Source organism: Schistocerca gregaria, chromosome 2, assembly GCF_023897955.1.
Source record: "Schistocerca gregaria isolate iqSchGreg1 chromosome 2, iqSchGreg1.2, whole genome shotgun sequence".
Taxonomy (NCBI): domain Eukaryota; kingdom Metazoa; phylum Arthropoda; class Insecta; order Orthoptera; family Acrididae; genus Schistocerca; species Schistocerca gregaria.
This window is the reverse complement of record NC_064921.1, coordinates 796,666,487-796,810,665: the sequence shown is the minus strand read 5'-3', so window position 1 is coordinate 796,810,665 and position 144,179 is coordinate 796,666,487. Positions and strand designations below refer to the sequence as shown.

General features: G+C 37.6%; 1 protein-coding gene across 1 annotated transcript; it reads right to left on the bottom strand.

The window, feature by feature from the left end:
- Positions 1-34,921: 34,921 nt before the first annotated feature.
- On the bottom strand, positions 34,922-98,051 carry LOC126335069 (uncharacterized). The gene is made up of 9 exons (XM_049997954.1): positions 97,951-98,051; positions 97,052-97,179; positions 77,914-78,048; positions 67,811-67,893; positions 62,666-62,864; positions 55,222-55,293; positions 47,023-47,315; positions 36,880-36,978; positions 34,922-35,746 (listed from the first exon to the last, which is right to left on the bottom strand). The coding sequence occupies exons 2-9, from the start codon at positions 97,168-97,170 to the stop codon at positions 35,685-35,687; spliced, it is 1,062 nt and encodes a 353-aa protein (XP_049853911.1). The 5' UTR covers positions 97,171-97,179; positions 97,951-98,051; the 3' UTR covers positions 34,922-35,684.
- Between the last annotated feature and the right edge of the window lie 46,128 nt (positions 98,052-144,179).

Here is a 144,179-nt window from a genome sequence, read left to right as displayed (position 1 = left end):
TTAAAAGTATATTTCCTCCTGGGTGAAAATACACTTTTTCCGTGTTAAGTGAGAGAATACTTTTCCTCGGAACTGTAAAACTTATCAGTCTTTGGAATGGTTATGGTTTTATGCATGGGCATAGAATTTCCCAGCACTTTAGAAACCAAAACTCAGGGAACCGAACATGTTTTGGGAAGGTGTCTGACGTGCAGCAACATGTACACTGCCCATTTACATGTTACGAAGGTATAAATTCGTATTCCACCAAACACCGCATGTTACTTTCCAAAGCATTGAAATCGTGAGTGCGATGCTCTTTCGTAAGCCAGTCATAGCTCATGTCAGGTGATCTCGCCAACCGATGACAGTGGATATTCAGAACATAGGACACGTGATGTAGTCGGCCAAAAGCAAAATCACTGTTAGCTAACGCGAACACTCAATAGGGAAAGTTAATGGTTTAAATTAATATATTTAGTGTTGCTACTAGAAAGAAAACCTTCCACGTATAATGTTGCCCCTTTTTTGAGCATGTTACACTTTAAGATACATCACACAACTGTGCCAGTAAAATGTCTAAGAACAACATAAATGTTAGATCTTCTGGGCTTGAAATTATTATTAAAAAAAAAAAAAAAAAAAAAAAAAAAAAAAAAAAAAAAAGAGGCATTAGAGGACACTAAGAGCATGGGTATTTCGTGAACGATACTAAACTGCATAATTTGGCTTAAAGTGCACATTCGTATGTCCAGATTCGGATGTAAATATTCTTGGAGTACCAGTACTGTATTATCTCATGTTCAGTTCTTTATTAATGGCATTGTGCCATACGTTCTAGAAGGTGAAAACATTCACCTGAAATGCAGCGAACAGTTGAAACTAAGCAATAGTGTGGAATTAAACAACCTGTTTCAAATAAATTGCCTGGTTCGGCGGAAAAGATTAATAAAAACCAAATTTCTTTTGCATATTGACAGAAATAACTTCATTGTTCTGCAATGCGATTGACTGTCAGAAAGGGGAAATAAAATAAAATCTGAAACTAAGAACATATTTTAGCCTTCGGTAATTATGTCATTCATTTGATATCTCCTGGTCACAGAAATCTGTTTTGTTTTCATTTTGCTACGGTCGCAGGTTCGAATCCTGCCTCGGGCATGGATGTGTGTGATGTCCTTAGGTTAGTTAGGTTTAAGTAGTTCTAAGTTCTAGGGGACTGATGACCACAGCAGTTGAGTCCCATAGCGCTCAGAGCCATTTGAACCATTTTGTTTTCATTTGATGTAAGAGCAATAAACAAAAAGGAAACAGCAAAATCACCAAACGTAAACACGGGTCACGCGAGACTACCCACTTCCCCATTACAACTTAAGACTGCTCTGTAGATCTGCACCGGATCTACGAGGGCAATACTAGATACTTACTAGATACTTTGAGGTAAGACACCAAAAATTTAAAAAATCGACTTTTCAAAAAATGACCATTTTGTAGCGCACATTTTTCTGAAGCCCCCGAAGTAGACAACATTCCATTAGAACTACTGATGGCCTTGGGAGAGCCAATCCTGACAAAACTCTACCATCTGGTGAGCAAGATGTATGAGACAGGCGAAATACCCTCAGACCTCAAGAAGAATATAATAATTCTAATCCCAAAGATAGCAGGTGTTGTCAGATGTGAAAATTACCGAACTATCAGTTTAATAAGTCACAGCTACAAAATACTAACACGAATTCTTTACAGGCGAATGGAAAAACTGGTAGAAACCGACCTCTGGGAAGATCAGTTTGGATTCCGTAGAAATATTGGAACACCTGAGGCAATACTGACCTTACAAATTATCTTACAAGGAAGGTTAAGGAAAGGCAAACCCACGTTTCTAGCATTTGTAGACTTAGAGAAAGCTTTTGACAATGTTGACTGGAATACTCTCTTTCAAATTCTAAAGGTGGGAGGGGTAAAAACCAGGGAGCGAAAGGCTATTTACAATTTGTACAGAAACCAGATGGCAGTTATAAGAGTAGAGGGGTATGAAAGGGAAGCAGTGGTTGGGAAGGGAGTGAGACAGGGTTCTAGCCTCTCCCCGATGTTATTCAATCTATATATTGAGCAAGCAATAAAGGAAACAAAAGAAAAATTCGGAGTAGGCATTAAAATCCATGGAGAACAAATAAAAACTTCAGAGGTTCGCTGATGACATTGTAATTCTGTCAGAGACAGCAAATGACATGGAAGAGCAGTTGCACGGAATGGACAGTATCTTGAAAGGAGGGTATAAGATGAACGTCAACAAAAGCAAAACGAGGATAATGGAATGTAGTCGAATTAAGTCGGGTGATGCTGAGAGAATTAGATTAGGAAATGAGACACTTAAAGTAGTAAAGGAGTTTTGCTATTTGGGGAGCAAAATAACTGATGATGGTCAAAGTAGAGAGGATATAAAATGTAGACTGGCAATGGCAAGGAAAGCGTTTCTGAAGAAGAGAAATTTGTAAACATCGAGTATTGATTTAAGTGTCAGGAAGTCGTTTCGGAAAGTATTTGTATGGAGTGTAGCCATGTATGGAAACAAAACATGGAAGATAAATAATTTAGACATGAAGAGAATAGAAGCTTTCGAAATGTGGTGCTACAGAAGAATGCTGAAGATTAGATGGGTATATCACATAACTAATGAGGAGGTATTGAATAGAATTGGGGAGAAGAGAAGTTTGTGGCACATCTTAACCAGAAGAAGCGACCGGTTGGTAGGACACGTTCTGAGGCATCAAGGGATCACAAATTTAGCATTGGAAGGCAGCGTGGAGGGTAAAAATCATAGAGGGAGACTGAAGACCACATCATCATCTTTCTGAAGAGCATGATACATTAAAACACGTATGTTTGAGGAAATATAAGCCATTGTTTGGTCTTAAATGTGGCGAAGTGCAGTCCCACACCTCTTCACACAGCATTTTATCGCATGTCACTTTATTTCGTTCTGTGGAACTCAAAACGTGTAACATTATGTAATGGGTGCCATCAAACTATATTCAGAGCAGTGGAAATTAAAATTTCTTGAGGTGCCTCTCCTGCTCCCAATCGGCCGGTTTGACAACCTGCCCGTTTTTGAAACACTTACAATAAATACTGGATGGGATTATTTGTAACCGAGAGAACAGTAACTCTTCAAAAAATTTGCACTCTTCATTGTCTGTTAGCTAATAACTTTAGTTTTGTGTGACATAAAATTAAATATAGGATACATAAAACCAGTATAGACCATACACAAGCTAGACTGTACGCATTTCTTCAATCCTTAAGTCCTTGCATTGTTTTTCTCACTAACCTTAGTACAGCTTTACATGGCATGCTTTCCTTTTGGGTAAGAATCTATTAGCTCAAACTTGATCAAATGTTTTGCTGCATGAAAAAATCAAATGTTGTCTAATATTGAAAATGCTGTTAATACGAATAAAACTGAAGACTGGCATGGTTTCTTGATCTGATTACATGTATTTTGTCACGAAATAGGCCTGCCTAATATTGCAGCAATTGTAACACACCGAATAAACTACACTGTTTTGGCACAAATGGTCATTTTTATAACACGACAGAATATAATTAATGGCTATTAGGCCTACTACAAGCAAGAAGTTTCGTGTCAAGAAATAGTTTCACATTTCATGCATATGCTCTAACTTCTGAAGCAGTAGTACGAAATTTTTATATATTTGGAATCCTCATATTCTTCCATATTTTGTGTGATGTCCCCATTTCTTCTCATTTCTCGTTCTTACAATTTTGTCATCACTAATTCTGGGAATATTCCTGCCAGGTTTAAAACTTATTCTCCGGTTAACTTTACTAAACCTGCAACAATCACTGTTTTATGTATCCCGCGTTTTTTCTCTGGTTAGGTGTTATAATGTGTTCGTGTTTTCCGCACTGCTCCCACAATAGAACTTTAGCTGCTGCTAGCCGGGGACTGTACAACTGGCCCTTACCAGTGTAGCATTCTGGTAAAAAAGCAGAAGGTACTACTCATATGTGACTCAACTGCGCATGTGCATGAGCTCGTTAGCAACTGCTAAAATGAATCTACTGTAAGCAGTTTTGACGTCACACTAATCGGATGCAAGGACATCACACACATCCATGCCGGAGGCAGGATTCGAACCTGCGACCGTAGCAGTCACGCAGTCACGCAGACGATAGAGTATAGAACCGCACGGCCACTCCAGCCGGCTTTATTGCTGCAGTATTATTCTGCAGTAGTGAAACACAGTAATATCCTTTGTTAGAGTATTGGTTCTCACCAGTCAAGGTCAATGTCACAAATATTTAACTGAAAACTAAAACAATGAAATATTCCCGGGTTTTTCCTGTATCTCCTGGTTGTATACAGTCTGCAAATATTGAAAAATGATTGAAAAATGTGCTAATAAATCATTTAGCGATTTTCTTCCATTAAAAGCACCCAAGTATTAATTGGACTAGATTTGTGTTTTGTGCTTAAAGTAAATAGTTCAAAACATGAAAGGTGGGGCCTACACAATGCAGAAAAAGTTGAAACGTGGTGTACGAGACAAGATTAGGGAACGTCTAGTATACACCACACTGGACTCCCATGAAAAACGTATTTTAAGGAATTTACAGACAGCGTTCAGACATAGCCTTCATCAGAGGAAGAGAACATACATCATTCATACACAGAAGCAAGCACACCACCTGCAAAAAACCGCCTCATATTTCCAGTCAGTTATTATGGAATAATTTTCTAGAGTAACTCATCACTTTCAGAGAATAGTATTAATTGCACCAACTTCAGCAGTATGAATAATACAGTGTTCATCTGTGATCGTTATATACGTACTTCAAGGAACTGACCCATCACTACACACACGTATTTGGTACTGAAATTTGTCATACATAATCTGTCAAAATTTGATACTAGTAATATCCATATCCACAACCCTAGAGGGGAAAATGACCTTTATTACTCGTTATCAAAGCAATCAGTGGATAATAAAGGAGGTCAATGGGCAACAACAAAAATTTCTGATCACTTGCTCAATAACAAACTGTCTGACAGGCAGCAAAACAAAATTTAAACCTACCCTAAAATCATTTCCCGCTGACAACTAACAGTCCATGGACCACTTCACTTTTTTAACTGGTAGCCTGAAAGTCCACTCATTACAAAGTGTGGTAGTATGAGTAGTGCTAAAATAATGTGTTCATTAATTCTAACACTAATAATGTATATGTATGCTGTAAGCAGACTATTCACATTTCAATAAAACAATGCAAAGAGGATAAACCTAAGTATACCCCTTACATAGGTATGGCTTTTTTTTTTTTTTTTTTTTTTTAAACTCCACACGTAATATCATAGTCATTTGTCCAATTGCCAATTTATTATCTACATGCATACCCTTTCCTTCCAGCAAACCCACTTAACAGTAATTCCTTTAACTCCGACAGCCTTTATTCTTACTTCTTGCACTTTCACCTTTTTTTGTGGCTACGGGGGGAAAGAGGTTGTGCTGTCCCTCTGTTCCTGTTAATCTGTTTCCACTGCTTCTTCCTACTTTTTCACACTTACTCTATCAGAATTTGGCAAGTAGTAAAACAGCCCCGTGCCTCAATATGGACCCTAACCTTAATCTCAGAATCCTTTCAAGTGGACACAGATCTCAAACACACTGAGGTGACTTTAGTCATGGTAACTCCACATGGCATGGACTCTAAGTTGTTGGAAGTGCCCTGCAGAAATACTGATGAGGCACACTGCCTCTACAGCTGTCCATAATTGCCAACGTCTTGCTGGTGCAGGATTTTGTGCACAAACTGACCTCTCAATAGGATTCATGTTGGGCGATATGGGTGGCCAAATCATTCGCTAGAATTGTTCATAATGTTCTTTCAACCAATCACGAACCACTGTGAACCGCTGACATGTTTGCAAATGTGAATGACTATAAATGGTCTCCAAGTAGCCGAACATAAACATTTCCAGTCAATGATCAGTTCAATTTGACCAGAGAACCCAGCCAATTCCATGAAAACACAGCGCACACTATTATGGAGTTACCATCAGCTTACACAGTGCCTTGTTGACAATTTGGGTCTGGCTTAGTGTGATGTGGGTCACACACCGATCTTACCAACTGAAATCTGAACTCATCTGAGCAGGCCATGGTGTTCCAGTCATCTAGGGTCTAACCGATATATCACAAGCCCAGGAGAAGTGCTGCATGCAATGCCGTGCTCTTAGCAAAGGCACCTGTGTTGGTCATCTGCTGTGGTAGCCCATTACCGTCAAATTTCGCCGCACTGTCCTAACAAATGCATTTGTTGTATGTCCTACATTGATTTCTGCTGTTATTTCATACAGTGCTGCTTGCCTATTAGCACTGACAACTCTACGCAAACGCCACTGCTCTGTCGTTAAGCGAAGGCCGGTGAACACTGCATAATACATGGTGAGAAGTGACATCTGAAATTTGGAATTCTCGGCACTTTTTTGACACAGGGCTCTTGGAATATTGAATTCCCTAATGATTTCCAGAATTAAATGTCACCTGCATCTAGCTTCAACAACAATTCTGCATTCACAGTTCTGTTAATTCCAGTCATGCACCAGGAATCTCAATTTGGATACCTTATCACATGAATCACCTGAGTACGAATGACAGCTCCGCCAATACACTGCCCTTATGGTCTCGTGTACACAATACTACTGCAACCTTTTTATATTGCTATCCGATGACTTGACACCTCCCAATGTACAGTCCCTGTAAATTTATACAAATGACTTCCAAAAGAACGACATCCCATTTCTTCCACATATGCCCTTTTAAGTTAAGTTCTCTCCTTTTCGTGAAAACTATACTGACCTGTTGTGATCCTAGTAATGCATCTCTGAATTCATTCTACACCTACTTCATGGAACCTAACCTCTGGAATTGCACCAGAACTAGTCACATTATCTTTAACAGTGTTTCTCTTAAAGATGCTTGTAACTTTCGAAGACCTTTGTTGTAGGTGTTATCTTCTGTTTATTCATATTTAAAGAACTGCCACTCAATACATCTGGCATAGTATCCAAATTATTGTCACACTGCCATTCAATTAACTATCAACACTGTTTTTATGCTGGTTACTGACAATGGTGCTACTGAACATTCTGATGAATTTCTCTCTCTCTCTCTCTCTCTCTCTCTCTCTCTCTCTCTCGTGCGCTCCCACACTGACACAGAGTCCTTGTGAGTCTGTCCTGGAATTTACTTTCATTTTGGATAAATATTGAACACAACGGATGAAAAAAGCCTTGACTGATAAAATTATTATGAAATCTCTCAGATGAGTATCAACTATTTTTTAGGTATTTTGGAGACCTAAGGTGAATTCCACCTGCATTTACTAGTTGCAAAATATCAGAAAAGTACAATTCAGTTCGTTTCACTTCTCCATCCAAACTGACTAAGGCTAAGTCCTACATGGGCGAACGACAGCTTCAGGTAATGACCATATATATATATATATATATATATATATATATATATATATATATATATATATATATATATATATCAGGACTACCTTTTAGTTTGATATTCTGAATTTTAAATATGGTGGACGTGTCACATATTGGGAAAAGTGTAGTTGAAAAAATCATGTTTCATAAATGGTTCAAGTTATCGAAACGAGTTTTTTGCACATGGCAGCAAGCAAAGAGCATGTATTTCGTCTGTGATTGAAACTCTGAGTGGAAACAAAACCACATATAAATTATACAATTGGTTTTCTTCTGAATTTTTGTAACCAAACAAGAGTGAAAAATGAACAATATGGATACCTAGTTGACTACTGTCAAAAATTTTAATTACTTGGAATTAAATAGGCTAATTAAGGAAACTTTCTGAATTGTGGTAACAGTGAAATATTTCATGAGCAGCTGTTGCTAGGTAAGTAAATGAAATGCCAATGAGTCTGTATCTTCAAGGACTAGCTATTTTGCACATAAAAAGGTACAATGGTGTGATTTTTACCTGAAACAAAGGCTTCCTTTGAATCATATGTGAAATGTAGGACATTTTGAGAACAGAACGTGCTAGGAGGGCAAACAAGGTATCAACAAGATCATGCCTGCCAGGGGGGTAGGGGTCTCCACCAAATGTATTGTCTACAGTAACATTTTTAAACCATGTACAGGAAATTAGGTGCATCAAATGTTTCATTATCTCTTACTTTTAGACAAATTACTTCACAGAAGATTTGACCTTTTCTCAAAATCATTTTTTAATCTTATGGAAACTATTTAGATAAACTGAAACATCTGGTTGATCACTGATGAATTATGTTCCCAACGATCAAATTTCAGTATAATTCCGTGGTTGTTCATTGTGTCTTAATAAGACACTGAGAAACCATCCTGGTTGTTGGAAGGCAAAACTGTATTTGTTATGAGCTGTACAACAATAGAAGAAAGAAGCAAATCTTAAGGAAATGATAAGTGTCAATTTTGTTTGTACATCTTATTAGGATTTTTTTTGTGTTACTGATTAAGACTATTATTGCCTTTATTTTGTTGAGCATAGGATAAAATTAGTACACTAAGCATACATCCATATGTTAACTATTGGTTTTTTTTAAATTGGCATAATCTTTAAATATAACAAGGATGTCAACTTTAGGTTTCATAATACAACACGAGTTTTGTACCTTATCTAAAAGCAATTTTATTGCTGTTCATAATATCAGTTTTATTAAGCTATGTCACTTAGAACGCATAAATGACACAGGGTGTCAGCTTTGAGCACTCGTTTCAAAGTGGTGAATTTAGGGGAGCTATCTTATTGTAAATCTTACTTCCTAGTATAAGTGTCCTAAGTAAGTGTTTTCACCCCCTCCCCAGAAACATGTATCCTAAGAAATATCAACAATACTCACAAAGTCTATGAAAGATGCCATTGATTCAGTGAACCATGAAGTGAGCTATTGTTCTGCTTCAAAATAATTTGGGATTCTAAAGGTAACTTCAATGAGCAAACACATTAGAAATGAAAATTGGTTTTGCTACAGCATTTTCAACAGATCAAAAAAATTTGTTTGCAGAATGGGTTATAATGAGGAAAACTGGGTTCCCAATTTCGAAAGAGACATCATTGTATTCTGCTAAAAAGTTGGCTGATGAATTAAAGTGTCTTGTCCCAGTAAAAAATGGAACAAGGAATTTATGCGAAGACACCACACCTTATGCCCAAGGATTTGCCAAAATTTAAGTACAAACCAAAGAAAAGTCACTTGAGATAATATTAAACACTAGTTGGAGGTTCATGGTTATTTTGAGGAGAGGGGGCTAATTTCAGTGCTTGAGCCCTTAGTAGAATTTTTAATGGTTCATGGTGTGGGTTCCTTATGTCAGGTCCTAGTTCATGAACCATGGCAACGTATGAGTGGCCCTGTAAGTGGTCCCGACAGTCGGGATACCAGTTGCTTTGGAATAAGGCTGGGCATATTTGACATATTCTGAGTCGTGGTCACCTTTGTGCTCATACAGCAAAGACTACCTAATACATCAGTTAGTCCCTCAACCGTTAGGGGTAAAACTAAATGGGACTCGGGGCAAGTAAGGCTAGCAACCTGCTTCCCTGGTACTTTAAATATGATGTTGGCAACAATCAGGGCAAAATGCCTTGGACCTTTGGAGGTGACAGAGTCCAACCTCTAACTGACAAATCAGGGACTCCTAAGATACGACTTGGCAAACAAATGATAATGAGATGGGGAGCTATTAATAACAAGGGGGGCTACTCTGGGAAGAAAGTAGAGCTGGCAGAGGCTGCAAGTAAGATGGGGCTGGACGTTTTAGCCGTTAGTGACATTTGGGTAAGGGGTGAGAAAGAAGAGGAAGTGGGAGAATACAAGGGCTACCTGGCAGGAGTCAAAGCAGGAATAGCACAATGGGGTGAAGGGCTTTACATAAGGAAAGAAATGGAACCCAGCGTAGTTGCAATAAGGTATGTAAATGAACGACTAATGTGGATAGATTTGACAGTATCTAGCAAGAAAATTAGGATTGTGTCAGTATACTTGCATTCTGAAGGGACAGATCAAGATAAGATGGATAGTTTTTATGAGGCACTCAGTGATGTAGTTGTTAGAGTAAAGGACAAGGACAGTGTTCTGCTCATGGGTGATTTTAAAGCCAGGATCAGAAATCTAACAGAAAGGTATGAAAAGGTTATGGGTAAATTTGGAGAGGATATGTAGGCCAACAGGAACAGGAAACAACTCTTGGATTTCTGTGCCAGTATGGGCTTAGTAATCACAAACTCCTTTTTTTAAACATGAGAACATTCACCGATATACTTGGGAAGGCGGGGCAACCAGATCTGTCACTGAATATATAATAACAGATCAAGAATTCAGGAAGGCTGTGAGGGACACATGTGTATTCAGGGGATTCTGTGATGACACTGATCATTATTTAATCTGCAGTGAAATTGGGATTGTGAGGCCGAAAAATGCAGGAGGTCAGGTCCATATGTACGAGCATAAGACTGGAGAAACTTCAGGATAAGGAAATCAGGCACAACTACATAACAGTGATCTCAGAAAGGTACCAGCTAGTTGAATGTAGTCAATTACAGTCATTGGAAAAGGAATGGACAAGGTACAGGGACACAGTACTAGAAGTCTTGGAACAGTAGTGTGTAAAGGTGGGATGAAGCAAACAGCTTGGTGGAATGACACAGTCAAAGCAGCCTGTAAAAGGAAAAAGAAGGCGTATCAAAAATGGCTACATACTAGAACTCAGGTAGGCAGAGAAAGTTATGTTGAAGAAAGAAACAAAGCCAAACAGATAACTGCAGCATCCAAGAAGAAATCTTGGGAAGACTTTGGAAACAAGTTGGGAGACTATGGGTCAAGCTGCTGGAAAACCATCCTGGGGTGTAATTAGCAGTCTTCGAAATGGAGGTAAGAAGGAAATGACAAGTATTTTGGACAGGGCAGAAAAACTGCTGGTGAATCCTGTGGATGCCTTGGGCAGATGGAGGGAATATTTTGAAGAGTTGCTCAATGTAGGTGAAAATACGATCAGTAATGTTTCAGATTTCGACGTACAATAGGATAGGAATGACGATGGAAATAGGATCACATTTGAGGAAGTGGAGAAAATGGTCAATAGATTGCAGTGCAATAAAGCAGCTGGGGTGGATGAAATTAAGTCGGAACTTATCAAATACAGTGGAATGTCAGGTCTTAAATGGCTACACAAAGTAATTGAAATGGCCTGCGAGTTGGGACAGGTTCCATCAGACTGGACAAAAGCAGTAATCACACCAATCTTTAAACATGGAAACAGAAAACATTGAAACAACTACAGAGGTATCTCTAATCAGTGTTGTGGGTAAAATCTTCTCAGGTATTGTTGAAAGGAAAGTGCGAGTATTAGTTGAGAACCAATTGGATGAAAATCAGTGTGGGTTTAGGCCTCTTAGAGGTTGTCAGGACCAGATCTTTAGCTTACGGCAAATAATGGAAAAGTGTTACAAGTGGAACAGGGAATTTTATCTATGCTTTATACAGGGTGATTCAAAAAGAATACCACGACTTAAGGAATTTAAAGCTCTGCAACGACAAAAGGCAGAGCTAAGCACTATCTGTCGGCGAATTAAGGGAGCTATGAAGTTTCATTTAGTTGTACATTTGTTCGCTTGAGGCACTGCTGACTAGGCATCAGCGTCAGTTTATGCTAAGATGGAGACCGCTCAACAGAAAGCTTTTTGTGGTATTGAGTACGGCAGAAGTGAATCGACGACAGTTGTTTAGCGTGCATTTCGAATGAAGTATGGTGTTTAACCTCCTGAAAGGTGGTGTATTAAACGTTGGTGTAAACAGTTTACAGAGAATGGGTGTTTGTGCAAAGGGAAAAGTTCTGGACGGCCAAGAACAAGTGATGAAAATGTAGTATGCATCCAGCAAGCATTTGTTCGCAGCCCAGGAAAATCGACTCGCAGAGCTAGCAGAGAGCTGCAAATTCCACAATCAACTGTACAAACGTGTGGTTCCTGAAGAGGGGCAGCAGCCTTTTCAGTAGTTGCAGGGGCAACAGTCTGGATGATTGACTGATCTGGCCTTGCAACATTAACCAAAACGGCCTTGCTGTGCTGGTACTGCGAACGGCTGAAAGCAAGGGGAAACTACAGCCATAATTTTTCCCGAGGACATGCAGCTTTACTGTATGATTAAATGATGATGGCATCCTCTTGGGTAAAATATTCCGGAGGTAAAATAGTCCCCCATTCGGATCTCCGGGCGGGGACTACTCAGGAGGATGTCGTTATCAGGAGAAAGAAAACTGGCGTTCTACGGATCGGAGCGTGGAATGTCAGATCCCTTAATCGGGCAGGTAGGTTAGAAAATTTAAAAAGGGAAATGGATAGGTTAAAGTTAGATATAGTGGGAATTAGTGAAGTTCGGTGGCAGGAGGAACAAGACTTCTTCTGGTCAGGTGACTACAGGGCTATAAACACAAAATCAAATAGGGGTAATGCAGGAGTAGGTTTAATAATGAGTAGGAAAATAGGAATGCGGGTAAGCTACTACAAACAGCATAGTGAACGCATTATTGTGGCCAAGATAGATACGAAGCCCACACCTACTACAGTAGTACAAGTTTATATGCCAACTAGCTCTGCAGATGACGAAGAAATTGAAGAAATGTATGATCAAATAAAAGAAATTATTCAGTTAGTGAAGGGAGACGAAAATTTAATAGTAATGGGTGACTGGAATTCGAGTGTAGGAAAAGGGAGAGAAGGAAACATAGTAGGTGAATATGGATTGGGGCTAAGAAATGAAAGAGGAAGCCGCCTAGTACAATTTTGCACAGAGCACAACTTCATCATAGCTAACACTTGGTTTAAGAATCATGAAAGAAGGTTGTATACGTGGAAGAACCCTGGAGATACTAAAAGGTATCAGATAGATTATATAATGGTAAGACAAAGATTTAGGAACCAGGTTTTAAGTTGTAAGACATTTCCAGGGGCAGATGTGGACTCTGACCACAATCTATTGGTTATGACCTGTAGATTAAAACTGAAGAAACTGCAAAAATGTGGGAAATTAAGGAGATGGGACCTGGATAAACTGAAAGAACCAGAGGTTGTACAGAGTTTCAGAGAGAGCATAAGGGAACAATTGACAGGAATAGGGGAAAGAAATACAGTAGAAGAAGAATGGATAGCTCTGAGGGATGTAGTAGTGAAGGCAGCAGAGGATAAAGTAGGTACAAAGACGAGGGCTGCTAGAAATCCTTGGGTAACACAAGAAATATTGAATTTAATTGATGAAAGGAGAAAATATAAAAATGCAGTAAAAGAAGCAGGCAAAAAGGAATACAAACGTCTCAAAAATGAGATCGAAAGGAAGTGCAAAATGGCTAAACAGGGATGGCTAGAGGACAAATGTAAGGATGTAGAAGCTTACCTCACTAGGGGTAAGATAGATACTGCCTACAGGAAAATTAAAGAGACCTTTGGAGAGAAGAGAACCACGTGTATGAATATCAAGAGCTCAGATGGCAGCCCAGTTCTAAGCAAAGAAGGGAAAGCAGAAAGGTGGAAGGAGTATATAGAAGGTTTATACAAGGGCGATGTACTTGAGGACAATATTATGGAGATAGAAGAGGATGTAGATGAAGACGAAATGGGAGATACGATACTGCGTGAAGAGTTTGACAGAGCACTGAAAGACCTGAGTCGAAACAAGGCCCCCGGAGTAGACAACATTCCATTAGAACTACTGACGGCCTTGGGAGAGCCAGTCATGACAAAACTCTACCAGCTGGTGAGCAAGATGTATGAGACAGGTGAAATACACTCAGACTTCAAGAAGAATATAATAATTCCAATCCCAAATAAAGCAGGTGCTGACAGATGTGAAAATTACCGAACTATCAGTTTAATAAGCCACGGCTGCAAAATACTAACGCGAATTCTTTACAGACGAATGGAAAAACTGGTAGATGCAGACCTCGGGGAGGATCAGTTTGGATTCCGTCGAAATGTTGGAACACGTGAGGCAATACTGACCTTACGACTTATCTTAGAAGAAAGATTAAGAAAAGGCAAACCTACGTTTCTAGCATTTGTAGACTTAGAGAAAGCTTTTGACAATGTTGACTGGAATACTCTTTTTCAAATTCTAAAGGTGGCAGGGGTAAAATACAGGGAGCGAAAGGCTATTTACAATTTGTACAGAAACCAGATGGCAGTAATAAGAGTCGAGGGGCATGAAAGGGAAGCAGTGGTTGGGAAAGGAGTGAGACAGGGTTGTAGCCTCTCCCCGATGTTATTCAATCTGTATATTGAGCAAGCAGTAAAGGAAACAAAAGAAAAATTTGGAGTAGGTATTAAAATTCATGGAGACGAGTAGACAACAACTTTGAGGTTCGCCGATGACATTGTAATTCTGTCAGAGACGGCAAAGGACTTGGAAGAGCAGTTGAACGGAATGGACAGTGTCTTGAAAGGAGGATATAAGATGAACATTAACAAAAGCAAAACGAGGATAATGGAATGTAGTCAAATTAAATCGGGTGATGCTGAGGGAATTAGATTAGGAAATGAGACACTTAAAGTAGTAAAGGAGTTTTGCTATTTAGGAAGTAAAATAACTGATGATGGTCGAAGTAGAGAGGATATAAAATGTAGACTGGCAATGGCAAGGAAAGCATTTCTGAAGAAGAGAAATTTGTTAACATCGAATATAGATTTATGTATCAGGAAGTCGTTTCTGAAAGTATTTGTTTGGAGTGTAGCCATGTATGGAAGTGAAACGTGGACGATAACTAGTTTGGACAAGAAGAGAATAGAAGCTTTCGAAATGTGGTGCTACAGAAGAATACTGAAGATAAGGTGGATAGATCACGTAACTAATGAGGAGGTATTGAATAGGATTGGGGAGAAGAGAAGTTTGTGGCACAGCTTGACTAGAAGAAGGGATCGGTTGGTAGGACATGTTTTGAGGCATCAAGGGATCACAAATTTAGCATTGGAGGGCAGCGTGGAGGGTAAAAATCGTAGAGGGAGACCAAGAAATGAATACACTAAGCAGATTCAGAAGGATGTAGGTTGCAGAAGGTACTGGGAGATGAAGCAGCTTGCACAGGATAGAGTAGCATGGAGAGCTGCATCAAACCAGTCTCAGGACTGAAGACAACAACAACAACAACAACAACAACAACCAACAACAACAACAACAACAACAAACAACAACAACAACAAACAACAACTGTACGGAGAGTCCTACGAAAAAGGTTAGTTATGAAACCTTATCGTCTGAAATTGGTTCAAACACTGTCTGCAGCTGATAAGATTAAAAGAATCGATTTCTGTGATTTTGTCCTTGCTCAAATGGAAACAGATGAATCTTTCGTTTCAAAGATTGTGTTTAGTGACGAAGCAACTTTCCACACTAACGGGAAAGTCAACCGTAACAATGTCAGTATATGGGGCACTGAGAAACCGCGGGAAACAAGTCAGTATGAATGTGACTCGCCTAAGGTGAACGTTTTCTGTGCCATTTCAGCCAATAAAGTTTTTGGTCCCTTTTTTTCGAAGGTGCTACTGTAACTGGACTACAGTATCTGGAGATGTTAGAGAATTGGCTGTTCCCTCAGCTCGAGCAAGAAGCACAACCATTCATATTTCAGCAGGATGGAGCGCCACCACATTGGCGCTTATCTGTCCGTAACTACCTGAACGTCAACTACCCGAGGCGATGGATCGCCAGGCAGCCCGTGACAGGGCACTTCATCGCTGGCCTCCTAGAAGCCCTGATCTTACCCCCCGCGATTTTTCCTTATGGGGGTATGTTAAGGATATGGGGTTTCGGCCACCTCTCCCAGCCACCATTGATGATATGAAATGAGAAATAACAGCAGCTATCCAAACTGTTACGCCCGATATGCTGCAGAGAGTGTGGAACGAGTTGGAGTATCGGGTTGATATTGCTCGAGTGTCTAGAGGGGGCCATATTGAACATCTCTGAACTTGTTTTTGAGTGAAAAAAACCTTTTTAAATACTATTTGAAATGATGTATAACAGAAGGTTATATTATGTTTCTTTCATTAAATACATTTTTAAAGTTGTGGTATTCTTTTTGAATCACCCTGTAGATCTAGAAAAAGCGTATGACCGGGTTCCTAGGAGGAACTTATTGTCTGTTCTACGAGATTATGGAATAGGAGGCAAACTTTTGCAAGCAATTAAAGGTCTTTACATGGATAGGCAGGCAGCAGTTAAGAGCCGACGGTAAATTGAGTTCTTGGTTCAGAGTAGTTTCAGGGGTAAGACAAGGCTGCAACCTGTCTCCACTGTTGTTCATACTATTTATGGATCATGTGTTGAAAACAATAGACTGGCTGGGTGAGATTAAGAAGTGTGAACACAAAATAAGCAGTCTTGCATATGCGGAAGACTTAGTTGTGATGGCAGATTCGATTGAAAGTTTGCCAAGTAATATTTCAGAGCTAGATCAGAAATGTAAGGACTACGGTATGTAGATTAGCATCTCCAAAACTTAAGTAATGTCAGTGTGAAAGAAATATAAACAGATTGAGTGCCAAATAGGAGGAACAAAGTAAGAACAGGTGGACGGTTTCAAGTACTTAGGATGCATATTCTCACAGGATGGCAACATAGTGAAGGAACTGGAACCGAGGTGTAGCAAAGCTAATGTAGTGAGCGCTCAGCTACGATCTACTCTCTTCTGCAAGAAGGAAGTCAGTACCAACACTAAGGTATCTGTGCACCGTTCAATCTTTCGAGCAACTTTGTTGTATGTGAGTGATAGCTGGATGGATTCAGGTTACCTTATCAACAAGGTTGAGGTTACGGATATGAAAGTAGCTACGATGATTGCAGGTACTAGTAGATGGGAACAATAGCAGGAGGTGTCCACAATGATGAAATCAAAGAAAAACTGAGAATGAACTCTATAGATGTAGCAGTTAGGGCGAACAGGCTTAGATGGTGGGGTCATGTTACACGCATGGGAGAGGCAAGGTTACTCAAGAGACTCATGGGTTCAGCAGTAGAGGGTAGGAGGAGTCGGGGCAGACCAAGGAGAAGGTACCTGGATTCAGTTAAGAATGATTTTGAAGTAATAGGCTTATCATGAGAAGAGGCACCAATGTTAGCACTGAATAGGGGATCATGGCGGAATTTTACAAGGAGGACTATGCTCCAGACTGAATTAGATTAGATTAATACTTGTTCCATAGATCATGAATACGACACTTCGTAATGATGTGGAACGTGTCAGGTTAATAAAAGATGTCTGTACAAGAAATTACATTACACAAAATATTGCATGACACTAATGATTAAGGTTTTTTTTGCTGAAAGTCATAATCAGTTGTAATTGGTGATGATGAAACTACTACTTTCCTCAATCCAAAAGGCAGAATGGTTCCGGCTAACGAGGAAGCAAGGCAGTATATCAAGAGGCTGCAAATGATGAAACGGAGAACATTGTAACACTCATTATGGAAAAAGCTGTTGTGAAACCTGTTCTGTCAATGACTGTACATAGGTAAATACAGTAGTTTTACTTGTTTGTTAATTTTTGTATCTACATTCTCTAGCAAGCCTAGTTTACACTCTAACATTTTCTTTCTGGTACCTCAGAATATCAGCTACAATGGTAACAGCAATGCTAAAGGAATAGGCCGTTGGGCATTCAGAAAGTGTGTGAATGAACAATGGAAACTTCTATGAATACACTGTCAACATTCTTCAGTTCCCAGCTGTTCTGTTTCTAGATGGTCACACATCACAAGTCATTGCCCCTGAGTCAAAGAGAATGAAATGGTGGCTATATATCCAAATACACACACATTTTGCAGCCTATGGATGTTGTGTTGTACAGAGTTTCAGGGAGAGCATAAGGGAACAATTGACGGGAATGGGGGAAAGAAATACAACAGAACAAGAATGGGTAGCTTTGAGGGATGAAGTAGTGACGGCAGCAGAGTATCAAGTAGGTAAAAAGACGAGGGCTAGTAGAAATCCTTGGGTAACAGAAGAAATATTGAATTTAATTGATGAAAGGAGAAAATATAAAAATGCAGATTTTTACCCTCTATGCTGCCCTATAATACTAAATTGGTGATCCCTTGATGCCTCAGAACATGTCCTACCAACCGATCCCTTCTTCTGCCCAAGTTGTGCTACAAACTTCTCTTCTCCCCAGTCCTATTCAATACTGCCTCATTAGTTATGTGATCTACCCATCTAATCTTCAGCATTCTTCTGTAGCACCACATTTCGAAAGCTTCTATTCTCTTCTTTTCCAAACTATTTATCATCCATGTTTCACTTCCATACATGGCTACACTCCACACAAATACTTTCCGAAACGACTTCCTGACACTTCAATCTATACTCGATGTTTACAATTTGCCAGTCTACATTTTATATCCTGTACTTTGATCGTCATCAGTTATTTTGCTCCCCAAATAGCAAAACTCCTTTACTACTTTAAGTGTCTCATTTCCTAATCTAATTCCCTCAGCATCACCCGATTTAATTTGACTACATTCCATTATCCTCGTTTTGCTTTTGTTGATGATCATCTTATATCCTCCTTTTAAGACACTATCCATTCCGTTCAAATGCTCTTCCAAGTCCTTTGCTGTCTCTGACAGAATTACGATGTCATCGGCGATCCTCAACATTTTTATTTCTTCTCCATGGATTTTAATACCTACTCCGAATTTTTCTTTTGTTTCCTTCACTGCTTGCTCAATATACAGATTGAATAACATAGGGGAGAGGCTACAACCCTGTCTCACTCCCTTCCCAACCACTGCTTCCCTTTCATGTCCCTCAACTCTTGTAACTGCCATCTGGTTTCTGTACAAATTGTAAATAGCCTCTCGCTCCCTATATTTTACCCGACACCTTCAGAATTTGAAATAGAGTATTCCAGTCAACATTGTCAAAAGCTTTCTCTAAGTCTACAAATGCTAGAAACGTAGGTTTGCCCTTCCTTAATCTAGCTTCTAAGATAAGTCGTAGGGTCAGTATTGCCTCACGTGTTCCAACATTTCGACGGAATCCAAACTGATCTTCCTCGAGGTCGGCTTCTACTAGTTTTTCCATTCGTCTGTAAAGAATTCGTGTTAGTATTTTGCAGCTGAGACTTATTAAACTGATAGTTCGGTAATTTTCACATCTGTCAACACCTGCTTTCTTTGGGATTGGAATTATTATATTCTTCTTGAAGTCTGAGGGTATTTCGCCTGTCTCATACATCTTGCTCACCAGATGGTAGAATTTTGTCAGGACTGGCTCTCCCAAGGCCGTCAGTAGTTCCAATGGAATGTTGTCTACTCCGGGGGCCTTGTTTCGACTCAGGTCTTTCAGTGCTCTGTCAAACTCTTCACGTAGTATCGTATCTCCCATTTCATCATCATCTACGTCCTCTTCCATTTCCATAATATTGTCCTGAAGTACATCGCTCTTGTATGGACCCTCTATATACTCCTTCCACCTTTCTGCTTTCCCTTCTTTGCTTAGAACTGGGTTTCCATCTGAGCTCTTAATATTCATACAAGTGGTCCTCTTATCTCCAAAAGTGTCTCTAATTTTCCTGTAGGCAGTATCTATCGGAATGGTATCGGGGTAGGTTTAAAAATCCACGGAGAAGAAATAAGAACTTTGTAGTTCACCAATGGCATTGTAATTCTGTCAGAAACAGCAAAGGACCTGAAAGAGCAGCTGAACAGAATGGACATGGTCTTGAAAGGAGGATGTGAGATCAACATCAATAAAAGCAAAACGAGAATAATGGAATGTAGTCGAATTAAGTCGGGTGATGCTGAGGGAATTGGATTAGGAAATGAGACACTTAAAGTAGTAAAGGAGTTTTGCTATTTGGGGAGCAAAATAACTGATGATGTTCGAAGTAGAGAAGATATAAAATGTAGACTGGCAATGGCAATGAAAGCATTTTTGAAGAAGAGAAATTTTGATGTAGACTGGCAATGGCAATGAAAGCATTTTTGAAGAAGAGAAATTTTGTTAACATTGTGTATAGATTTAAGTGTCAGGAAGTCTTTTCTGAAAGTATTTGTATGGAGAGTAGTCATGTATGGAAACAAAACATGGAAGATAAATAATTTAGACAAGAAGAGAATAGAAGCTTTCGAAATGTGGTGCTACAGAAGAATGCTGAAGATTATGTGGGTAGATCATATAACTAATGAGGAGGTATTGAATAGAATTGGAGAGAAGAGGAGTTTGTGGCACAACTTGACCAGAAGAAGGGACCGGTTGGTAGGACATATCATAGAGGGAGACGAAGAGATGAATACACTAAGCAGATTCAGAAGGATGCAGGCTGCAGTAGGTACTGGGAGATGAAGCAGCTTGCACAAGATAGAGTAGCATGGAGAGCTGCATCAAACCAGTCTCTGGACTGAAGACAACAACAACAACAACAACGGATGTTGCTGTGTGTCGTACTCAGAGTATCGTGGAAGCAAAATACGTAAGAATGACACAGGGTGAACAGACACTTAAACAGAACCTTGCCCACGTGCTAAGTTTGTTTCTCAATGGTATAACACAATGATTTCCATAAATGTGGATTATTTCCCTGGAATGCAGAAGCTGTTTTAATTGCAGAAATAGATATTCCTGTGTTACAAGTGGCAACAGCAATCCCAGAGATGCAGTTGAGGAACTATGTAACTTGGCTTGAAGATCACATTGGACCTGAGAGATTAAAAATTTGTGAGAAATAAAGTAAGACTGGGCATGTCGAGCAAAACATTTGTCCCTTTAGAACCTCTGGAAGGAAGTAAATTGAGAAGTTAGATATGTTATGCCTCAGCAAGCAATCTCACCAGCAACATCACCTGCACCACAGGATGCTTTGCTGTACTTGCCACAGTTTCTATCACTAGAATACCTCTCTCAACTTTAAAAAGTGGCAAAAATATCACAATCAGCTAGAACATAACACCACAAAAAGCTGTAATGAAACAGAACAGTCCATTAGGGCAGGTTTTGTACCATCACCCTTTATAAGAACTTTGCTTTGGCCTAGTAACACTGCTTCAACTAAAAATCCCAGCTGTTATGTCTCCTTAACTGACAGACTACTTCCAGAAAAAGAAAACTACAAATGGAGGAAGAAGGACAAAAAAGGCAAGACAGAACAAGAAAATTATTCAAAAAAACAAAGAGGGAAGTAAAACTAGCCAAGAAATGGCAAAGGGAATTGGTGGTGTGCAATTCGGAAACATCAGATGAAAGTGAAGTTCCATTAATGGGTAGTTACTCAGGGTTGTATGAAGAAGACTCTCATGAAATGGCATTAGAAACTATCAGTGAAAAGAATAAGAAAAATCATTTAATCATTTCAAAATTTGTTGGAGGGAAACAAAATTCACCAGTCTTCAATTACCTTTGTGGTGTTCATGAGGTTTCAGAAGATCTCATAAAAGTAATGGGCTTAGGAAGCTTTTAGCTAATGAAACATTTTATTTCACACGATCAAATAATATGTCATAGATAGGCCTGAACTGTCAGTGATGGGGAAAAAGGATCAAATGTGTTTTCAAAAAAGCTTTAAATGTGAAAGGACAGTAGGTCTAACACATTTTTCTGACATTCTTATGTAACCATCAATTTTCAATAGTAAGCTCCTTGCTTATTTTCAGATGCTTTTACTGACCTGTTTAAAAACAATTTTGTAAGGAACATTAATTGCTAAGCACTTCATTTAAATGCAATGAAAATATTGCAGCTTATCTTAAATATTAATTTTAAAAAATGTGACTAGTATTGCAGTTTTTATCACCCTTGTCTAATTTTGTAGATATAGTCATCTAGATGTGAAAAAAATTAGGGACACATCCATTTTTCTAGGGATTTCAGGTGAAATTTGAGATAAGTTTCTGAAAATAATTTAAGAACCCACAGTTACTTAACAGAGGGCTGTAATATTATAAGGTAGAAAAAAATTCTCTGACCACCAGAGGTAACAGATTTTTCCATATCCCTATAAGTACCATGTGGGTCATTTCTAGTTCACAGTAGAAAACCACCATTTTATTGATATTTTGGGTGTGATCATGTTAACAGAACATCCAGGAAGATTCTAATGTGTAACCTAAGTACAATTTGGTCTCTAAAATGAACAGTAATGTCAAAAACATTTTCAGAAATAATTTTTTTTAATTTAAATTTTATGGAAGAAATTCCTCAGTATTTCATCAAACATTATTAAAACAATGAAATCGAACAATGTCACACAGCTTTTCCTTTATAAAAAGATTGAAACAAGAGTCATAACATTAAGGAGTACTAATAGTATTTTTACTTCTACTGACAAATAAGGTAAGTACCGAGCATTTGTAACAGATTCTAAAATGGAGCATGTGACTAAAATGCTCTGCATCTTTTCTTCCTTATTGCTTTCAAGGAACAAAAACATAAAAACAATTTCTATCTAGGCTTATAGATAATTGGAATTATTTAGGTACAAAGGAGTGGAAAACATTATCTAAGGTGGGATGGGCTCACAGTTTAAACATTCGACAAATTTTGGTTTGGCAGCATTTGCACATGGACTTGTTGCACTTTAAACATAACATTTTATTGTAGTTTTTATCTTTGCAGGAAACCTGAATCTGTTCTAATGGTTCTGAGCTCTATGGGACTTAACATCTGAGGTCATCAGTCTCCTCCTGAATCTGTCAACAAGCTGATCTGCTACTATGAGAGTGAAGTCTTGCCATGAAATCTTCTCAGAGGTAAGTAACTTAACAACTGGGTGAATGTTGATAATGGCAAGAAATGCACAGGCCACAGGTGGCTGACAGTTCCAACACTGTACAGTCTCGTCAACTATACCAACTCCAAACACACTTTCATTATGAAACTTTACACTTTCTTGAAGTTTCCTCTTTGTATTCTCATTGGCCTGTCATCCAGCATTCATGTAACTCATAATAAGGACTTCTATTTGGTTTGAATATCTGACTATTTTTATTCAAGCTCTAGATTAAGTGTTAGGAAGAGAATAGGCACTATTTACATATGTTGTTGATAGTCTGTTAGTGTCTAAACATTGAGAGAACATTGTACGCTGTTAACTAGAACCACACAAAAGTTTTGTGAAGAAGGTATTATAATTGATCTAGCAGAACTTCATTTTGGTAGGGAAGAGATTAAGTTTTTGTGCCATTTAGTGGGGTGGGGTGGGGTGGGGGTAGTGGTATAAAGGCAGACCCCAACAGTGTAAGAGCTATAAGATTCTCCAGAACCACAGAATGTTAAGCAATTACATTCATTCCCAGGAGGAACTGCATTTGCAAATATTAGTTTAAGCAAACACTACAGGAATTATACAGCCACACACAAATAATTGTGTGCCACTGTCTGGAGCACAGACAAATATCTTAATTTGGGTTTGGAACTAGTTATATATGTATACACACTGACCAAGCATTGTCCTTTCTCGTGGAGAGCAGACTGCTGTATTATCACTTGAAGTGGGTGCTATTTCAACAGCAATTTCCACTAGGGATTAACTACGTAAAAGGATCGGAGAACCATGTACCCAATGCAACGCATATCCAGATTACCATTCGGTATGAACAATGTGAAATATATTAAGGACCCTTGGGTGATGTTCACAATTTCTTAGGTATTAATGAGGTATATAGTCAAGCAAGGTATAAGAGATGATGACTATTTCAGTGAGAAGCATCAACAGTGTAAAGAGGGCTCTCTGGTACCACCGGAACAACTTTCATTGATTACAATAATATTTAATTTTAGAAAGTGCACTTACATACCGCACCTTGGACATTACGCATACATCATTGTGCCGAGGATGAATTAATAATGTTCATATACAACGGTTAAACTAACGTATGAATAAATTTTATTCATCTAAGACTCTTAGTCCAAAAGTAATTAAACTATCACAAAATTAAAACATATCTCAAAAGGTTACAGAAGATAATAGTGCTATATAAACTATAAGCAGTATATCCTATTGTACCAAAGGGTTACATGATCTTACAATAGCTGACTTTCTTTTTTTTTTTTTTGACCAACTACCTAATGGTAGAAGGGGTGTGACATTTTAATGCTTGTAGAATGTTGGTCGAAATATTTAACACTTTCCCAAGTCAAGCAAGCTAATACAACCACAGTAGTTAATTGTTGGGTACGTCATATTCTATCACTATTATCCAAAGGGAAGCTTCCACTCACCATACAGCAGAGATGCCGAGTAGCAGACAGGCACAAAGGAAAGACAGTCACAAATTAGCTTTTGGACAATATGGCCTTCGTCCAAAAATAGGTAGCGCGTGCGTGCGTGCGGACACGCACATGGGGTTTCACTGTAGTATCTTTTTTTGAAGGCAAGAATATAATACTCGAAGTTGCTATGCAGATAACCGGAATGATCAGGTATGTAATCTGTTTCCTACAGAAAAGATACACACATGTATCCTGTGTGTGATTTTCAATTTTTTATGAGGAACAACACAGTAGGGGAGGGTTTCTATTTGTTTTGTATGTTCTGTTCTTTGTAGGTAGTTGAGACAGTAAACACATCGACTTCTGATTTTTTTCCCCTTTTTTCTTCTGCACACTTACAATCAGATTTGTTAAGGTCTGAGACTGAAGTCCGTTCAATACAGAATACCAGACACTTTCTTCCTCCACCACAAGAAGAACGTTAGGAAAAGCATGAATTCTTAGGGGTGGGGTAGTGGTAGTTGTGATGGTGGTGGTAGTAGGCGCTCTGTCTTTTGGGGCTACCTTCTTTCTGATGAAGGTAACAGGTGAAATACTAAGCGTGCAGGGCAACTGTCTGAAACATGACACGCTAACATGAAGTGTAATGAGCAGAAGACAGCAGTGCCATCTAGTGAGAAATTGATAAATTGATAACGCAGATGCGCATCAATAAAACAATATTGTTCTTTCAGCTTTCAATAGGGAGAAAGTGCTACGCAAGGAATAGAAATAGCAGACACGAAAATTATGTAATAAGGAGTGTTTGAAAAATAACTCCCAGGTTTTAAGTATAAATTTAATAGGGAAAGCAATGAAAATTACATCAGTGAGTATGTGCATCAAGTTTTGTTAGATGTTAAGAGACGTCAACATGGGGTCCATTTGTTGCCCTGCACACATCGAGACAATATTCCACTTCTTGCCACATGTACACCAACATTTCAGGTGCAACTGTCCCAACCTCTGCAACAATTCTTTCCCGAAAATGATTGACATCTCTAGTCTTTTCACTGTACACATTTATTATGTGGCCCGAAAACAAAAGTGTGAAGAGCCACAAGCACATTGTTACTTTAATGAGATGGGGCACAATCTTGTTGGAAAAACAGAATTCCCTTTTCCACCTCAATATCATCCACTTGGGGAAAAATGAAACGACCAATCACACGATCTTCCATCAAACCACACTAGAAATTAACTTTGGGAGAGTCATGTTGATGCTGAGTAACTCAAGTTTTCACAAGCCAAATTACACACTGTTTTCTGCTGCAGAGTACACATAGTTGCTCTCCACAGCACTGGGCTCAACTGAACTCAACAGGGGGGTGGGGGGGGGGGGGTGGAGGCACTGGTTCCGTCTCAAGGTCAAGCAGACCTGCCAACTGCAGGGGAGCCAAACTTGGAGAGTTGATGAATCAAACATCACAAACTAGAATAATAGTGCACTACAGATGCTAAGACACATTTAAACTAGATAGTTCTTTTTCAAACACACTGCATGTAAGTAACACAATACTGTATCAGTCTCAGAAGACATGATCACCCAGGTATACATTAGGATATCAGCAATTTATAAAATAAGTGAAAATGGAGGGGAGAAAGAGGAAAGAGTTACCGCGACTACCCTAGCTGATTTTACCATGAAGATAAAATCCATAGACTCTTCAAGGGATTAAAACGGCAATTTCAGCCCTTGCTTTGTATACCTTGTGCAATGTTAATGATGAAGTGAGCTGTTGGTGTTGGCTAAGAATAATTTTAAATACAAACATAGTAGTGGATCTAAACACCCTGAGAAAAGTAAAATTAAAGTGGAAATATTGTTAACCAAAGCTATATGTTAATGCAGATGTCTTTTGATGCACAAACAAGCATGTAGTTAAAAGCAACTCTGAACAGGCAGTACGATGCAGTATGCTTTGAAACTGGGTAAAGACAATTCATAAATGAAGCAAATACTTCCTGTCGGTATGCAAGAAATGAAACTGAGGTACCGTGCACACAAATTTTATATGGTGAATTGTCAACTGCTCTAGGTAATTGAGCGAGTTGAAATAGACAGGTAGACTTATGAGGGCCTGTCTTACACCTAAGATCAGGTGCAGTCAAAAAAGAAATAGCCATACCATATTTTCTGTACAGGAATATGAGGATAGTTGTACATTATAGATGGCAAGTTCTTTGATTAGGTGAATCCACAGAGAGATACCTGAACTTTTTAGGGTATGGAGTGAACAGGGGACGTTTTCATCTGAAAGAACAAATGGTTAGAAAGTGTCTTCTCACAGAAATAGTTGTGCTCAGTTGGAAAGGTCAAGTTGTGTGACAAATGGTAACTCTGTCGAAACAGATATCCAAACTAGTTAGGAGCAAACCAATGTGTGGTAATCTGCTTATATTTTCAACTCAGATTTGGATGGTATAAAATTAAGGATACTGGTAATCACGGTTAATTACTACACAATTCTTCCATGCTAACTATTGAGACCAAGTAAATGATCATGCATGAACATTTGAAGAAAACATTCCATATATTGAAAATAAATGAAATGGATAACAAATTGTTACATGGTATCACATAGATTACATATAATTGTTAAGTATGCATTAAAGGAGTTTAGATAGTAATGTGTGTTATAAACATTTTATGCAGTGTTGAAAATCCACTGCGTGCCTAGATCTGTCATCTATGCACATGGTGTGTATACAGTAACGTAACATACTAGGGGGCGAGGCTTGGCAAGGTGAGTGCATTAGCACTTGCTTGATGTCGACACTTATGCCTTGGTGATGCCCCTTGAAGGTGCCTAACATCTAGAAAAAGTGTGTGTAAAATACTACAATGTAAACACTCAAGACAAATGAAGATTGTAAATCGTATAAGACTTCTACCTATGAATGCTTATGATCTACACCTAAATATTCCTCTTGGGTAGTATACATATTAAGTCCAGTCACCCTGAGACCTGTAGCATACACAAGGACTGGCAGTGAAATTTTTGTTCTCACACCACCAACTAGGGTTAGATGCAAGTACAAGAGAACTGGCAGATACACTAAGAACACCCAGAGAATGTGGATAATGCCAAAAATTAAGTTTCAGAGGGAATGATTGCTTCTCTGATCTATATGGAACCATGTTATGGGGGACTTGGCCGCATGCTTTCACTATCACATCCTATGATTTGTTTTGGACTGATACACTATTTTGGAATCTGGCAGTTTTTAATCCATAACATACTACCTTTTAACAGTGTTTTGTTTTGGCAGGCAACGAATGGTGGGAAAAAAGATATGGAGTTTTTCCACTTTAATGTTTTGATCACATTTCACCTGAAGATGTGGCTTTTAGCACCCCAAACCAGTAGGGTACAGTAATGAAGGACCAAATACAGGTAAATACCCAAGATGAATTCTATTAGTTGAACTTTTCGGACTATTCTTATATCTGAGAAAATTCTGTACACTGAGTTTCATTAACAGTTTGCAGGGGGATACAGTCAGATGCAAACTGCCTGTTGCCCTTCATCCATAATTCGCATGATATCTTGTGAGAAAAGAGCAAGCTGAGTCGTGCACGAGTGATGCTTTGTATATCTGTATTTATTTCTTGATAAACACTTCACCCCCTCAAGGAAATTCATTAGACAGGGTGTACATAAAGTTTGGTAACACTTTCAATTTTTTATTGCACAAGAACTAAACACTGTACAGACATCATACATATTGCATACACAAAAAAAAATTATATGTGAACCGTGAGTGACCCAGCAGACATCAATATGGTAATCCAATTCTTGCCGTACTCATCCCAGCATGGCATCGCCGACCGTGGCAGTTGCTTCCCATATTCTTTCCCAGAGCTCTGCTACATTACGTGGTAGAGGCAGTACACATACCGCATCTTTAATGTGTTCCCACAGAAAAAGAGTCACACGGAGTGAGGTCTGGTGATCACGAAGGCCATGTTATGGAACATCTGTCCCCTTCTGTAGCACAGTCAATCCACTGATGCGGCAGCTCCATGTTCAGGTACAGACGAACATCACGACGAAAATGGGGTGGAGCCCCATTCTGCTGAAGGATGAGAGAAGAGTCCAACTGAATTTGAGGCATCAGCCATCACTGCAACATGTTCAAGTAGGAATATTCAGTGAATGCTCTCTGCGAAGAAAAATGGTCCATACAGATTTCGACACGACAAGGTACAAGAAGTATTTACCTTTGGGGAATCACACTCAAATCTGATGCATTTGTGTGGATGCTTTGTACCCCAGATTCAACAACTAAGCCTGTTCACTTTCCCATTAGTGTGAAAGTCGCTTTGTCATTAAAAATTTAAATGATCAACAATGCCATCCCCATCCTCTCAATTGCTGCAGCTGCGAACAAAACTCAAAACACTTATCTTTTTTGTTGTCATCAAGTTTGTCGCAGGACTTTCCACACTGTCATTGGAGCCATTTTGAGTTCACGGGATGCATGACGTACCAATTTCTTTGGACTCCTTATGAATATCTCTCATATGCGAACCCCATTCACTTCACTCGCACTGGGACGTCCACTTCTGGGCCTAAACAAAAAATCATAAGGAATTTGTTGTGCCAGTGGTAAATGGCCTTCCTTGTTGGTGGCTTCTTACCAGACTTGGTTCTAAATGTAGGTTGAACAACTGTAGCACACTTTTTGTCTAACTCCAACACACAGAAAGCTCGCTCCACACCTGAACTCACCAGGTTTGCGACTAGTGCTGACTATGGCAAATTACCGGCTTGCTTCACACCTGAACTCGCCATGTTTGTGACAAGCACTGACTATGGCAAATTACCAATCCACGCTGTGGTAGTACACGTGAAAAAACTTCCAGGGTTTCTCTTCAAAATTACGTGTGTGTGATATCTGTACAATGTTTGGTTCTTGTGCAATAAATAATTGAAAAGTGTTCCCACACTTTATGTATACCCTGTACTTGAGTGTAAGAGTTATACTCAAGAATTCTACAGGAAATTCATGTTAAGGCTGTTGGCCTGTAATTTTTAGAGTCCAGTTCTTTTTTACCCTTCTTAGCTACTGGAGTCATCTGTACTTTTTTCCAGTTGTTTGGGACCTTCTGCTGAGCGAGAGATTCACAATAAAAGCAAGCCAAATCTGGCACGAATGCCAAGCAATACTCCGTGTAAAATCAAACTGGGCTTCCTCAACGTATTTCCAACTCTTTCAGCTGATTTTCAATGCCAGGTATGGGTACTTCCATGTCCTCCATCAGGGAGTTTCCCCAGTTGTTAATGTAGAGTGCGCAGTCTTGCATGGACGAGTCTTTAAATGTGAACTTTAAAACGACAGCTTTTCTTTTGCTGTGCGATATTGCCACCCACATTAGTCTACAAATAACTGAATATATCCCTTTGAGCTGCTCAGTGATTTTACATAGGATCAAAAATTTCTAGGCTTCTCGGCGCTACCTTTCACTAAAGTATGGCTGTGGAAGCACTTGCTTCATGCATTCATCTTGGTGTAGCTGCAAAATTTTTTTATACTGTTGGCTGTCAACATTTAAGCATTCTGTTTTGGCCAATGAATGCAACAATCAATTTTCTCAGTATTTGCTGAATTCTGTTATTAAATCATGGTATATATTTTCTGTCTTTAATCCAGTGAATCACCACATATTTCTCCAGAGCACAATGTTCAAATAATTTAAACTTGGCCACAATTTCTTTACATCCATCACATTTGAACTATGTGACATCCATTTACTGTGGAAGTAGGACACAAACTACTGCTTATCTTCTCCAGCATAAAAACTAAATCACCTTGATGGATTTATTAACATTAGCAACTATCATGTGTATGATGACATCATGAGTGCTAATCATTCCTTTATACCTACAGTAACAGTAGGGTTAAGTGTACTTGTAGCTAAAAGGTCTCCAAATTTCTGCTAAATGTGGCTTGTCACACTAGTTGCATAAGACAGTTCTGGAAAATTTATTCAAAGCTACTACCATATCAAATGGTTCAAATGGCTCTGAGCACTATGGGACTTAACATCTATGGTCATCAGTCCACTAGAACTTTGAACTACTTAAACCTAATTAACCTAAGGACATCACACAACACCCAGCCTTCACGAGGCAGAGAAAATCCCTGACCCCGCCGGGAATCGAACCCGGGCGTGGGAAGCGAGAGTGCTACCGCAGCACGACCACGAGATGCGGGCTGAATGACCATTTCATCTGCAACAAATCCTTAGATACTGCCCTCTATACTTTGTACATTAAAACTGCCTCCAATACTGCATAAACACAATACTTCTGTGTTACTGAGCAAAGAAATTTTTTGAATGAATCTAGAACTATTACATTGGAATTGGGTGGACAGTAAAAATTATGATTTATCCTTTTTTCACTGAAGGTGGTTACTCACATCTACAAACCTTCGTAGTGAGAATCTGTTGACTTCACTTGGCGTAATATTCTGTGGATTACAATGAAAACTGTTGAAAACTCTTCTTGACATCTAACCTGTCTTTTCAATATACATTCCATATCTCAAATATTTTAAAGCTTTCTACTTTGGGATCCATACAGAGAAGTAGTACCAGGGACTTTGTAACAATAAATGGCTGAAGCATTTGTTACTATCTTGACATTAGAAGTCTTTTCACTGTGGTAACATTTCATTCTCTGCATATTGACTGGTAAGCATTCAAAGAACCTCTAACTGTTGTCAAACCTAAGAATATTAACGAGCACTCAAAATTTATTCTGCCGCCAGAGTAGCTGCTGCTTGTGTTCATGTACCCCTGACTTACCTAGTTGATTCCTAGATCTCTCCACTCCATACCAAAGGCCTAGAAATCTGCAGCAGAGAGAGTCAAGAAAACAATGAGGGGAACAATCCACGGAAAACATCTCTCATATAAATACTGTTCATCAATAGATATGTAGAAAGCTAACTTTACTGGCCACAGCAGGCAGAGATAGTGTTCATGTGTGTTTCTTCTGTTTCAGAAGGCTTTGTGGCCAGAAGCTGAAATGTGTAGCAATTTTTTTCATTACAGTGGTCATTGACTCAGCATCTTCTCCATATGGTAAGTAGCAACCTATCCTACAATAATATGAAATCTAAGCTTTAAGTCAGGTAAATTTATTTTAAAAACCACGACGATGTTACCTAAACTGAAGTTACAGCAAGTGGTGCTGATCATATGACAAAAGATAGAGTGTGTGTGTGAGTGTGTGTGTGTGTGTGTGTGTGTGTGTGTGTGTGTTTTGTAATTCCTTGTAGTAGAGGTTCTAGATATTTTCAGGTACTATGATCACTTGCACTAACCTAGAACACCTGGTTATACACACTCAATACCGATTGTAACCAGATATAATACAGCACTTTTGTTTCTGGCACATATTATACAGTTACACAAAATATTACACTTATACTGTCAAACACCACTTCATCCTCTTTTGGATAAACTTACAACAGTAAGGCATTGTGATCTGAAGTTTCTCCACTTTAGCATATAAAATTCTTCCAAGTTCAAAATAAGAACGAGTTCTTACCAACACAGGAGAGGGAGAAACACACACACACACACACACACACACACACACACACACACACACACACACACACACACACACACACACGACAATGTTCTTCAGTCAGTTTTAAAGCTATTGTGGAGCTTACATGTTTCTTCCCATGTAGAGGAGCAGAGGCAGCAGTGAGAAATGCTTTATCCCAGAGGTCTCCAAACACCTGTCATAGAAAGTAACAAAAATTAGTAAGAAGGCGCAAACAGCTATGGTATGAGTAACCATTAATGCCTTTACGTAAAATAACATGGGTAATAGCTTCAACGTCACTAAATATTTTATAGTATTAATTGGGTTCCTGAAATTTCTAATTCAGATGAAGAGTGCAATGTCTTTATCATGCATGGAGTTTCGTTCAAGCTATTTCTTGCCAGCCATCCAGCTGTCTTGATGGACATAGCAAAAGACCAATGAATTCTGTAACATAATTACAGGCTCATTTATAATAACCATTTTATGAAAGAATAGGACTTAAAACATGAAACCAACAGAATATTCGGAACTAAGGAAACCTGACTGCATCACTCAACTATTCATTACTTTGCAATAACAGTGACGAACAGAATCAAGACTGTCATTTGACTGCTTTCAATGAATTCTGGATACAGCATCAATCAAATCGTTATTCATCAAGCTTCACTACTTGAGAACCAAATCAATATCATAGATGCATCGTAGTAACTCACTAGTAATCCATTCCATCTTACCAATGGTAACAGCAAGATGGGTTAAATGGTTCCACGAATGCTGCAATACCCATTTAACAAAAGCTGGCTTCAGTCCTTGACAGAAACTTAACATATTATGGTGTTCATTACATACAATATCAAACATGTAATCATGCCCTTCCATAAGAAACAGGCTCAGAGGCGAAATTTAAACCCAAAATTGTTGAACTTTACTACCTCTTCCCCTTAACGAGAATAATAGTTGAATGTTGCTATAAATTGATAACATGGAAACTTTTTATAGTTTCCTTTGTCTAATTACACTTATTGCTTCATGAGGCCAAGACTGTCATTCTTACTAGTAAAACGGATTGCACCACAAACAATTTCTTTCCATTCTACTTTACAGTGATCAGGTATATCCCTGCAGTAAACCCTTTAAATGTTTAATAAACATTAAGTGCATACAGTGCAAAATAAATGCCTTATATATATTTCTAAAAGAGTGGCAATGAAAAACAAGTTCTGATAATATACTTTAAAACCATTATATATATTATGCACCTGCCACTCACCTGAATTTATGTATCTTGTGTGCACTCTCCCCTGGTGTTACTTTTTTTGTTAATTTGTTTTCATCCCTGTGTAACACACTAAAGATGAAATATATACTGTAAAATGTACATGTGCCCTTGAAGATGCTACAATGTCTTTTACATATTACTTACATAAATCCAGTTTATGTTACCCATTATAGTTTGCAATAATCTGACATCTCTCGTTTACACATTATGTATAAGTTTGTTCAAAACTTCAGAATAATTGCCATTAAGAAAGCAAAGCCTGACATGTAAAATGTTCAATGAGATTTATAGATTCTTTTTACTGGTCAGTGTATATCAAGTGCACCTGGATTCTAAACATCAGACATTTTTTTAAACCTTCCTATAACAGAACCAAGTTTTCAACTAAAACTCTAGCAGAACATCAATGCCATCTTTTTACAGACATAGGCATTCAGCATTTAAAAAATTCAATTTGCAGTCTAAATTTTACTTTCACTTCCCTGAAGAAATCCCCACCGGATGATGGTCAAAATGTGTACAAATTGTGACTAATTTGGTTGTATTATTTCAGCCTTTTACACATTTCACCAGCACCTATAATTACAGAATGAATTTTGTTTGTCTAAACTACCACATAACAGCATTACAATTATTAAGGGCAGCCCTATAAGAACTGAAGAGTGTGTGGTGCGGTGTGTGTGTGTGTGTGTGTGTGTGTGTGTGTGTGTGTGTGTGTGTGTGTGTGTGTGTGTGTGTGTGTGTGTGTGTGTGTGTGTGTGCGCGCGCGCGCACGCACTAGATAAATTATTGCATTATTTTGATGCTGTTAAGGGTACGTACCACTAATTGAGCCCACTTTGCTAAACTTGAAGTGATGTATTAGGAAGAATTGCATGTGTCTAGCAAAATAACTCCATCTCCTAATCATCCTGTTTCAACGGACTATGCAATTTGATGGGTGGGTAGCTAGTATGCACTGCTGAATTATTGTAACCTGAATAATACCCATTTAATCTTACTGCAATAAATAGTCTTGTCTATATATTATTGTCACTGATTAGGATAAATTTTAATTTCATTATTTAATAAGCTGTCAAAATTTATTAAAAAATGTTTAATGTATTAAAGGACTTAATACTCACAGGCTCAATTCAGTGTACCCATTTTAACGCATATTTCTCAGTCAAACATGGAGACAGTGATCACTCACCTGACCAATTAGACCACGATAGCATCAGTGAAAACATTCCCATGGGAAGAAATATTTCAACTATGACAAGTTTTTCTTCTAATGTAGTAATAGGAGACATTGCATTAAGTTACAATCTCAATTTTCATCTTTCTCAATTCACTGTGAGTAACCTTCCCTCCAACAATACACCCAGTCTGTACATACACGAATTAATCTCTCAGTTGCTGCCTCTTCTTTCAATATATATTTACTGCTCACCAAGAAGACAATTTTAAAACTAACTATTTTGCATTATTCAATTATCATAATTTGATTTCAGATCACAACCGTATAATCTCTTTTCAACTACTCTTGCGAAACACCAACTTTAATACTGATCTCACTGAAAGTAATGCACACAAAAATACTCTTTATTGATAGGCTTGGGTACATAAATTTTAAAAGATGATTTAGGCATGTCTCTTGCAACACCAGTAAGACATGTCATCCCAATTTGAGTTCTCATGCACTGCACCGTGAAGTGTTGAGATAATGTAATAATATGGGGTTATGATCAGTATATCAAATAAAACAACTTCTAAATCATTTTGTTATTAGTATGTCATTTTTGTTTTATTGATTTAATTACTGAACATGAACATTTTTGGATACAAACAAATCAACAGATCTATTAACTGTCAAGTAATAAAACCACTGTCTCAAATAATCCTTTTCGTTGTCCTTTTATCTGTAACTGCTGACAAGCTGTTCTTCAAAAATAAATACAAAAACTGCTGGAATGTTGTCATGTTCATTACAATGTTTAAAGGCAGCTATGAAACATGGAATTCAACAAATTCCAAATAGCATCTGACATTACTCCACTATATAACAGAACTGTTAACTGTCATTCTGATAATTTACTTATTATACAAATGCAGGCCAACAGTCAAGTGAAAGAAAAAAGTGTGTATAAATTTTGTGTGCCAAGAACTAAGTAAAAATCTTCGAAATAAATTACTACTGGCATCTGTCATGCCACAGTTACTCTTATACATGTATAATCTAAAAGACACCTTGCAGTGAGAAGAAATACCCACAATCTACACATTTCTTGAAGTATGCTGTACTAGAAACCACAACTCTACATTAATTAAAGAAACTGTAGAACCTATGGGGTAATCAGTTCAGATCTTCCTTTCATTAAAATAGCAAGAAAGTCTTAAAACTGTAAGGTGCTACTTTAAACATCACTTTCGTTAGGGACACCACAAAGTTGCAAGAAATCAGATACTCAATGGCCTCACTAATCACACCATTATCTGGTTAAGGGCCATTACAGTACACTGAGTCATTTTGTTTGTTCTTAGTAGCGGCGTGACTGACCGCCATAATCACGTGATTGGCCATAGCCAGCAGAACTGCCACCTGCAATAAATTCAATACCAACATAGAATCTTTTAAAATTGTTTCCTTTCTAATTTGTCTCTTAATACTAAAAACAGCAAAAAGAAGAAATTTTTGAAATCAAGTAAAGGTTGGAAATATATCACCAGAGGCAGTGAGTGCATTTATGTTTGTTAAGAATGACATGGATGATTAAATATAACAAGCATTTTTGAAGTTTTCCATTATTCTGACATTTTCCTACTGTACCATCTTCACCTTGTCTTCAAAACACTTATCATCACTACAGGTAATTCGAGACTACATTGTTCAGCAAAGTATGTTTATGACTTTTCCACGTTTTGTACTTTTTACACCTTTATCACATGGTTAAAATAGCCTTGTCAGCTTAGGGTTTGTTACATCTACTTAAATGCTTCTTTTTTGTACTTTTCCTAGCAAGATTGAGCACAAAGTTCTCAGCTCACTACAACTGACCAGCAATTACGTTATACATCAACTGTTTTCATATTCTTGCCTCATGAAGCTTACACAATTTCTTGGTATTTTTGTTGTACGTGGATTTTATTGTATCCCCACTGATACAAAATGCCTACAGTACAGATCTCCTACAAAGTAACTTCGTTTGAGTGCTGAATGATATGTCAACTTGCATTTTGCATCATCACAGCTAAAAAATTTCAAGTGTAATTTAATCACAATGGTAAAAATACACCCTTCACCTTCAACAACAGCTTTGCAAAATGTTTTTATAATGAGGTAACATCAGCACCATTTGTCATATTTGTCTTATTTCACGAACTTCCCCGACAATAGTTCTCCACATTGATGCATCAAACAAACAAACTAAAGAACATTATGGCTTCAGTAATGGCTGTATTTTTGCTGAAGGCAAATTGTCTAAGAAAAGTGTTATATGACAACCGAAGCCCAATGTTAAGCTATTCAATCAACATTCATAAAGCTCAAAGGAAGTCTTGTTGTTTGAATTTTGTGCAAATCTTTTGCAGGATTAAGTTTCCATCAAACTAAAATCTCAGAAACTTGCCAATTTACTTTAACAATGTATCATCAACAATTTCAGTGACCTTCCTTTGAACCATATCCTTGCAATTATTAACGGTTTCATGATGTTATAATTAATGTATACATACCATAAGCACCTGTTGAATATCCTCTATCATCATAACCAGATGCAGTGTTGTATCCAGCACCACTGCTGTAACCACCACCATATGCATCATGAGCTGGTGCTGGAACAATTTTACAGAAACACCATATGACTTACGCATAAACCTGCAACTTGTCTATCTGTTAAGCAGTCTCTCACTCTGGTTCTAGCACACAAACAAAGACATTGTAGCAACACTGCTGTTCCACTTTATACAGTACAAAAAACTCACCCCATTTTTAGCAGTAAATGGTTGTGTCAATGACATCTGGTCCAAGTCACATTGCATCTACACAATTACACAAGTGAATGACAAAGGGGACATTAATTGTATCATTAACATTTTCCCCTTTCATACAATAATTGTATCACTATTAACACATTCCCATTTCAATCAACAATGGACTATGATAACACCATTTAAGAATATGCAAGATCTATTTAATTTTATCTTCATGGACTATACGAAATGTACCTGCAAATTTTCTAGCCAAACTAAGAAATATCAACTACTACTTGTAAGAGTTAAGGTTATCGACATTTACATTGCACACTCTTCTTAGGAAAATAAAGCTATAATCTTAAAACACACTGTCTTCTGAATATACAGCTCTTGGCTTAGAGCACACAGTGCCGTCATCAGCATGAAGTTAAATCACAATTATCACGCAAATTTGTGGACATCTATAGAGTCACGCTAAAAAAGTAGGATAGCTGCCATCGTTGTTTAATTATCATTGAAGAAAAATAGTGACAAAAATCAGAGTTTTAAGAAAAATGTTTAGGTGAAAATAGTTGAAACACTGAATTGGCAGCCTTCATAAACCCAGGAAAACAGGCTCGAAATCTACAGCTTGTTGCCCCGAAGGTCAGGGATGTAGTGGGTGAGAAAGAGGGTGGAAATTGTCAGTTATGGAGCATCTTGAGGAGGAATTTTTATTTTTGAAGTCAGGTCGTATCAACCTACAACCAAATTTAGTACAGATTATCGCATTTCATGCTGAAGTAATGATTTGTGAAAGCCCATTATACAGATGGGCGCCTTCAAAAGAAGCATTTCTTTGTATAAATGACAAATTATATTATAGCTGTTGTAATAGAACACAATGAGCAGAAGGAAGGTTGCTGCTAGAGCCACTATCTTCAGATCGTGATCGTCATTAAAGCAGTGACTTCGGATACTTTCTCACCCTTCCAAATACTGCAAACCTATAATCAATTTGGCTGTGACACAACACATCAACAATGTAAATCTATTTTATTGCTCTACCAATATGTTATGCAATCAACAAATTTGCATATTGTGTTTTCTCCTTTGTTCCAAGTCTGGCTGAGCAGGAACTTTATGCACTTTTTGCAGAAATCTATATGAAAATCAATGTCAAACAGAGTGATAATGTGACAGAAAACTTAAAATGCAAGAAATGTTGTAAAACAGAATCATTAATGACGGGAAAGCATTGTACTGAGAGAATAAGACTTTTGTTTGGAACAAAAAAAATTAACATAAACATGTGGAAAACTTAAAATGCGGAAACATAAAAATGAGGTTTTACTGTATGTTTGCACTAGATTAGACATCAGTTAAAATTTGAATGTGTGTGTGCACTGCCATTCTACGTTCTTTTCTGGTGAAATAAATAATTTTTTCACACTTCCTTGGCTGACAAAGGTGAAGTATACTTATTTGTGTGTTCCGTTGGCAGTTCATTTGCCTGTGCCATTCTTCTTTCCCACACACTTTATTGTACAAGTACCGAACAGTACTTGCAGCAAGGTGCAAGAAACAAACTTTATTATAATGATTTGGGTGGAGGGAGAGCGCTCAACATCACGGTCATCAGTGCCCTGACGAAAAGTCAACAAGCATATCTCTTGGGTGGGGATGAGGCCTGTTCCCACACCCACAAACTTGAAGCTACTTCTGCAAGTACACCAAACTTGCAGTAGTTACTTGCTGAGGGTGTTCCCATATAAAACTTGCAGAAGTAGCTTTCTGCAACAACTTGCTGATGTTTATTTGGTAGGAGAAAGCAAGCTCTCCCCAATGCACCAAATGCCTAATGAGACGAATGGTGAAGGCTAGCAAGCTCTGCCAATCTCTGTTCTAGTACTAAATTTAAGGTTTGTGCTTGGAACTGTGCTTCGAAAAGTTTTAGTGACATCTCACGACATGTCGTAAACCTTTCTCTGATGAGTCCTAGATACACTGTCCACAAATCATCCAAAATCCATCAGTGTTTTGAATCATTAATACGCATACTTAATGCAGGGTTGCCACAGATATCCCGAAGTAAAATTCCCTGATATTTCATAGATTTCCTGACGAATTGTAGCATCTTTCTCTGACAAATTTTGAGATCTCAATGGTAAGTTAAGATGTAAATTGACAGCCTGTATTCGCAGCTACAGTACAAGAAACAGTGGATATGAAGAAATGCCTAAAAACTTGTGAACAGATGGCCTTTCCTAAAGGGAGCAAAAATCTTAAGTTCTAATATCAACATAATATGTAATGAACTGTTTTTAGAATGGAGAAAGCAGGCCAAACAGTATGTGTTCTTCATTAAGACCACTGATATTTTATTTCAATAAAACAAAGCACATTTGGTGATAAAATTACACATTTCCTTGGAGTTGCAAGTTAGATTTAAAATACCTACACTGATTTCATAAACAACCTCAGAAAAAGGTAGGCCAATTGAAGAACGTGTATAAGGCAGGGAAGAATTGCATAAAACAAAACTGTAGGTGACTGCAAACAAAATGTAGGCTCAACTATGTTATGGTTGGTTACTACCCTTGTGTTATATCTTTTATTTTACAGGTATTTTGTTATTTTTCTTCCGAGGAATATACATGTGTAGCATACAAACTATCAGTGACTGCCACAATTTTCACCAAAATGTACTAAAACAAACAAAGTGTCTATAAAATGCCACACTGTACACCATGCTAGCAGTGAGGCAGTAAATTCCTGAAATCCATAGCCAATGGCCTCTGGCCTGCTGAGGAGCACCACAGTCCTGTGTCCATGGATAAAGCATGAAAATCCGCTGCATTAACACACACACACACACACACACACACACACACACACACACACACACACACACACACACACACACACACACCTGGCCTGCTAGCATATCGCTGAGACTACATCTGAGGGGCAGGGCCTGCACATTAGTGGGAACAGAATGGCTTTGGATTGGTAGGCCCAAGCCATTACAGATACCTGCACATACAGCCAGTGGTTCTGGGAGGTCGCAGAAATCCACTCGTGGCTAGCTACTCACGAGCTATTGACTGCATGTTGTTGAAACGAGACCACAGTAATCATCAATCCATGCAACAGGTAACCTGTTCAAATACTCTCGATAATCAATAATAGTGAGGACAGGTAGCAACTTAAAGTATAGATGATTGCTGAGCTGCAGGCTGGAAAGTAGAAAAGACAATTACACTCGCACAACTAAATTTGCAGCGATTGCTTCTGTCAAAGACGAGAGCGCACACATATTCACATAATCATTCTGACAACTCACGCACACATGACCGCTGTCTCTGTCCATTGTGTCTACAGTCTGACAAATTCAAACAAACCACTCCTGAGCACTCCATGCCTCTTGTTGGCAGCTGCTAAGCTAGTGGCAAAAAAGTGGTGGCAGCACGGACTGCAAGCTGAGGGGAGTGGTAGGAAGGGGAGAAACAGTAAGAATGAGGGAGTAGGGAAGTGGCACACACACTCAGCTGCGTCCGGCCAGTGGTGATGCACGACACCTTAGTAAAAAACATTTCATCTACTGAAACAAAAAAGAGAAAGAAACTTCCTGGCAGATTAAAACTGTGTGCCCAACCGAGACTTGAACTCTGGGCCTTTGCCTTTCGCGTGCAAGTGCTCTACCATCTGAGCTACCAAAGCACGATTCACACCTGGTCCTCACAGCTTACTTCTACCAGTATCGCGTCAACTACCTTCCAGTTCTGCAAGGTTTGCAGGAGAGCTTCTGTAAAGTTTGGAAGGTAGGAGACGCGATACTGGCGGAAGTAAAGCTGTGAGGACCGGGCGTGAGTCGTGCTTCGGTAGCTCATATGGTAGAGCACTTGCCCACGAAAGGCAAAGGTCGCGAGTTCGAGCCTCGGTCGAGTACACAGTTTTAATCTGCCAGGAAGTTTCATATCAGCGCACACTCCGCTGCAGAGTGAAAATTTCATTCTAAAAATAAAAACATTTTTAAAAATGTTCTTTTAGTTCTCTTTTTTCCTCGTATCTCTTAAGTTTCCCTGATGTGACATGATACTCCCCGATTTCCCAAACTTGTGGCAATCCTGTTAATGGCTAATGCAATGCTATGTTCACTACTCTTATTGTTGATTATGTTAAGATTCACACTGGACAAACAAAAAACACAAATGGGGTACAAATTATTACAAATGTGGATTGAAGGCACCTAGTAACAAATAACAGTAATATCAACAGCCACTTCAAGGCCACTTTAAAGAGTTTGTATTCCAGAATGAATTGTGTAATAGCTGGGTGTCAAAATGGTAAGGGTGGTGGTGGTGGGAAGTTAAGGAAATATTTGTGTTGCAAAATACTTTATGCTTGTGAAGATACGAGTTCAGTCACACATGATTTTAACCAGCTAACCAAGTCAGTTATCAGCAAAGAAAGAAGAGGTAAGACATGTAGAACTTTTTTGCAGTGACCATGGCACTGAAGGAAACAAAGCTCACAACTAATTCATCAAGTCACGGATGGCAAATAGCACTGATTTTTGCAAACTAGTGGTTGATGAACCGTGTTTCAGTGGAGAAGTTAACAGTGCAATTTAAACTGCTGTTCAGAAAAACCTCTCCCCAGTTACCGAAAACCTAAAAACCTCTCCCCAGTTACCGAAAACCTAAAAACCTCTCCCCAGTTACCGAAAACCTAAAAACCTCTCCCCAGTTACCGAAAACCTAAAAACCTCTCCCCAGTTACCGAAAACCTAAAAACCTCTCCCCAGTTACCGAAAACCTAAAAACCTCTCCCCAGTTACCGAAAACCTAAAAACCTCTCCCCAGTTACCGAAAACCTAAAAACCTCTCCCCAGTTACCGAAAACCTAAAAACCTCTCCCCAGTTACCGAAAACCTAAAAACCTCTCCCCAGTTACCGAAAACCTAAAAACCTCTCCCCAGTTACCGAAAACCTAAAAACCTCTCCCCAGTTACCGAAAACCTAAAAACCTCTCCCCAGTTACCGAAAACCTAAAAACCTCTCCCCAGTTACCGAAAACCTAAAAACCTCTCCCCAGTTACCGAAAACCTAAAAACCTCTCCCCAGTTACCGAAAACCTAAAAACCTCTCCCCAGTTACCGAAAACCTAAAAACCTCTCCCCAGTTACCGAAAACCTAAAAACCTCTCCCCAGTTACCGAAAACCTAAAAACCTCTCCCCAGTTACCGAAAACCTAAAAACCTCTCCCCAGTTACCGAAAACCTAAAAACCTCTCCCCAGTTACCGAAAACCTAAAAACCTCTCCCCAGTTACCGAAAACCTAAAAACCTCTCCCCAGTTACCGAAAACCTAAAAACCTCTCCCCAGTTACCGAAAACCTAAAAACCTCTCCCCAGTTACCGAAAACCTAAAAACCTCTCCCCAGTTACCGAAAACCTAAAAACCTCTCCCCAGTTACCGAAAACCTAAAAACCTCTCCCCAGTTACCGAAAACCTAAAAACCTCTGCCCAGTTACCGAAAACCTAAAAACCTCTCCCCAGTTACCGAAAACCTAAAAACCTCTCCCCAGTTACCGAACCTAAAAACCTCTCTCCAGTTACCGAACCTAAAAACCTCTCTCCAGTTACCGAACCTAAAAATCTCTCTCCAGTTACCGAACCTAAAAATCTCTCTCCAGTTACCGAACCTAAAAATCTCTCTCCAGTTACCGAACCTAAAAATCTCTCTCCAGTTACCGAACCTAAAAATCTCTCTCCAGTTACCGAACCTAAAAATCTCTCTCCAGTTACCGAACCTAAAAATCTCTCTCCAGTTACCGAACCTAAAAATCTCTCTCCAGTTACCGAACCTAAAAATCTCTCTCCAGTTACCGAACCTAAAAATCTCTCTCCAGTTACCGAACCTAAAAGTTTTATAAGCAGTGAAATTCTTTGTTGTTGAAACTAAAAAAGAAAATGCTGTTTTTAATTCTGTTACCAAAACCCTTGTAAAAGTATCCAATTAAATCTGAATAACAACATGCTCAGCAAATTGTAGCAACAGCAAACACATGCGAAAATTAAGGAAATATGCAAACTTTTGCAGCCCATGGCTGCTGCTTTTGACAGAAGGGTTGAAGGGGAAGGAACAGAAAAGAAGGAAAAATGAGTGGCGAAGTTTAGATAGTGGGACAATAATAGAAAAGCCACCCACAACCCTGGGTTAGGGGATACATACTAGGAGTTCTGTGCAACTTTTCTGTAATTCCCCATTCCCAATAATTCACCACTCCTTTTCCTTTGTCCCCCCTCAATCCTTCTGCCAGAAGAAGCCATTAGCTCCAAAAGCTTTCATTTCTCCTGAAGCGGTGTGTTTTGCACTCCTGCTGTCACTTTGAGAGTAGACTTATTTCTAGTCACTTATATTTTGAAAAAAATGGATTATTTTAGTGAATAACTCAAATTCCTGACTGGAACAATAAATAAAAATAAGGGAATGCAACAGTTCGCGCACTTTCGTGCGTGCGCGCCCACCCACCCAAACACCCACCCACACTTTCTGAAGTAGAGCCAGAGACCTTGGAAACTATTTAAAACTTTTCTGTTTGGTGTGTGTAAGTGCCATATATCTGCTGTAGCTGAGGGGTTGCCTCTAATTTTAAAGATCTTTTAAACCTGAATAACCACTGTTCACAATGATTGTAGTAATCAAATTATATTTTCCCTTGCCCTGTATTGACTACAAACAATGTACTAAAAATCGTCCTTTGACTGAATAAATAAAAATCAAAAAAATGAGAAAAAATGCTAAACCAGACAGTGAATGAAGTATCATGAACACTTCATGTAAAAGGTTGACGATACTACAGTTTCTCAATGCCACCCAATCTGAGCCTGCCACTGGTCTCATTTTTAATGGAGTTCACGTGTGGTTTATTTTCTTCATTCTGACCGACTGATTGATACTTTTTCACGTTTGTTGAATTCGACAGTTTCTCTACAAAAAGAGAAAACTGCCACACGTGGACCAAGGTTGCCGTTTATGCAGAAATCTTATTATATACTACTACAATTTTTACTGAACACTTTCTTCAATACCCATGTAATCTGCAAATTGTGACTTTATTATCCAAAGCGCGCGTGCGTGCGTGTGCGTGGGGGGGGGGGGGAGTGTTGGCGTGGCACATGCACATTCACACTAATTCAGAACAAGGATTTTTGGCCAAAAGTTTAACAGTCTTTTTGTTGTGCCTGTCTGCAACTGAACATCTAAACTTTATGGAGAGAAGCAATCTATTCTTTTCATAATATTGTCATTATTTCATTCTGAATATTAAATGTTACAAGTTGTCAATCCAGTCACATATCTTCAGACATGTACGAAAACTATTCTGGTACCTTATGATCTGTTTTGTTGAAGCAATCACAAAATGTACACGCACCCATAAGCAAGATTTATAACACACTCGCTGGTGCATCAAATGGTACTTTGTCACTACTGAGTATCTTATCTCCCTATCACTTGCCTCCTTATGAGCACAATACTGCAATAGCCTGGAGATATATTAGGTCTCTTCCACGCTCCCATGTAGTCTGTCTCACAACACAAGAGTGCACAGCAGCATATTAATTGCTCAGCAATCCTGCTATATTTGCATAAAGAAAGTACGATCAATTTTCTACAACTTTTTTAGGGAGAAAACACCGGTTAACGAAAATTACCATTTGATAATTTATTGAAACCCTCAGCTGTCTACAGGTGGTGGTGATACACCTTGACAGGGACAGCTGGAAACACATTCAGCTGTCCCTATCAATGTATGTCAGTTGGCAGCTGAGGGTTTCAATTAATTATCAATTATTCTACAGAAGCTGCACAGTCTGCAATGGTATCTGTTCTTTCGAGAACAGTTACTATTTTCATATAGAGAAAATTATCATTTTTTGTTTATAAAACTACTGTCAGTGAAATGCAAACTATTTGTCTGGAACCGTATCAGCACAAAACCTTTCATTATTTAAAGGACTTAGGTAAGGTAGATTCAGCCTATCTTAATAAAACTGTGCAGAATGCAACCAGCAACTGAACAGGAGGCAGAAGTTCGACAATGTTAACAGTGAGGTCATAGAGATGGAACAAGCTAAGACTGGTGAATAGATCAGTAATGTCCTTTTCAAAGGAACCATACAGGTATTCACCTGAAGTAATTTTGGGAAATGACATAACTTGCCTGGATGGCTGCAATGGATTTAGACCAATGTCATCCCGAACACATCATATGAAGTTTCATAACTGCCTTATTTGGTAGCTTAACAGAAGATACCTCATAGGTTTTACACAACAGTAAGTCAAACTTTTCAGTTCACTAAATTCAAAATTAACGTTACTTTTATAAAGTTAAATGCCTGTGCACACACTAAATCAGTTATAAAGTCCTTTGAATTTTTGCTAACCCTGACATTTTAAATACTGTATTAACCAGCTGAAATGAAGCCTTTACAACCTAATTAAAACACAAGTGCCATCTTCATATCCATGAGTACTAATGATTCTTCGCAACACAAAAGGAGACCTTTCTTTAGTTCAACAGAGATTTTCCCGATAATGCAAAACAGATGCCTCAAAATGTGAGATTACTTAATAGACACTGTTTCATAGTGAATTGTAACCAGATGAAGTATGTATTGGAGATAGTTCAAAAAATCTTTACTCTTTGCATAGAATATCTTAAATGTAAGCAGTTACTGGCATTAAACATCTGGCGAAGCTCAATTTGGAAAGATAATGTGCACAAGAACAACCTGTGTGCGAAATGAAATGGATGAATGCAATGATGTATCAATATGCCAATGATCTGGTGCCATTTCACTTGCAGACAGTTTAATGTTCTCTCTACGATATACAACACAACTTAGTACTCTACTACAGCACCTAGCATTTTATAAGGGAGGAACGTGTAAATTTTTGTTATCTAAAGCTCAAAAAACGGTATAATGCAGACAGGTTTAACGTGGCAAATGTTTTTAATTGTAATTGCACAGAATACAACTAGAGCTTGGACCTGAGCTGTCAACAATATTCTGTTAACTTCGAAAGGTAACTGCGCAGTAGCCCATCCCCAATGCTTTGTGTTGTGCTTTGCTTGTTTTCTTATAAATGAGAGCAGTGACTAACCCTGGTCCATCAAGGACACTATTGTGACACTTACAACACCAGGAAAGATTGGCAATCCATGTAACACCGAGTCAGTTCTACTGTAAACTGCTGCACAGCGAAATGGAGGTGGGATGTTTCCCTGCACCGCTCCTTCCCCTTTGGTAGTCAAAATTATAGTCTGCTTACACTTGCCACCATCTGAGACTATATCCTATAGCACCCACACTAAGTGACTGGAGAAAAAGAAACTAATTTTTTGAACAGCGACAAAAATGTTTCCCCTAATGTTAAAATCAAGCTGACGTACATGCCTTGCCAGTTCTATGTGCAGCGATGTCAAGCATGTGTATAGGGCTATGAATGCCCACGATAAGTTGAAATTAACGGTACACGGCCTTTTTCTCTTCAAATTGGGCGAGAAAAGAATGTCCAAAAATATCTTATATCGAAGACACATTCACTTAAATGGTAGGAAAATGCTCCTGCTTTTCAAGAGAACGATCATTTTTGAAAGCTTAAATATGGCCAAACAATGGAAGCAAAATGCCATTTTGGAAGGAAAAGGAAGTTTTTATGAAAACAAAAATTCCAGTCAAAGTTCCCAACTAGCACTAACAGTGTGGCAACCTATTAAACTTTCACATCTAATTTACAAACAAAGAAAATAGACGCAAATTTCAACAAAAATAGATGCCACATTTTCTGGTCCATTCTTATAGCATGTAATCCACTGAAAATCTGATTACAACATACAGCAACACTTACCTGGTTTGTTGTAGGATGGATATGGCTCTGGTGGTGCAGCTGAATAGCCACCAGAAGGTGCTGGGGGAGGAGCACCATAACCTGTTCGTGTATCTGGCGGTGGAGCATTATATGCATAATCTCCGCCGTCATAGCCTGAGCTTGTATAGCCACCCCCGTATGACTGATTTGAACCCGACCCTGGCCCATATGGTGGTGCACCATATGCAGGTGGTTCATTTACTGGAGCATCATAATGAGCAGAACCGTGCTCAGGCGGGAATGACTGGGGCTGATAAGCATTTGGATCTCCCCTAAAAAGCAGTCAAATAATTATTACAACAATTTTATAAGAAATTTACTGTAGTGAATCATAACATTCAAAACAGAACCTCTTAATAACCTTATAATCTTTTACTTCTTCAGAATACGAAAGGTGCAAATATTTACATTGTGCATCAAAGCTTTTATTGTGATTGACCACTGCTGTGAAATCAAATACACACGAGGATTAACCGAACTCCTGAGAAATGTATTCGATGAGACTAACTACAGCAACCACAATAAAATCGTGTGCCTCCCATAAGGACTCATCCACAGTGCAATTTTTATTTAAATCTTGTTTATTGTTCAAATCCAACAATTACTGAACACGCGTGTACCGACTAATCTCAAAGTAGAATTACACCAAAAATCCATTACAATACACCAAATACTACATCACTAGTATGACTCCATTAAATTGTTCTCTGAAAGTCTGTTGATACCACTAGGTATCCATTTCACTACAAAAATACTTTTAAGAGTATTTTGCAAGGAAAACACAGATACAGAAGTAACATTGCCCTAGCGTACAAGAATGTTACTAGTGTAATAAGGAGAAACTAACTAGTGTATGGGCACATTGTGAGAATGGATCAAAAAAGACCAGCCAGAAAATGAGAAATTACCAAGAGTAAAGACCAAATGTGAGACCCAGAAAAAGCTTGACACAGTTAATCATATGTGACGAGGGTAGGATCCCAATAGAAATATGTCCACGAACAGATGGTAAGCACTTTAACAACTGTTATACCACACCAGGAAAACCAGAGCTGGGAAATAATTACTTGCCACTCACACGTCTCTATCACATATCTAGCACATCTTAATATCTTGAATGAAAATGCGTCCAATCCTCTCACGGACTGAAGTGTCTTTTCCTCCAGTAATTTTGCATTTACAAGCCTTTTTATGAAGGAAATTACACAATCTAATGACTTAATTGTGAATTCTAAATAAAATTAAAAATCTTCAGAGACCAAATCTTTGCTGAATGCAAGCAACACTGTTAAACCACTTACAAACCAGTCTTTTCTTTACAGTAGATATTGAGCAAGCAACACAAGAAGGTTCTACCATACAGAAATTTATCATTACTGACTTTTTTCACCAACTGGTAATTGACTTCCAAGGATCAAATACATAAATTTTATTGATTTGCCCCATCCTTCTATGGAGAACAGGAATAAAAGAACAAATTGTCAATTACAGACTGTCAATAGTGTGTGAATATGAAAGCACTTTTAATTTTGTACAAGATGCCCCTAATTTCTGATATACGGCATCCACATCTGATACATGTAAGTGGGGCTAACAAGGCTTCAAACCACAGTGGCCAAAATTGCTAGTCTGGTGCAGCTATCATTACTGCGAACACTTAATCCCAATACAGAAACATCAAATAGCTGACCACTCGATAACTGCCAACGTGCTGAAAGTGGTCATCAAAATCAACATGTTTTTATACAGCTGGAATGACCATTTAATAACATATTATATAGAATAACCATTTTAGCTGTACAAGAACAATTCTGCCTTGACAGTTGTGGGTAGATTGCTACCTAAGAACACAGTCATACATGCAGGTATCTTGACAGAGTTTTGGTTTTTTCTTAAACGAGAACTGCACAGTCCATTTGAATTACCATGCTATTATTTTCCAATGCCTTGATGTGGTATTAATAAAAATATGGAAGACTTACATCTACACAGCCTGCTACTGAATTAGCAAATGCAGATGTTAGTTTGAGCAGGATATTTATGAATAACGAATTTCAAGTGGTAAAGTTCACAAAACAATGTAACTTTTTTGCACATTACAAAGTAATTAGCATATCTGAACCTCAATAATCACAAGTCTAACACTAAATCAAGTTACAAAATATTTAGTTATTTATATATACCTGTAACGTTTACTCTGCCCTTCACAACTGAAAATTCATCCTTCCAAATATAAGACATCAAACTGAAAAACTCCCACAGCTATTTATTGAGAAATTCCCGAAAGACACCGCAACCAAATTTTAGCAAACAATTCTTACAGTTTGCTCTTACAATGCAACTTGCATAAACATAACCTAATGATAAGCAGTATTTTGCAAAATCATTTCGATACATAGTTCAACATAAAATGAACACACAAGTTTTGGAACTGGGCTGGTATTTTTATGAATTAAGCACTTCTTACTGGCACCACATGACATATCACTTCATTCCCATGCCAGAAGACTCATTGCCTTCATAATTTTACATGTTTTTATGTAACAAGGCTCTGGTGGTCACCTAAAAGCAAATTATCATTACTTTGTCACTCACTACAGTTGACTATAAAGGATACCAACTGTTCATGTGTCAGTTTAGACAGGTTGAAGGAACGCAGTGCACAGTATTTCATGCAATTCAAATACTGACAACAGCCATTCCAGAAACAGCAAAAAGTTAGCAAGCAGTGCAACATACATTTATTTATCAGTTACTCATCTTTAGCTTTTTATAGATAGGGTCTCCAAAATACAGCCCACAGTTGTGCGAACGTTCTCTGGAGGAGAGTAAAATTCTTCCTGCTCATTTAACTCTAAGGGAGACGGCTACGAGTGTGGCAGCACTAAGCATGTCAAAATCACCTTCACTTGTTCTTAAACAGATGCCACCAGAAGCACTCTCATTGCAGGTGATCAACTTCCTGTTCCTGGCTGGGTTTGCTATGTCAAGTGTTATTGCAAGTTTTCTTTGTTTGGAAAGTGTGCAATATGGCTGCTGAAGCTAAAAGGAGGTAAGTGGATAGTAAGTGGTGTATCTTCAGTAAAATGTGGGCTATGAAATATTTCATTATAGAAAAAGATAACAAACCAATGTATTTTATTTATAATGACGTCATTACAGTTCTTAAGGAATGTTGTATTCGTCAACACTACGAAAATGCATGGTGCACCGTTTGGTAAATTCAAGGACATGATGTGTGAACATATTCGAAACCTTGAAATGAGGACCGTTTTCAACAAAACATATTTAGGAAACATGTTCAGAAAAGTGAAGCCTGCAGAAGTTAACGAATTGGCCATGAAATCTAACAAGAAAAACCATTTACTAACTGATCACACAAAGAGGCACATTGTAATACAGCTGAAGACATTTTTCCTGACAAAACTGACAGCAAATGCAATGGCGCATTGAGTTAAAAAATATTGCTTCTAATTTATCAAATCAGTTAGAGGAAAAGGGATTTAAGATAGTTTGGTACTCAATAACCCTCAATGAATAATAACTTAATTATTTTTGAACCAGGAAAAAATCATTGTCAGGTCCTGTCAGACAAAGAATGGCTTTGGAAATTAGTTTCCTGCGCTGATGTTGCCATACATTTTAACGAATTTATTAAAAACTTCAGGGAGAAGACAATGTTATTTTTGACCTTTACAACTGTGTTGAGGTTTCAGACAAAGTGATACTTTTTGGAGACACTGCATATAAAATTCTGAATTTGCCAATTGCCAACCACTGAAGGATGAATAATGTCTTCCACTCATTTGCAATGGAATTTCTTGGTGATCTAAAGATAGTTCTATTTCAGGTTATCTGATTTAAACCCTCATCTCAACGTATCAATTTTCCAGAACCCTTTTCTTGTGCAACGGAAGATGTTCAGGCAGCACTGATCTGCAACCTCATAATACGATTAACTTTGTTTAAAGAATGAAGCCTTATTCAGGCTTACAAGTTTCTCCCAAAACAAAACTAGCCCAACATCAAAGACATTGCACAAACTTCGTCTTCTGTATTTTGCACAACCTACAAATGTTAAAACATTTTCTTTGCTGAAATTGACAAAATCTAAATACAGGAGTAACCTGAGTGACACATTTACGACATATTTTACTGTAACAATAGCCTAAGTTGGAGTGTGTGATGTCATGGTGGCGTGGCAATTTTGAGTCAGGTAGTGCTTGTAGATCGTGTTTTGCAGTATTTGATGGTTTGAACATTTTGCATGTTAAGTTTGTTCCTAGGTGTAATGAGTGATGCCAAAATTGCCACATTGTAAACACTTTAATAATGGTTCTATGTTGATGTGGCACACCAAAGCCGGCAGGTGGAATTGCAGCTTTTGGTAAGTGAGTGTGTGTGTGTGTGTGTGTGTGTGTGTGTGTGTGTGTGTGTGTGTGTGTGTGTGAAAGGGGGGGAGTGTCATCAGCCTAGAACAGGGGCGGTCAGAAATCCTGCACGTGTGCGGTGCACTTGCACGCATGCAGTTAACTGGGGTTCTGCGTGCACATAGGGGCAAGCTGGCCACCCGCTTACCTCCCCTCCCCACCATACCTTCTGTCCACTCCTTCCTCTACAATGCATTTTGTTTCCTAGCTTGCTTTATTGAATGAAGGAATAAGATTAGGAGTGCTTGAATAATATCGTGTTTTGAAAGAGTACCTATTACCTACGATACGTTTTATTTAATTATCACAGGTGGAGTGGAACAAAATTTCTACATACAATCGCACACAGTTACTTAAATTTTCATCACTGATGTTTGTTCTTAACCGACACTTACTAATTCAACAAATGAATTTGCTGCTCTCGCTACATTAAGCGCAATCTTATAACTTGCACATACCGCTGGGCTATTATTGTTGTCATCCTGAAAAACTGAAAACAGTGCTCCATCTGTTAAATGAGACATGACGAAAGGAAGTCTCAGATCTCTCGTGACCACAGCAACTACGACAGATTCGTCTAGTATCGTCAGATCGCTCTTCTTAAGCTCAGTCAATTTCCCCATCCGCTCAGAATCCGACAATAAATTGTACTCATCCTTGTGAAATTTGTTATAATGGCCTTCAATACTAAACGTCCGCTGACCAGCGAGAATACTGCCACATATTAAACATTTTGAATTTTCACATTTTTGCATAAAGAAAAAATGATTCTCCCATTACTTTTTGAAAGCCTACAAATATCCACTTCTCCGTTTCCTTGCTTCACTCTGCATTTTCCAGTTCTTGAAATACAACGTTCATTACGTAGTGGTCGCTACACATCAACGCCCGCAGTTTAGCCTGGCACTACACTGCTGCAACCTGCCAGCTGTTGCCAACTGCCCCCAGTCGACAACTGCACGCGAGCAGCACACATACAGCACTGTGCGCTAATGAGCCGCGTGCAACGTTTGCCCGCCCCTGGCCTAGAATAATGTGAAGGTGGCTTTGATTTGTAATTATTTTTCGTTGTTTTACTGTAGCATGTGTGTATTATTATAATTGTTTGTGTATATAAAAACTGGCAAGGATTTTAGTTTTCATAGCTCTCTCAGTTGTTCTTGTTGGTGTTTACTGGTTGGTGGCTATAGTCAATATTTGTTTACCATAACTGGTTAGGTTACGTTATGTTTTTGATGGTTATGAGAGTTTTGGCTTGCTGTACTCTGAACTTCATTTCAGATAGAAAGGGTTATGTCAAGGTTTCAAATACTGAGTAGACAATTTGAGTGTGATGGGTTTTTGTACTACTGGTTTCATTTCAGCTGTCACATAGGTCAAGTGAAAGTTGTGGTTTTGGGTTTTGAAGTTATGTCTGGGTTTATGAAATTGAGGTCTTGGTCTGTGCTACAATGGTCAAGTGTAACTAGCAATACTGGGCTTTCAAGTTGTGAGGGGGTTTTTGGTATTGAGAGCTTAGTTTGAAATACATCGGTCAAGTAAATTTACTATACCTATCGTTTTTATTTTTGCATTTTTTTGGTTGCGTTAAAAATGAAGAACATCTCTTTCTTGATCTTTGGATTAATATTTGTTTTGGAATGGTGTCTTCGTTGTTGTATATTTAATTTGTTCCTGTCCAAGATGCCTTACTTCGCACAGTTGTGCTATTAATTTCCATCCACTGCTGGAGTTAAAAAATAGTTTGTGTATGCAATGGGTCATCATAGTTACCATACTGTAATACATAGGGTGGCCCTCTCAATTTTGCAGGTCAGAGCAATGGGTGGAACTGCAACCTTCAGTGATCCCAAAATGTGTTATCTCACCTCTATTGAGAATTTAAACTTTATGTGCTGCCCTCATGCTCTACTAATTTGGAGACCACTGCTTTAAAAGATTCTGTACTTAGATTTGTAATGAGGCCAAGAACATTGCTTTCCCAATACCTCAACTTTTCCTACATTGTGTTGAAAGTTTGAAGTACCTCCCCCCCCCCCCCCCCCCCCCTCCCTCCGATGGTTGAAGGCAAAGAAAGTTAAAATTTTTAGTAATTTAACGTAGATTTTGAAATACTGACCAGTTTTTGCAATTAACTTATTTCATCACAGTACCTTGAAATTCAAATAAAGTGCTCTGTATTGGGCACAACATAACAAGGCTCCACTGTTAAAGAGCAGCACAATAGAGCACAAACTTCAATGACAATCATGCAGTATGGAACAAAATGAAGAATTTATAATGTTTAACAACACAGCTATATAAGAAATTTTTAAACAAAAGTTCCAATACATTTTAAAGTTTCTAAAATTTGTCAATGTATGCCATTTGCAAAAATTAGTGATGTATACAATGGGGAGGCTGTGACTTAATATGCAAACTGACCAATCACAAAATACTGAATAAGGTTTTGGATTTTATTTGACTTATTCTTTAGAATGCAATTTCTGGAAAAGTTAAATGTACAGAAATCCTCTAAAAATCCCAACTCTTGCAATTTATGAATAAAATGATCCTGAAACAAAGTACAAAATTTAGTAATAAATCAATGAATCCAATTATTCTTACAGTTGGTAATTTGCATATTGAGACTAGCCATTTTTTGAAGGCTGAAACATAAAACAAGCACACAAAGCTTTTTCCCAATAATCAGCCAACTAAATTTACACTCAACATACAAAAAGCTTGTGTGAGCATGCTTTCCCATAATTTGCATAAGCATGATAATGAAATACTGCTACTTAGTTTTTTAATTCCTTAGAGGAGTAACATAGTATTTGTTTAACTTATTCCTTTTATTATTTCTTGTGCTAGCACAGCAAAAGTTGTGCAAATCTCAATATTTCACATCCAACTAACCAAATCCAGTAAGGTGACAAATCAAATGAAAATACAGAGCAGCAATGGATAGTTACAGTAAGTCCTTGTATTCTAAACATATAGTAACTTTACACCAATAATCTTTGCTTGTATTAACAAGCCACAGTGAAATCCTTCCTCAAATTTTATGACAAAACATTACTTCACAAATTGGGTCTGAAGCAAGTAAAAAGACATATTGTGCATTTTGAGACATTTCACAGACAAGCTCCAAGTATTAAATTATACGAAGTTTTTCTTACTCAAAGCCATTCCTTAAGCATGTATTTTCTGAGATTTTCTTCCCCCGAGTCATTTTATGTATAACTACATCTACATTATTAACAAAGCTCTCAGCACAATTTGGTCTGATACCCACTTTGAAGTAAGTAAACTTCAAGGGATATTGTGCATTAAACAGTCCAGCTACAAGAATGCCACACATCAACAGTGCCTCCTTGACTCCACATTTACCTTAAAATTCTCTCTTTTAGTCCACAATGAAGGACACTGATACAGAATCATTTGTTTCACCTAATTTGGCTATCTTGCTCACAATACAGCAATGTTTTGCACACAAATATACCTCAGCTACTAATAGAGTGTGTGTGTGTGTGTGTGTGTGTGTGTGTGTGTGTGTGTGTGTGTGTGTGTGTGTGTGTGTGTGTGTGTGCGCTATGATGAGCAACTCTCTGAAAATTAACAAACAAGCAGATTTAGAGAGCCATGAAAGACCAAAGAAAGTGCAAGACACCACAATGTTTCCCCCAATATATTTTCCAAATTTTTGTGAAGTCAACCAGCACCAAATAATGCATTTCAGAATTTTAAATTCAGAACAAGAACTCACCCATAATATGAAGCACTGGGTGATGAATAGTTATTGGACGTTGGTAACACTTGAGATTCATAACCGCCATAGCTTGACAGGAGAAACAAAACAAAATATAATTTATTGACTTAATAGTAAGATGTACATGCAAACTCACGACACTCAAAATACACTTCTGTACAGTAACTACAAAACCAATGTCACATGGGCATTTACTTAAAAATACATTAATGTTGCCCAGATCCTGCCCAAGTAACTTCCATAAATTTATACTTCCATGCTAGCTTCTGCCTCTTGTATAACAATCAGAACCAATGGAACTACTTAACTGAAATTGTGTAATCAAAACCAACAAATATTTAGCTGGTAAGGTAACTTCTTTAATTCTATTTACTTCAAGATCCTTATCGTTACAAAACTAGTTTCAGTAAAAATACAGGCCTTGTCCAGTTTATACAACAACAAATAGCAATAATTGCCTTACAGCATAAAATATTTGCATTAAAATGAGTACTTAACATTTTCCAGTAGAGCCTGCATGCATGCATGTTCCTGAGTCAGCAGATGATTAAAGATCTGCAGTAACCTGCCCCTGCCTATGTGCCTGCTCTTGCAACAAACTACTTATGCACGACTGACAAGAAACTGCCTGGTATGTTACTACCTCTAAACTAGGATGAATGAACTTCACATTGACAAAGGTATCTGGTGGAAGATTGCCTTGAAACAGCTTTGATTTCACCGGAAGTACAGTATAATCTCACTTTCACATTCCTGAAATTAACCTTTTCCCACCATTTACAATGTTTTTCATCGTTCCCATCAAATTTCCTATGTTTAAAATTTTAATAGGCACCAATTTTTACACCAACATATAATTTTCCCATGATTTAAAGCTTTATAAAACAATGGTCACAGAGCAAAACCTCACAATTGACATAAAATGATGTTGACATGGTTGTTGCTTATGAGCATTAAACGGTTCAGTTTCTTGACAACAGGGCACTCTACTCATTAGATTTGAACTTTTAAAATTTGAATAATTTTTGCTTAGTCTCCTTCCACTGTCAAGCTCTACTCAGTGCGGTGGCTGAGGGGAGTAACTAGATTTGTTTGAATAAATGTATCATGACCGATCACGAACATCATCTAATTATTTCTACTGCGCATGCACAGTTTCGTGATAGTTGTGATTCTCATAACACTTCTGCATTACTAGAACACACATTGAGGGTGTTTTGTAGTTTGGCCACTTTTAGCACTAGATGACACCTTTGCTCTCTTTGCACTACTCAAACGTTTCTGGTTTAAACAATGAAACACTGCAACATTTTGTGCAGTTTTTCCGCACAATAAAGGAGGTCCATTACCTTATAATTTCAGAAACACAAATAGAAAAATTGCACAAAATGCTTATTTAAATATTTGTGTCTGACAATAGGACTAAATTCTTTAAATGTGCTTTGTTGAGCGTGAAAAAAGAATCAAATAAAATACACAACTGGTGCAATCCACTATTTAAATAACTCTATAGCAGGCTTTCCAAAAAGAACTATAGTGTATAAAATTAAACATTTCTATTTTCTGCACAGTTACAAGTTCAAGTTACATCTGCAGGCAAACATCTTTATTAGATAATGAAGAATTTTCTGACAACTATTTTGATGTGTATTACATACATGAAAACGTGAGGGGATACTACACATAACTTTTACCACTTATAAAGTAATTTCCCACTGTTTACATGCTTTACATCTTTTTTGTAATCCATCGATAAGTATAAAGCAGTGTTTTACGGTTCTTTAAAAAGTTGCCTCCCTATTCAATAAACTTTCATACATACATTTTTTTCCTTTTTCTAGAATGTTGGGTAAGTCTCATTTAACTATTTGTCACACTCTTTTTCCAACCAACTGAGATTCAATCCAATACTTTTTCTCTAAATTTACAAATTTTCCTTCTCTTTATCAAGTCCTAACAGCCTTGTTGAAACAATTCTGGAAAGTGCACAGATCTCTCACAAATTTAAGCAAATTCCAAGCTTTTTAAGTTAGCAATACTTTACTTGTTACAATGAAAATCTTAAAGAATTTTAAAACTTATAACAAGTATGAATGACGTGAAAAACCATGAGTCACATTTTACTACCTTATTTCTATGACAACCAGCAATATGTTGTATTTGACACAGTTAAAACATACAAGAACTTATAAATCTATGACATTACTTGAAATGTGTGTGTGTTCCAAACATACTTTCAAATTTTCCTGATACCATTCATTTTTTAAGTTCAGAAGTATTTATTTTTTCCTTTCAGCCAGTAATCTACTCACTTTTATACATTTGCTGACCATTTTCAGACTTCTAACAGATTGAAGAGGTATGATAAATGCAATTTTCTCCACTGATTTTTTAAATCTCACTGTGTTCATGTCAAAACAGTGGTAAAGTACTAAAAAATAAAAATTTGTTCGCCTTACGTTCTCATAAAAGTCTGGAATGCAATAGTCATACCTCATGTCACTGGGCACCAATGATACAGTCATCAATGGTTATGACAGAATAAGGAATGTGGTCGAGGAAAGAGGGCAGCAGGTCAGGCACAAGATGGGGGTGGGAGGTGAAAGGAGGGGACGGAGGTGGGGGGAGGAGGGTGAGGGGGGAGAGAGGGAGAGGGGGGCGGAAGGAAGGAAGGATTGCCCACAACAAGAGCTGCTTCTGCTGTCTGCGAACTTAACTTTTTCAACCACATCCCTTAACTTGTTTCAATATTAGTTCATGTACATAACTAAATATTCAGAAGCATATGTGAGCTGCAAGTACTGTCACTTGTCAAGCATAACTGTGCGCAAATCTTATGTATTCTAAATTGACTTGCTTCTCTGACTTTGCATCCATATGACTAAACAGTCCTTGATCTTAAGGCACATAGTTCTTAGGTTCAATGAAGGAAAAATTTACTTCTGTTGCTACTATTAGATACATCTATTTTTACAGCTGTATAATGAAGTAATACTTTGAACATCTTGCCTATTATTACTCAGTTTATAAGACCAGTTGAACATTTTTACAGCAGATTAACAAGTAATTGGGGATGTAAAATGTGAATACCACGACTCACAATACTATTATAGCCCCACATCTGGATGTGAAACCCATTTAAATCTTTTCAGCTCTACCTTTATTAAAGTCTTGAACTGGTGTTTGTACTGCTTCATTCTGAATATTTACATATATTTTCACAACTTACATAAAGATGAGTCATCTTAGCAATTGCTAAATACGAACTATTACTCTGAATGCAAATTTTACTTCACAGAAACAGTATTTCATTCAACAATGTGTTGGAGCCAAATTGTTAGTTAAAACTAAATATTCTGAAAGACATTCAATGCCTGTTCACAGTGTGCTGCCACCCCCACATTCTCAAGTTTTGCAAACTGATGAAAACTCTGCAATTTATTTTTTTCCTCTCTCTCCTCGCTCCGTAGTTTTGCTCCCATTGTGAAGTGTTAACCCTCCAGCAGTGGATGATTATCAATTTCTCAGTACAACATCACGGATTAACTTTATTCAATAATAATACTTTTAACAATTGTATTAAGGAAATATAAGAACAAAACCAGGAAACTGAATTTAGAAGTAATTTATAATTTTCATTTAACATAAATGATGCAAGAAAAGCTTCCACACGCAAGCTCACAAAATTGCTGTTGCAGAAAGATATCTGTGTAAGTCAAACCTGACAAGATACACAACACAACAATTTAAAGAGAAAATATTGCCTTCCATGGCAATGTATAAACAGCCCACCTATTTTATTTAACGCAACAGCATGCCCTGAGGAATCATATGAAAAAAAGCTGAACACACACATTCACATTATCCGCAACTGGACGGTTAAGTACACAGTTTCAAGCTAGATGACTTGCAGCAAGAACAATTCCCCAAGATGACGCAATACAAATCCGTAACAAATGGAAACCTATCCACAGAAGAGCTTTCAGAAAATAATTCTTAACCACTGCATTCAAAAAAAAATTTCACACAGTGCAATTTCAATAGTGATTTTACTGTTTCCATAAACTGAGAAATAGTGACAGATGTGACGTCTGGCTTCTGGAAACTGTTCATTACATCAGTCTGCAAATCTAGCAAAGTTCGTCTACGGAACACCTTAATTTGAAATATAGAAACAGTGTAGTTATTTTGCTACTTCACAAAGTTGTAATGTGTTTTCCAGTAATTACATTTTGTACACCTATTTCTAAATTACACAAAGTGTAAAATGGAAATAAATATACAAACCAGCTACATTCAGCAACAGAAATGGAACTCAACATGTAAATCTTTAATGCACTAAAGTCTGAAGAGCTCTTTAGGGGGAAACCCATTATTGATTTTTAACTTTGGATATTTTTCCTACTAGTTCTGCACCTTTTGTTACACACCACACTAAGTTTTATCCTTTCCTCTTTTCCACAATGCCTGCAATGCATTACTGTAAAGCTACTTCTTGAGTGCTAATGCAAGGGTGTTAGGAACAGAGGGTTCATGATTTGACCAGCACAGTGAAGTTAGCAGTTGGGGGAGGGGGGCAGGAGATACATCTTTTAATGGTGTCTTATTCCAATCCACCCCAGGAACACAGCCACTACATGCTTTCTGCTCAGATGAAGCACCTGCAAAGTTTCTGATCTAACTGCACAACCAACTATTTTTCAGCATTCGGTACTTGGAATGGACCATCAAGTGGTACTGATGTAACTAATACATAGAGCCAATAAAAAGCATTAATAGCTACACATTGCTGCTGCATTTATAAATTAGACTGTGACCAATAACAAACTACTTGTTATCAAGTCTTCAATGTCTCCTTACTCAGGTTCAGGGAAATGAGCACTCAAGAAAAAGTTTACAGACAGCAGTCTGCCACTTGAAGTCTGAATAACTTACTCTGTAAGGTCAAGATCTGACAAATTTTCATTAGCAACTATGCCTCACTGCTGTTACTGAGATGGCAGTATTTTCCTTAAAAAAATGGTATTAACATTTACACACAATACATTCACACATACTTTTAACTGGGGCCACAGAAACACAATGCAAATCATATTTTTCTATATCAACATTACATTGCATTTGTTCAAACGCAATTATTTCTGGTAACTTTTTACATATTTATTCCTTCTTCTGTGGATCTGATAAATATATGACCACAGTCAATTTTTTGGGACATTCTCGGTGTTAGCTTTACCTCAGCACAGCAAAGCCATGAAAATCTGTTGCATGTTTCACACCTTAGAACATGTAATCTTTAAGTAAAATGAACTGAATATTGCCACCACGCTATTTGAAGTCTATCCATATAATTTCACCAACTATGTTGTTCTGTAGATTAGTTTGTTAGTTACCATGGTTATTTTAAATTCACCTGTTATCTGATCTCTTACTTGAATGCACCATCTTGGCTTTGTATGGTATCAATAGGGACAAGAAGAAATAAGTTTTACTGCTTAATTCTGTGCAGCCTTTGACCAAATCCAGAGGTTTTTCAATCAAATTTGGTGTCACATCTTTTACAATTTCAGTGCTATTTTTGACCTTGTTTCATACTTGGTTACATGAGAAATGAATTGTTACTTAAAGATAATACAAGTAAGTACATGAACCTCAGTCTGAAGCAAAAATTAAAGAAAAAAGCAATTTCAACATTGAACAACTATCAATTACAAATATATATAAAAAAATTGCTACCAGGTTTATTACATTTTTATTCGGGAAAATAACTAGTTTCAGTATTTTGTAACAAAAAAATTTCATGTTACTTTGCTAAAAAATTCCATTATATTTTTAGTGAAATTTTCATGTCCCTACATATCAAAAATTTCTAAATTCAATTTGTCAAGTAACACACTTAACTTGAAACCTGGAATGTAACTACTCTGAATTTCTCCACAATTTTAACCTTTCTATGAGTTTACAAAATACTGGTGAACTGAAATGGAACACTAGTTCAGCATGCTGTCCACAGTTTAAAATAGATCATGAACAATCACACAGCGACAAACAATTTGTTCCACATATTTTATGGAAATTTACAAAATGTAACAATAGTGAAAGCTTTTATTGGACAAGTAATTCACAATATATATTAAATTAGAACTTTATACACATTAAGGATTTTCCCAGTATCAAGCCCGGATCAAAGTATAAGGGAAATGTTTTGAGCAGCTGAAATATTAAAGACACACTATCAACTCTTGAGAGGTCGCTAGCATTACATTACAATGAGTAATAAAATAATTCGTATTATCTTTTTTACTACTATAACCACACAGTGCTAAAATAATACCAACATTATAGCTGAAACACACCAGGAAGGTATCTACCAGAAATCTGTAAAGACAAAGATGTAACATGAAACCTCAAATCTGAGATTTCTACTGGTGATTTGTTAAAATTACCAATATGGAAGCATAATTTCAATTATCAACATTATACTACTAGCATTATCTCCAAAACTTCTCAAAGCCAATGTTAAGTTACACTGTGCACTGTTGGTTTATTTTAGTGTTAACAAAAAGTTAACTACAAGATATAACTCAGAATACCAGCCGCTGCAAATTAGTTCTCAATATTATTGGACTGTCTAATAATTTGTATTCCACCTAAACTAACAAGTTAATTTCATACCCAAGTGCTCGAGTGACTGTATGTACCTATTTTTAATTTTAGTTATGTTTTCTTGGCAATACAGTAATCTCTTTTTAACTACATAGGTAAGCAAAAAAGAAACCAGTATCACAAAAATCTGTTCAATAAGTTGCTTAGAAAGTAATTTTGTGTGAATAGCAAACTTAAAACTATAAGGACATGTTTTCTCTGTTGTATGTATTCCACTGCTGCTCTGTTATGAACATCAAACAATTATTTTTATGAACATCTGCATCCATGCTGGGAAGGATAGAACTTAAAAGCACCAATTAACCAAACTAGTTACTGGAATGGTACTGTTTACCTGCAGTAAAATCAACCAATACTATAGTGCCACTATTACTTAAAACCACAGACTAGCAGCAATATTTCCATACTGGTTACAAGGGATGGAACTAAAACAGTTTGCTGAACACATCAACAAAAACATTTGCACAACATCTAAAATGATTAATAGTTGCATCAGTCTTCATCCTCCACTAGCAGTGCTTGTAAGTGACCCCACTTCAAATTCAAAGGTTTCAGTTCTATATTTCTGGCATAACCACTATTAATGATCCAAATACTGAAACTATAGCCCAAGACATATAAACGATTTCACTCATTCTTAAAATTTGTGGTACAGTGCATACAAAATTGCATAGTAGTAGTCTTGATAGCACGACATTCTTCAATATGGCCAAGAATGTTTCAGGACTTTTCAGTGGACAAACGCCATCTGACAAGTTAACTAAAATTTTCTTACCTTGGAGGATGTGTCATGTATCCATTAGCCCCTGGACCTCCATCAAATCTGCCACGCTTTGGTGTTGGGCCTCCTTGGCTCATACCTCCTCTCTTACCTGGAGGTCCACCATACCTGTCACCACCTCCTCTCCCACCTCTATCGCCCCTATCAAAGCCACCACGTCCTCTTCCACCGCGGTCCATTCCTCTTCCTCTTCCTAGAAAGAGGATCATTATTTCAGGTCAATCAATTTAATACATGTAGCAAAGCATGTACAACTTTTCATCTAACAAAGTAAAAGCTGGCATGGAATAACAACACGAGTTACAATAGCTTGGTATACATAACACAGGAGGCACTGAACAGCAGATTGGCACAATGTTGTCACATTTCTGTTGATGACAAGCTTCAAACACACTGACTTTTGCGCACTTTAACTTTGCCAGCAAATCTTGTCTTTTCATATCGTTCCACAAACTCTTAATTTTCTTTTCAAGTAACTTCTCTGCAAGTTCTACACTTGTTATAGTAATTATCCATGTATAGGTGACGCCACTTTCCATAAGAAGGTGTCATTAGTTCCATCACTGTTTTTGCTAAAGGTTGTCTAGCACCTAGAATCAGGAAATGTATCCCGTACTCTAATCACACAGCATCCGAATGAGTATGCCATATTTCATAATTTCGACAGATTGTAAAATTTAAAATTTAACTGTCCACGCCACAGATCATTTCTTCATCAATTGATATGTTTTGACTCGGATTAAACATTTTTTTAAATTTTTTGGAAAAATAATGATTTGCGAATTGCACTTTGAAAAGCCAGTCGGCATTATCTGGTTTACTGTTGTTGGAAAAACGTAAAAATGGTAATATTTGTCTGAATCGGTTGTGGGAAATAGTTTTGTGAAATATTGGTGTGTCTATCAACGGATTCGTTTACCAGTAATTATTGATTCTTGCTTTTTATTATTATTTCAACAATTCCCATAAACGTAGCAAGCCCAAATCTTTTCTAAGTTCGAGTCCCGTAACGTCAACAAACTGGGCATTTTTTTATCCAGTTTCCTTCTACTGTAATTTTGACTGTAGAACTTGTTGGTTTCATTGCTAATATGTTCAAATAGATTGTTCCTAATATATAATTCTACGATACCAACATCACTCTATATCTTTGGGAAATGTGTGTGGACCCAGAGATCCTTTAATTTTATTATTGGTCCTCAGTAAATCATAGTCTGTCCATCTGATTCATCCGAATCAGTTGGCAACCATAGCGTTTGCAGAATTCTTCTTGGATGTCTTTCACTATCTTCCGACAATTCTGCTTCTCTTTCATTTTTTTATATCCAGTGTCTTCTTCCCAAGTCGTCCGGAACGTCAGACAAGACGTCTGCGCATTCATCGTAAATAATCGTATCGTCTCTTGTCTGCCATGATGAAAGTGCACAAGTACTTATAAAACAAAAACTTGTTGACATTTGTAACTTATTGTTACTTAAACAAAACACAAACAGAATGAAAAGATACTGAAGTGCTGTCACCGGCCACAGCGCGATACTATGCTCACGACACAACTGTGGTGTCGCTGGTTGGCAAAGTGTTAACAGCCAACAGTCTACTTATTGTGCTGCTCAAATTTTCACTTTCTGTGCCATAAAATAAGTTACTCCAATTCTTTGATCCATTTCACAATCTTTCTGAATTTAAGTTTTCCTAAATAATACAAAATTGTCGTTTCTTAATTAGGTATGGGAAATTTTTGGAAGTAGTCAGTAATTTTGAAAACTGAATAGATTTATTAGAAAACATTTTATACGAAGTTGATGAGACATGAGAAGTGACACACTGTATTACTAATGAAATTTGTAACAAAAATAAAAGACTGAAATTCTTGATTAGTTGGGAGACTTAGGAGGAGCTCTACACGGACTGATCAGATTGCCATTGACATCAGAGACACAATGTTCAGTAATAGCAAATACTGGTGCCAAAAGAACTTCGACACCAGCAATACACATACCAAACAAGTGAACTCAGTCTCGTCATCAGAATCATCATGTCAGTTTGCCGAAAGCAAATTAAGTATCATATCAATGCACGATAACCACTGCCTTACTTTAGAAGTCATGTATTAATGTCATCCCATAATATTTACGGCACCTTCAATTTTGCTGTACACAGGTGTGCAAGAACGTATTTTGGCAGAAACATAGGATTTAAGTGAACAATACATTGCAGGAGCATAATGAGGGGAGTTCAGCTCACACTGCCATACTTAAATGACAGAACACCTACAGAAAACCAACAATGACTGAGGAACTGTAACTGCTTACACTATAAAAGTCTCTAACCACTTATTTGCTGACAACCCCAACATATTTTTTCAATTATATTGATACAATTTACTGCCTAACTTCCATTAAGTTAGAGCTTTAACCGTCGATCTGACAAACTTATTAGTTCTGAATGTTTCCATATCTGGTCTTTATCATTAAGTGAATTAAGTAACAGCATTATGATCATTGCAATACACATCAACAATTCATCACAAACTTTCAAAAAAATCTATTTGGCTTCCAAAGTAATATTTGACAAAGACAGTAAAGGGTAGTCATAACATCAGAGGAAAATACTACTCGAAATGGAAAACTATCTCAAGGAGGTACCACAAGGACCAATTCAAAGACCCTTTTTTTTACATAAATACCAGTATTATTCCCTGATGATATCAGTACCGACAAAAAATAGAAATGCACAAGAAATTCCCAAAACTCTAGAAAATCTAGATGTGTGGTTCCATTTAAATGGCCTGAAACTAATTAAAAAAAAACACAGCTTATGCATTTCAGGTCAAAATAGTCCAAAATAAATTATATTCAAATTATGTGCAAGAGTCCGGAACTAAACAAAGCAGAATGTGTTACATTCTCGGGACTGCAATTGGACAGAAATCTGTAATCGTCTTCACATGTAGACTATTTAAAAAATAAATTGAACAGCCTGACATTTGCTATGTCAATCTTAACCAGTGTCACTGCCATCGACACAAGAAAGGTAATATACCATAGCTACTTTGAGGTAATACTGAGATATAGCATTGTCTTCATGGGAAATGCCAGCAATTTATAAAGAATATTACCTTTACAGAAAAAAGAACATGTGTATCACAAAGCCACGAGAACCTTGTCGGCGACAATTACAAGACCTAAACATAGTAACTGTTCCATCACTGTATTTATACAAAATAATTCTTTTCACAAATAGTAATCCATAATTGTCAACTTCAAATAAAATCCGGCACATATATGAAACTACAAACAAAGAAAGTATTGTGCATCCTACACGCAGAATCTTTTTGCGGAGACCCCACAATATACAGGGGTGAAAATATACAATCAGTTAGAAAAGACAAATTTTCTGAAAAGACAGACTGATTCAGTAAAAAGAAAATTACATAGCACTCTTGTACAAAAATGATATTATACTATTTATGAACTTTTTAATCAGGATCTGACCATTTCAAGAGGATAAAAATTAATAGTGTGTGTCTATATATATTCAGATATTTCACAGGTCTAGTAAATGTTGTATTCTACATACAATCTATTATATTTATTAGCTTGACGAGCCTTCTGTACACTAAATGATTTTACATGTATGTTACAAGACAATAAAATTCTGTTTCAGATACGTCCACAGCCTGTGTTATCCAATGTCTCTTATGTTCCTTTGAAGAACTATTTCACTTAAGTATTCATTTATCTGTCTTGATGGTGAAATATATCCTGAAATAGTAAATAAAGAGCTTTAGTTTTGTAATATGAATAGAGCTCTTTGGTTTGATTACTTTCACTTCAAATTTAATATCTTGCCTGTTAGGCATTCTGAGACAAATTTACAGATAGCTCATTCTGAGAAAAATGTATAGATATCTCAGAAAACTTTGCTATTAATTTCTTTTTACTGATTCTTTAATAATTGTCACTAACTGATATGGCTTTTGGACATGGATCAATTTGGTATTATACTGGTACTGTTGTCAGCTGAAATCAAGAGAAAAATGCACCTCTACTGTCAAGATTCAGATCGAATCTTCTTGAATGAAATAATCAGCAATTCATATCTCTGGGTGGGGCCTAATGAGGCAAATGTTTACAGCAAAAACAAATCTGATTATCTACAGAATATGAGGGTGGCTGTGTTGGAGTTATATATAGTGGTATTTAGTTGAATTAGGTGACAAAGAACAGGATTTCTGATGAAACAAAAAGTAGAGATGTGGATGGATTATGAACAGCACAGTGAACACATAACCAAGATAGGTTACAAAGCCAGCACCAATTACAGTGGTACACTTTGGTTCCATACATGAACACAAAAATACTTTACACTGTACAATAACTTAAAAGATACAGGTGAGGGTGAAATTTACTTACAATGGGGACTAATTTTACACATAGAAGAAACCTCATCAGGATGTTTCAAATGAAAAACACAGTGCTAAAACTTGGATTTGGAAACCAGATTTCTGTCTACAGAACATTTATAGTGGCAGATGTGGCCCGACACATTCCCTGTTCATGAACTGCAGAAACTTATAAAAGTAGTAAATTATGAATATAAACTGAAAGATGATGAGGATGTTTAGAGATTCAAAATAGTATTGGGCACAGGTTACGAACATATCCACGCTTCCAAACTACTGGCCAAAAGCCCACCAAATAAATCATGAAATGATAAACAACTCAATACAATTAGCTGCCTGAAATCATTCGTATGAGCCCCTTACCTCCAATCGTACTTTTAAATCCATATTTGACATTTTTTTGCTTAAATTGTTCATTTCAATGGCTGAAAACTCCAATTGCTTACATATCAAAACTTCTACCCTTCCCCACGTAACTAATGTTCCTGGGGACAATGTTTATTTGTAAGATGACATTCTATATTCTTAATAAGACACTGAGTGGCGTCTGCTCATCTATGCAATCATTTAACAGTTAATGTTTGTTGGGCAACTTTGACTGTAGGTTCTTAAAATACCAAATTCAATCATTAATACTAATAAACTAGTGTCAGATCTTCGCTAATAAACGTAATGTGTATTTAGGGGAAAAAAAACTGAACAGTTACAAGGAATTGTTGAAGCACCATACATACCTCTTGTAAAAGTTCCTCTTCCATCACCACCACCTCTAGAACCGAATTCACCACGGCCTCTTGTTCCCATACCACCTCTGCCCCTGAAACAACCATTTATAACATACAATCAATGTAACATTATAAAATTTGTGACTAAGCTGTTACAACAATGTCTTAAACATGATTTTTTTGGTAAACCTGTCATTTCTCATCTACAAATAAAAAAGTATATTTAACAACAAACTTTTGAATATGCTGCTGTCCTAAAGATTGATCAGATTGGCAACAAAAATCAGGGCTCACATTCAATACCAGGGAATATCAGTGGCATTAAGAACTTGGGAACATCAACCCATGTACTGAAACTATCTACTCAAAGTCTCATCTGAATCATCTTTTCAGTTTTACTACAATCTTCGAAGTAATATGTCAAAATATGCATCATAATTAAGATCGAACAGATGCAACATTTTACAGCATTTGAAAATAAATTTAATGCTACATTATGAGGTCAACAGCTCAAAGTATGGCGGACTGAGGTGTGCATGCATACACCAAACCAGGACATTGTCAACTATTTCATAAAAAAGAACATCACACAGCTGTATACCATATTGGGAAGAACTTTAAAAGTTTTGTAAAGGCTGAGATTAGTAGCAATGATGTGATGTGGCCCACAGATTCTAAGAAAGGTTATGTGGCTATTTCCTATGGTTCTCTTTTTAAAGAGCTATTCTGTGGCTGGCTAATACAAAATCATGTGCCTTAAATTTTCTATTATACTCCCCTATAATAAAACTATTTGGTAGGGGAAAAAACAATTTCGACATTAAGGGCCGACTGTATACACACTAACCTCCAGACAGCAATTTTGACATTAGTTCAGAAATTTAACTCCGTCCAAGGCCCTGCTATGTTGCAGAACATTAAATTTGGACCAACAGACTGATCTAAGTTAGACTGAATAATGCTTGGCATTACCACTAGAATCAGCTGTTGACAAGATTATTATGCTTTGAACACAACCGTTACTCTTACATTGTAGGTGTCATGTTACAAAGATGGAGGAAAGGGAAGCAGAAAAAAAAAAAAAAAAGAGTGCTCGTCAAAGTTCTCCCCATATGAAAAAGGAGTTTGTTGCTGGAAACCACATTGTGCCAATAACGAAAACAGAATGCAAGAGAACCAATAAAGTTTCAATGGCCAACAAGAAAGACCAAATTTTTATGTAAACACACTTAATGAATTCTGCAATGCAAGTCCTGTTAGCTTCATTTTCTGTTGCTATTGGGATTTCTTGATAAGCAGATTCTCATTCTGATGTCACACGTGGCACTTCATATACATTTTAATAGACACTGATTTAGCTGGGCACCACATTCCTTGTACAGTTAATGAAACCATCCATGAATATTTCAAAATGTCTTTCCACTTTTGGCACCAGGAGATTTGATGGAGATATGGATGCATCAAATAGCACTAAAACACCAAGAAACTCAATATTTGATAAAAATCACACTGTTTTCCCAGCAATTTTTTTTTGTAAGCATGTTGGTAAGTTGCTTATTCAGTGAGGCAATGCAGCCTGTTATCTTGTGTACAGCTCTCCAAGCTGTTTCTGCATCTGTTATAGGCAGATCACAAACCGCCATCTGAAGCTTACTTTAGCAGAAAATCGAATTGTTAGAAATAGCATGCACATCAGTCATTGGGTAAGAAATAGCATGCACACTAGTCATTGGGTAGTTTCCTTTGGTTGGTTACACAGATACTGGGGAACCTTACTTTTAACTGCTGCAAAGTATTTTGTGTAAGTAAAACCTCAGATTAAATTATCTCATTTAATTTCGAGAATGAGTTTGCCCTTTGTCTTCCTGATTAGGGACACATCAGAATATTCATAACTGTAAAGTAAATGAAAGGGAACAACAAATTTCATTAAAGAATAAATATACTGAGAAGCAAGATTTCTACATGATGTTCTTGAACTTCATCACAAATGATTATTACTGGACACTTATGCATGCTAAAAACTTTTGCTTGGTTAGATGAGTTACCCCGGAATATGATCACAATGACAACAGAATGAACGCAAGCAAAGTATGCAAGTTTTTTGGTTTTTATCTTTTACATCTGACAATTCTCCCCACAAATACAGATTTGTCTAGGCTCTTCAGCAATTCTATGGTATGCCCTTTCCAACTGAATTTATTATCGAGTTGTAATCCCAAAAATTTAACAGTGTCAGCCTCTTCAAACTGCTTGTCTTCACATGTAATACACAAGCTGGAAGTAAATGTCTTACAGGTTCTGGACTGCATGTAATGGGTCTTTTCGAAGTTTAATGACAGTGAATTAGCTTTAAACCATTCATTAATGTTAGTGAGCATTTGATTAGCAGCTATTTTTAAATCTGTACTTGATTTGCTACTTATTGCAATGTTTGCACCATCCACAAACAAAGCAAATTTAGCATCTGACAATGTAAAAGACAAGAGACCATTAATGTACACATGAGAAAAAAAAACAGACCCAAGATGGAATGTGGAGGACCACCACATTTAATTAATTCCCAAGCAGATTAAGACAGACTGCTTACTGCACCGGTATTTCACAATGACACCCTTTGTTTCTTGTTAGATACAACACAAACCATTTTGCACCCTTGCCCCTTTCAGGCAAAAGGGTTGAAGGAAGAGGGGTGAAGGAAAAGGACTCTAGAGCCCTAAGAAAAGGGGTAGATTTTGGGAAAGTCACCCAGAACAACAGGTCAGGGGAGGCTTCCCATACGGGATGAGAAGGAAAGACATTGTTGTGGACTGCATCTGACAAGATTTGAAAACTGGAAAGCTTAAATGTGGAAGACAATGTAATATGCCGACAGAGGTTACTGCTTGAACATCATGCATGTGTTAGTAACAGTGAAAAGCCAAGTGCATTGTATGTAACAGTGAAAAGCCAAGTGCATTGTATGTAACAGTGAAAAGCCAAGTGCATTGTATGTAACAGTGAAAAGCCAAGTGCATTGTATGTAACAGTGAAAAGCCAAGTGCATTGTATGTAACAGTGAAAAGCCAAGTGCATTGTATGTAACAGTGAAAAGCCAAGTGCATTGTATGTAACAGTGAAAAGCCAAGTGCATTGTATGTAACAGTGAAAAGCCAAGTGCATTGTATGTAACAGTGAAAAGCCAAGTGCATTGTATGTAACAGTGAAAAGCCAAGTGCATTGTATGTAACAGTGAAAAGCCAAGTGCATTGTATGTAACAGTGAAAAGCCAAGTGCATTGTAACAGTGAAAAGCCAAGTGCATTGTAACAGTGAAAAGCCAAGTGCATTGTATGTAACAGTGGTGGGAGTGGAATGGTGGAAAAATACACGAGAAAGACAATGAAAGATGTAGAAAACTAAAATGGAGAAGCAAAGAGTAGTTACAGTGAAGAAATGTTGAGAAGGATGAAATTAACATAAATTAAGGTGAGAGGCAAGGACATGTTGTAGTGCTAGTTCCCACCTGCGGAGTTCTGAGAAACTGGTGTCTGGGGCAAAAATCCAGATGGCATGCGTGGAGAAATACATGCTAAGGTCAGGAATGTCATGTTGTAAAGCATGCTCTGCAACAGGATATTGAGAGTTGCCAGCATACACCCTCTGCCTATGCCTATTCGTCCTAACTGATAATTTTGTAGTAGTCATGCCAATGTAGAAGGGCAAACAGTGTTTACATAAGAGCTTGTATATGACAGATGTCATTTCGGCAGGTGGCTCTCCACTTGATAATATGTCTTGCCAGTCACAGGGCTGTTACGAGATTATGGTAGGAGGATGGATAAGGCAAGTCTTGCAGCATGGATAGTCACATGGGCAGGAGCTATAGGGTAGGGAGATGGCTGCAGAAGCAGCATAGGGTCTGACAAGAATTTTGTGGAGATTGGGAGGACAGCAGGAAGCTATTTTAGGTGTGATGAGCAAACATTTAGGACAGAATAGATCTCATTTCAGGGCATGATTTTAGGAATTCATGGCCCTGTCGAAGTAGCTAACACATTCCAGACCAGGATAACAGTCACCAATGGTGTGCTCCAAAGTTGTTTCTTGGAGGAATCAGCAGTACCAGGTTTGGATGTGATGACCCAGGAAATTTATTCTTTAACTAGGCTGGTTGGGTAATTACATGCAGTGATGGCTGTGGTGAGAATGGTGGTATATTACTGTAAAAGTGTCTACATCTGAACAAATACGTTTTGGATGCCAAGGCGGTATGGGAGGGAATGGTTGACATGTAAAGGATGGCAACTGTCAAAATGTAAGTATTGTTATTTGTTGATATGTTTGGGTTGGATGGAAGTGTGAAGCTGGCCTCAGTTGAGGACAAGATCAACATCAAGGAAAGTGATATGGGATTCAGAATAGGATCCTGTACAATTTAACTGGAAGAAGGTATTCATAGATTCAAGGAATATTAGGTCGGCCTCACCGCAAATCAATATGGTACAGATATCAGTGTACCTAAACCAAATTCCACACATCTAGCAGTGCTTAACCACCCTTCCTCAGAAGGAAAAGAGTACTGTGCAGAATTCCAAGCTCTACATTCCCTAGAAGCTGATGACTCCATCATACCCTCCAAGCAGACAAGGATCTACCATTATAGTACTTAACCGAATTTTGAAAACAAGTGAAGCTGCAAGGTTTGCCTGCTTTACCACTGCCTCCAAGAAGAAAGTGAATCTCATCCAATGATACAATGATTTTGCTACCAAGCATGTACTAGATCTAAACCTCATGAATAATGGTAGCATACGTTCTTTTTATTTCTTAGAACACCATACAGACAACAAAGTCCACTGGCACATTTTCACTTAAATAATAGGGTGACATATGAATTATAACTTACGAATTTATTCCACTAAGTTGAAAATGTACAGGGTTTTGCCAATTTATATATAACTGATCAGATTGCCATTAACAGCAGAGACACAGTGTTCAGTAATAGGAAATACTGGTGCCAAAAGAACTTCGACACCAGCAATACACATACCAAACACGTGACCTCAGTCTCGTCATCAGAATCATCATATCAGTTTGGCACATCAAACGTCTATCAGTTTACAATAACCACTGATTTAAAAAGTAACCTATTGCTGTAAACACACAATATGAGGCATTGTGAACAAATGGTCCTTCAGAATTTCACTACACACAGGACAAGTAATATTACTTTACAAATTACCTTCCAGTGTAAGACAAAGACAAAATTATCTGGAATCTGCAGTTAGGAACAAAGTCTACATAATTGTGGTTTATTATTTTAAGAGACGTATTACTTTAAATGTTCAACAAGGCACAAATTTATATAAGTTCAGTATTTAGTTGTCAGAGAGAGATAGCACTAATTTTGCGATCTAGGTGAAGCTTAGGTCATGTGGTGTAAGAGCTACTAAGATTATAAACCTGGGACCTTCTCTGCTGGTATCAATACCATCATCCTCACTCTTCAACTGAAGCAATTATTTTAGTACAATCTAATGCCAAAGTATCAAAAAACTGTACACAGTGTTTACCCCATTGTAAGGCAAGCTTTTTCCTCGAAATCCAATTGTAAGGCGAGCTCTTTGCAAATTCCATAATTTGGAAAATACAGGGTCATCTCGCATTCACGGACAAGACTATTGCTGTTGATGTTAACATTTTTATCTTTCACAATATCTTAATATAGACATCTCACAGTTACAGATGCAGCTTTGGTAACAGGTTACAGGCGAGTTTTGTTTTAAGATTATTGTCTGTGTCAGCTAATGTCAGTATATATGTGAAACATATGAAGTAAAATCATCATCCTATTATGTACCCACAAACTAATATCTTGCTAACCTGTGAACATTAGACACATACTAGTGTAAGTGGTTGTTTCTCTGATTTAGATTTCAGCCCAAGGTACAGACCGACACTAATAAAGGATTATCTCTCAGAAAACTTCCACCATGACAACAAATGAAACACTAGCTTTAATAACAGTGCCAAAGCTGCCACTGGTCTACATCAATGCTGATTTTTTAAGTTAGCTATTTTTAATTCGAAGTTACAAGACTTATGCCGATTCAGTTATAAGGAGCACTTTGCTATTATTGTCAGTGTTGTAGGAATCGTAAATAGCAGGTACTGATAACTGATGCGAATTTTGAATGAAGACAGTGGAGAAATTTCTACACCTTCATAAACCACAGAATTCAAATCATGTACTGTCTGGTGTGATGGGAGTGGGGCTCACATGACTTAACGCACTCAGCAACTTCACACAGCATACGATTTTAAACTATTTAGCATCACAACCAATCTAAAGCAACATGATGACTATCAGCTATGCCGTAAGGCCATCATCAGTGACCAGAAGCCTGTTTATTTTGGTCAATGTGAAGGGCATTTGCATTGAAAGTATTCCCATACAAAGTTCTGGCAATGAGAAGGCCAGAGTAACAGTAAGTTTGGGTGCACTAACAGGTGGATAAATTTCTACTATATCTGATTCTTCACAGGAAAACAACACTAAAAGAAAAACTGCCTGCATGACTTCTTCAGATGCCAAGAAAATGGCTGGACAAAAAATGACCTGGCACCAGATTGGTTTGAGGTGATTTGGAACAGAATACCAGGCCCTATACTTAACAGAAGGAAAATGTTGGTTTGTTTTCATGGAACACCCCAACCAAGAAATTGAGGATTGATAGCAAAGAACATGCATAGTGGCTAACAATCCCCGGCGGCATAGCCTCACAACTTCATGTAATGGAAGTTATGATGAAATCTCTCCAGGCTCAGCTGCAAGACCTTCACAGTGAGTGGCTTCAAGTAGGGGAGGGTTGTCCCTCAATATACATTACTGCCTGGGACATAATCTTCAGTAAATTTTACACTTGGCACACAATATTACACAATCAAAGTGTCAAATGACAGTCTAACTATACTGTTCTCAGTAAATACACCCAAAGTGTATAAAAAAACAAGATACACCATGCTAAATGGATGCAGACAAGAAAGAAATTACCAGATTTCCCAGATGAAAACACTGTTTCCGTGTTAAGTGACAGTACTTTCCCAACTGTAAGACTTGTCATTTGAATGATTAAGGTTTTATACACTGGCATAGGACTTCTGATAACTTAAGAAACAAAACCCGAGAGGGAGGGACCATGGGTTTTTGAAAGATCTTTGATCAGCAGCAACACTTATGCTGCATATTTTAATATTACAAAAGTATAAATTTTAGTTACACCAAACACAGCAGGTTAGTTTCTGAAGCATAGGAAAAAATGGTTTACAATGATATAGCATAATTACAAGAGAAGGAAAGCTTTCACACATACTGGTCTTTTTTGCACGTGTTACCCTTAGACTCATCGCACAAATGTGCCAGTAAACTTTTAAGTAGTGACAAATGTGTGGTCATCTGGCTCCAAAATTTTTAAGTGGCTGGTCCTCAAAAGATTCAGTTTTAAATGAGAGCCAAAGGTTCTGCGATTTAAGAGATTCATCATACATACTCACACCTAACAATCTTGAGTGAAAAGAAACCATCATTTGCAATATTTCAGAGAATGCCAGAAAAAAGGAGTTACTTCACATGCACTGCTACAATGGTGTAAGAAGTCCTTGCTTAGTGTTTGCTCTGCCCATATGCCATTTATCACATGTCTGTTTGGAATGTCATGTGTAGTTGTGCATCACTGGATTATGTGCAGCATTGCTGCATGTTGTTCAGAAGAGACATGCAGAGTTATTAAACTTGGGGCAATTGCTTTATCGTATTCTAACCAGATAAGGTATGCAAAATAAAAAAACAGGCCTCAGCATAGGATTCATTTCAAAACTAATTGAAAGTACTCTTAATTACTTTGCTATGTAATGATTTTAATTAACACAGGAATTTTTAATTTGTGTTTCGTAATACTGTTATATAGCATCCACATACCACTGCAAAAACCTATTAAGAAGGAATACAAATTTCTTGCAAAAACTGAAGAGTTGTTTCTATACACCAGACCTAAGAATAGAAAGTTTTTTATGACTTTTCCAAACTGTGTAAAAATTAATGTTATTTGTGAAGCCACGAAACTGTATAACTGGCAGTTTATATTCTCTTCCAGGAGTAAATATAAAGCCTTGTGGGGAGTTACCCAATAAAACACTGGGTGCTGTAAGTCTACAATTATCGAAGAATGGCATTCTGTAAATTTAAGATTTAAACATAAACTAACAAAGCCTGGAAGAGGTAACACACAAATGTTGAAACATATCTTGTGACTGAAAAACTACGTTTCACGGAAGGCAGATCTGTAAAATTCTGCTAAACCTGTCAATATATTTGAATATATAAAATATAAAGCTGTCAATATATTTGGAACAAAACATTTTACTGAATACTACTGACCAAATTTGCTTGCTTATCAACCTTGAAATGAACACTTCTGTATATCTGTATGTATATGCTTTAAGGGATCTTACATTATGAACAGGACAGAGGATACTCCAAGAGCAATAGAATTTCGTGAACCATACTAAATACACAATTCAGATCAAAGTGCACATTTGTATGTACTGATTCAAAATGAAATAGCACCCAACTTATTTGAGCTTTTCAGTGTGGTTTTTGGGATGCAAATTTTCTTGGGGTACCAGCACTGTATTTTTTGTAGGTTCTTTATTAGAGCCTAATGCCTTACATCCCAGAAGATGCAACTGTGCACTTGAAATTCCGCAAACAGTTGAAACCAGCAAATAGTGTGGAATGAAACACTTTACTTCAAAAACCGACTTCCTCTGCATAAAAAATTAATAAAATTTCTTTAACAAACTAACAAAAGTAACTTCACTGTTCCACAAGATGAATAATGCTCGACTGCCAATGATATAGAAATAAAATAAAATCAGAAAACAAGCTAATAACATTTTAGTTTTCTGTAATTATGTGAACTATTTTAATTAATTTGATGGTTCCCAGGCAGATAATTTTTTTCCCCATTTGACATGAGGGCTGTAAATGAAGAGAAAACAGCAAAATCATGGAATGTAAACATGGGTCATGTGGAGACTACCCTCCCCCAAATAGAACTCAAGACTTTGTGCCAGAAAATTTCTTCTGGGTACAGGTAGTATCTGGCTGCTTGCTGCTACTGGTTATATTGCTAATAGCGACACATCATCAAGTACCCAGAAGAGAGAGAGAGGCACTGCCCATAACTGCACATGCGTGTGAGCACATTGCGCAACTGCTCAAACATAATGTGAACAGTTGCTACATCATGCTCATTGAAAGCAGTTTTTGTTACGAAGTATTGTATTCTTTATCTTAAAGTCTTTGACACATTTTGCTGTTGGTAGATGCGTGTGTGTGCACTGTTTTGTTGTTAATGGCACTTTTTCTTTGCAACTGAAGTTTTAATTCAGAGTTTATATATAGTTTGTTTTACTGCTGCAGTATTATTCTGCAGCAGAGGGCTAACGTAAAATTCTTGATCAGGTTATTGGTTCTCATCAGTCAAAATTACAAAAATTTAATTGAAAACCAAAACAATGGGAAATTCTCAGAATTCTAAAAAATTGTGGGTTTTTCGCAGGAAGTATAAATGGTGAAACAGAAACCCTTTAGAGAGGCAACACTAGTCAAGTACAGCAGGGTGAGAACTAGTCTAAAAGGAAACAAAATCAATGGAGAGAGTGTGAAAGGTGGTGAAAGAATTATTCACTACAGGCGGAAGAGGTAAAAGAGGCAGCAAAATTAAGGGGAAGAAACTGAAATACTGAAACTTTATGAAAATTTATCAATATTTGCTGACATACTCAATATCAATTTTCCAATCAATTCACTCCTTTACTGCAGTAAACAACCTGATGAATAAATTAAAATGTTTGTAATATGTTATCATACTAGTAATTACTTGGTGCTACATTTGCCACAAACTACACAGCACACAATAAATGCATATGTACCACTACTTTGCCTTGGTTCCTTACAACAAATCTACCAGATTTTGCACCAATGTTCAAGAATGGCAAGGAGGAGGTGAGACACTAAAACCCCTACTAGCATCCTAGATGTTCCTTGCAAAATGTAACAGAACTTACCTCCCTGGTGTGAATCCACCACTACCTCCTCCATGATCTGCTCCACCACGGCCCATACTACTACCCCCCCTTGAGGGAGGTCCTCCCCTGCCACCTCGACTCGGGGGTCCGCCGCGCATCATTCCTCTTCCACGACTATATTAGGAAACCACATTTCAACACTTTCTTATTGAATACCACTGAATGCAAATAATTTTACTGCTTTACACATGATACCCAAATGTTCTTACAACACAACTGTATAGGCTCTTAAAGTTATCTCCATGTGAAAAGTACAGAAACCATCAGCAAAACTAATGATTTTAATATTTACACAAAAAATTCTATTAAGAAGCAACACACATCCTTTAATTAGGGTAATTTTGCATATTAAACATTACTTAAGACTACATGGTTTCCTGTAAGATCAAAATTTAGCCACCAAGTTAACTGCAGAAGTTACTCAATCTTAGCTCTTTGTAACTGAAGGTTTTAAGGCCGCCGCCCCCTCCCTCCACATATGAAATTAACCTAGAGCTTTAACTACTCTGAGTTGTGTGCACCATGATAGGAAATGGGCCTAATGCACGCTGTGCATAGCATAAGTAAGATGCTTTACTAAAGAACTTTGCTGCCAGAAGTACTAACAAATTTTACGTCTATAACCAGTGCCTAATAACGCCAGATAGTCCTACTTTAGCTCTTGATCCATCTGGTAACAGCACTTTCATTGTTCTTCTGCAGCCAAACTCTCAGCTATTGAGGAGTAGCAAACAATGTCCCCATGCAGGCCAAAGAGCTACAATGGGGCAGGTGATTTCACTACGCGGTAATTTCATGCCCAGAAGTTCCCACATGACCATCACAGATTTTGATATTTTGTATGAACGATCACACATGTTCCAAGTGTCACTATCATTAATCCAGTACTTCTGCAGATAAAGTAATTTGCTTAACCCTATAGCACAGCTATCAACAGTGCACATGTGAGTTTTTTGTTACACATATGCCTAGCAATGTTTTCTTGAAAGAAACATAACTTGTGCAACTTTTTGCACTTTCTTAAGCAAAATAATAAAACATTTGCACATGGATAATCTGAAGCAAAATTCGCAAAAAAATAAAAATAAAAAAATAAAACACTCGTAATAATGGTCTTACTTATATCATAAAATTTCGTTTGACAGCTTTAAACAGTTTACAAATCGAATATGAAGTCGATTTTTCTAAAAACACCAAAAATGGCTATTATTGGCCCAGTTTTACAGAGGGGTCTTCTGCAAACAAACCGTTTTCAGTCGAAAGACCCATGTTCTAAACAACCTAAACTGTATTTGGTTTTCCAATGCATGCTTTTAAGGCCCTAACAAGAACAACAAGGTGGAGTTTGATTGAAAATGAGTCATGTTCTGCTGGCACTCAAATCTGACATTTTTTATTAAGTTCTACAATTGTTTGATACTGTCTGGGGAAGACAATTTTAAAAGTCCTAATGACTAGGAAGTGAAAGTGTCTGAATAGCTCTAAAAACTTAGAAATGTGGTGTGTTGGCCAGATATGTATGAAGAAATATTGGTAAGACAGGAGACAAGAAACTGCAGTTTTCAAGTATGATTACCTCAAATTGTTAGACTCACAGGCAATAGAAATTTATTTTAATTAGGCAGCTTAGTATAGTTCACTTTTTATAAAAAGAATTTAAAGTTCACTACCTAATCACCAGGATTTTAATCAGTCATCCCCAGGTAGCAATAAACAATTTTAATATACAGTAAGAGACATCAGATTTATTCTGAGTACCAGCAGAACATGGGAGCCATTTTCAATGTAGCTCCACCTGGTTCCTTTTTGGGGCCTTATATGCTCAAATTGCAAAGTAGGGTTTTTTAGTTGGATTGGAACATGGACTTTCTAATGAGAACTGTTTTAAACAGTTTGCAGAAGATATTTGTAAAAGTGGCAGCCCAAAAAAGCCGTTTTCAGTGTTTTTAGAAAAATTGTCAACTTTGCCCTCAATTTGTAACCTATTGGAGAGCAGTAGAAGAATGAAATTCCATAATCTAATACCTTTTATTGGTAAGTTATGTGCGAAGTTTCATGAGGATCCGCCAATTATTTCCAGAGATATAAAAAGGTAAATTTCATATTTTTGAGCATTTTTTTCAGACTGCTTCAAATTATCCATGTGCAAATCATTTAGGAAATTTTTTTTTATTTCTTAAGATAGTACAGAAAATTATACAAGGTGGCCTAGTTTTGTTTCTTTCAAGAAAATATTGTCAGATATATGTCTAGCAGTTGCTGAAAACTCATGGGTGTGCTGTTGATAGCTGTGCTATGAGGTCAAACAAATAATCTCTGCAAGTAAAACAATCAAATCAAAGCAATCTGGAAACACTGTACCACTCCCAATACCTCACAAAACCACTTAATTCTCATTTGCAGCACCTACAACAAGAAAAAGCAACTGCTATGAGACATCAGTTAATACATTTAATACATACACCCTGAATTCAGTCATCTGGTAAGAGTCAACAATACAACAGCACTTAATCCACTACACACAGCCTATTAATATATAGAAGTGATTACCATATTTACTCGAATCTAAGTTGCACTTTTTTCCAGTTTTTGTAATCCAAAGAGCCATCTGCAGCATAGAATCAAGTGCAAAGCAAGCAGAAGTTCTGAAAAATGTTGGTGAGAGCCGCCACAACTAACTTCTGTCGTCGAATATATGTTGCACTACACAGGCATGCCACATCCTTTGATCTTTCCTTTTCCTTCCCTCTTTCCTGACTAAGCAGCCGCCGGTAGAGAAAGCTCGAAATTCTGTGTGTGTGTGTGTGTGTGTGTGTGTGTGTGTGTGTGTGTTTTATTCATTGTGCCTATCTATCGGCACTTTCCCACTTGGTAAGTCTTGGAATCTTTGTGTGTGTCATACATATGGAATCTTTGTTTTTAAAGATATATATAAAGTGTGGAAGATGGAAGATGAGCTTTTTTCCTCCGCCCCAAGTTACGACCACTGCATTTTGGTACATTATCCAACGAAGTAAATACAAAATCCGAATTGTTCATCTTCGAATGTAGCAGCATTTCAATGTACTACGAAAATCCCACCGGCAAGACTGTTCATGATGTTTGTCAATATGGCGAAATCTACGTTCTGAATTTTTTCCTACCTGTGAGAAGAGATGGTTGTTAATAGGAATCTTTATGAATTGTATATCACATGCAGTATTCTCTTCACCATAAGAATAATACGAATATAAACATTTTGCCATGTACTGTTTCGTGTTTGCTACTATCTCATTTAAATCCTGTCTGCCTAATAAACTACGCAACTAGAGTGAGACAACAGCAAACACGGAAGAATATACATATCATGTCATATTTATATTCATATTATTCTTATGAATAATAGTGATACAGTCAGAAATGAAGTACGGCAATTGACTAGATTTTTAAATCTAAGACGACTAATTTCTGTGCAGAATGTAATGTACTGAAGAGGCACCTGCAAAGATTTTCAAACAGAGAAATTTTTTCGCAAAACTCTCCTTCAGATCATCATCTATCATACGCAGTCTATTATTTGGTTCTTGTTGATAATTATCGAAGAAAACAGCAGTGTAAGTAACAACAAATAGCAGTCTCTTGCCATTGTTTCACCAATGAGACAATTCCTCTCTTTTTCTTTAATTGTAAGCGGCAGTAGCACGCACAAAACCAAGCAAGCCATGCCACTAGTGGAGACAGGTTGTGAACACGCACTATCAGAATGTGACAAACAATGCATGACAGTACAGTAATGCATTTTCAGCTTAAGAGTGACGTAAACACCTGTAACAAAGAAAACGGCGCTTTTTAGATCAAAGAAAAATAAGCAATTCAAACCAGACGAAGCACGTGATAAAGGAAGAGTACCTGTATAAATACGGACGGAGCGCATGACGCATAGAAATGGCCTCCTGGTAAACGTTAACTGCTAATCTTACAACTCTAACAAACCTATTGTAGCTGTATCGTCATTCATTCGACCTAAATTGTCTCATATTACAATGGACCAACTTTGTTTCGATTTGGAGGTGCAGCCTAAACTTTTCTCCCCCCTTCAATTTCGAGTCTCAGATTTCAGGTGCGGCTTAGATTCGAGTAAATACGGTACATGAATTGCAGGAGAGCAACAAACTCAATCAGGATGACTACATCAGCACAATACAGACCACCAGGAAACATTCAGCTTATACTGTAATTAAAATAAATGACAAATTGCAGTGTTGCAGGTTTGCTTGATCAACCAGCAACCATCTCTTATCACTTGAATCATTGAAACATTAATCACGAAGTTGTTTTAATGTAAGTACAGAAACAATCACTATACTTCCATTAGCTTTCCCCTCAGCCTTGTTTAATTAGTGAGCTTTGATGTGACTAATGTTAACACAACATTACACCCCATCCAAAGCAAGACTTTCTATTAAGTACCAAAACCAGTGTTCGTGCCTCATGCCAACTACATTTAAATCTTTATTAGTTAGTAAACCTAAAAGAAAATTAGAAAGCATACAACCAGCTGACAAAGGTACTACATCAATGGTAGACAATGAAAACTCCATTAACAAAGATGAAGTGAATGGATTCCTCTAATCAATAAAGTACTAGGCTTCTACTATATAGTTACATATGTACCATTTATTTCTTAAGAAGCCATTTTTGCTTCTCCTCTAAATTTTACATAATGGAGTTATGAAGTTTTCACTGCCTACCATTGATATGATACTGTATATTAATTGTCTTGCGAACACAATCTAACATTACATCCCTAATGACTTATCTGCCAGAGCAGACCTGTGTTTAATGAAGATGGCAATTCATGTAAAATGGCTGCAGTGTGATACTGGACTACATCCCTGAAATCATCGTTACGCCGACAGTCTTCTATTTGGAGTTTGCCAACTCGCATCCTAACAAATACCTTCAAAGCTGAAGAATGAATACCAAGTAAATGGTATGTTTAAGTTTGCACCATACTGATTGCATTTTCTTTTAATTAAAAAAAGAAAAACTGCAATGTAAATTAAGAAACCTATTTCAGCTAATGAATAAACCTCTGATTTGTGTTTTGGTGCATGTCATTGAATTGTTAGCTGCAACACGCTGAAGACACTTGGTTGTTGCTGCACATTGTAGTAATTCTTGGGGAAAAAAAACCACAGTGTTCTTCAGCACACCAGTGTATAAGTTCACAGAATGTGATGCATTACTTAATTTCGAACATTTTCAACTTCCACAATAAACTCTTACTGTTATCAATTATAAGCTGTAATGTAATTGTGCTCTATTAAAATTTATAACAGTACGTCTATGCTTATTCAAAGAACCTTTCTCTAATTTCATCATCATACAATTATATGAGAAATATTACTTTTGAGAGTTTTCAGACACTTGCGAAACTATGATTTCCATAAGCTACCAGCACGAGTGTTTTGGATACGTAATTTATTTCACAGCAAATCAGCATTTGTGGTTCACAGGTCTGCCAAGGAATACACTAGCACTGAGTATCACTGTATCAGAGCAAAACATGCGTTTTTGAGAATTTTCTTAAGTTACCATTATTTCTGCGTGTTCTATGAAAAATTTGTAGTAAATCAATGTTTGTGATTTAGTTACTGCAGCAGACAGTCTAACAAACTGTATTACATCTAGCTTTCCCTCAAAGAGTAGCAGCCTATATACATTACCTGCATTTATCTAAAAATTAACTTCGTATTTGAGTGCTCAAAGAACTATAACTAATGTCCAAACATTCTAAGAAACTAGTGATTTTTATTATGTTTTGGTGTTGTCTTCATTTTTTTTTAGAAATATTGTTTTTGTATTTACACAAATTCTTATGGGACATGTTGTTGTTATTGTGGTCTTCACTCCTGAGACTGATATGATGCAGCTCTCCATGCTACTCTATCCTGTGCAAGCTTCTGTATCTCCCCATACCTAGTGCAACCTACATCCTTCTGAATCTGCTTAGTGTATTCATCTCTTGGTCTCCCTCTACGATTTTTACCCTCCACACTGCCCTCCAATACTAAATTGGTGATCCTTTGATGCCTCAGAACAGGTCCTACCAACCGATCCCTTCTTCTGCCCAAGTTGTGCTACAAACTTCTCTTCTCCCCAGTCCTATTCAATACCTCCTCATTAGTTATATGATCTATCCACATAATCTTCAGCATTCTTCTGTAGCACCACATTTCGAAAGCTTCTATTCTCTTCTTGTCTAAATTATTTATCTTCCATGTTTTGTTTCCATACATGGCTACACTCCATACAAATACTTTCAGAAAAGACTTCCTGACACTTAAATCTATACACAATGTTAACAAAATTTCTCTTCTTCAAAAATGCTTTCATTGCCATTGCCAGTCTACATCAAAATTTCTCTTCTTCAAAAATGCTTTCATTGCCATTGCCAGTCTACATTTTATATCCTCTCTACTTCGACCATCATCAGTTATTTTGCTCCCCAAATAGCAAAACTCCTTCACTACTTTAAGTGTCTCATTTCCCAATCTAATTCCCTCAGCATCACCCGACTTAATTCGACTAGATTCCATTATCCTCATTTTGCTTTTGTTGATGTTCATCTTATATCCTCCTTTCAAGACACTGTCCATTCCATTCAACTGCTCTTCCAAGTCCTTCGCTGACTGACAGAATTACAATGTCATCAGGGAACCTCGAAGTTTTTATTTCTTCTCCATGGATTTTAATACCTACCCCGAATTTTTCTTTTGTTTCCTTTACTGCTTGCTCAATATACAGATTGAATAACATCAGGGAGAGACTACAACCCTGTCTCACTCCCTTCCCAACCACTGCTTCCCTTTCATGTCCCTCGACTCTTGTAACTGCCATCTGGTTTCTGTACAAATTGTAAATAGCCTTTCGCTCCCTATATTTTACCCGACACCTACAGAATTTCAAAGAGTATTCCAGTCAACATTGTCAAAAGCTTTCTCAGTCTACAAATGCTAGAAACGTAGGTTTGCCTTTCCTTAATCTTTCTTCTAAGGTAAGCCGTAATGTCAGTATTGCCTCACGTGTTCCAACATTTCTACGGAATCCAAACTGATCTTCCCGAGGTCGGCTTCTACCAGATTTTCCATTCGTCCCTAAAGAATTCGTGTTAGTATTTTGCAGCTGTGGCTTATTAAACTGATTGTTCGGTAATTTTCACCTCTGTCAACACCTGCTTTCTTTGGGATTGGAATTATTATATTCTTCTTGAAGTCTGCGGCTATTTCACCTGTTTCATACATCTTGTTTACCAGATGGTAGAGTTTTGTCAGGACTGGCTATCCTGAGGCCGCCAGTAGTTCCAATGGAATGTTGTCTACTCCGGGGGCCTTGTTTCGGCTCAGGTCTTTCAGTGCTCTGTCAAGCTCTTCACGCAGTATCGTATCTCCCATTTCATCTTCATCCACATCCTCTTCCATTTCCATAATATTGTCCTCAAGTACATCGCCCTTGTATAGCCCATCTATATACTGCTTCCACCTTTCTGCTTTCCCTTCTTTGCTTAGAACTGGGATCCCATCTGAGCTCTTTATGTTCATACAAGTGGTTCTCTTTTCTCCAAAGGTCTCTTTAATTTTCCTGTAGGCAGTATCTATCTTACCCCTAGTGAGATAAGCCTCTACATCCTTACATTTGTCCTCTAGCCATCCCTGCTTAGCCATTTTGCACTTCCTGTCGATCTCATTTTTGAGACGTTTGTATTCCTTTTTGACTGCTTCATTTACTGCATTTTTATATTTTCTACTTTCATCAAATTCAATATTTCTTCCGTTACCCAAAGATTTCTACTAGCCCTCGTCTTTTTACCTACTTCATTATCTGCTGCCTTCACTACTTCATCCCTCAGAGCTACCCATCCTTCTTCTACTGTGTTTCTTTCCCCCATTCCTGTCAATTGTTCCCTTATGCTCTCCCTGAAACCCTGTACAACCTCTGGTTCTTTCAGTTTATCCAGGTCATATATCCTTAAGTTCCCTCCTTTTTGCAGTTTCATCAGTTTTAATCTACAGTTCATAACCAATAGATTGTGGTCAGAGTCCACATCTGCCCCTGGAAATGTCTTACAACTTAAAACCTGGTTCCTAAATCTCTGTCTTACCATTATATGATCTATCTGATACCTTTTAGTATCTCCAGGGTTCTTCCATGTATACAACCTTCTTTCATGATTCTTAAACCAAGTATTAACTATGACTAAGTTGTGCTCTGTGCAAAATTCTACCAGGCGGGTTCCTCTTTCATTTCTTAGCCCCAATCCATATTCACCTACTATGTTTCCTTCTCTCCCTTTTCCTACTGACGAATTCCAGTCACCCATGACTATTAAATTTTCATCACCCTTTACTATCTGAATAATTTCTTTTATTTCATCATACATTTCTTCAATTTCTTCGTCATCTAGTTGGCATATAAACTTTTACTACTGTAGTAGGTGTGGGCTTCGTATCTATCTTGGCCACAATAATGTGTTCACTATGCTGTTTGTAGTAGCTTACCCGCATTCCTATTTTCCTATTCATTATTAAACCTACTCCTGCATACCCCTATTTGATTTTGTGTTTATAACCCTGTAGTCACCTGACCAAAAGTCTTGTTCCTCCTGCCACCGAACTTCACTAATTCCCACTATATCTAACTTTAACCTATCCATTTCCCTTTTTAAATTTTCTAACCTACCTGGCCGATTAAGGGATCTGACATTCCACGCTCCGATCCGTAGAACGCCAGTTTTCTTCCTGCTGATAACGACATCCTCTTGAGTAGTCCCCGCCCGGAGATCCGAATGGGGGTACTATTTTACCTCCGGAATATTTTACCCAAGAGGACGCCATCATCATTTAATCATACAGTAAAGCTGCATGCCTTCGGGAAATGTTACGGCCATAGTTTCCCCTTGCTTTCAGCCGTTCGCAGTACCAGCAGGTCAAGGCAGTTTTGGTTATTGTTACAAGGCCAGATCAGTCAATCATCCAGACTGTTGCCCTTGCAACTACTGAAAAGGCTGCTGCCCCTCTTCAGGAACCATATGTTTGTCTGGCCTCTCAACAGATACCCCTCCGTTGTGGTTGCACCTACGGTATGGCTATCTGTATCGCTGAGGCAAGCAAGCCTCCCCACCAACGGCAAGGTCCATGGTTCATGGGGGGGTTATGGGACATAAGTACCATTTTACCTCAACAGATAACAGGATCTGTCATACTCGTTCACTTGACTGTGTAGGGTGTCAATTGCAGATCTAGGCAGCCTATTACAGGATGTACAGAGACCAGGAAGGACTCAGGATCTTGTACCAACCCCCAATCTGAAGTGCTGTCTTTTATTACAACTTAGCCAGCACAAATGAAGGTGAACAGTCTATTAATTGTCAGCAGTTCTAACGAAAGGTGTATGATGGTATCCCTTAGGGAAATGGCAGCAAGAGACAGGAAAACACTACAGCCACACTCAGTATGTGTGCCTGGGGACCTCATTTAACATGCTTAAGAGGCTGTTCCAGCAGCCACTGACAGAACAGGGTGCAACCAACTGCATATTGTGGCACACATTAGAATAAATGATGCCTGTAATCTGGGCTCTTGAGGCTATTCTAGTGACTGGCACAGAAGGTTAAAAAGATAAGCCTTGTGCATGCTCACAACTTGCAGCACTGTCCCCAGCACTGATCGTTGCCCTTTGGAGTCAAGTTGAAGGACTGAACCAGAGCCTACGAAGTTTCAGAGACAACCTAGACTGTGACTTCGTGGACTTGCACCGTAAGATTGAGAACTGTAGGACTCCCCTAAATGGGTCAGACATGCACTACACATCAGAGGCTGTTATCAGGTAGCTGACTATGTGCAGGGGTGCACACTAGGCATTTTAGATTAGGTGCCTCTTCATCCGATCCCAATAATGACAACAGTAGGAACCCCAGAAGTGGCAGTGTAGGATCAAAAGAAATGCCTCTCACAGATAAGAGTATTAAAATCCTAATGGTAAACTGACAAAGCAATCTAAGTTTTTTAACAATATGGGACTTAACTTCTGAGGTCATCAGTCCCCTAGAACTCAGAACTACTTAAACATAACTAACTTAAAGACATCACACGCATCCATGCTCGAGGCAGGATTCGAACCTGCGACCGTAGCGGTCTAGCGGTTCCGGACTGTAGCGCCCAGAACCGCTCAGACACTCCGGCCAGCAGCAATCTAAGTACCAGAGTTTGTAGCCCTCATGAATAGCAGTGAAGCTCGCCTAACACCAAGCACTGAAAGCTGGATGAAACCTGCAATTGATAACAGATTTTTGGGGAGAATTAAAGTGTACATCAAAAGGATAGACAAATAGGAAATGGAGGTGGTATAATCATCGCAGTAGACAAGCAACTCAAAAACACTTAAACATATATAGAAGCAACATGTGACACTGTTTAGGCAAGATTCACTAAAAGGGATGGGCACAAAATAGTTTGATCCTCCTATTGCCCACCAGACTCAGCTCCTGCTGTAATCTAAAATTTTAGAGACAACCTCAGTTCACTTTTGTGTACATTCCGAAGAATACTGTAATTGACAGTAGAGACTTTAATTGTCCAACAATTAATTGGGAAAATTGCAGTTTTATTAGAGATAGCCTTACAACACATGCTGTGAAACATTATTAAATGCCTTCTCTGAAAATTGCCTAGAATGTAGTTCAAAATCCCACACATGGTGGAAATATATTGGATCTAATGGCAACAAATAGACCTGACCTCTTTGAGGATGCCCACATTAAAAATGTTATCTGTGAGCAAGACATTGTTGCCACAACAATTATTACCACAGTACAAAGGATAACTAAGTCAAGCAGAAAGGTAAGTGCGTTCAGAAAACTAGACAAAAAATCAGTACTGTCACATCTCAATGAGAAACTTAACTTTCAGCACACAGCAGGAGCATGTAGAGGAACAATTGCTCAAGTTTAAAAGAAAAGTTGACTATGCACTGGATAGATATGTATCCAGTAGGGAAGTCCATAATGGGAGAGAACCTCCATGGTTTACTGTCACTGTAAAGGAACTTCATGAAATTAGTATTAGTGTCAGTGGTATTGAGAAACAGCTGAAATCATGAAAACGGAAAAAGCACCGAGCCCCGATCAAATCCCTTTCAAATTCTGTACCGAATCTGTGGCTTAGTTGATCCTTTTCTAGCTATAATCTATCTTAGATAACTAACAAAAATACTTGCCCAGTTCTTCGAAAAAGCACGTCACACCTGCCAACAAGAAGGGTAGTAGAAGTGATTCATGAAACTACCGCCCAATATCCTCGAGATTCAGATTTGTTGTAGAATCTTAGAACATATCCCGAGCTGAAACATAAGGGATCTTTAACAGAATGACCACGCCAACACCCACGAGCATGGATTTCGAAAACATAAATCATGTGAAACAACTTTCACTTTCCTCACATGACTTACTGAAAGCTTTCGATCAGGGCAATCAGGTAGATGCAGCAATTCTCTATTTCCGGAAAGCATTGGACTGAATACTACACCTTCACTTATTGTCAGAAGTACCATCATATGGGGTATCGAGTGAAATTTATGACTGGATTGAGAACTTTTTGGTACAAGGCATGTTATCTTGGATGAAGAGTCATCGTTAGATGTATAAATAACTTCAGGTGTGCCCCAGTGGAGCGTGCTGGGACCATTGCTGTTCATTTTGTATATTAATGACCTTGCAAACAATATTAACATCAGACTTTTTGCAGATGATGTAGTTATCCATAACAAAGTACTATCTGAAAGAAGCTACATAAATATTCAGCCATATCTTCGCAAGATTTCAAAGTGGTGCGAAGATTGGCAACTTTCTTCAAATGTTCAAAATGTAAAATGGTGTACTTCACAAAACAAAATACATAGTATCCAATGACAGTAATATGAATGAGTCACTGTTGGAATCTGTCAACTCATATAAATACCTGGGTTTAATATAAATACCTGGGTTTAACACTTTGTAGGAATATGAAATGATCTCTCAGCTTTCAATTGCGAGTTAAGCATGTGGTAGACTTCTTTTAAATGGCAGAGTAATGGGGAAGTACAGTCAGTCTACAAAGGAGATTGCTTACAACTCACCTGTACAACCCATGCTAGAATATTGCTGCAATGTGTGGGACTAACGGGCTCCCCAAACTAAATAAGTTACCTGTAAAAGTTATTTGCAGACTTCTGCAAAATTGTTCACCCTTTCTTCTTGCGCAATATATACCTGTTCCTGATTTAAAGAATTTGACAATTTTAGGTTTGCCTCCGTAATCCTATCACTTCTATCCTAGGGCAAGTTATCATGCCACACAGGAATCTAGCTAGTTTAACACACACTACAGTTTTACTTCCTAACATTATGAAAAAAGGTAGTGTTACTAACCACGTAGTGAATACGGTAAGTTAACGCCTTGCACAACAAAGGTAGCAAACAACTAAACTTTTGGCCACCAGAAGACCTGGCCTCTGCAGCTGTTAGTTGTTCACGACAATGAACATTTTACAAATACCCTGTCCATTCTGTAGTTAAGGAAGTTGGAGGCAGCCAGTGGGAGCATTATTGTGTTAGCGAATTACATTTTTATTCCAATAACATACAAATTAACTGCACTTTTAAAACATATTTTAATTTCCGTTTTGCCAAACATCTGCATCTTTCTGCTGAAGTTTTAATGTTTTCCTTTGAAACCACATTTTCTGTGGTGGGTGGCAAATCACAAATTATTCTGTATGGATGCGCATTTCATATTTTCTGCTTCTGCTATTTACAGGCTTGCTTTTATTGGCTTATATGACTTGATTATATTATACCCACTAACCCTAGAGGCAAAAAACGATTCCCTTTCAAAGATCAGGAGGTACATATGATAAGAACCACTAATTTTCATAATAATCTGGAGACAACTGATGTCTCCTACTACTATGTAACAAAGATATATAACAGCTCTAAAAATGAAAATGAAAGCACATAGAACTGAACAGCACACTGATTCCATATGCCTTACCTGTAATGTAGCCCAGATAACTGGCACAATGTTGGGATGTATTTTGCTACCAAATAAAGTATGGTTGCCATTAAACTACCTCTACAGTATTCTTTTGTGACAAAAATGAAAATTGTGAACACCGGCTCACCGACTAGCTCTTGGGTGTATTATAAAATTCTATTTAAACCCAATACCATGTCGTAAGATGTAGGGGACATTATCTACTTCCTGCTCATAAACAAGGGCACTCATCTGCTTTACAGATTTAGACTAAATGTAAAACATCTAATAATAAGCAACCTCCGCAAAGACAACGCAAACAGGCCCAAATACAGCACAGCACTTACTTTAGCATATGCGGACATGTGATGACTTAGAAGCTGATAGTTACGTTATCCAACCAGTTTCAGTCATCTGATGATCATTATGGTCATAGAAGTATTCACAGTATAATGTTACCATGGGATGGGGTGAGACTGACCTTGGAGGGTGAGATTGAACACTGTTCAACTTTCTATTCGAAATTAAATTTTGAGCTAACAAGTACAGCTATTTTCCTTTTTCAGTGTGGGCATTATTTGTGAACTATCTTTGAGAGTGGTGGCCATCTTAGATATCAAGTGATGCTTACAGTTTGGAGAGAAGCACATGTTGACGTTCAGTGAAATTTTTGCATTTTTCCACTGACCTATTTACAAATGCATGGTTAAATTTGATTTAGGTATACCGTTATTTAAATACTACCTCTAGAATTGTTATTCCTTGGTCATTTAGCACTGTTTATTAATATATTTGTGATAAGTCAGTTTTCTGACAATAACCTCTAAATCTCCGTGGAGTGAGATTGATCATAGCATTACAAAAATTCTCTGCTGGATAAATAGACATGATATAATATTTGGAACCCTTAAATATCAGGCAATTTTACTGTTAGTGCAAATACAGAATGTTTACACTTCCTTGCTTGTTTTGTTTAAAATGGGAAGAACATATAAACGTGCCCTGGGTTGTAGAAGCTTTGAAAGATGTGATTGGCAACAATATGTCACTGAGGAAAGCAGCTACAAAGCACAAATTAGCATATGGTACTTTATATAACAAACACCATGGACTTAGAATTTAAAAAATCTGGTGCTCAGACAGTTTTTACCCCCAAGATCAAAAAATAGCATTCCTGACACCTCTTGCCTTCTGGCAATTCCCATTGACTGTTAGACTTAAGAATGTTTGTTATATCTTTCCTGGATGGAAAAGGCAGAGTGTGCACTAAATTAACCGAATCTCCCAGTAAAGACTAGGTTCCTGGTGTCTTACAGCAATAAACATTTTGCCGGGACGTGTCTAGCATCTAACATTACAGTGTCCCATGCTAATGTCTCTCATGAAGTTATCATTGCATATTCTGACAATATGTGAGAAAGAGACTCTTGTGAATGTGCCTCCAGCTAACACATTCAATTATGACCAAATCAATGTCAGTGATGACTCTGGGAAGTCTATAGTGATCTACATAGATGGAACAAAGTACCCTGAGAAAGTCTGCAGTCACTCCTAAACAACCATTATGATGTGTGGCTCAGCAGCTGGTGACTTGCTCCCTCCTTATATCATCTATTGAAGCCAGCATCTCCAGAAGTTGTGGTTAGATAATGGCCCTAGAGGTCATCCTTCCTACACCAGTTCCTGCTGTGCTTTTGGGGTTCTCTACAATCGATCATCACTTGGGTGGACAGTCATGGCGACATTTACCGACTGGTTCGAGTAATCATTTTTGCCAAATGCCTGATGTTTGGACGTTGTTCAAGTTCTTCTCGGGGACAACCTGGTATCCCACTTCGGTCCAGAAGTCCTCACATTGTGAAACAAATATGTCATCAAATGCCACAAATCTGTCAGTCTCTGGATGTGGCCGTCTTCCGGCCCTTGAAGATAGCATGGCGGAAGATTCTTGACAGATATAAGGCTAGTCATGGAAACACTGGCCTACCAATGAAAGACTTCCCCTCATTATTGGCCAAAGTCTTAAAAACCAGAGATGAAGTTCCTCCTAAAATGGAGCAGCAGGAGAAAAGTGGAGTTATATGCAATTTTATTGCAGGATTTTTAGCATGTGAGTTGGTACCATTTAACTATCAGCATGTACTCCAGAAATTACCCAAGGAAAGTGAAGAGAGAAGATTTACAGGTAAAAATAAATAACTCTCTAACAAAGTTTCTGAAGAAAAGGAGCTATGGTGATGAAACGCCTGGTTCCGAGTCCCGGCATCGCAGAAAAAGATTGATGGTTGAGTCTGGTAACAGTACCACTGGAGAGAGCAGTGATGAAGAACAAGAAGTATCTGCTACTGAGGAATCAGATGATGATCAGACAGCAGCTGAAAGTGAAGAAGTAGTACTACAGATGGAAATTCCACTACTGGTAATATGAAGGTGGGTTCATTTTGTTAGTGAAATTCTTAGAGGGCAATAGGAAAAAAACAGTTTGGATTTGTTTGCATTGTTCAGGAAGTGTTGGGTGAAGGGGAAGTAGAAGTGATGGGAATGAGAAAAAATGGTGATTCCCGGAAAGTGTTCCAAGCTGAAGATGACGTATCTGTAGTGGCGATGAAGGACATTTTACTGGTTCTACCAGTTCCTTCTATTGCAGGTGGCAATCATCTCAAGCATACCTTTACAACCAACAATAATGTTAAAGAATGTCGAAAGGAATTTAATTTGTGTACGCTGAATGTGTTTCAGTTTTATTTACTGTACCGTTTGTTATTTTGTTTCGTGTAAATGCATACACTGAGCTTAATGAAAATTTAGGCCCTGCCGAAAAATGCTGCCACATCTCAGACTAGTTTTTAAAGTAGCCTGTCAGTAAAACACCATACTACCTATATTAAATATATCTTGGAACATATTGCTCCTTTGCTCAATCTCACCCCATTTAGATTTTTTGCTAATTACAAATGGCTGGACGTAAGTGCATGAGGTTAACACTGATCACTAGTACTGTAGTTTCATGCAGTAATAACGAGGTGGTTAATCTCACCCCAAATCAGGTTTAAGATCAATCACCCATATTTAATTTTTTTATGCTGTATGGGTAACTAGAAAAACACAGCTTTTTTTGAATCCGTTCAACTTATTTTTATGAACAGTAATTTTTATCCTAATGAATTGAACTACTTTAAGCATTAGTGATCAAAACTCCAGTAGAAGTGGTCAATCTTACCCGATTCAACGGTACGCGAAATATAAAATAATTATTGTCAGGTGATGGAATGATGAATTATACACTGATCATATCATAAAATAAATTACAATATAACAGTTTATTATGGTTTTATCACCGACGTTCCTGATTCTATATTTCCAACTTATATGATACTGTTAACACTTTTATAACATGATGGTCAGGCAATTGAACCTTGTTGTACAAATACAGTATTGTACCACCAACTCAAAGCATTTTGTCAGCAGCTCATGGTGTTGAGTTGCGTTCTCACTTCCCTAGTGGGTTCCGGGTTCGATTCCAGGCGTAGTCGCGGATTTTCCCTGTCTCGAGATGACTGGGTGTTTGTGCTTTCACCATCTCGTCTGCAGGAAGTGGTGAGATTAGACTGAGCAAAGGTTGAGAGTTTGTACGAGCGCTGATAACCGCGCAGCTGAGTGCCCCACAAACCAAAACATCATCATCGTGATACGACATTTTTCAAATGTGTAAGAGCTATAAGCACCACTTACAAAAAATACATTGAAAACATCATTAGATTATATAAATCCAGTCTTATGCCATCAACATGCCGTCACCATTTGTGAAAGGCATTATCTACACTAGGGTTAGAGCATGGACAGCCAATCTTAACAAACCTGTGCCCATTAGTGCTACCCTCCTCTGTACATATTCAATATCCCACTAGTCCTATTTGGTACCCATCCCACACCCTTGAGCAATATTCTAAGTAGTTTGAACACATGGTTGGTTTGACTGACTGCACTTCCCAGTAACCTACCAATAAACCAAAGCCTACATGATCACTCCACCTCATATCTCGAAGTGTTACACGCAGATATTTGTATGAGTTAGTCAATTTCAATAGTGACATTGATATTATAGTCACATGATACAAAATTTTTCTATTTTGTAAAGTGCACATGATATTACCTTTCTGAACATCTAAAGCAATATCATTGCACCATTTGAAAATCTTATCAAAGATCTGCTGAGCGTATTTATGCAGCTTCTTTCAGACCTAGTTCATTAAACATAACATTATTTGCAAATAGTCTGAGGTTCCTAGTAATACAGCCTGCAAAGTTATTAATATAGAACATGAACAAAGACCCCATCACACTTCCCTGGAGCACACTCTAAGTTACTTCTATATCTGACAATGACTCCATCCAAGGTAACATACTGTGAGTTCCCTACCAAAAAGTCCTCAATATGAACACAAACACTGAATCAAATCAAATATGATTGTACTTTTAACATGAACAGTAGGTGTGGAACAGAGTCATATGCTTTTTGGAAATCAGGAAATACTGCAGCTCTCTGATTACCTTGATCCAAAACTCGCAGTGGGAAAAAAGTAAATCCAGTTTCACACGATTGATGTTTTTGGAATCTATGTTTGTTACCATGGAGGAAATTCTGTTCAAGATATTTTCTTATGTTTCAGTTCAGAATAATTCCTAAGGTTCTACAACAAACTGATATCAAGGATATTTGAGAAGTTTTGTGGATCACTTACTACCGTTGTTGTATATAGGCCCTACAGCCAGAATTTCTTTCGATTATGTGAAAGATCATTTAACAATATTCTGTTGCTGTAGTCTTTAAAGGCATCACGCATTATCCTCTTGAAAGCCAAAAATCTCATTCAGCACTGCTCTATCTACAGCCCCACACTTTATACCTATCATGCAGTAGTCTGTTTCTTTTCAGTGCCTGTAAACCACAGAGGTTCCCTCCCATTATGGAATGTTCTACTGGGTACATATCTATCCCATGCACCGTCTACTATTCTTTTTACTTGAACCATTGTTCCTCTACATGCTCCTACCCTGTGCTGAAAGTTAAACATTTCTCATCGAGATGTGACGGTACTGATTTTTTGTCTAGTGTACTGAACATATTTACCTTTCTGCTTAGCCACAATCATGTCATGCTCACTGATACCATTTTTAATGTGGACATCAAGGAGGTCGGGTGTACTTTATGCTGTTAGATCAAATATATTTCCATCATGAATGGGGTTCTGAACTATCTGCTCTAGGCAGTTTTCAGAGAAAGCATTCACTAATGTTTCACAGCAACTCTTATCATGGCACCTCCCCACTGATGATTACAGTATGGCTAGGGCACATACGGAAAAGTGAACAGAGTTTTTCTCTAAAGTTTCTGTTATGGAAGGCGCCAAGTCTGGTAGGTGATGTGATACATCTGAAAGTGTCCGTAATGAACATACCTGCCACCCAAAAACATCATATTCCCGAGGGAACATCAGTACTGTGATAGTTACAAAACATATAATTGCGCACAATCAGAATGATTGAGTAATAGTGATGCACAGTTGCCTTCTTGATATTGCCACTAGCTGAAGACTGGTTGTGTATTATTCCTCACAGTGCCCAACACTTTTTACATATCTTCAATAAGCAACAGAAGAAACCAATCACAAATAGAAAGAATAAATCCTAACAATGGATCAGCAAGTCCATACAAACAGGCAAACTGTTGAGCCAAATAAGAATTCCAGCAACCTCAAAAATAAGTGGTAAATTAAGTTGAAAACCTAATGTAGGCTACCTGATGTTTCACATTTGTTTCCTAAGTGCTGTGTCAACATAAGCTTTACCGAACACACACATTCGTACTACACGTGTACCAGTTCCTTTCTGGTGATGCAACGAAACTATTAGTAACTATTGTTATTTTGCTGATAAATTAGGCTTTCATTTCATGTGAAAACTACACGAAGTTGCAATACAACAAAAATGTTAAAACCTTGACAAAATCCGACAGTGTCCACAAACAACAAAATTTGGTGGATGCACTCACTTCCAGTGATACATACCTTGAACCTCTCATGCCGTCACCGTATCCACCCCTTCCTCGTGGTGGTCCACCTCTACCAGGGCCACCCCGACCACGACCTCTTCCACCTCCAAAGCCACCCCTTGGAACATCTTCCATTCTGCTCTTCTAAATGCATGCAGGAAACACGGAAGAAACGAAATTAATGAACTCGACAAAAATATATCCAATTTCTACGTCTGTAACGAAAAAAATGTACGTAATTATCAGAAATCGTAGCCAACAAACCTTTTTATTTACACTCTTAATATCACAGCTTGATTAGCAAATATGCAATCCGATATGCAAATGCATATTCACTGAAATGTTTATGCGGATTAAAAAATAAAATCACAAAAGCATTGACTGTATTAAATGATCCATACAAATCCACACATGGCCAACATCCCGGTGGATTCTATGCCAATGAAACAGCGAAGGTTAAAAGTCTACGACTGTCAAACTTAACACTGCAAAAATAATTACATGCAAAAACAAAATGTGAAAAATGATACTTTGGCGCTGATTCTTAACGCACGTAGATGACAATATATTTGTATTGCACTATTGTTTTGGACACAATAATACCCAAATATAAGGACATTAGAACTATTTTAATTTCGAAACATTAAAATCATAGGTTACTATCACTATGGTAACAACAAAGTTATAATGAGGAATGATATATACTGAACACATCAACTTGGGAGCTTCGCCTACCCGATATGATTACTACCGGCATACACTAAAATAGGTGTGAAGAACGACTAACAAATTATACCGTATTTCAATCTTCTAAAAACTACCAACATTAAGGACATATGATTATTTTGAATACAAAAACGAAAAAGTTTACCTACAACAGAAACACATAAACTTAAAAACTGCTAATTTACACACCTTCGCGCTTTCCTCCAAAATCAAAATGGATCTTCCACACGTACACCGTTCAGTTAATACCGCTGGCGTTATCGAGAATGAACGCGCTCCCTTCTTGTTTCCGCTTTGAAAATCAATAATGTTATCTATGATACAAGGAAGAAATATTTTCAAACATTTAAATTTTCGTTCGCTGTGCAACATTATTTTTTAAAGTCACACTATACTCTTCAGAAATTCAGTATTTGAATATATAATTTGAAGAAATAAGAATTTTATTAGTTCCTTATTTCGTACAGAATGGATCTCGAACTATCGCATATAGCTGAACATTTCAGCGAATTCAAATAAAATAAGTGATTGAGCTCGTCAGCCCTTGAATACATGAATTTATATTGCGTTTCCAGACATCGTTTGATCTCTTCAATAAGTCTCATAAAGGCAATGCTACAATGAAACCAATGTGGAAATGCTAAAGGGTGACACATGGGTACAGGTACATTACACATAAAGCAGTGAAGTGCAAAGGTGAAGGAAATAAACTACTCCAGAAACAAAATAAATTTTATTATTTTATTGTGCTGCAGCCTGTCACCATGCAATGCGACACACAATATTATTTTCACTTCTTTGACACTTCTCCACAATTCACGAAAATACACTTTATTTGTGATGTAGATTTGCAACGAAATAAACTGAACAAATTGCATGGGCAAATATGCAACATAATTCAACATTAGTTAAGTGGTGTATAATAATGCATATGGCCACAAAATACACAACTATTTTTATCTGAAGAAAGATAAGGACAGGCAAGGGAATTGAAAAACAAATGAATCTCCACCAGAACAGAAAGCCACTATATAAAAGTTATTGTTTTACAGTTGGACATTAAATCCCTTAATATCATAAAATAATATTCACTCATGTGATTAGCAATAAGAGCTCGTATGACATGTACTACTGTGTAAAGTCACTATCTCTCTCTTGTGCAATAATCTGACAATTTAGTCAAATCCTATAGGTTATTTCTGGGACATAATTTCTTACACTTATAAGTAGGCTGAAATGTGAAGACAACATCAGACTGTATGCCAGACAAGCTACTGGATATAACTGTTTAACTTAGTGGACGGGATTCTACCAGAAGAACTTACCACTAAGAAACATAACTTAATGTGCAACCCAGGCTTCAGTTTATTCTCTCTTTCTCTGCTCTACGAAATAGAAACGATAGTCCCACAACTAACAAGTTATATACACATTCCCTGGATCATGAATATGATTTCTGTCTTTGATGTTGAAAGAATATAATATAACAACATATTTTCGTAATGAAGAATATGACAATATGTAGACCATTTACATTAGTATCATGTTCCACCTTTATTTTTCTGTACAGTGACTTATATTTCATTAGCTTCAATATCACACACACACACACACACACACACACACACACTCACTCACACACACACACACACACACACACACACAGATTTATTTTTAATTCAAAAATATCTGTAATGAGTAGATACTCCAGGATGTAGAACATGACAGAAAAACAAGAATAAACAATAAATATTTACAAAGAAAAATAAATATGCTAAGGCACTTTCCACAGATTCCAAGTCGAAAGGAATCAACGACATGTTCAGAAAATCTTCTATGGTTTACAAGGACTTTTCAGGAAGATACAATTTCAGTTTACATCTGAAGTTAAACATATTTAGTATTAGAGCTTCACATTGCTCAGTAACTGGTCAGAGACTTTTAAGGCTGAATTCTGTGCCACTCTGGGGCTTAGTGGTGATTGGTTTAAATTATTTCTAAGTCTAGTGTCAGCTATTATGGGTGCTAAGGTTATAGTTGCAGCTATTTCTATTGGTGACTGAGGACAATGTATTGTCAGTATTTACCTCATTTGCAGACTTATGATTATAGCTATTAGGAGTAATATGTTTTTCCATTGGTTAGTACCTCCAAGTACTAGAGGCAAAAAGCAAGGCAGTATCATTTAATTTCCCTGTGCAGCAGGTCAGGTATTGAAGGTTGGATGCCTGGGTGCAAAGTGGAAAGTCTATACTGACAAGCGTAGTAAACCTTGTGACACAGTTATAGCCATGGAGGAAACATCAAGTAGTTAATTATCTGATCTCTTTGCAGGGAGATTGTTTGATGCAGAAAAGAAACAACCAACACATTGAAGCTGGTACCTATTAAGCAACCAATTATCACAATATCTGTAACTGTAACCTAATACCTTGTAACTGTGAATATTATTATTATTTTCGAATTCTGATTCTATAACATGGGACTTGCATTTAAAGTTCTTGTCACTATCAAAATCTAAGAATTTAAAAATATTCCACTTATTTTATTTATCTTATCCTCATGTTTTATTTCAATGATGTGGACAGCTCTGATGCAGGACAGATTTGTGTGTACTCTGTTTTATCTAAGGACCATTTGTACAAATTCATCACACCTTTCAGTTAGTCTCTGTGCCCATAATAGTATGGGAAATGTATTGAATCGGTGCAGAATAACAGCAAACCAGAGTATAAACTATCCATCGATTTCAGGTGGGCTAGAAAGGTTGCCTGGGGAGTAAGTTAAACGAGTAATCAGAAACATCTACTAAATCAAATAATGATTACAAGATTTGGTATGATTGTTCATCTTAACGAAAAAGAATAAGAAAGCCTGATGTACGACCAATTATTTTGAAGAATCATTGACTCGGTATTTGCCACTGCATTTCATCTGTTGAAGTGTACAGATGCAAATCCTTCTACCTTATAAATGAGAAAGTGGAGAATGTGACTGGCAGTGGCTTTGTACCCATGTTTACTGTATTAGTCTGTTGTTTATTATACCTGTAGTACATGGCGTTAATGGGGACAAACACGTTTCCTTAATGGTATTTCAAAATTTAATGTAACTAGTGTAATAGAGTTTGGAGAACAATGTTTTGTAGTTACTTTCGGTACATATACTGGAAGCATATCCATTTGCACATTGATGAGACTCAAATTTATCTCCTGCTTGAAACTTTCATATCCTTGCAATATCGTTGGTATATTATATTTTAACGCTGTCCTTGATTTGGTAAACATTGTGCAAATAGCTCTTGCGGTACTGAAAATCTCTCCTGTAAACAGATCAATAGTGTCAAAATTATTTTCTCTTATTTGCTGAACGACAGATTCATTGATGTTACAAAGAATCAAAATTAGCTCTGACTTATTATCGCTTTAAACACTTCTATTTACAGGGGTCAGTTTCTGAGAACTACATGACAATACTTTTACCTCTATTTTTGAAGAATTAGCCTTCCACTTTTGGTGAAAATTCGTCTAAGCTATCTGACTAATATTGACTTACTTTGACTCTTTCATGTTTCATAGTCCCATTTGTCATCTTCATAACGAACTGTCTATGTTTCACTACTAGTCATAGTTACTGTGATATTTCTCTATTAAGCATGGCACTGAGTAAAATTCTAACAGTTTGCAAAGAATAACATTGGTTACTGTGATTTTGCGTTTGGTGGATGTTAGGTCATACATTTACACAATGTAGATAACACTTCGAATTTTTCTTTAAACATGAGACGAAATCTGTGTCTGTCTTCAGTATTGAGAAAAATGATTGTACATACTCCACTCATTTCTTGTAGTGCACCCAAACAATGGACTGAAAATGAAATATTAATATTCATGACATCCCTCATTTCTCATTAATGCTTCGCAATATTGAGAGGAGTGTTTGGTAAATAATAGAATGCGAACCAGGCAGTACTTAAGCATGTAATGAACATGCTCAACTTTCTTATCTACTGCAATATAAGAGTAACTACAGACTTTTTGAATGAAATAACCAAATTATTATAAGGGTCATTGATAGCTGGTGTAATGAGAATTATTGTGTGTTTGTAATAACATAAATGAAGGGATCACATGTTTATTTTTATTTTCAGCATGAGTTTTCACAAGCTGTTGACCTGGTTTGTCTTCAGTTATTACTTTTATAATAGACTATATCATGAATTTCTAACAACTGCAACTGCATTAACATGTGCTATAGAACACCTACTGGAGAGCCATTTAAGCCATTTAACCCTCAGATACACAAATAAAATATTGTGAAACATTCGAATATTGCATTTGATACTAATTACTACGTGAATTACACAGCAGTAACTAAGCAAAACATTTCTTTTAATGTGTGAATAAATTTAAACTACAAAAATAAAATAATTTATGTAACTCTGCGTAATAAACGCTGTATTTTTTATATTAATTCCGTGAATTGACTGTAAATTGTTTTATAATGTAAAACTGTAATTGATTCTTAAATGAGAGGGAACATAGAGATGTAAAATAGAGCGTTTGTATCTTTCAATTGGCAAGTAATGCATCACACGCAGCGCAGGCGGTGTCAACAATCAAATGTTATGCGGTCATCCACGCCAGGAAGGAGCACACCAAAGTCTCTCGAACATTTTTCCAACAAGAGGCTTCCATAACAGGGAGAGACTGAGGAAAAATGGCAGTAAAGTTGCCTTAAGTTGTCTACTTGTATACAAAACATGCATAGCATGTGGCCCACTCTCAATGTATCTCTCTCTCTCTCTCGATATTTCTCTCTCTTAATGACCACTCTCCCGAACAATTTTGTACCTGAAAGATATTTTCAAGTGTGTAAAGTATTTATCTACGTAAAGATATCATCAATATATGAATAACTGTTATTGTTTACCAACATTTCATTTCAACAGCATTAACCTTGCTTGCCAATTTTTCTATGTTTCAGCTAGGAGAACTATAAGACTGCCGAAATATTATTTGCTGGCCACTGCCAAACATCATTGACATTCGAATTTGTAGAAGCCACTCGTGCATCCCTGAGATCTGTTAAGCCAATCTGTAAAGGTAGTTTCTGGGCAGCACTTTTGTGCACAATGCATAATATTAATGATCGACATGTGGCCAAAAAATGATGTGCACAGTCAGTCCATTCTGTGTTATCAAAGCAGGTTAGACAAAATCTTGAATTATTAGTTTTCTTCCTCTTAGTGGTAAATTTATCTGTGCTGTGTGACATTTTAAACCTATCATTTTCGTTTTTTTACTTCACTGCTTGTTTTAATTAATGGCACTTCAGTTAATTTCCTGTTATCAAAATTTATTTTCCAGTTATTAATAAAGAGTGCCACACAAAATAGAGAAAACTTTCTTTTTTGAAAATAATAATGCAACTGGCACCCATGCACTGGTGGAGTATTGAGGAAATAGATGCTGAAGTGGTAAATAGATTCCTTTCATAGATGATGAGCTTCGTTCCCACTCCACTGCATCGGCAGAGTATTGAGGAAATAGATGGTGAAGCAGAAAATAGCTTCCGGTCATAGATGAAGAGCCTCACTCTCCACTCCAAGGTGCAGTAGTGCATGAAATGTATGGTAGCTTGCATGCTACCATCGCAGTATGTAATAGTGTGGCCCTTCATAGTAACATCATTTCGTGGTCAGCAGAACCATTTTATTGTGCTTTCAGCATAGAACACTGTAGCTATTGAGGCCCTGTAGCGTAGAATTAGAGCTATAACTAAGCCGTGCCCCAACTGCAAGCAAATTTTCATGTATCATGTTTATCTTGGTATTCTATCAGATGTTGTGTCTACAAAGTTTCGTTTAGTTATTCAGGCTAGATCGATGGAGGGTTCCATCTTTAGGCATAGTGGTAAATTCGCAAACATGGATCCTGTACAAGGCTGGCTCTGAGCACTATGGGACTTAACCGCTAAGGTCATCAACCCTAGAATCAAGAACTACTTAAACCTAACTAACCCAAGGCCATCACACATATCCATGCCCGAGGCAGGATTCGAACCTGCGACCATAGCCATCGTGCTGTTCCAGACTGTAGCTCCTAGAAACGCTCGGCCACTACGCCTGCTGTGTACAAGGAACTACTAACTAAGACGTTGGTGATGTTAGCAATGTTGCAGCTGATTCGGTAGCAATTGGAACTGAGCCAGATAATACAGCAGTTGGTATAACTGAGGAGTCTCAATCTTCAGGGGTGCCAGACAAAGCCCTGCACCTGCTGCAGAGTCTTTTGCAACTTTGTTAGACAGAATCGCGCACTTGATGAATGAATGTGATGAAGCTTAAGCTGCAAAAGAAAGAGAATGCGAGAAAGCAGAAGCTGCTAGGAAAGAGAACGTGATAAAGCGCTCATTAAGCAATCGTGAAACAAAACAAGGAATACAATGAAATGCAAGTAGCGAAAGAAAGAGAACACGATGAAGCACTAGCAACGAAATTGATTGCTTGTTCCAAAATTATACAAAAGAATTCTCAGCACTGCAAAAAAGGCACTAAAGACCCAGCCGAAACAGTAACTAAAGTAATTAGTGATGTCAGTGCTGTGCAAACTGCACAGAAAACCATTGAAGATACGAAAGAATAAGCGCAAAGTGGACAAAAGATGAAGGAAGAGTCCATTGCGCAAATAGCACAGGCAGTAAATAATTTATCTCTCGAATCAGATCCAGTTGCTATGGCTAAAATAGCTGAGCAAAGTGAGACTGTAAATAAAGAATTAAATGAGTAATTGTGAGAAAAAAGACAAAATGACAGGTGATCGGATTGAATCCGAAGTAAAGATCACGATAGCCAGCGCAAACGGCGAACAAGCTACAGAATTAAATGTTGTTGTTGTTGTTGTCGTCTTCAGTCCTGAGACTGGTTTGATGCAGCTCTCCATGCTAATCTATCCTATGCAAGCTCCTTCATCTCCCAGTACCTACTGCAACCTACATCCTTCTGAATCTGCTTAGTGTATTCATCTCTTGGCCTCCCTCTACGATTTTTACCCTCCACGCTGCCCTCCAATGCTAAATTTGTGATCCCTTGATGCCTCAGGACATGTCCTACAAACCGATCCCTTCTTCTACTCCAGTTGTGTCACAAACGTCTCTTCTCCACAATCCTATTCAACACCTCCTCATTAGTTACGTGATCTACCCACCTAATCTTCAACATTCTTCTGTAGCACCACATTTCGAAAGCTTCTATTCTTTTCTTGTCCAAACTATTTAGTGTCCATGTTTCACTTCCATACATGGTTACACCCCATACAAATACTTTCAGGAAAGACTTCCTGACACTTAAATCTATACCCGATGTTAACAAATTTTTCCTCTTCAGAAATGCTTTCCTTTCCATTGCCAGTCTACATTTTCTATCCTCTCTACTTCGACCATCATCACTTATTTTGCTCCCCAAATAGCAAAACTCCTTCAGTGTCTCATTTCCTAATCTAATTCGACTACATTCCATTATCCTCGTTTTGCTTTTGTAGATTTTCATCTCATACCCTCCTTTCAAGACACTGTCCATTCCATTCAACTGATCTTCCAAATCGTTTGCTGTCTCTGACAGAATTACAATGTCACCGGCGAACATCAAAGTTTTTATTTCTTCTCGCTGGATTTTAATACCAACTCCTAATTTTTCTTTTGTTTCCTTTACTGCTTGCTCAATGTTGTTGTTGTTGTGGTCTTCAGTCCTGAGACTGGTTTGATGCAGCTCTCCATGCTACTCTATCCTGTGCAAGCCTCTTCATCTCCCAGTACCCACTGCAACCTACATCCTTCTGAATCTGCTTAGTGTAGTCATCTCTTGGTCTCCCTCTACGATTTTTACCCTCCACACTGCCCTCCAGTACTAAATTGGTGATCCCTTGATGCCTCAGACCATGTCCTACCAACCGATCCCTTCCTCTCGTCAAGTTGTGCCACAAACTGCTCTTCTCCCCAATCCTATTCAATACTTCCTCATTAGTTATGTGATCTACCCATCTAATCTTCAGCATTCTTCTGTAGCACCACATTTCGAAAGCTTCTATTCTCTTCTTGTCCAAACTATTTATCGTCCATGTTTCACTTCCATACATGGCTACACTCCATACAAATACCTTCAGAAATGTCTTCCTGACACTTAAATCTATACTCGATGTTAACAAATTTCTCTTCTTCAGAAACGCTTTCCTTGCCATTTCCAGTCTACATTTTACATCCTCTCCACTTCGACCATCATCAGTTATTTTGCTTCCCAAATATCAAAACTCCTTCACTACTTTAAGTGTCTCATTTCCCAATCTAATACCCTCAACATCACCCGACTCAACTCGACTACATTCCATTATCCCCGTTTTGCTTTTGTTGATGTTCCTCTTATATCCTCCTTTCAAGACACTATCCATTCCGTTCAACTGCTCTTCCAAGTCCTTTGCTGTCTCTGACAGAATTGCAATTCATCTCCTTCTGTCTGCAGCTTGCTCAATATGTAGATTGAATAACATTGGGGAGAGGCTAGAACCCTGTCTCACTCCCTTCCCAACCACTGCTTCCCTTTCATGCCCCTCGACTCTTATAACTGCCATCTGGTTTCTGTACAAGTTGTAAATAGCCTTTCGCTCCCTGTATTTTACCCCTGCCAGCTTTAGAATTTGAAAGAGATTATTCCAGTCAACATTGTCAAAAGCTTTCTCTGAGTCTACAAATGCCAGCTAGAAACGTAGGTTTGCCTTTCCTTAATCTTTCTTCTAAGATAAGTCGTAATGTCAGTATTGCCTCACGTGTTCCAACATTTCTACGGAATCCAAACTGATCTTCCCGAGGTCGGCTTCTACCAGATTTTCCATTCATCTGTAAATAATTCGTTTTAGTATTTTGCAGCTGCGACTTATTAAACTGATAGTTCGGTAATTTTCACATCTGTCAACACCTGCTTTCTTTGGGATTGGAATTATTATATTCTTCTTGAAGTCTGAGGGTATTTCGCCTGTCTCATACATCTTGCTCACCAGATGGTAGAGTTTTGTCAGGACTGGCTCTCCCAAGGCCGTCAGTAGTTCTAATGGAATGGTGTCTACTCCCAGGGACTTGTTTCGACTAAGGTCTTTCAGTGCTCTGTCAAACTCTTCACGCAGTATCGTATCTCCCATTTCATCTTCATCTACATCCTCTTCCATTTCCATAATATTGTCCTTAAGCACATCGCCCATGTATAGACCCTCTATATACTCCTTCCACCTTTCTGCTTTCCCCTCTTTACTTAGAACTGGGTTTCCATCTGAGCTCTTGATATTCATACAAGTGGCTCTCTTTTGTCCAAAGGTCTTTTTAATTTTCCTGTAGGCAGTATCTATCTTACCCCTAGTGAGATAAGCCTCTACATCCTTACATTTGTCCCCTAGCCATGCCTGCTTAGCCATTTTGCACTTCCTGTCGATCTCATTTTTGAGACGTATGTATTCCTTTTTGCCTGCTTCATTTACTGCATTTTTATATTTTCTCCTTTCAACAATTAAATTCAGTATTTCTTCTTATATCCAAGGATTTCTACTAGCTCTCGTCTTTTTACCTACTTGATACTCTGCTGCCTTCACTAATTCATCCCTCAAAGCTACCCATTCTTCTTCTATTGTATTTCTTTCGCCCATTCCTGTCAATTGTTCCCTTATGCTCTCCCTGAAACCCTGTACAACCTCTGATTTAGTCAGTTTATCCAGGTCCCATCTCCTTAAATTCCCACCTTTTTGCAACTACGAAAATAATAGGCGCCGTGATAGAGCAGCTTAACCTTCCTAGTATCACTATGATAAATAAGACCCCATAAGCAGATTTGAAATATATATCTCCCTTGTTTTGAAAACGATTATTTTCAAGATTTCTGACTTTGTCTTTCTAAGTTGCTTGTATGCAATGACATATTGTTCAGTTTTACTTTTACAGTATATTAAAATTCATTCAGTACCACTGGGGTCAGCATGACCTCACTCTAAATTTTTGTTTTGTTTCTTGACTGTAACATTATGAAAACAGAATGATGAATGTTATGTTGAACAAATGTTATATGAAACACCTACAACAATGAAACTAACATTTCCCACATATTATTTATATGCATTGTTGCTGATTCTTGCCTTAGCTGCTGTTATGTATTATCTCAGTTGGTGCTAGTGTTTTGCCTCAGCCTGTGCAAGAACTACATTATACTAGAAAACGTTTGAGTAGTGCTGAAATACAAGCAATTTTGAATGAAGAAGAGGAATTAGGAGATATACTATCTGATGACGATGAAGAGATTGATGCTATTATTTCTGGAGGTAGTGAATCAACTGAAGATTCTGATGAAGAGAGATTTGGAAACTCAATTCCTGAAGTTACTGACAGCTCAAATCAGAATGTTTTCAAGTATGTGTATATAATCTACCATATGTTTGCAAAAACTTGAATGATAGTAGTACTACTAATAATAATATGTAAGTTTATATGTAAAATAGTAATCCCATTTTTTCAAATCGAGAAATGGAAATGAAACACGGGGAAAAATCCTGTTAGATTACATGGGAGACAGCCAGCACAAAATGTATTGAAGACAGCTCCAGGTCCCATGAGGCATACTGTACGGAAAATAATTACTGTACAGACAGCATTTGAATTATTAATGGAGCTCAGCATTTTCCAGATTATTTTGAAGTGGACCAACACGAAAGGTAACATTACTTTCTTTAACAAATGGACACATCTTCATAGAGAAGAATTTGAATGCTTTCTTCACCTGCTTATTCTTGTGGGAGTGTACAAAAGCTCACAATGAGAGCATAATGAATTTATGGAACAAAGAGCATGGCTGACCTATTTTCAATAGTTCTATGGCTAGGAACCGCTTTACAGAAATATCACACTGTATTCGGTTGGATGATGCTCAGTACTGGCGACAGAATCGTAGCCCTGGTAAATTGACTCCTATAAGCAATTTATTTGAACAGTGGGTAAGCACGTTACATGAGTCATACGAACCACACGAAAATATTACAGTTGATCAACTGGTAACTTTTAGGGGTAGGTGTCCATGTCGCCAGTACATCCCCTCAAATCTTGGAAAGTATGGTATAAAGATATGGGCCGCATGTGATTGCACTAATTACTGTGTCACACACCTATAGATGTACATGAGAAAGGGCGAAGGCCAGCCTAGATAAATAAATCAGGGAAAAAGAGTAGTGTTAGAATGGACAGAGCATTTATCCAGGAGTGGTAGAAATACCACAACAGATAATTTCTTTACAAGATTGAAGTTGGCAAAGGAACTAGAATGAAAACAGATGACTGTGCTAGGAACGCTAAGAAAAAGGTGTCGTTAATTACCTGCAGAATTTATCGAAGCAAGGAGAAGAACTGCAGCTTCATGTCTCTTTGGTTTCCAGGAATCAGCTACAATAGTCTCCTATTGATCAAAAAAGGGTAAGATAGTGACATTTCTGAGTACTTTGCATTTCAGAGTGGAAATAGGTGACAGCGAAACAGCGAAATCTATTATAATTCTAGACTATAATACAACTAAATCAGATGTAGACACAATGAACAAGTTAGTTAGGGCGTACACCACAAAACATATGACAAGAAGATGGCCAATGTTTATTTTTTATAATATTTTGCATATTAGTGCCCTACATGCTTTCATAATTTGGCTGGACTTAAATCTGGACTGGAATACAAGAACCAACTACAAAATAAGAGAATTTCTTCTGGAATTGGAAAAAATCCAGTCCAGAAAAACAGAAGCCGATGCAGCAAATCTTCTCTTCCTCGTCCTTCTTCAGCAGAAGTGCACATGTGGGGAAAATGTGGACGATTCTCCCTATTCGAACGTTCAATGGATAGACAACATTCAGAAACGTGTAGAAGATGCTTTTCTTTTGCCTGTAAACAACATTCAGAGATTCTTTGTCTTAAATGTAAGGATCTATAATATCAGTGATTAACACAAGATCTGTAACTGCTTATATACATGCTTTACCTGGTTTCAATCAGTAATGTATGATTTTATGTCAGTTCATTAAAATAAATAAAATACTGCCATTATATCCTGTGTTAATTACTTGGTGTCGTACCCCAGCGGTACTCAGTGTAACAAAAAAATTCTTGTAGTAGGAGGGTTAAGCAGGATGCTGCGGACGAAATACCAAAGTGGTGCTAAGAAATCGCGACACAAATCCAGAACGTTCTTCGCATTGCGAAAACATTGCTGCAACAAACACGTAGTGTACCGCAGCGTGAGGTAGTCAGAGCACTAAGTTGTATTTATGCGGTCATTTAGGAATGTGCTTCCTAAAACATTCAACAAACAACAGCGTATAAGTTCGTAGCGTCGCACATCTGAGGTGATGGAGCCTTGTGGGCAGGAGAAGCTATCGAGAATTATGATACATATAGTCAATTTGAAAAGGCATTCCTGTCGAAATATTGGTCTGCAGGAGTACAAGAGAGATTACGAAAAAAGGTCTTTTCGCCAGAGCTGTATAACCCAAAACTAAGAGGGTTACTCTGGCATACGTACATCAATCTCACTCGATGGCACAGGACGACATGCCCCAGCAGTTAAAAGCACAGTTGCCACCAACTATACGAGACAAATTAATTACTGTTCCGGATGAGGACTTAATCATTTTCTTTCGGTGCTGCACAGTACCGATTTGATACAAGAGGATGGGAGAAGTAGCAACCAGCACCAACAAACATGGAATGATAGGCGTAGCGGACAAGGAAACAATCGCTATAACAACGGCGGCTCAGATATAACGGGGGTGCATCGCATGCCGGCACATCATCAGATGGTGTCGGTATCGCAAATGGTCAACGAAAAACAACCACATGCACAAAACCCGCGCAAGAATAGCAACAGACACCAACCTGAGTAAGATAACATGAATAATCGCAACGGATAGAGAAATAGTAACAACAACCGGAACCGTAATTAGCAGGGGCAAGGTAATACATATGACGCACACGCCAAGAATCGAAATGTTGATCCAGCTGACAGGCAAGAAGTGCGCATAGTTGAGGTGGCAGAGGTGCTAACCTCAACTATGACGCCATCGACAAACTAAGTGCGGTTGAGTCGTGCTGCCTGACAGGGGCAGAACTGTGCTAGAGCATAGAGGGGGGGGGATATGGGGGCTATAGGCCCCCCCTTAATGGAGTACCATTTTACACTGGATAAAATAACTTCAGAAATCAGTGAATATATTACTACAATAGAGTCAATCATTTTTTATATAATTATGTTGCAATTGGGCTTCAATGTATTTCAAAAACACCTTTTAACAAAAGAATAAGAGCGGCAAACATCTTACTATCTAAACCAATAAATATCATTTAACTTAAAATGGTCGTCTTATTATTTATTAATATGCACTGGATATATATTAATGTACCACTTATAATAATCAAGAAATCTAAATATGCCGGGTATTCCTACCAACACTTATATTGTTAACCCCAGACAAAAACTTCAAAATCGCCGGACATCTGAGTCAAATAGTATTATTTTCCCAGGCATGTACATTCTGTAGCCGCGTTGCAGTGTTGGCAATGCCAGCAGGTGCGCACCATCTACCCACCAGTATATATAAACTACACACGAGAGTTACAGGAATTAGTGAAAGCACATAATAGAGACGTTCATGTATTTGCAATAATGAATATGAATGTAAATTAAGTCCGTTTTAATACTGCTCAATGACTAGAAGGCAAATGATATTTAAATTATTCAGTTGTCTGGAGAGCGGGGCGACGTCGCAGTTTTTCATTATCTCAATACAGAAGTAACGAAAATACAGGGTGTTCCAAAACAATATTTACAACTTTGGTCATAGCTATTTCAAGAACGTGTTAAAAGGTGATGGTTCATTTATACATACATAAATTTACAGGGGAGCATCTAACATTAAATTTTAAAAACCAACCAAACACTGATATCATAACCGAAAAGTCCGAAAGAGAATGTAAATAAAATAACTCAAACCCGGAAACTGAGTGTAAAATTCACATAACGCCCATAACCTAGTGAAGAAACCGAGTGTACGAAAAAACAATCAACTGACCAATCGATTGTTAAAAACAGTCGGTTGTCCTTCCAAATCTTCCACGTGCTGTCAGCGAACACTTGTCTTCCGAGTACGATTACTGATATTACTGAAGTATGTAACTGAGTAGTGTGGCCGAACCATGCGTCGTGAAGTGTCAATTTTTTGCTGAAATAATAGTGTATTAGAGATTGGAGTGAGTGATTAAAGAGGTTGCTGCAGTGAATCACTAACGGATTATTTTGGAAAACCTAGAGTCTCCAATTTCGATAACACAAAACAATTGGTAAGGCTTATATCTTCTTAATTTTAAATAACACTTCCTTCATGTTACTGAGATTTTTACTAGTAGTTATTAGTTTAATGAAGTAAGATTGGCGCTATTATGTTCAATCAGTAGCTAATGGTAATAATACGACTTGTTGAAAACATAAAAAGTAAGGTCAATTTTTAAAGACGCCATTCGCCTATAAGGCGGTAAAATATTTTCTGCACAGAATTATTTAATTAATTTGTACTGAAAAATAACACTTTACTTTTGGTATTAATAATATCGACAAAATTTGTAAGATGTGAGAAGGTGGTTGCTAATTCTATGCCTGAGGACACAACTGTGTATGATGTAATGACATTTGTTTAATGTTGCAAACTTTTCACAGATACACACGCTTTTACACAGTTTACAATGTGGCAATGTTAAGACAGTTGTGAAAATGAAGCATCTTGTCCTCTGAAACTTAATGAATCATAAACACAACAATATTAAGTTTTAGCTAGAAGTTTCTTTACAAAATTATTCTTACAATTACGTTATGATGTTGGTTAGTACTACGATAAATCATCCGATTCCGGTTCAAAGTTCGGTACTATTTAGGATGACAATCACGTCTACAGAGGATGGTTAGTTTTGTGACAAGTTGAGCAAAAGATTACCCAAGGTCGCTCGAGTTTACAGTGGACGCAAGCTGCTGAACCAACAAGTTTATGCCTCTGCACATGGTACTTACTGTAACTGTGATGACCTATCGTATGATTGGCCGCTCTCTTCCTATGAAATTTCTATAAAAACTCATTAAAGTTTTGCTGAATTTTCCAGCAGAAATTTTCCCTATGTTTCTCGATACACGAGAAAGCAAGTACTCATCCCTATTCTTCGAATATGGCGATATACACGCACCTGGCTGGAGCAGCATGCATATTATAATGCCCTCTCAGTTCTCTCAAGAACAGTTAACTAACTGGCTGGTTCGTTTCTCCACTGTTGGAGCTAAACGACCCTACAGCTAATTTATATCTGGATGTCAGCTGCTGTGAATGCAGTGTTCACACAAATTTCTCCTCTGCATTGTACAGAGCATTATGCGCCCCATTCTGCACCTGATGCCTGTTTAGAGAAGAGTCCTCTAAAAGTTCCGTCTTGTCTTTCTCGTAGCCGAACTGTCTCCCCACCTGGGTTCTTTTGTTCTCCCTGTCACGGCTTTTTTCGACCAATATGGTCTGAGTCACCTGGTCGGTCTGTCGTTGACTCCTGCCTTGGGACTCGCCCTAAGTGCTTTCCGTGGTGTGGTCTTCGCCTCTCCTCGCAATTTCTTCCAAACCAAAATGTTTCCTGTCACTGCTTGTCTCACCTTCTGCTCATAGATATGCATTATATGATCGGTGTGTTAATACCATCGATTGAGTATCATCCCTTTTGCATTACATACTTCGAGGCAAATTTGCTCATTATCGCTGAATTAAGTTAGGTGTCATATTCAAATTCCCGTTATGATATATAAAGCTCTTATGTAAGGTGCGAAATTGACCTTCATTTATTCTGTCACCTTACAAATTATTGAAAGCTTTCTATCTCAACAATGTCTACCAACTTTCAGTAACAGTCTATAAACATGTGAGAGCGTTTCAAAAGTTTCTAAAAGCTTTTCAGACTACTAGAAGAAAGCTTATAGAATACAGTAAGTAATGTGATGCAGAATCTTTTCTGGTTTCCCTGTTATTAATTGGACTGAGACCAACTGATGGCACAGGGCGGAACCAACCAACGACTTTCACTGATGTAGATAACTAATGTCGTGTTAAGTTTTGAAGCCTTTCAGTAGGAACATTTGCAAACAAAACTTCCAGGCAAAGGCCATGGAATTAAGAGAAACATAAATTTTATGTAGCTTTGGACTCATAAATACCGTTCACAGACCGGTTTCACAAACAGAGTTACAGTGTGTAAACTGTTTTCTGACAGTCTGGAATTAGTAGAAGGCAGGTGACAGCAATCACTTGTTCCAGGCTGCAGGTAACATTAGGTAGCTGAAACACTGTCTGAAGTAGCCATTGTTGTCTGCTTTCTTACTCTTTACTGCTTCATTGTTCTGAGTCTTTTTTCCTTCTCATTACTGTACGGAATTGCTGCAGTTAGTACCTTCATTAAGCATGTCAATACACAAGACCATTTCAATACTGTTTACCGATTGCGCCCATACGAATGTTTGTAGGGGGAGGGGGTAATTTAAATGTTTTGGAAGACGAATGGTGACTTTTTAGTGGTGATAATAAATTAAAATTATTTAAATGTGTAAATAACGCTATATACTTTTGTGTTAAGCCACTTGTTTATAATACTGACATCTAAAGCATATTTAATTCACAGGAAGAAAGACCAGAAAGGACTGAAACATATTATGACCCATATGATATTAGAAGAGCTGTCCTTACATGATGATGAGAAGCTTAAGTTTTTAAAGAACACTTGGAAGTCTCCTGCAAACTTTTTTTTCCTACCTAGTTACAAGGGAAGCAAAACCTATTATTTAAGCATGAGTGGATAAGCCAATACAACTGGCTTTCATATAGTAAAATGTTACGTGGTGGATTTTTACTGCATGTTTCTGTTTTCTCCTTCAGGCGCCAGAATCGTCTCCCTGGTACGTATTACAGCTTTCCATTATTCTAAATAATTGAAACCTTTAACTGGCTTGGTAAAAAACATAAATAACTTGTAGGTGTCGTTTTTTATCAGAAACATTTGAGATACAAAAACATAACTATTCAAATAGTTTTTAGGCTTGTTTTTCAACAAAAATTTCCATGTTCCTAACATTTCGAGTGTTACAAGATTTGGTGGTTGCACTATTTTTTCTTTACTTAATTCTTTATCTGAGACATTTTAAATTTATTTTTATGGGCATTGAAAACACTGGTGAAAGAACCATTGGTCAAATACAAAAAGACTACAGAAGATCTTCATCATCATGAAAACACAAAATATCACAAATTGTAGAGTTCACCAAGTCTATGGAATCAAGTAAAAAAAAGTATTGCCATTGTCCTCGATATCAAGAAATCTTCAGTCATTGTAGAAAACGCTTGAGGCCTATTATAAAAACTGTAGTCCTATGTGCTAGAAATAACCTACCTTTACAAGGACAACATGATCATGGTTTAATTCCTCAGCTAAAAGAAGAAAGAACTGATGATCTTCTAGAGGGAAAACATGGAGTGTTTCAGAGTCTTTTGGCTTTTCATGTGGATGCTGGTGACGAAGATTTAAAACGTCATTTCAGTATATGTGGCCAAACAGTTCTATGATAAGTAACACAGTCCAAAACGAAGCCATACATTGCATTGGTGGCTCTATTCGCTCCTCAGTATCGAGGGATGTGAAAAAGGATAAAATTTTTAGCATTATGTGTGATGAAACAACTGATGTCACCACTAAGGAACGGATGACAATTTGTATTAGGTTCATTGACATAGATATCTTTGTTACCAAAGAAGACTTTCTGGGTTTTACTGAGCTTAAATCAACTACTGGCACTTCGATTGCAGAAGCCATCGATGAAGAACTCAAGACACTGAGGATGATCTATCAATATCTTTGTGGACAGGGCTATGATGGTGGCTCAAACATAGCTGGGAGATTTAAGGGACTTCAAGCTCTTATTTTAAGTAAACAAGCATTGTCTATTTATACCCACTGTTTTAGCCACTCTTTGAACTTGTGCATTTCTGTGTCTTGTGATACTCCAATAGTTAGAAATATGATTGGACTTGTATGGTCACTTTCAGCATTCTCGTCTGCCTCTACAAAGAAAACAAAGTTGAAGGCAATGTGTCCAGCAAGATGGGTGGAAAGACACGATACCCTTATTACCTTCAAGGACCTATTTGTCCCAGTCGTGAACTTGCTTGGCGAACTTTCAAGTAGTCGTGAAACCAACGCAAAAACTGCTAGTAAAGCTTGTATGTTTAGTCCTGCTGTCCAAAGAGGAGACTTCGTAGTAGCTTTAGCACCTGCAGCATATTGCCTCTCTTTAACTCTAAGACTAAGCGACAGTTCCAAATTCCTAAAATGGATTTAACAACTGACTTAAATCATGTCAATGACGTGCTTGAGGTGTTCAACAATATAGGGACGGATTCGGAAACAGAATTCGGAAGTATTTTTAAACTGGCAGAAGGTATTGGAAATGTAATAGCAATGGCAAGAACTATTTCAACGCAAACCAAAAGAGACAACATTCCTGCTTCAAACGCCGAAGGATACTTCAGGCGAACAATATTTTTGCCTGTTGTGGATCGTTGTATTGCTGAGCTAGAAACAAGATTTCCCCAAGATTTTCGCGCCATATTACCATTTGAAGGTCTTATTCCAGCATACTGTTTAAAATACAATGAGGATGAAGTGATCCAGGCATCTGAGAAATATGATCAGTTTTTGGAGAGTTCTTCGCTTTTAATGAAAGGAGAGCTGAAACTACGGAGGAAGAAGTGGGTTGATGAAAGTAAAAGACCTGAAACAATAACTGAAGCATTAAAGAACTGTGACAAGCAGTTTTTCCCAAATGTATACGTTTTACTTCAAATATTTGGGAGTATTCCTATCACCGCAAGCACTCCTGAATGAAGCTTCTGTACTTTGAGAAGAATAAAGACTTATTTGCATAACACAATGGGGCAGGGGAGACTAAATGGGTTGGCTCTTACAAATATCCATAAAGAAAGAGATACGGGCATTGAAAATATCATTAATATATTCAGTAAAAAGAAACAGAGGCGAATGAGCATGACCAATTGGGCAGAAGACGGAAATATACAGTGAATTTTGTTACAGAATTTTTTTATGTTCATGTCAAGTTCAAGTTTTTACATTCATGTCACTTTCTGTATCCAAAAAATTAATGAAAATTATTTGTTGTAGGTTTACCTTTTTCATGGTTTATGCAATTTATAAAATCTCCCATGTGAAGATAAGTTCCAAAACAGTTACCAAAAACTGCTTTAAGCAACACCAAATTTTACCAATTTGTCGGTGGAGGACCCCAACTCTCCTTTTGTTAAGCGATATTCCACTCTTCCCAACCCCTGCTCCCCTCCCCCAATTGCCCCCCCCCCTTGACCGACTTCTAGAGCCGCCCCTGCTAGAGCATGCGCATATGCTCTGATAAAATGATGATCAGGACATGAGGAAGGATCGTTTACAGGTAATGGAACAACTTCAGAACAGAATTGTGAATTTGTGCAGGCTGTTGTGCAAGCCATAGTAGGAGGTATTCCTACACTCGTTTTTGATACTTGCTTGAGTGCGAATGTTATCAAAGCAAATTTTTTACACACAGTCACTACTATGTTACCAGTTCAGAATCGTGTGGTATCTGGTGATATAGGTTCCGGAGGTCAACGAATTACGATACAGCCACAAGTATACATTAAATACGAGTGCAGAGCCGATAGATGTACGTTTGTCGTCGCGAGAGGTTTCACAATGTCGTGTCTCGTAAGCATTGAGTGTATGCAGGCTATCCTGCATAGATATCGACCTTCCACGTGGTCAATGTAGTTTGAGGATTGGAGGAGAAATAAAAAATCTGAACCTGATTAAAACAAAAGGTCGATATACCAGGCTGGTATTCAACTGAAAATCATAAGGGGAAGGATCATATGGGTGCAAGACCATCCTAGGTTGCACTAGACGAGCAGGACAGCAGCAGTATGACATAAACTCTATCACCATTCAAGTAAGTGTAAGGAAACAACGTCTTTGTCGGACGAATAAAGACGAGATTTATGTTTTCTTTTGGAGAGATACGTCCAGGTCTTTTCCAGAAGGCCTGACGTCATAAAAGGATATGGACATGTACCACCATAAGACCTTTGCACATGCAACCTACTCAGTTTTGTGGTCTAAGAGCGTGACCATGAAACAAGGGCATAATAACATGATTCAGTGGCGCATCATCGAACCATCTTTCTCCCCCTACAGCAGCCCTCTCTTAGTGGTGGGCAAAGTAGGTGGAGGTTTGCTCCTTGTCCTGGACGTGAGGTCAATCAATACGATTATTGTCCCACTGAGGACTAGACCCAAGAGTTTAGAGGAACAATTGTAGAAATTTCATTGTATACAGTAATTGTCATCACTCGTCATGTACTACTTGCACAGGCAATACAGTTAGCAGAAAAAAGTAGAAAATACACTGCTTTCTTCTTTGCTGGCAGGTCTTACCAATGTAGGTTTTTGTCATTTGGTGTTAATGTAAGTGCCAGAGTGTTTATCTCCACCCTGGACACGGCCGAAATTGCTGGATCGAGTAACACTGTATGGGGACGATTTGCTAGTAGCAACACCCACGTGGGAAGAGAGTATCTGGATTTTCTAGAGGAGTTATCTGGGTTTGGTGTAGCAGCCAACTTAGATAAATCGACATTTTCTAGAGATAAATTAAAATGTCTTGGACGGATTGTTTCTCCCACTGGCACATCACCTGATCTAGAAACGATGGATGCATTTCACAATCTCTCAGCACCTGATATCTTTCCATGGACCTGCATCATGTTTTCGCCGTTTTATACACAATCAGTCTATGAACGATCCTGATCTTTATAATTTACTGAAAAAGAATGTGGTTTGGTATTGGTTGAGCAAATGCCGGCAGGCATTTGATGATATCAATCAGAGTTTGATATAAAAAACATCCTTTATCACCTCAACATGACCAAAGATTTCTACATAACATCTGATTTTTTCTGCTCCAGTTTAGGAGCATGTGTCTTTCAGGAAGACAACACAGAAGGTAAGATAATGTATAAATTCGTCAGATTTGCTCGTCGAGTCCTGTCTGAAAGTGAAAGATCTTATACATCTACAGAGTTAGAACCTTAGCATTTGTGTGGTCTTTTATGAAATTTAATTATTACATCCATGGTAGACGTATGAAAATTTAATGAGAACACCAGGTGCTTAGTTTTCTCCAAATGTGCCAATTGTTGCATCAGCAACTGGCATGGTGGACTCTGCTACTCCAGGAATATGGTTACAAGATTGTGTATATAAGTGGTAGGGAGAACGACTTAGCAGACGCTCTCTCTCGTTTACTACAACATTTTATCTGAGTATTCAGATTTAGTGGAACAAATGTCCTATTTCAACATTATTATGATGAAAGACTCTTCACACTGCCAGTATTATTTAGAAATGTGTAGTAACATGGTTGATTTACAGGATGCAGATGACAGGTGGGCCCAAGTCAAGCATATGCTTACCGAGTGGCTGCACCACAAACTGTCACCATACTTTACAGTCGATACTGACATGCTTTTCAACTGCCAACACAGACAATCAGAGACATCATGCGTCTGCATTCTGGACAGGTATAAAAAATATGTGATGTGGTACACTCATATTACATAGGAGCATTTTGGGGCGGAGATATGTATGAGAGAAATTGAGCAATACTGGCAGATACCGAACCTGCACCAGTTTGTGCATAAATTACTTCACACCTATGAGGTTTGTCGGCGAATTAAGCCTTCTAATCTTTCCAATAAAATAGCACTGCACCCAATTATTACTAATAAACCAAGAGAGGTGGTGGCAATTGACGTCTCCGGCCCCCAAAGCCAGGTGGGCAGAGGTGTCAAATACATTGTCGCCTTGTATGACCTCTTCTCGAAATATTTACCTTTGTATGCCTCTAACTCAGCAACAGCAGCACCCATCATTAAATGTATCTGGGAAGATTTCTTTCCCAGTTTCAGGAAGCCATTTGCTATTCTATCTGATAATGCACCAAATTTCACTGGCAAGAGATGGAGTAACTTCATAAAGGGAAATGGTATCTGGCAGATATTAATAAGAATTTCCATCCAGAATGAAATCCCATGGGAAGGATTTTCTGGGAATTCAATAGGATCATTTGAACATACATATCGAAATAAACAAATCAAATGAGTGGAATTTGTTTCACCATTCGTGAATGTGGTAAAGAATCTTCCCCACACAGTGACACAACTTTCGCCAACATCTATTAAGTTCGGCATTAAAGAGATGAATGAATGGGTCAACACTCTGCCAAAATATTCTGATGATGAATTATCCAGAAAGGAACTAATCAGACAAGCGCATATTGCTATTAATGCTGATGCACAGACTAGGAAGTGTGCTTAGGATAAGCAGCTTGGCAATATGCAAGAGTATGAAGTCAGAGATCGTATTTTCCTGTGATCAATCCAAAATCGTCTTTACTTCTAAGGCAGAACAGGAAGTGACAAACCTTGTACACCGGTCCATATGAAATTGTATTTATTCCTCATGAAAGCAGTTATTTGCTTGCCTACCCGGAATCTCGGAAGATGAAAGGCTTATGGATTCAAAATGATCTCAAGAAATATGTACAGTGACGAACAGAATTCATATTTATCTGTGTAAACAAGGGCATGTAGCATTTTGTATTGTTTACCTTATTATTGTTATCTATATTATCTTATAGATGTTGTATCATATATTTGTTAAGATAGACAAACATGCAGCATTTCCTATTATTTTCCTAATTACTGTTGTCTATGTTATCTTATGGATATTGTATTCATATGTTTGTTAATATAGACAAAATATCGACTATTAAAGGAACAAACAGAAATTGGAAAGACTTGAGTAATTAATGAGAGAGCGTGTTAGTGTATACAATGTACTTACTAGCTTAATGCAGAGATTAATACTAGTTTTGGTACTTATTTATTGTGTTTAGCTGCAAAGTATTTATTATGTTTTCTCTTTGTCTGTGTATTTTATATTCATTCCTACATTAATAACTGTCATTCAGACAATGTCACTAATGAACTTCAGTGCTTACAGAAAATAAACATCAACTGAGAAATTTTGCCATTAAAGTAAACAGTCAGTATCTGGCGTAACTACTGTACATAAATCTGTAAATAATTACTTTAAGAAGTATTCTTATTTCTATCTTTTATGCAGACAGCTCTATGACTATGCAGTCATGTAACTGACTCCTATTAATATTTCATTTTAGTAGGATTTAAAGAACCTTCGATTGAGTCATTTAAAGGATGTTTTATTAGGAGATTTATTATTGACATATTTGCTCCATGAATAGTATATTCTCATATTTGGCACCAGAGATGTGCTACAGAAATAATAACATGTGCAGATCTATATAAATAATAGTTTTACGTTTTTGAGTTCATAGTTAGTAAGCATTTAGTTAACTTCTACTCATTTTCGTTTTTAATGCTGTTTATTTATTCTATATGTCTATATGCATTTTTCTGTGAACACAGTTCATGACACGGATAACCTTGTAGTAAAGTAGTATTAGTATTATTTATGTGCCTTGCTGTAAGTATAATTTTGTAAGACCATGAGATGAACTGATTATGCTAGGCAAGACAAAGGCTTGACATATGCAGCTTTTGAGGCACATTTAATTTTGCAAACTCTAATTTCGGGTTTAGCTTTCCTTGTTTGGGAATATCTTGTGCTTTGTTATTTGTGGCGTTTTTTGTTTGCCATGAATAGGAATTTCAGCTGCTCTGGGCAACATGGGACAGCCATGGCCTCATATATGTGTGATGATGATCTTGCACATATGGACCACCCAGTAGGAATGTTAAACCAGACCGCTGGAGTAAATTCTATAGCTGCACGATATTTCTATGCAGGCATGGTTTCAATGCAAACATGTTTAAGATGCATATATTTTGTAAATAGTTAGATATTTTGTATATCGATTTCAGGACTCACTTGTAAATAAGATGGAAATACGCAAAAGTGACTGTTTACCTGCGACACAAATAGTACTACAAGGACAGGTGGACAATAAAGTACACTATTAAGGGAATGTGGGACACACAAGCGAGTGCGAAATGCGGACTTCGAAGTGTTTATGAAACTTATAATCACGCGAAACGGGTGGTGAACAATGGCTATGTCCGAACTAACCGTTTACGGACTGTTTGTAACAGCTGACAGGAGATGAACCGATGTCTTCAGCTTCTTCTTGCAGCCTAATTCAATGAGTGATACATTTTTACACACACACAAAGCAATGTAGTGAAGTGCAGCACAGTGACATGCTACTTTTAAGGCACAAACTCTAAATACACAGTGTTGGGAGATGTATTGTCGACAACACATAAACAGTGCAATTACACATCATGTGACACTACAGTGCGATGAATAAACTGTGTTAACAGAGACATTTCATAAATGCCTGCTTAAAATCACGTGTCTAACCACACTAAATAAGTGTAACAGACAGCGTTGAGACATGTTTGTTGTGGTTGTTCAAACCAGGAACCATTTTAAAACAGTATGATTAACTTACATTGTGTGAACTGTTAATGCTGTAGTGAATAAACAGTGACGGTTTACATTCATGATAGAGGGGTAATTATCACACAACACATTTGTTAATCAGAACCTTTCTCATGTGACACTGCAGTGTGTAGTGATAAATAAAGGACCGGTTCTATCATGTTTTATGTGTTTCATTAAAACAAGAAGCATCATGTAGATTGGCACCACATGTATACATGCAGTAACCCAGCTTAAATCACGTGCACAGAGCATGACTGCCTTCATCATCCCTCCAGCCAGCAGCAGGGTGCATGATATGTGGAGTGTGATATAGTGATGTCATTCCTATGAGATGGTGTTAACAGCGACTGTGTGGCGCCACTGCTGCTCGACGCTCTTCGCTTGTCCTCACAGTTGATTGAGTGCTAGGAGTAATAACCTTCCTCACCATTTCGCCACTGCACACTGAGCCGATATGTTCGATCAACTGACTTTTAACAAATTAAATGTGCAAAGTAGACTGAATTTTCAGGGTGAAATATGAACAAATGTGTGCCAAGAGTACAGTGAAGAATACATTTTGTGTGTTTTCTTATTTGTGAAACATGTTTACAGATGAAGTGACATTTATGGAACTTTAATGACTTGTACATTAATTTGTAGAACTCTTAATGAAATGATTGATCAGTTGCGCTTTAGAAATTCAATACAATTTTCGTAAACACGAACATTAACAAAACTCTAATTAATTAGTGAAGGTCCTATGTAAAAGTTTACCTGCTACCTGACTTCTACGTTCAACTGAATTCTACTTTTTATTTTATATGTTACAGATTGCATCAGCATCGAAGCATACTAGTGTTGAGTTTGTATCTGCTCTTGGGCGCCATGACCGACCTCATTTGAACTCTTCTGTCAAGAGAGTTAATTTGGAGCTAGAACGACTCCTTATGTTAGGTTCAGGGTCACACATTGGTGTGGTTCCTGTTGATTCACTCAGTAGGTGTGATTATACTAGGCATGACCTTCACCTCAACAGGAAGGGCAAGGGTAAATTGGCTGGGGAAATAGCAGGAAAGTTGAAGGGGGGAGGCACTGTCATGAGTGGTAAAATACCAGTGGTTATAGGGTTCAGAAAAGACCCTTTTTTAGTGTAGGGAGGACAGAAAGAACGCCAATTTTAAGAGAGGTTACAACTGAGATAAACCTTGAGTTTGAGAAAGAAATCAAAAAACATAATTCCAGCTTATCACATCAGCATAAACAGCTATTGGTTAAGAATTTTCAAGAGTCGGCAGATATTAAAACTATACCAAATTTTAACTCAGTCAATGTGAAATGTCAGCTATCTTTATTGCATCAAAATATTCGAGGACTGAGAAATAAAATTAATGAACTAACTATCTGCATACCCAGTCTTCAAACCCAGCTGACATAATCTGCCTCTCTGAACATCATATGACCACTGGTATAGAACTTTTAAGTGTTACAGGCTTTAGATTAGCATCTCACTTTTGTAGATCAGAAATGGAGAAAGGAGGAGTTGCCACATTCATTAGGAACTGTAATAAATTTAAGAACATAGACATTCATAAATTTTGCCTAGAACAGCATATGGATGCATGTGCAACAGAATTACAATATCACAAAAAATCCTTCATAATATTAAGTGTATATCGAGCACCTGCAGGTAACTTTAATCTGTTTTGTAAACCACCTTGAAGCTATACTGGACCATTTAACAACCAAAAACAAAGAAAAAGTGGTTGCTGGTGATTTCATTGAAGATTTCCTTAAAGACTCTCCCAATAAGAACTTATTTGAATTAGTAACACTATCATTCAACTTAATTACCACTGAAAAGTTCCCTACTAGGGTAACCACTTGCTCGCAAACAGCCATTGATAATATCTTTATAGAAAAGTCCAATGAACAAAATTATATTACAAAACCAATAGTCAAGGCCTCTCAGACCATGACATGCAGTTCCTTCTGTTCAATGTTAATGCTGAACAGGATATAAAATCTGTTAAATCTGAGCTCAAGATTATAATCAATAAGCCAAAAATTGATTATTTTAGGACACTCCTCAGAGAAATTCACTGGACTGATGTTTACAGTGCTCATGGCATGAATGAAAAATATAACACTTTTGTTAATAAAGTGCTTACCTTATTCAAACACTGTTTCCCCCAAAACTTACCAAGGTTAGAGCAACCCTACAAAAAGCCATTGATTACTCGAGGAATAGGGGTATCTTGTAAAGCAAAAAGAAAACTGGATCTGTCAATCTGAAACAGTTCCGATGTTGATGCTATAGCACATTACAAGAAATACTGTAAAATATTAAAGACTGTAATACGGATGTTAAAGCAAATATATTACAAGGAAAAGATAGTCATATCAGATAACAAAGTAAAGACAATATGGGATATAGTGAAAGAGGAGACTGGTAGAACCAGACATGAAGAGGAACAAATAGCATTAAGAGTAAATGATACATTGGTGACAGATGTGTATAGTGTTGCAGAACTTTTTAATAATCATTTTATAACTGTCACCGAAAAGATGGGGTTGTCAGGTTCGGTAGATGCTGCTATGGAATACCTCAGACCAGAAATTACAAGCAACTTCCATAATATGAATTTGGCACTCACTACCCCAACATATGAGTCTGGCGACATACCATCTGACTTTCAGAAAAAATCATCCACACAATTCCGAAGACGGCAAGAACTGAGAAGTGCGAGAATTATCGCACAATGAGCTTAACAGCTCATGCATCGAAGCTGCTTACAAGAATAATATACAGAAGAATGGAAAAGAAAATTGAGAATGCGCTAGGTGACGATCAGTTTGGCTTTAGGAAAAGTAAAGGCACGAGAGAGGCAATTTTGACGTTACGGCTAATAATGGAAGCAAGGCTAAAGAAAAATCAAGACACGTTCATAAGATTTGTCGACCTGGAAAAAGCGTTAGACAATATAAAATGATGCAAGCTGTTTTCAAGATTCTGAAAAAAGTAAGGGTAAGCTATAGGGAGAGATGGGTCATATACAATATGTACAACAACCAAGAGGGAATAATAAGAGTGGACGATCAAGAACGAAGTGCCTGTATTAAGAAGGGAGTAAGACAAGGCTGTAGCATTTCACCCCTACTCTTCAATCTGTACATCGAGGAAGCAATGATGGAAATAAAAGAAAGGTTCGGGAGTGGAATTAAAATACAAGGTGATAGGATATCAGTGATACGATTGGCTGATGAGATTGCTATCCTGAGTGAAAGTGAAGAAGAATTAAATGATGTGCTGAAAGGAATGAACAGTCTAATGAGTACACAGTATGGTTTGAGAGTATATCGGAGAAAGACGAAGGTAATGAGAAGTAGTAGAAATGAGAACAGAGAGAAACTTAACATCAGGACTGATGGTCACGAAGTCAATGAAGTTAAGGAATTCTGCTACTTAGGCAGTAAAATAACCAATGACGGACGGAGCAAGGAGGACATCAAAAGCAGACTTGCTATGGCAAAAAAGGTATTTATGGCCAACAGAAGTCTACTAATATCAAATACCGGCCTTAATTTGAGGATGTACGTCTCGAGTGCAGCATTGTATGGTAGTGAAACATGAACTTTGGGAAAACCGGAACAGAAGAGAATCGAAGCATTGGAGATGTGGTGCTATAGACGAATGTTGAAAATTAGGTGGACTGATAAGGTAAGAATTAGGAGGTTCTACGCAGAATCGGAGAGGAAAGGAATATGTGGAAAACACGGATAAGGAGAAGGGACAGGATGATACGAGATCTGCTAAGACATGAGGGAATGACTTCCGTGGTACTAGAGGGAGCTGTAGAGGGCAAAAACTGTAGAGAAAGACAGAGATTGGAATATGTCAAGCAAATAATTGAGGACGTAGGTTGCAAGTACTACTCTGAGATGAAGACGTTAGCACAGGAAAGGAATTCGTGGCGGGCCACATCAAACCTGTCAGTAGACTGATGACCAAAAAAGAAAAAAAAACAACAGAAATAATGTCCATCATAAAATCTTTAAAATCAAAAACATCTTGTGGATATGATGAAATATCAACAAAGTTAATTAAAGAATGTGATTCTGAGCTAAGTAACACTTTAAGCTATCTGTGTAACCAGCCATTTTTCAGTGGAATATTTCCTGAATGGCTGAAATAGGTTGAAGTTAAGCCACTGTTTAAGAAGGGAGATAAAGAAATAGCATCAAATTTCTGCCCAGTTTCACTGTTGCCAGCATTCTCAAAAATTTTCGAGAGAGTAATGTACAGCCTGCTTTATAACCATTTTATCTCAAATAACATACTGTCAATGTCACAGTTTGGATTTCTAAAAGGTTCTGATATTGAGAAGGCTATCTACGCTTACAGTGAAAATGTGCTTCATTCATTAGACATAAAATTGCAGGCAAGTGGTATATTTTGTGATCTGTAAAAGGCATTTGACTGTGTAAATCACAATATGCTTTTAAGTAAATTAGAGTATTATAGTGTAACAGGAAATGCTCCAAAATGGGCCAAATCTTATATCTCTGGCAGGAAACAAAGGGTGTTATTAGGAAGAGACATGTATGAAGCTATCAGGCTTCATCCAACTGGGAACTAATTACATGTGGGGTTCCACAAGGTTTCATTTTGGGGCCCTTACTTTTTCTTGTGTATATCAATGACATTTCATCAGTAACATTACCAGATGCCAAGTTCGTTTTGTTTGCCGATGATACAAACATTGCAATATATAGCAAATCAAGCGTAGTCTTAGAAAGATCAGCTAATAAATATTTGTGGACATTAATCACTGGTTCCTAGCCAATTCTTTGTCACTAAACTTTGAAAAAACACACTACATGCAGTTCAGAACTTGCAAGAGGTGTCCCAAGAGTATATGTCTAACATATGATGACAAGAAGATAGAAGAAGTGGACAGTGTTAAATTCTTGGGATTACAGCTTGATAATAAATTCAACTGGGAGGAGCACACCACAGAACTGCTGAAGGGTCTTAACAAATCTCTGTTTGCAATGCGAAGTTTGTCAGACATAGTGGATATAAAAATTAAAAAGCTGGCATACTATGCTTACTTTCAGTCCATAATGTTATATGGGATTATTTTTTGGGGTAATTCATCAAGCCAAGCTAAAGTTTTCCGAGCACAAAAACGTGCAGTAAGAGTTATATGTGGTGTGAACTCAAGAACATCCTGCAGAAGCCTGTTTAGGGAACTAGGGATACTAACTACTGCTTCCCAATTTATTTATTCCTTAATGAAATTTCTCATTAAAAATATATCACTTTTTTAAACCAACAGCTCAATTCATGGAATCAATACTGGAAATAAGAATAATTTTCACAAGGTTTAAAGGTCACTTAGTCTTGTACAAAAAGGTGTGCATTATTCAGGAACACACATTTTCAATAACTTGCAGCAGCCATAAAAAGCTTAACAACCCATGAAATTCAGTTTAAGAGAAGCCTAAAGGATTTACTGGGGGCCAACTCCTTCTACTCCATTGATGAATTTCTCAGTAAAACCCACTGATTTGTGTATATATATCTAAGTACAATATAACTTCTGCGCAATTTCAGTGCAGTAATGTGTTCATTGTAAATGTGTGTATGTGTGTAAGTACAATCTAACTTCTGCACCATTTCAGTGCAGTAATGTGTTCATTGTAAATAAGTATTATAGTAGTTGTATTACATGTTTATTTATTTTTTTATTTTAAATTCAGTGCATTAGTATTTGTAAAATGACTTTCATATAGTGTTCATTAAAAAATGACAATCATTCCACTTGGGACCTGTGGAATTGTACATTAGCTTATTTGTTTTACTTGTAAATATTTGTCATGTATTGTTGTTTTTCTGACATGTTCCACATCCTAGAGGACCTCCTCACTATGGATCAGATGTTAAAGAGAGCAACTGAATTTTGTAAGTGGCAAATAATGCGTCAGATGCAGCGCAAGCGGCGTCAATAATCAAATATTATGTGACCAACCACGAATATAAGAAGTGCAGCAAAGTCTCTAACATTTTTCCACACAAGATGCTTCTAGAACAGGAAGAGACTGAGGAAAAATGACAGTAAAGTTGTCTCCAGTAGTCTAGTTGTATATAAAATGCTCAGTGTCTGGCTGTCTCTCTCTCTGTATCTCTCTTTCTCACTCGATATTGCTCTCTCTTAATGATCTCTCTCTTGAATAATTTTGTACTTGTACAGATATTTTCTAGGTGTGTAAAGTATTTATCTATGTTAAAGTATTGTTAATATATTGTTATTGTCCATCACTGTTTAATTTCAACAACATTTACCTTGTCTGCCAACTTTTGCATGTTTCAGCTAGGAGAAATGCAAGACTGCCAGTATATTATATGCTAGCCGATGACGAACATAATTGATGTTCGAATCTGTAGCAGCTACTTGTGCATCTCTGAGCTCTGTTGAGCCAATCTGTAAATACGTTTCTGAGAAGCACTTCTGTGCATAAAGCATAATAATAATGATCGACATGCAGACACCAAAGGATGTGTGCAGTCAGCCCAGTCCATGATATCAGAGTAGGTTAGACAAAATTGTCAACTGTTAATTTTCTCAGCCTTGGTGGTAAATTTATCTGTGCCATTTGATGATTTAAACTTATCATTTTCAATTTTTCTTGGCTGTTTCTTTTAATTAATGGCACTCCAATTAATTTCCTCTTATCAAAATTTATTTTCCAATTACGACTAAAGGGCGCCACATGAAATAGAGAAAACTTTCCTTTACAGAAAATAATAATTCATAAGGAAATTCTTGATAGAAGCCGAATAGAAATCTCATTACCACATCAGATTCAAGTACACTTAGTATCCAGATATGGAGTTGGTAGGAATATTTTTTGTCAACACAGATGTCACTAATTAGCTAAATTCTTTAATGAGCGCCAAAGCTCACTAAAATTTATACTTGTCTCATATTCTGTTCACATTGTGTGCATTATTTCATCAGAGTTTTCAGTACAATAGATCAGCAATGTAAAATACTTACAACATTCTTTGTAATAAAAGAGAAATTATGCAATCCTTTATTAGAAACGTAAACATATACTGATTTTCAGCTCCAGCTTTCATTTTTAACTATATGGCTACTATTAAATGGAAGTACGTTTAATTTGTAACTCCAGTTTATGTTAATAAAACGATGGAACATATATTTTACTTATAAATTAATCAAATGCAATTCGTATTATTAATTTCTGTGTATTATCTCGTTTCACACTTCTGAACTGTTTCCTTCACAAACAACATATACACACTCATCAGGAACTAATGTACCTAAATTACACAGTCCACAGTTCATCTCTTTGTATTAATTTTCTATTTTGTATATTTGCATTTTAAACAATACTATTGACTTTACTAAAAGTAGACATGGATGTACAACACCATTGTCATTACTCAGATTGTAGCCAGTTTTCAGAGAGCCAACATGCAGGCAGTTTGAAAGATCAATTGTTCATCGGTGCACAGCACCTATATAGTAATAAACGAATTCATTAGAAGTCTTGAACTTTATTGGTTGTTTCCACAATGTGACAAGATTGATGCAGTTTATTACAGCAAAATACTATGCATAACAGGGCATCAGCAGCAAAGCAGATAAGAAGATCTAAAAGTTGAATATTAAATTTTGCTGCCGAATTTACATCACCAAAAAATTTTATTGATATTTTAATTTTTATTAGTCTAAATTTTTGATATAACACATCGTGTTCTGTACCTGGTGGAGAAGCCTTTTTTATTATTCATTTTTGATGAGACTATTGAATGATATTTCAAAGTGAACATTACTATTTAGCAGTTTTAAACAATTATATTTAGTCATATAACCAGCAGCAATGTTACAAAGTGTTTTTAGGAGCTGAGATGTGTATTCACTATTTGCAGTGCTGATATTGTCTGAAAGTTTCAGGTTTGCATGTTTTTGAACGATTTGAACTGTGGACCATTGTGGACAGTTACTGAAAGGACCTGTGGGCATTCGAGTGGACGTTAATTCCATGCCAGACTGCTGACCGACATCGCAGTGTAACAAAAGAAGTTAAGTACTTTCATCAGTAATGCTTTTCAGTTGGTTTATTAGTGCTTGATAAGCCATGTACAAAACTTGTGCTAGTATTAGACTGTGTTCTTAAAATTCAGCATGTGATGAATTTGTACTATTTTTTTCAAAATGAGCATCAACACTATAAGTGACATAGGCAAGTGGATCGTAATAAAGACGAAGTGCAGCTACATCTGTCGGAAAAATTCAGTATTAATTACGAGGGAGGAAGAGGATCTTATCTGGAGGTTTGTTCAACCTCTCTTTAGCTAGATATTTTGTCTAATACTAGATAGGCTTCATTTCAGTTGTATTTAGCAGAGCAGTATTTTAACATTAATTTCCGTTCATATCTGAATAAATAACGTCTGTCGCGCTTTCGTAGTCATTGTGATGTACTTTTTCTTCTACTAATTTCATATGTCTGTTGAAGGTTTAGTTTTTTATGGATTTATTTATTTGCCCATATAAATCTGATTTCCAGTACATACTTTCTACACAAGACATTAGACAGAAAATCTTATTGCCTATTGGTTTTACAACTAACAAACATAATTATATCATTCAAATTTTTATAAGAAACTGGGTCCATTTAACGAACACTTACAAATTTGAGTATATGCTGTACGTTTACAATATATTGTAAATAATATTAAAAGCATGAATCTCATGTTCCCATGCTTAAGATAATGGGATGTTTGAAAAAGCTGTTTTGAATAGTTTTGTTTGATCATGATTTAAAACATTTTGGTATAATGTGGTGTTGCAATGACTAACATGTGCCACTGTCTTTCCTGATACCATAATCATAGGCAATTTTGTTTTGTTTTCCTTCCTCAGTATAGATTTTCCGAGATGCAAGGGATATCTTTAAAGAAAGGTTTCAAAGTTTTCTGCTGCATACTTGTTTCATTATTGTTATAATTGCCTTTTGTTCCCTTTAAACTGTTTGGTCTGTCCCACATTTCCCCAGAAAATATCATACCTCAACAACGAATGTATGTGTACAAATCATTTTACACTAAGTGTTTCAGCATTAGTGTTGTTAAAGGAATTCTTAGTATATGGCTCATTTTTGCTAGTTTTAAGTATACGGATGTGATATGACAGCTCCATATAAGGTTTTCTTGAATATGAATCCCAAAAAATTTACCTTCAGTAACAGCACTCATGTTATGGTTATCCATACAAGTGGTTGGCTATGCTGCAATTTTATTTTGGTCTGTATCGAAATTCATGAATACCGTTTTCTGGGAATTTACTATTAGACTGTTTCTCAATAACCATTTGGACATTTCCTTCTTAATTTTTTTTGCATATGTAGAAAAATCTTTTTCGTAATTTAGTTCAAGCAATAAACCAGTGTCTTCTGCAAATAGTACTGACTCTGACCGGCAGTGAACAATCATTAACATTATTAAAAAAGAAATGGACCTAAAATCGAGCCCCATGGAATTCACAGTTCTGAAAGGTGTGCCTAGAGTTCATTTAATTCCCTGTACCTTACTTCACTTATCTCAGAGCGATATTCAAAATATTATTTAATCGAATTTTATCGCCCAATGTTACAGTTTTCACCTGTTAAAAATTTTCGTTTACTTTGCTGTTTATGACATTGGCATTCACTATTTGTAGAGTTGTCTACATCTCATGTTCATCCCCTCTACAACCTACAATCTTATTGGGATCACATAGCATCTTTCTCAGACTACTAGAACTTAACTGCTCTCTGCACTAAACCTCACTGTTCCCTTTTTATCCAGTTGTGATATCTATCTTATTTCTGAGAAAGTTGTGTTTGCTGTTCTTTACTTTCTACCAGTTCACTTTTAATTATGACAGTTTACTCTGTCACCACTGGATATTGTAACATTAGTGGCGAATTTGCATTATTTCTGCACCCAAGATTTCTATTGTTTCAGCAACCTCTCAGTTTTCTTTCGGCATCACAGATAAGCTTTTTTTGCATACAAGGTTTGTTGCCTCCACACTGATCTTTGCACACATTTATTTCTACATGAAACTGCTTCCAAATCATTTTCTCCTCAGTGTTATGACAAACAGTTTCTTGAGCCTTAGTACACAACTCCAGTTTGTCACTAATTTCTTCAAACTTACTGTCAATTGACTGACTCAGATAGCCTAAATTACTGCCAGTTGACTGGTTCAAAGAATCTTTTTCATTTCTTTTTGTTGTCTATTGACCTGACCAAAGAATTTTTTCTACAATCTAGTTTACTGGGTATTGACCTGATCAAAGAATCTATTTTACACTCTATACATTTGTTCAGGCTATATTCCAAGTTTTCCACATTTTTCGTTAAAGTCGTTACTATATCACTATTCCTTGTTTGAAACATCCTCATCATTGTGCCCTAATTACACATCTGATTCGGTAGTGGTACTGCTATTGCTGCAATCTCTTCATATAGTCTTGTAACTATGTCTCTTCAAATTTCCTGTTGGAAATCTATGATCTCTTGATGTATAGTTAGTTAAGATAGGTCTTCCATGACTGCCAGATTGTTTCTGTTACAGTTAATAGCATAGCCTCTGTTAAACAATTCTACACTTGGTGCATGTCTTTGTAGTGACAGTCCTGTCTCTGTTGTCGAGCTAAAAATTTCTTTCTTCCATTGTTTGAAAGAACATTAAATTTTGATGACAAGGTAAATTAAATTAAAACTTTGGTGGTACTTAGAAAACCAGTAACTGTCGACTGATGAGTGTCATGTGTAACTGGCCTAAATGCTTAGGTATATGATCAGTTGAGCATGGTTTAAATGTATCTATGTTCAGATAAGCCATCAATGCCATTTATATGAACTGAAAGAAAACAAACAAGCATACTACTCAATGTTCAAATGAGAGAGAAACACGTTGTGCTATTAGCGACTGGAAACAAAACTGTGAAATCACATTGATTAATTTTGTTTATTTTGCAGAGTTTGTTATTCATTATGAAATTGAAATATGTAACAGTGATTATTAATTGGAATAGTGTGGTCACCAGTCTGTTTAAAGATACCTGTTATGAACTAATTATATTAGCTTCGATCTGATATTACATAACAGTTACTGAAACAGTAAATATACAGGCAAAAGGCCAACTGAAAATGCAAGAGATTGCAGAATGTTAGGAAGTTGATTACTGGCCCACTGAACACTTCCGTTGACTTTCTGTAATACCACTTCCATAAAACATTATAGTTAAGTTCAAATAATGTCACAATTAGGAGCAGTTAAATAAGGCAATGCTAAACAATAAAAGTCAAGATGAAAAAAATTGACTAATACAGTAAATTAATTATCAGTGCCAGAATAATTAATTTAGTTGTTTATCCTTCTCATATATATAATGAATATGTAGTTAATGACTGAACTAATACTGACAGTTAACATGTGAAATAGTCCATTTCATTTGAATAGTAAAATTTAAATTTCTCTTTCTGACAGTTTCAAAATTTTCATATTACAGTTTCTTACTTTTAGGATAATATGGCACCCTGCTGTTATAGTGACAGGAAAAGTATCCTACTGGTGGTAATAATGATGAAGAATAATCATTAACATAGGATCAGAATTACAGTTTACAGAAACACTGAGTTCTTTGATAAACTAATTCTATGACAATGGCAAGTCTTGTACATTACTAAATGCCTGATATGGCACAGTCTTACTCTGAGATGGATATGTTATTGAAACGATGTAATTGTATGGTGCTCACAATTAGTAGGCAAAAGATTCTTCTTCCAGTTATGAACAAATTTTAATATATTTCAGCACACTGAACTCTTCTTTCAGTAATCCTCTTGAAACTTTTCCTTGAATAAAAATTGTACTGTGACCCAAAAAATTGCTAGCTGGTTGCATCCACAACATCTAACTATATAGTTTGTCTCTATGTCATCTACACAATTTCCTTGGCATACTCTAAGAGTTTGTTCACTGTAACAAAGTGACTCCTTAGATGCACTCCGACATACCATAGATACTAGCACAACTCAGAAAATATCTTTGGATTGTACAGAATGTGAAGGCCATAATATTGCTAGTGTGTCTACTTACATTAGTGATAAAACTATTTCCAATATTTTGCAAGAATAACACTTAACATTTCAGTTACTTAACATGGACAAAAAGACATTAAAAGTATATACATTTATAATCAGAGAGTAACAAAAAATGTAGAAAGACTGTTCAAATGCGTGTGAATTCCTAAGGGGCCAAACTGCTAAGGTCATTGGTCCCTAGAGTTACACACTACTTTAACTTAAACTAACTTATGGTATGAACAACACACACACCCATGCGCAAGGGAGGACTCGAACCACTGGCAGGAAGGGCTGCACAGTCTGTGACATGATGCTTCATACCACGCAGCTATTCCACATGGCACATAGAGACATGTAATGTGGTAAGTATGAAGAACCATTCTGTATTGTTATACACTATCATTCTAGCACAGTGTGATCAATTGGGAAATTTGGAGTGCTCTTGTAGAAGTTTAAGGAAGTAGAATACTTAAGAGCTTTGATGTAACATGTACTTACTGGCAACTGTTATTGTATGAAGCCACATTTCCAGAGGGAGTGATGTAGATGCAGAAGGCAGCAAAATGTGCATGGCCTTTTTACTTAATGGAAAGTGGTACCAGTTCATCACAACATATTTTAATCTTTGAGTGGCCTATATGAGAGCACTAGATGAAGTTCTTGGAGAAGAACTATCGATGCAAGTTACTATGTATGGTATTCTAATTAGCAACACTTCATGGGAGGAACACTTAGAAATTCTATGTTGAGTACTAGAAGCTTTTACGAGTGCTGGTATAGCGACCAACTTGGACAGATCAGAACTGGAAAATTCATAGGTTGAATCCCTCACTTATATAATTGCTCCATGCATAACTGAATGTCATCCAAAGAAAATGGCAGCAGTAAGATATTTTTGCCAACCAAAAGTGCCATACAGAACTTAAACCTTGTCTTGGGTCTGCAATCATTATTGTCAGTTTATTCCAGAATACTGTCTGTCTTTGACTACGATCACAGAACTTTTAAAGAAGGATGCATTATGGAAATGCTGTAGGAAACAAGAAGCATTTGAATTAAGTTGAAACAACTGTGTGAGATGGCAATACGCCATCATTCTTATTTGAATTTCTTTTTTGGTACCGACTGCAGTGCTTATACTGTTGCTTCAGAAGTGTATCAGTTGATTGAAGTTAGCAGTCGTTCATCACCATACACTTTGGTGAGCCATGCACTTACTAACTGGGAAAGTAAATTCAGTTTTGTGAAAAGCAGCACTTTGTGTTGTAAGGCGTTTTGAAATGTTTCTCTCCTACTTGCTAGAAAGGCACTTTAGTTATTGTTAGATTACCAGTTAATGCACAGCATGATAACCCAGTGTGCATTAGCACTTCAGGAATATGATCTTGGGATACAATATACACCAGGGTGACAAAATAATGTACTGGACACTCTTTGAAAACCATAAAAGGAAAATAAATCTATTAATGCCCCAAATTACAGGGAGAAACATGTGAGAATTCCTTTTGTAAGAGGTGTGCAACATGGCTACTTCATGAAAAGATTTCCACACAGTATCAGAGGAGAGAATGACGAGGAAGAAATTCTAAAATGACAGAAATATGAATATACAAATAAAGACAAGACACATAATCATTATATAAAGCATGATAATATGTTATACATTAAAACTGAGATAACTGAAGTCTATACTCGAACCCACTGTAGATGAACTTATAAAATATATGCATATTAGGTAAGCTTTGTAGCATGTGAATGCATGCTAGAGTTGCTAGAGAGAGTAATTTTCGACAACAAGACCCAGAAACACAGAGGGTAATTAATGTCTTGTTAAGTCTATAACAAATTGCAGTTTCTACTTCTTAGCACAGAGGTTTCATGCCCAGAGCATACTCTCAAAGCAGGGAAAAATTTGATCAACTTATCTTTATGGCCATTGCCATGATTTAACGAAAACGTCATACAAATAATGGTCATTCTGTACATCTTCTCGAAGTTTGTATGATTCTATCCATTAATAAAAGCTAATAGCAAAGTTTTGATTTAAAACTGAAAGATGACAACATAAACATCATTTCAAATGAGAGCATATTGTTAAATCAATTCAAATCTTTGGACAGATTTTTTGAGGGATAGGGAATTAAGCACTTTTTTGATATTTTCTTATAAGCCATCATCAAATATACCTGTGTGCCTAATGAATGAGGCGGGTCACCTATTCTGTGCTCACTATGGAAAAAGGTAGAACAGATGGACTGAAAAGGTGGTGTGACTCAACTGGATAACCTACATGCACTGTTGTCTTTGGTAAAAAGAACTGGGCTGTACTTTTGATGACTACACAATTTTCCACAGAGGAGTGAGCAGGCACAAGATGAACAAGCTAGAATAGCAATATAGACCATGAGAAAATGGCAGGAGGAAGAAAATATGCATATGACAGAATTGTGAAGATTATCAATAAAGGAATAAAGGAGTTCTGTGACTATTATCATGGACTTTCAAAAATTGGGAAGATTGTTCACCCTAATTCTGTCCAAGTGGGTTTGGTGAAGTCTGAAACATATCAAGGTCATCATCATGTTGAAAACATAAAATTTTATCATCTTCAAGAGATGTTACAAAAGGACATGAATAAAGGAACAGCACTTCTCTTTCAACGAAGATGTCAGTCTGGATTAACAGACAATAGTAATAGCTATAGCGACCTAGGTTAGTGCACAGTAGTAGGTAGCTGCTGTAAATGTTTGTGACTGCAGCAGTTAGCTGCAGTGAGCTAGTGAAAAGTATGTACTCGAGTGCTATACTATTACTTCCAGACAATATATTTTGAGACAAAGAGCAGCAAATGCTGTACACGCGGTGTGACTGTATATTGTTCACAATGCTCCTGTAAATACTTTCTGTTTTTGCATGTTGCTGAGTGATCAAGTGGATTGTGGCAGGCTCCCCCATGGAACCACAGGTGGCTGCTGTCATCGACTGTGTCACTCTACATCTACATCTACATTTATACTCCGCAAGCCACCCAACGGTGTGTAATGGAGGGCACTTTATGTGCCACTGTCATTATCTCCCTTTTCTGTTCCAGTCGCGTATGGTTCGCGGGAAGAACGACTCTCTGAAAGCCTCTGTGCGCGCTCTCTAATTTTACATTTGTGATCTCCTCGGGATGTATAAGTAGGGTGAAGCAATATATTCGATACCTCATCCAGAAATTCACCCTCTCGAAGCCTGGCGAGCAAACTACACCGCGATGCAGAGCGCCTCTCTTGCAGAGTCTGCCACTTGAGTTTGCTAAACATCTCCATAACGCTATCACGGTTACCAAATAACTCTGTGACGAAACGCGCCGCTCTTCTTTGGATCTTCTCTATCTCCTCCGTCAACCCAATCTGATATGGATCCCACGTTGATGACCAATACTCAAGTATAGGTCGAACATGTGTTTAGTAAGCCATCTCCTTTGTTGATGGACTACATTTTCTAAGGACTCTCCCAATGAACCTCAACCTGGTACCTGCCTTACCAACAATTAATTTTATATAATCATTCCACTTCAAATGGTTCTGCATGCATAGTCCCAGATATTTTACAGAAGTAAATGCTACCAGTGTTTTTTCTGCTATCATATAATCCTACAATAAAGAATCCTTCTTTCTATGTATTTACAATACATTACATTTGTCTATGTTAAGTGTCTGTTGCCACTCACTGCACCAAGTGCCTATCCGCTGCAGATCTTCCTGCATTTCGCTACAATTTTCTAATGCTGCAACTTCTCTGTATACTACAGCATCATCCGCGAAAAGCCGCATGGAACTTCCGACACTATCTACTAGATCATTTATATATATTGTGAAAAGCAATGGTCCCATAACACTCCACTGTGGCACGCCAGAGGTTACTTCAACGTCTGTAAACGTCTCTCCATTGATAAAAACATGCTGTGTTCTGTTTGCTAAAAACTCTTCAATCCAGCCACACAGCTGGTCTGATACTGTGTAGGCTCTTACTTTGTTTATCAGGCGACAGTGTGGAACTGTATCGAACGCCTTCTGGAAGTCAAGGAAAATAGCATCTACCTGGGAGCCTGTATCTAATATTTTCTGGGTCTCATGAACAAATAAAGTGAGTTGGGTTTCACACGATCGCTGTTTCCGGAATCCATGTTGATTCCTACAGAGTAGATTCTAGGTTTCCAAAAACGACATGATACGCGAGCAAAAAACATGTTCTAAAATTTTATAACAGATCGACGTCAGAGGTATAGGTCTATAGTTTAGCGCATCTGCTCGACGACCCTTCTTGAAGATGGGGACTACCTGTGCTCTTTTCCCATCATTTGGAACCTTCCATTCCTCTAGAGACTTGCGGTACACGGCTGTTAGAAGGGGGGCAAGTTCTTTCGCGTACTCTGTGTAGAATCGAATTGGTATCACGTCAGGTCCAGTGGTTCTTCTGTTGAGTGATCCCAGTTGCTATTCTATTCCTTGGACACTTATTTCGATGGCAGCCATTTTGTCGTTTGTGCGACGATTTATAGAAGGAACTGCAGTGCGGTCTTCCTCTGTGAAACAGCTTTGGAAAAAGGTGTTTAGTATTTCAGCTTTATGCTTGTCATCCTCTGTTTCAATGCCATCAACATCCCAGAGTGTCTGGATATGCTGTTTCGAGGCACTAACTGATTTAAGGTAAGACCAGAACTTGCTAGGATTTTCTGTCAAGTCGGTACATAGAATTTTACTTTCGAATTCACTGAACGCTTCATGCATAGCCCTCCTTACGCTAACTTTGACATCGTATAGCTTCTGTTTGTCTAAGAGGTTTTGACTGCGTTTACTCTTGGAGTGAAGCTCTCTTTGCTTTTGCAGTAGTTTTCTAACTTTGTTGTTGAACCACAGTGGGTTTTTTCTGTCCCTCACAGTTTTACTCGGCATGTACCTGTCTAAAACGCATTTTACGATTGCCTTGAACTTTTTCCATGAACACTCAACATCGTCACTGTCGGAACAGAAATTTTCGTTTTGATCTGTTAGGTAGTCTGAAATCTGTCTTGTATTACTCTCGATAAACAGGTAAACCATCCTCTCTTTTCTATATTCCTAATAACTTCCATATTCAGGGAAGCTGCAACGGCCTTATGATCACTGATTCCCTGTTCTGCACTTACGGAGTCGAAAAGTTCGGGTCTGTTTGTTATCAGTAGGTCCAAGACGCTATCTCGATGAGTCGGTTCTCTGTTTAATTGCTCAAGGTAATTTTCGGATAGTGCACACAGTATAATGTCACCCGATGTTCTGTCCCTACCACCCATCCTAAACATCTGAGTGTCCCAGTCTATATCTGGTAAATTGAAATCTCCACCCAAGACTATAACATGCTGAGAAAATTTATGTGAAATGTATTCCAAATTTTCTCTCAGTTGTTGTGCCACTAATGCTGCTGAGACGGGAGGTCGGTAAAAGGAGCCAACTATTAACCTAGCTCGGTTGTTGAGTGTAACCTCCACCCATAATAATTCACAGGAACTATCCACTTCTACTTCACTACAGGATAAACTACTACTAACAGCGACAAACACGCCACCACCCGTTGCATGCAATTATCCTTTCTAAACACTGTCTGTGCCTTTGTAAAAATTTCGGCAGAATTTACCTCTTGCTTCAGCCAGCTTTCTGTACCTATAACGATTTCAGCTTCGGTGCTTTCTATCAGTCCTTTGAAGTTCCGTTACTTTACCAATGCAGCTTCGACAGTTTAAAATTACAATACCGATTGCTGCTTGGCCTCCGCATGTCCTGACTTTGCCCCCTCACCCTTTGAGGCTGCTGCCCTTTCTGTACTTGCCCGAGGCCATCTAACCTAAAAAACCGCCCAGTCCACGCCACACAACCCCTGCCACCCGTGTATCTGCTTGCTGCATGTACTGGACTCCTGACCTATCCAGCGGAACCCGAAACCCCACCACCCTATCGCGCAAGTCGAGGAATCTGGAGCCCACACAGTCACAGAACCGTCTCACCCTCTGATCCAGACCCTCCACTTGGCTCTGTACAAAAGGTCTGCAGTCAGTCCTGTCGACGATGCTGCAGATGGTGAGCTCTGCTTTCATCCCGCTAGCGAGACTGGCAGTCTTCACCAAATCAGATAGCCGCCGGAAGCCAGAGAGGATTTCCTCCGATCCATAACGACACACATCATTGGTGCCGACATGAGCGACCACCTGCAGATGGGTGCACCTTGTACCCTTCATGGCATCCGGAAGGATCCTTTCCACATCTGGAATGACTCCCCCCGGTGTGCACACGGAGTGCACATTGGTTTTCTTCCCCTCTCTTGCTGCCATATCCCTAAGGGGCCCCATTACACGCCTGACGTTGGAGCTCCCAACTACCAGTAAGCCCACCTTCTACGACCGCCCGGATCTTGTAGACTGAGGGGCAACCTCTGGAACAGGACAAGCAGCCATCTCCAGCTGAAGATCAGTATCAGCCTGAGACAGAGCCTGAAACTGGTTCGTCAGACAAACTGGAGACGCCTTCCCTTCAGCACTCCAGAATGTCTTTCGCCCCCTGCCACACCTCGAGACGACCTCCCACACTACCACAAGTGAGGGATCAGCCTCAATGTGGGCAGTATCCCAGGCAGCCACAGTCGTAGTCCGATCGGGGGATGTGTGGGACGAGCTGGCCGTCCCTGACAAACACCCATCCGGACCCCCACAGTGATGCCCATTGGCAACAGCCTCAAGCTGTGTGAGCGAAGCCAACACTGCCTGAAGCTAGGAGCGAAGAAATGCCAACTCAGCCTGCATCCGAACACAGAAGTTGCAGTCCCTGTCCATGCTAAAATCTGTTGTGCAAAGAACGTCTGAACTAATCTACAGAGAGAAGAAACAATTCGACAAAAAGTTTAAACGATTATTAAAATACAAGATTGCCTAGTAAATGCAGTAATGCTGCTGCTTGCGCACTGCTGACACACTGCTTGGGGGCGGAAGGAGAATACGTGATTTTACACTATTCAGGTACTAAAACGTGATGCTACAACTCTCAAATACTATAATACGCCCGAAATTTATGAATTAAACAGTGCAAATACAAAAACACGCAAAGAAATTAAGAATTAACTATGTAACAAATAAGTGAGCTAAGAGTATAAGACTTGCTGCTGCAGTTGCTTATCCAACGGCGACAGGGAGCACATGTCAACAAATCAGGGCCAGCATAGAGCAGCTGTATGGTACTACTGCATTCTGGTAACTCTCAAGCTGCCATGCTTAATTTCCAGTGGCATCAGTTTAACAGTCTACAAGTTCAGGATATGATATAATTGTGTGTGGATTGCAGCTCAGTGTGGGCAGTGTATTAAAAGCAGATCAACTAATGGTATGTTCACAACGTTTTTTACATTTTCTTTAGACCCAATAGGTGTTGATGTCAGTCAGCCAAGTGCTTCAAAAATTTTTGTGATTGCATGGGGCATATGGAATAACATATAGGCAGGGTCTTAAATGCACAGTAACTAATGAAGTGTTTCATGATTTATTAAAAAACCAATTGTTTGTTGCCTATATGTGAATAGTCTAATAGAATGTATGTGAGAAAATGTAAATTCTACTGTATATGTAGAAAGTAAACTACGTGCTAAAGTACTTGATATTTGTCAAATGATAATGTTCAAACACTCAATAAAATGTACGTAATGCTACGATACTTTCTTGTGACAATGCGATGTGTAGCGTATATTGACATAAGTATGCTTGTTAGTGTAATTTTTCTTTAATGGTTCTACAATACTAGAATCACATATGGCACTTGCTTAGACTTACCATTTGAAATAGTTGAATTTCTTGCAAATGCATTGTACAAGTTGTCTTACATAATTAAAAACAACTTGTCTACTTTTTGCTATTTTGTGGTGATGACACTTGATCAGTGTACACTTGTCTGTTTTACTGACACCAAACATTAGATTACTTTCTGTCGTTCGTTTGGATAGAGCCATATTTATACATGAATTAAGGTGCAGATCAAGTCCTACTTGTGTAAATATTTGTATTTCTTATTTCACATTTATTTCCATGATTACATGTTGTGTCAACTTTGCATTTTTATGGAAGTACTGCAATGTAAAGACAGTGATTGACTATTTACATAAAATTACGTTATAGTAGGCTACCACTGTACAATATATTTATTCTCTTCTGCAACTTTTGTTGAAACAGTGCTTCAATGGTAATATATCCTTCTTGCGCATATTTTTTATTTTTTATATAACTTTTCTCATTTTAGAGACAAGCCTCTTTCCATTCTTGAACAATGAGTCAAACTATGATAAAACATGTATAGCACTTATATACTCCTCACACATCTATTTTTGTGGATATGAAATTGATGGTAGTGGCAACTCACTTTGTCTAGTAGTTAACATTATTTTTGTCAGGTGCATTAGTAATTTACTCCATAATGTAACATTTTTCTTATACATGCTACAGCAGCATGTAAGCCAACTAGTATGTCACACACAGTAATTACTTGTCGACTTCTGGAATAATTTATAATTAACTGAATGTAGTTAATTTTTGGTTAGTGACTAATTAACATAATTTGTATCCTTCGTTTTTTACTGTCAATTTCTTTCTAACTTTTTATACAAATTTTATTTTACAATTCACTTTATGTGAAAAATTTTAATTTTGATGGGGACTGGTAAGGGTACATTACTCCTACACAAAATGAATATAATATCATTGCTGATGCTAACAGTGCTATGTAACAAACTCAACAAGTAAAAGGGCAGTACATGAGAGACTTTACTGAGTCACAGGTGACTTATGACATTAGAGTGGGTCACATTTATAGATTTATATAGTGGCACACAGCATTAGCAACCAATGGGTATTTTGAAGCAATGTACAAGAAAGAGTTTATATGACTGAATAATTGAATCAACTAGATGTTTGTAATTTAGTATTAGGAGAAATCTTAGCTATAATAGTGGTAAACAGTTGTTCAGGAATCAGTGGAGCTCACCAAAGGACAAATGGAGTATTTTTCCTACAGTGATCAACATTAACAAACGTTATACTGTGACACCGAGAAAGGACTTGTAAATGACAATGTGTGTTGAAGATAGCTTCAATAGCAACAAACAGATTAAAGATGTTAAAGAGGAAACTAATAAGGTTGTATCTGTGGGTAATAATTATGATTTGTTTGCTGTGGAGATCAGCAACATTTGTTATGAGGATGTTAAATTGTCATAGCTATCTGTAATGTTGATGCTTTAGAGGTACTATAGAAAGCTTATAGTGGTATTGCACACCTTGGAGATAGCAGTACATGTGAGGATTTATCGATTGATGTTGCTGTTGATGCAAATGAGAAGCGTGAAGTGCAGACATGCTCATGGGAGATGGAAGCCACCTTGTAGTAGACAGTGATTTGTAATATGACTGGATGGAACAGGATGAATGTCAGTATAGTGTGAAAGATTGGGTGGATAAACCTAATTTCATAAATGCATTAATACT

Bases quoted from the DNA above. Each gene is read 5' to 3' on its own strand.
- LOC126335069 (XM_049997954.1), bottom strand. From the start codon at position 97,170: ATGGAAGATGTTCCAAGGGGTGGCTTTGGAGGTGGAAGAGGTCGTGGT. The intron at 67,894-77,913 runs GTAAGTTCTGTT...TGGTTGTTTCAG, and splicing joins GGTGGATTCACACCAGGGAG to GGGCAGAGGTGGTATGGGAA. The intron at 55,294-62,665 runs GTAAGAAAATTT...TCTCCTGTCAAG, and splicing joins TACATGACACATCCTCCAAG to CTATGGCGGTTATGAATCTC.